The sequence below is a fragment of the Dama dama genome, chromosome 7 (genome assembly GCF_033118175.1).
Source record: "Dama dama isolate Ldn47 chromosome 7, ASM3311817v1, whole genome shotgun sequence".
Lineage (NCBI taxonomy): Eukaryota > Metazoa > Chordata > Mammalia > Artiodactyla > Cervidae > Dama > Dama dama.
The window spans coordinates 13979991-14122709 of NC_083687.1; the positions used below are offsets into that span (position 1 = coordinate 13979991).

General features: G+C 50.7%; 1 protein-coding gene and 1 pseudogene across 2 annotated transcripts; both read right to left on the bottom strand.

Annotated features, from left to right (window-relative positions):
- Window positions 1-39761: 39761 nt before the first annotated feature.
- Window positions 39762-40430, bottom strand: LOC133060005 (large ribosomal subunit protein eL21-like; annotated as a pseudogene).
- A 3325-nt stretch (window positions 40431-43755) lies between these two features.
- MDGA1 (MAM domain containing glycosylphosphatidylinositol anchor 1) lies at window positions 43756-106169 on the bottom strand. Of its 2 annotated transcripts, XM_061146610.1 has the most exons (17): window positions 105937-106167; window positions 73102-73241; window positions 69009-69183; window positions 67737-67933; window positions 66859-66991; window positions 66349-66618; window positions 64084-64413; window positions 60802-61098; window positions 59452-59736; window positions 57718-57869; window positions 56522-56699; window positions 56248-56271; window positions 55095-55247; window positions 54113-54247; window positions 49109-49239; window positions 48832-48940; window positions 43756-47965 (listed from the first exon to the last, which is right to left on the bottom strand). In XM_061146610.1, exons 1-17 carry the CDS (start codon window positions 106001-106003, stop codon window positions 47874-47876), a joined length of 2868 nt encoding a protein of 955 aa, XP_061002593.1. In that variant the 5' UTR covers window positions 106004-106167; the 3' UTR covers window positions 43756-47873. The 2 variants fall into 2 exon arrangements, with proteins under 2 accessions (XP_061002593.1, XP_061002594.1); XM_061146611.1 differs by lacking the exon at window positions 56248-56271 and having other exon boundaries at window positions 105937-106169.
- Window positions 106170-142719: the final 36550 nt, after the last annotated feature.

The window sequence follows — 142719 nt, forward strand, 5'->3', positions numbered from 1 at the left end:
TCCGCCTTAACCAGCTTTAAGCCTCAGTTTCCCAAAGTGTAAACGAAGGTGCCAGCAGCCCCTTGCAGCGTCCCAGGAATGCACTCACTCATCCTTGCGGAGTTCAGTCTCAGTATGCGCAGCTGAGAGCTCAGCACGGGCATTAGCGTCCTAGGGCCGCAGTTACAAAGCGCCACAGGCTGGGTGGCTTCAACAACGCATCTCCATTCTCTCCCAGCCCGGAGGCCGTGAGATCAAAGTGTCGGCAGGCTGAGGACTTCTGAGGACTGTGAGAGTCTGTTCCAGGCCTCTCTCCCAGCTTCGCGTGGCTTGCTGGCAACCCTTGGCTTTCCTTACAGACAGTACGTTCACATCATCTCTGCATGTGTCTCTTTCTCTTCATGTGGCATTTTTTATAAGGACACCACTCATATTGGATTAGGGGGCCCCTCTTATTCTAGGATGACCTCATCTTAACTGTGATGAGCCTATTTCCAAAAAAAAAAGGAGGTCACATTCTGAGGTACTGGGGGTTAGGACTTCAATATGCAAATTTGAAGGGACACAATTCAACCGGTCACACTGAGTGGGAGCCGTGGTTACTGGGGTCTGTGGCAGGGGGAGCCTGGGGGACAGCTTCTTAAGGAGGTGAGGGCTGGAGCATGGAGGGAACACATCTGCCCAGTGGAAGAGGAAGGGAGATGGGAAACCGATCCAGGCAGAGGGCTCGTATCAAAATAGAGGATAGGCTCATGCTATCCTATCCCTGGTGGCCCAGTGGCTAAGACTCCGCCCTCCCAATGCAGCCCAGGTTTGATCCCTGGTCAGGGATCTTAGATCCCACTCAGCCACTACCAAGAGCTGTGCCAGCCAAATAAATAAAATAGGATATTTTTTTAAAAAATAAAAAAACAAAACCAAAATATAGCTGTCAGGCTCCAGAGGCAAGCTGGGCTGTTGTAAAGAGTTAGAAAGGTGATCTTAGTGGGCGAGCTCATTTTTATATAGTCAGAAGATCGGGCAGATACCGGAAACATCTGGAGAAGGTTGCACAAGGCCCTCGTGTGGGTCTGAACTACCTTCACTCAGACATCTGACAGTTCCAGTGGCCTTTGGAGTTTAAATGGTAGGGGAAGGTCAGGCGAGAAGAGGGAGAGCTGGGCCAGACTGGAGCACTTCGGGGGACATCAGAAAAGGGCTGAGCCCTCCCTGGGAGGTCTGCTAACTGCCTTCCCCATGCCCTCTTGTGTGCATGTTTTCCCCTTCAGCAACGCCCTTTCCTGCAGTCCCCAGATAAAGCGAACATTTCAGCATCCCCATGGCCAGGGTAAACCAGTGTGACTCTGCCTTTGCTGCGTCAGCTGCCTCATTAAGGGCGAACAGTCCTTTACCTGTCACCCTCCTCCTCCCAGCAGCAAAGCCTTGGACGATCTGTCCCGCCTGCTACACAGGGATGTGGGAAAACCCTATGTGACCATCTGGACAAGAGAGCCTTGTACCCTGGTCAGGTGGAAGGGCTCCATTCAGGACGGTTACCGACTCCAGACCCATCCATACGCTTTTGTTCTGTCCTTGGAAATTATGTTGAGCTCTACCCAGAGTATGGGCTTTTCTTGTGGCTCAGCTAGTAAAGAATCTGCCTGCAATGTGGGAGACCTGGGTTCGATCCCTGGGTTGGGAAGATCCCCTGGAGAAGGGAAAGGCTGGCTGCCTATTTCAGTATTCTGGCCTAGAGAATTTCATGGACTTTATAGTCCATGGGGTGGCAAAGAGTCGGACACGACTGAGAGACTTTCACTTCACAGAACAGTATAAAGTGTATGCTAGGGAAGAGTATGCTAGTATATGGTCCGGTGGTTAGGACCCTGTGTTCTCATTGTCAGGGGCCTGGGTTCAATCCCTGGTCGGGGAATTAAGATCCCATAAACTGAGTAGTGCAGCCAAAAAAAGAAAAAATGAGTAAGCTAGCATTTGCATAAAAATGAAGGCATAGGAACATCATGTAAACATCTTTTTGTGTAAGGATTAAATATCTCTGGGAGCAGTGGGTGTTTCCAGCTTGGGGAACCTGGTGGCTGTGGTCAGCAGAGACTGAGATTTCACTGTATTCCATTTTGTATCTTCTGAATATTGAAACATGCACTTGTATTACCTATTTAAATCAATTAAATTATATTACCTAATTAAATATGTTCCATTAAATACTGTAAATGAAAGCCACTGAAGAGGTTCAGCAGAAGAAGGGATGGAGCCTCCCAGAACCCAGGCACCAGGGTGAGTGGTATTTTAGATGCCAGTGGAGGACTGACCAGGGACCTTGCCCTTCCAGTGAGCAGGGAGGTCAGCGGACCCCCTGAGACGAGGCAGTGAGCATCTCTCTGAATCTGTGAATCAAGGCCAGTTCCTGATGGGCTGTGTGACCCTGGGGCAAGGTTGTCTAGGGTCTCTGAGTCTTGATGGCCTCACCTCAGAAGGGGAGACACCACGGAACGCTAAGCTGTAATGAAAAAACAACATGCCCAATGTACAGACTAGAGAAAGATCTTGAGAGTCCCTTGGACTGCAAGGAGATCAAGCCAGTCAATCCTAAAGGAAATCAGTCCTGAATATTCACTGGAAAGACTGTTGCTGAAGCTGAAGTTCCAATACTTTGGCCACCTGATGCGAAGAGCTGACTCATTGGAAAAGACCCTGAGGCTGGGAAAGATTGAAGGCAAAAGCAGAAGGGGTATCAGAGGATGAGATGGTTAGATAGCATTGTCAACTCAATGGACATGAATTCCAGCAAACTCCGGGAGAAAATGGAGGACAGAGGAGCCTGCTGTGCTATAGTCCATGGGGTCATGAAGAGTCAGACACAACTTAGCGACTGAACAACAAAGATGTGTATAGACAGATACAAGGATAGATATTAAACATACAGTGTTGAGAGGGGGAAAAGAAACAGAATTAAGGTCCATAGCAAGATATCATTTGTGGAAATTAGAAACACATTCTCAGGCAACCAATACTACATATTTAATAAGAATAGGCATGTATAATCAAGGACACCAGGATGTGTGCTGGTGTCAGGGAGAAAACAAGAGTGGGAGTCAGGAATGAAAGAGAGGAAAGACAATGAAGACGGGGTCCTTGTGCAGACCAACAAAAGCACACCATGGGCTGAGGGGTGATCTTCTCGTGTTTTGGCCCAGGACAACCCCTCCCCAGGTGACGACTACTTTACTGGGATATTGCAAGGGCCTCCTGAGAGAATGTATGTGGACACAGAGCAGGTACTTAAATAAATCTTTCAAAAAATAGGACTCTTTCCATGGGTGTTTTGCTATCTTGCTCTTCATTTTTTTTTAAAGACTTAGCTGCGAGCACTGGCCCCAGGAAAACAAAAGTGACCACAGGTGGTGAGCTGCAGGGCCAGAGTTTTCTCCCGGGCCCACCCAACTCCAAAGCCAGGACTCTTTCCTGCCGTAACCAACAACTCCCTCCATCTTTTACCAATGGAAAACCTGAGACTCAGTGATTATTACAGGCTCACAGATGATAGGGGTGTGGGCCTTAAGGGGCCTGGATCTGGCAGGAGAGGTTGGACATGCTCATTTGCAGGCAATTGACATTATAAGGTGGCATGACACGAGGTCTGTCTGCTCTCTGGCTGCTTTTACAATTTTTTCTTTCTGTTTGATATTCTTTTGATGAGTTTCTCTTAGTAGCCAAGGGCCATCTTCAGGAGGACAGTTATCCCCAAAAGTTCAGGCAGCCTGGCCTGGTGGTTTAGATGAGGCTTTAAAATTTTATTTTCCTTTTCACTGTACTTCCTGTGTCTGTGAACCCACATTTTTAATCAAAATGGGAAAATTACTAGCCATTATCATTTTAAACATTTCAAGTGGGTTCCTTGAATCAGCCTCTAAACATTTCAATCTACTACATTTAAACATTTCCATCTACTCTCTTCTTCTGAGACTCCAACTAGTCTTTCACATCTTTCAACCCCTCTCCCATGTTTCATTTCCTTGACTTGCTGCACTGCAATCAAAATGCTGTCTTCAGCTCTAGTCCCCGCTTCACGAATTTTTTCTTCAGTTATATCTAATCTCCTATTTGACTCATCTACTGAGTTTGTTTTATTATGAGGTGAATTCAGTCCTTTAAAAAAATCTGCCTTGGAGTTCCTTGGCAGTCCAGTGGTTAAGGCTCTGAGGTTCCAATGCAGGGGGCACAGGTTCAATCCCTGGTTGGGTAATAAGATTTCACATGCCATGTGGAGCAGCCAAAAGATTAAAAAAAAAGAAATCTGCCTTGCCATTTTTCAGACTTGTTGCATGATTGTCTTTGCAATTCTATTTATAATTTTAAAATACTTTATGCATAATTATTTTGTAACTCATGTCTAATTGCCCTTGTATCTGAACTTCGTGGGGATTCGTATCTGTTGCTTATTGTTTCTGCTGGCTCTGGGTATGGTGGCTCATTTTCATAAGTGTTTGGTGAACTTTGTTCATGAGATTTTTTTTCTTAACCCTAATCTGTAGGAATCCTGGGGGTACTGATTTGGTGTACTTTCCTTGAGAGGGGATTTGCAGTAGATTTTCTGGTAGCCAGGGGACACAGGCTTGAAGTACTGAGTCTCTAAGTTTTTTTTCCTTGCAGGTCAACTCTCCACTTAAAGCAACAGTGCCTGGTCAATTTCCTTGCCTTCCCTTTAGTTGTCCCTACTGTGGGGCTAATACCAGCATGTTCCCTCCGGGCAGTCTTGAAGATTTCCTCGACCTCTCCTAAGCCCCACATCATTATATACGGTTTGTTAAGGATTTGAGTGTTTTGAGACTTCTCTGGTGGTCTAGTGGCTAAGACTCCACACTCCCAGGGCAGGGGGCCTGGGTTTCAGTCCCTGGTCAAGGAACTAGATCCCACATGCCACAACTAAGAGTTTGCATACCACAAATAAAGATCCCACATGCTGCAACTAAGACCTGGTGCAGTACATTTTTTTTAAAAAAAGAGGATTTGAGTGTTTTATAGTCAGAAAGCCCTTCAGCGTGTCTAGTCTGTCATGTTCCTGCAAGTGATGTATCAAGTGAGAGGTCCAGGACAAGGGCGACAGGGGTTCAAGCAGGACAGGTGGCTACCAAAAGCTGGGGCAGCGGTGCCTGATGGGTAAGGGTAGGGGTGATAAAGTGAGTGAAGTCCCAGACATCCCCTCCCTCATAGCATCTGGTCCAATAGACCCAGAGTGGGTTCCTTGAATCAGCCTCTAAAACCCACTGCCTTCTATACATTTCATGTGATTCTGAGCCCAATGGTGTGAGCCTACTTTGAGAAACTCTGGGCTATAGCAGTCAAAGAAGGCTTAGTGGAGGAAGCTAGATTTGACCAGACTCTTTAAGGGGCTCAGCTGAAGAAGACAGAAACAAGGACAATGGATAGACGGTCTAGTTTTCCAGAAGGTAGAGTCCTATAGTGAGGGTTGGAGGGAGGGTCCAGATGGTAGAGGTCCCAAAATCTCAGAGCTAGGATTTGGGACTTTATCCTGTGTAAACCTGGGAGCATCTAAAAACTCTTAGGGGAGGGGATGCAGTGACAAGAGCAAAGAGGGATTTTAAGAAACTCAATCAAGCAGCAGGGAGCTGGATGAATTGTATTTCGACAGTTACCCACTTACTATGGAGAATAATTAACTAAATCATGCTGTTATTTTAATAGAGTTGTGTTTTTTTCAGAAAGAGGAACCGTGACCAGCTAATACTTAGTGTTCTGGGCTGTCAGCTCCTGGGGCCTAGGGGACGGGGCTGAATAGAGTGACATGGCTTCCACGGGCCCCAACCTCCTCCTGGCCAGGCTGCATAAATCTTTGGGGACAGGGCCCAGGGGGTCCTAACTGGCTTCCTTCTGAAGATGAGCCTTGGCTCTTAAGAGGAACCTATACATTAAGGCCCATGTTCCTGCCTTGGACTCTGCAACCTCAGAGGGCAGGCAGGTGTCACATCACCCTTGACAGGGGATTCAAGATGCTGCTACCCCAGTAAGGTACATGATAACAATTAACTGTAGTAATAGGCCATCGTGCTTATACAATGATTTGCAACCTACCAGCTGCTTTCACTGAAACCATTGCATTTATCCCTACAACAATCCCTGGTGCTAGGCTCTGTTCCCTCTGTGATGGATGAGGCTCAGAGAAGTTTGCCTATTTGCCGGGGGTCACACAGCAAACCAGCAGAGCTAGGACTTGAACCCAGGCCTCCTGGTGGTAGCCCAGAGTTCTGGCCATTGGCTGTTGGTGGTGGAGGAAATGCTGACTTAAGGAGCTACCGACGAGGGCAGCGGTGCTCAGGGAAGAGGTGGGGAGTTCTGTTTTTCCTGGACACCTGGCCAGAGGTTCTTGCTAGATCCTCTTCATTTTCAAGGATAGTGCTTCCTCAGATTAAAGAAGTTTTGAAAGGCAACCTAGCCCTCCCCATTCCGCCCTATGGGATGGTAACTGAGCCTCAAGGGTAAGCAACCAACCAGGGAAGAGAGCTGCAGCTTGAGCAGATCCCCTCTGCACCAAGCCCCACCTTCCTGCTGCTGCTAAGTCGCTTCAGTCGTGTCTGACTCTTTGCGACACCATGGACTGTGGCCCACCATGCTTTTCTGTCCATGGGATTCTCCAGGCAAGAATACTAGAGTGGGTTGCCATTTCTTCTTCCAGGAGATCTTCCTGACCCAGGGATCGAACCCACATCTCTTATGTCTCCTGCATTAGCAGGCAGGTTCTTTACCACTAGTGCCGCCTGGGAAGCCCTTGGTCCACTGTCCTAGGGCCCTCGTTTCTTATGAGTGGGAACTCCTTCCTGCTGTCTGCCTCCAGTTCTCCTGCTGTTTCAGCACATTCCCAGCAGAAGCAGAAATCAGTGGCTTCTCACAAGTTACGATAACCTCCTAGACCTTAGGTCTAGAACCAGAGATCTTTCCTGTCCCGGGGTCTTCAGTTTCTACCTTGTGCAGACTGATCACCAGCCAGCCCGGGAGCTCCTCTCCCTCAGACTGAGGGCTCCCTGAGGACAGGTGCTGCACCTCCTCCCTCAGACTGGGAGTTGCCTAAGGGGCAGGCACTGTGCCTCCTCCCTCAGACTCAGACTGAGGGCTAGGACCTAGCTCTGCTCGTCGACATTCTCTCCTTAGTCCAACTCACAGGGCTGGGTAGACCCTGCGTGCACTTGGAGCAGAAAACTCTCAGCCCTGGGGTCTGGATTTTCTTCCTATGTAAGCATTTAGAGTGTTCTGGGGCATTTAGTGGAGGCTTCTCAGGTGGCTGGCTCCTTTGGTAAAGAACCCACCTGCCAATGCAGGAGACATAGAGACCCAGGTTTGATCCCTGGGTCGGGAAGATCCTCTGGAGAAGGAAATGGCAACCTACTTCAGTATTTTTACCTGGAGAACACTGTGGACAGAGGAGCCTGGCAGGCTACAGTCCATGGGGTTGCAAAGAGTCGGACACGACTGAAGCGAATTAGCACGCATGCACGGGGCGGCTAGGTCAAGCGTGAATGATGGGAGATGACCCCTCATCAAGAAGGGGGCTACTGAGTGACGTGACTAAATGAGCGTGTGTATGTGTGCACAGCAGTGGGCTGACTCTGGAAGGGGACAGGGCCTGCAGGGGCTGAGAGGGCGCCTCTAGGCTCTTTAAACTCCTCTCTGCTTCAGACCAGATGCCCCAGGCATGGTGTTCTCTGTGCAGAAAGATTGCCTCTCCTGTTCTGGGGGTAGAAAGGGTTTCTCAGCCCCAACAGATCTCCCCGTTGGCCTGCCCCACCCCTACCAGCAAGTGCCTGCATTCCCAGCTCGGCCACTGTGGTATTGCAGGCAGGGGGACCCCTTCCAGGGCCCGAGAGTCGGCTCTTGTCTAACCCTCAGAAATGAATTGTCTGAGGAGACACACGTGCTGACAGAGCTAGAGACTTTATTGGGAAGGGGGCGCCTGGGCAGAGAGCAGGAGGATAAGGGAGCCCAGGAGAACTGCTCTGTTAGTAGTCTAGGGTTTTACAGTGATGGGGTTAGTTTCTGGGTCTTCCCTGGCCAATCACTCTAACTCAGGGTCCTTCCTGGTGGCACACGCGTTGCTCAGGAAAAATGGATGCCAGCAAGGATTCTGGGAGGGGGAAGGACACGAGGCCTCTCCTTTTGACCTTTCCCAAATTCTTCCGGTTGGTGGTGGCTTGTTAGTTATGCGTTCCTTGCTAGGATCTCCTGTCGTAAAATAACTCACACAGATGGTTACGATGGGGCCTGGTCAGGGCGGCGGTTGTAGTCAGCATGTTGCCCCTAACAGTGGGGGCTCCGGCCTTCTCCCTTGGCGGGGGTGGCTGAGAAGGAGTGTTGTACCTGTCCTGGGCTGTGCAGAGTGGGGGGTAAAGTGGGGTGCATGTTCTAATTCTGTGTGTGGCCTTGAGGCCATCCATTTGCCTTCCTGGCTTCCTGAAATTGAAGCAGTGGATTAAAGCTCCTCAAAGCGTGGCTCACCAGGGCAGCACCAGCATCGTGCGGGGCTGGTTAGAAACGCAGAGTCACGGGCCTCACTGGATCAGAATCTGCATTTTATAGGGTCCCAAGTGATTCCTGTGTACACTCAAACAGGCAAAGCCCTGAATTCTCTAGTCTTGAAAAAAAAAAACTGAAAGTGTTAGTCACTCAGTCATGTCTGACTCTTTGTAACACCATGGACTATAGCCTTCCAGGCTCCTCTGTCCATGGGATACTCCAGGAAAGAATACTGGAGTGGGCTGCTGTGCCTTCCTCCAGGGGATCTTCCCAACCCAGGGATGGAACCTGGGTCTCCTACATTGCAAGCGAATTCTTTACCATCTGAGCCATCAGGGAAGCCCCCTATAATCTCAAGATCCCTCCTGACTCTGCTGATAGCAGTCCCTGGGAGCTGGCTTTAGAGATTATAATGAAGAAAGCACCCAGATTTCTCCATCTGGCTTCAGAGAACTCTTACTGGGGTGGGGAAAGGCCCTAAACTGAGAAGGAGCAGCGGTCTGAACCCAGGCATGGGCGTGGTTCTGGAGTGGCAGAGAGACACTTCCAACCCCTAAGATTCCAGAGGCAGGTGGTCCACCCAGGGTGCCTGTGTTTTGGGGACCCTGAAGCTCCTCCCAGATACTCACGCTCCGCCTTGCCCGAGGGCAGCATCTCCACCAGCCACTCCCGGCCCGGCTCCCACTTCAACAACTCAGTGCAGACCAAGAGACCTTTGGCCGGGCTGGCAGGAGACCCAGCATTGCCAGAGGCGCTGCCCACCCCACAGGCCAGCTCAGAGTGCCCCCGCCTTCCTGTGACAGCAGGGTGTGGTTTGCGAGGAGAGGTTCACTGTCTTTGAGGAGAGAGTAACCCTCCGCAGGTCTACGGGCATCCTTGCCCACAGCTCCAGCCTCTCTCTGCACCACCAGCCTGGCTCTGCACCACTCAGCCCTCAGCTCACTCCGAGAAATCAGGCTCCAGAGGAAGTCTGTGGGCTCTCGGGTTTGTTTCTGCTGCCCTGGAGGAATACAGCTCTCTATCACCCCCCCAGGCCACGTTTGTCCCCCTGTGTTATGTTTGCCTGTCCTTCCCAGGGACCCGTGGGGGCCCGTGCTAAGTGCAGTGAGAGAGGAGCTCTAGCAGGAGCAGACAGTAGGCTGCAGCCCAGGAGCAGAGGACGGGGACGGCAAGTTCCCTCCCGGACCCCATGAGATCCTCCATGTCCGCTAACCAGCCCCTGTAGTGAGCACAGCCTGAGTCCCCATGCATGCATCCGACCCGGTACTAGGCCCCTTGGGCTGCAGGGACTTCCCTGGTGGTCCAGCGTCTATGACGTTGCGCTTTCAATGCATCAGACTCCACACTCCCAATGCAGGGAGCTCAGTTTGATCCCTGGTCGGGGAATTAGACCCCATATGCAGCAAATATGAGTTTGTATGCCAAAACTAAAAGATCCTACATGCTGCAACGAAGATGGAAGATCCCGCGTCCCACGTCCCGGGACAGTCAAATAAATAAATAAAAATAAACGAGTACTAAAAAAAAAAAAGGGGCTGCAGCCGACTGGGAGACAGGACAGACTGAAGAAGAAAGCTGGACATCAGTAACAACTTAAATATGCATCTATAGTGTGATGCATATATAAAGTATGATATACCCATGTTACAGTTATCTGTTGCTGGGTAATTAATCACCCCAAAAGTTAGTGGCTTAAGACAGCAATAATCAGTTATTTTTCCCACATATCTGCTATCTGGGCCGGGCTTAGCCAGGCCGCCGTGTGTTCTATGTGGCACCAGCTGGGACAACTCGGTTAAGGCTGGATGAGTCACTTGAAAGTGACTTCTTCACCTGGCTGGCAAGTTGGTAGTGACTGCCAAGCAGTCCAGCTGGGACTGTAGCCCTGGGGCCTCTGCTTCTCTCAGGAACCTCTTCATGGACTTCCTGATAGCACTGTGGCTGGTTCTGAAAGCCCGAATTCCAAGAGGACAAGGTGGAAATGTTTTTGACTAAGCTCAGAGTGTTGAGTGCTCAAGGCAGTCACAAAAGTTGGCCCAGGTTCCAGGGGACAGAACTCAGACTCCATTTATCAAAGTGAGCTTCTAAGATGAGAGATAGTGTTCCAGCCATCCTTGGTAAATATAATCTGCCACAACATATAATGTGGAATGCCATGTAATCGTTTAGAGATTTTAATGTATATTATCAAATAAAAAAAGATATAAAAATTTATGAAAAAGAAAAGCATGTGCATATTTATGAGAAAAATACTGGAAAGATACATACTAAAATAGAGTTTCCCCTCTGTGCTCTCTACTTTGTGTTTGCTTTAATGATTTATCAATTTTTTTTTTTTTGCAATTGGGCGTTCATTATTTTCCTAATTAAAAAGAAACACAAACCACTTCTATGTTGAAAAACAAGTGGCAATACAAAAGTCACAATTAGGAAGTAAATGATAAAAAACAAGTGAAGGGTCCTACACGGGAGAGAGTGGGATTCTCTCATGTCCAACTTGAAGCCCTTGATATTCTGATGTGCACTGGGAATCTATGGAAGAGGGTGAGGGGATAAAGCATTTCTTACTATTATTTAACCAAGAGAAAGAGAGAGAGAGAGTGTGTGTGTGTGTGCGCGCACATGAGATATTCGTAGGCGTTATATGTGTATCACTACATGCACATATGCTTTGCTATGTACTGGGGGTATGCATTGTACATGGGTTTCTATACGTATCTATGTGCATGGTGTGTGCGCTTGTTGTATGTGCATGGTGTGTATGCTTGCTTATCTGGGTGAGTGTATGTTGTGAGTGTGCACGTGTTGTGGCATCTCAGGGGACCCATGAGGCTCACATACACTTTGGGCGATGCTGGTCCAGACAGAAGCTGAGCTCTGCGGAGGAAGGGGGCGTCTTCCCTCACCTCCATGCCGCATCCCCCTGTTTCTGCCTCTTCTTTTTCTCCCCCACTCGGTGTCCTTTCTTCATTATGTCTGTCTCACTGGCGGCTCCCAGCCCCTCATCATGGCAGAGACTGGGCATGTGGCTCTCTTCCCCTTCTGCACCTGCCCCTCACACCTGCTCTTGAGCTCTTGACAAAAGTTGCAGGATCAGAATGGGGAAAGTGAGTGAGGAAGAGGGTACGCAGGCAAGGCAGGTGTTGAGAGAGAGTCAGAGGTTCTCAGGAAGTTTGATAAATAGCATCTAAATCCTCTTGGAAGAGACATTTTGTGCTTCTTTAACTACTTCAAGTGCTTAGTTCAGGTACAGAGATGAGGCTCAATGACTTCCAGTCATTGTCGTTTATTGTTACAGTGTGACTCTTTGTCCCAGACCCTCACAAACGCACACACTCGATTATGACCACTTCATTATGAACTCCAGGAGAAGCCTTAACACCAAGGGATTAGACCAAGCTTTTCCCCTCCCTAGAGAAATTCACACAGACAGACACGTACAAGGAGGTTCCCAGCAACAGTGGAAAAAGCAAAAAAAAAAAAAAGGTGGGGGGGACAAATTAAATGTCCATGAACAGAAGAATGGATGAACTGTGGCATAATCCTTCAGTAGAATACTATAAGTATAAGGGGTGAATGAATAAGATCTACACACAGAACATGGATGGACATCACAGTATAATATTAAGAGAAGAATAAGTAACAGAAGAATTGCACACAATGTGATACCATTTATACATGAAAACATTAAAATATACCTTGTATAGTTTGGACATGTATACATTTAAGTAAAAGTACTGATATTTTTAAAAGCCCGAGACAGTTAACACACTCGGGTTAGTGGCTCCCTAGAGGTTACCAAAATATTTTCTCTTGGGGAATGAGATGGGTAGGGGAAGAAATAAAGGGGGAATAGATGAGCTGCTAATATTAATATTAAATGTGTTGCTAGTATTAATTATCTATTTCTGAGTATAAAATTATCACAAAACTTAGCAGCTTAAAACCACATAGATCTATTATCTCAGTTGGAAATGATCATGTGGATTTTCTACTTTGGTCTGTTAATATGATGGATTACATCGAACGAGTTTTGAATGTAGAACCAGTTTGTCGTTTTTGGAATAAACTCCGCTTGGTCATGGGGTATTCTGCTTAATATATATATTATTGTATTTAATTTTTTAGTATCTTTTTTAAGATTTTTGCTTCTATGTTCATGAGGGATATTGGTCTGTAGTTTTCTTCTTCATCTGATTTGTGCACAGGGCGGTGCTTACCTCACAAAATGAGTTGGGGAGTTTTCCCTTCTCTGTTTTCTGGAAGAGATTGTGTAGAATTGGTGTTATTTCTTCTTTAAATGTCTGTTAGAATTCACTAGAGAAATCATCCAGGCCAGGAGATTTTTTTGGAGGTTTTTAAACTGCAAATCCATTTCTTAAATGGGTATGGGATTACTCTGGTTATTTTTATTGGTTGCATTTTGGTAATTTGTGACTTTTAAGGACTTGATTTACTTCATCTACATAAAGGATCATCAAACATTTTCTGTAAAGGGGTAGATAGAGAATGTTGTTGGCCATTGGGCCATACAGACTCTGTTACAACTATTCAACTCTGTTGTTATAGTATAAAAGCAACCATGCTGGCTAAGTCACTTCAGTCGTGTCCGATTCTTTGCGACCCTCTGGATTGTAGCCCACCAGGCTCCTCTGTCCATGGGATTCTCCAGGCAAGAATACTGAAGTGGGTTGCCATGCCCTCCTCCAGGGGATCTTCCCGACTCAGGGGTCGAACCCAAGTCTCTTACATCGCCTGCACTGGGAGGTGAGTTGTTTACCACTAGCACCACCTGGGAAGCCCATAGAAAATATATAAATGAATGAGCATGGCTGTGGTATTGGTTTCCTGAAAGTGAAAGTGTAATCACTCAGTTGTATCCAACTCGTTGCGACCCCATGGATTATAACCCATCAGGCTCCTCTGTCCAAGGAATTCTCTTAGCAAGAATTCTGGAGTGGGTTGCCATTTCCTTCCCCAAAGGATCTTCCCAACCCAGGGATAGAACCTGCGTCTCTTTCATTGCAGACAGAGTTGATGATTAAATCAACATAATCATATTTTAGCATTTCCTGGGGATGTTCAAAACAACAGAAATTTATTCTCTCACAGTTTGGGAGGTTAGAAGTCCAAAATCAAAGTGTTAGCTGGGCTATGCTCCCTCTAAAGACTCTAGGGAAAAATCCTCCCATGCTTCTTCAGCCCCAGAAAAAGCACTGTGGCAGCATCACTCCCATCTTAAATTCAGTCTCCACCTGGCCTTCTTCCCTCCATGTCCTTCTGTATCTCTGTATCCAGATTTTCCACTCCTCTTCTGATGAAGACATCAGTCATGTTTGCTTCAGGGCCCATCCTCATCTTAACTAACTATGCTTGTAAAACCCTACTTCCAAATAAGGTCACAGTCTGAGTTTCTAAGTAGACATGAATGGGGTGGGGGTAATATTCAGCAGTAGAACCATGTTCCAAGAAAACTTTAGTTACAAAAATAGATGGTGAGACAGATTTGATCCATGGGCCTTGATTTGCTGACCTTTCACTAAGGTTGCTAAACTTAAGGACATAGAGATGCTTGCAGTATTTTCTTTTTAATGTCTGCGAGGTGGGTAGCGACATTCCTTCTTTCATTTCTGATATAGGTAACTTGTGTTTTTTCTCTTTTTTCTTTGTCAGTCTAGCTATAGGTTTATCAATTTTAGTGATCTTTTAAAAGTATTGGATTTTAGTTTAATTGATTCTTTTCTATTTTCTTCCTGGTTTCAATTTCATTGATTTCCATTCTGATCTTTATTATTTACTCTTTCTGCTTACTTTGAGTTTATTTTGTTCTTTCTGACTCCACCTCAGTTTCTTAAGAAAAAAGCTTAGATTATTGGTTTGAGACCTTTCTTCTTTATTAATATGAGTATTTGATAAATACATAAAAATCAATAAATAAAATAATAAATTTTTCTCCAAGCATTTCTTCAAGTGATACTACACATTTTGGTATTTTTCACTTTCATGCAGTTCAAAATACTTTCTCTCTAAGATTTCCTCTTTGATTCGTGAGTTACTTAGAAGTATGTTAATTTCAAAGTGTTTGGAGATATTTCAGTTACCTTTCTGTTATTGATTTTTAGTTTAATTCACTATGGTCAGAAAACATACCTTGAATTCAACTTCTAAAAATTTGTTAATGCACATGTTCAGCTTTTGTTATTGTCCCACAGATCCCTGAAATTCTGTTCATCTTTTATTCCAAGTCTTTTTTCTGTCTGATGTTCAAATTACAGAATTATCAGTCACCCAAGTTCATTCATTCTTTCCTCTGTCATTTTCACACTGTATTGGACCCATTCAGTGAATTTTTAATTCAGTTTTTTTTTTTAAGTTCTAAAATTTCTGTTTGGTTATTCTTCTTTATATCTTCTGTTTCTTTGCTAAGTCTTTCTAATTTTCTATTTCAAGAATGTTCACACTAACTTCTCGGAGCTGTTTTAAAATCTTTTTCTGATAATCCAACATCTGTGTCATCTTGGGATTGGCATTTGTTGCTTTTCTCTTTCCTTGTGAGTTAAGATTTTCTTTGTTCTTAACATACCAAGCAATTTTGTTTTTTATTCTAAATATTCTGTGTCTTACTTAAATCCTAAGACGTGTGTTGGGGGCTTTTGTTGTTAGCAGGTAATCAACCAAGTTAAGTTTAGGCTGCAAGTTCAGTTCTGTTCTGCCTCCTGTGTGTTGTGGTTCCAATAGGAGTTTAGTTTCTAAACTGTTTGCAGTGCTTTGAGGGACAGTCCCATGTGTGGCCAGTCTGAAATCTAGGTGGTGACCTGCAATGTTAGCTCAGTTCTCAAAGCCTGGATAAACTGTTTAGGTCAGATCCAAACATACACAGTCCAGAAGTGAGGCCTGGAATTCATACATACTGCTTTGGGATTCCTCTCTTGAGCTCCCTCCTCTCCAAGATCCACCTGACACTTTGAAATCCCTGCAGCCTCCCTTCCCAGAGTTACAGACAGAAATCTGGTGGGGGAGGGGGGTGGGGGGGTGGGGGCGGGTCTGCCCTATGCCCTTGGGATCACAGCTACTCTGGTGAGGGATAAGATCAGAGAGGAACATCTGCTCCACTGACTAAATCTCCATCACTGGGTAACCGTCACCAAGGCCACCACAGTGTTGCCTGGGGGCTGTGGCCAGAAAAAAAGGGGTGACCTAAAAGCATCAGAGGATGTCTCCTGCTCTCAGTAACCCATATGGGGTCCCCTTTCCCACTCCCTGGTCCAGAAATAGAAGCTTCCCATGGGATCTCTTTCTGTCCACACCCAATGAGCAATTCTGAGTTTCAGGCTGCTTTTAAATCCAGGATGGGCATTATCAGACAGGCGAAACTTCTAATTCTTACTTAATCCACCTACCACCATTTATTTTTCGGATCCTCTGATGTCTGCTCCATGACCAAGATTTATAGTTTTAGGCAGTGGGAGACAAGACAGGGCTATGCTTACTCCAGCTCCTCAGAATTAGAACCCAAGTTCTTATTTTTATAAAAGGGAAAACGCATCTCCTTTGGCTGATGTCTGAAATTCCACCATCAGAGAAACCCATCACAATAGCAGTTGTTTTGCCAGTTTACCTCTAAGGACTATGTTACCTATACCCAATCTATATTCCGTGACAACCCAGGGCACAATCTGCTGCAAGCACCCACCTCTCGTCTCGTCCCCACTCAGGCCCTTCCTAACCTTGTCCTGTGTGCTCAAAGTGCAAGTTTTCCTTACTTTGAGACAGAAGAGAATTCTCTACCTGCTAATGACTCTCTGATTGATGGCTGGCAGGGCCCACACGGCAGGAGTGGTGGACCCAAGCCAGGACCTTGGAGAGCTCCCGCCACTCTCCTGGGGAGGAGGAAGCCAAAGCCGTAAACCTGGCTGAGTCTGTGCTGGGCGGCAGGGCTTTCCACTCCATCATGATTTAATCACCTGTTTACTAGTCTGTCGTTATGGCTGGAGAACTTCTTCAGAAGGGCCAGAGCCTTTTTCTCTGTTTATCTCCACAGTCCAGCACTGTGCCTAGCATGTCAATAAAGAGATGATCAGTGGTTGTGTAAATGAATGAATGAATGATGTTACGATCTACTTCTTTCCCCTTGGTCCCCCTTCCTCCACTCCTTTCTTGCTTCTTAAGGGCTAAATTAGTTCACCACTTGTTGGGCATCCTCAATGTGCCATACATTTTACATTTAACATCTCATTTAATTTCCCAGTAGGGGAGGTGGTATCATTCTCTTTAAAAACTTGGGCTTTCCAGGTGGTGCTTTTTGCTGCTATTAGTCACTCAGTCGTGTCTAGCTCTTTGAGACCTCATGGACTGCAGCACGCCAGGCTTCCCTGTCCTTCACCATCTCCTTGCTCAAACTCATGTCCATTGAGTCAGTGATGCCATCCAACCATCTGGTCCTCTGTCATCCCCTTCTCCTTCTGCCTACAATCTTTCCCAGTATCAGGATCTTTTCTAATGAGTAGACTCTTCGAATCAGGTGGTCAAAGTATTGGAGCTTCAGCATCAGTCCTTCCAATGAATATTCAGGACTGATTTCCTTTAGGATGGACTGGTTTGGTCTCCTTACAGTCCAAGGGACTCTCAAGAGTCTTCTCCAACACCACAGTTCAAAAGCATCAATTCTTCAGTGCTCAGCCTTCTTTATGGTCCAACTCTCACATCCATACATGACTACTGGAAAAACCACAGCTTTGACTAGATGGACCTTTGTCAGCAAAGAAATGTCTCTGCTTTTTAATATACTATCTAGGCTTGTCATAGCTTTCCTTCCAAGGAGCAAGCATCTTTTAATTTCATGGCTGCAGTTACCATCTGCAGTTATTTTGGAATCCAAGAAAATAAATTTTGTCACTGTTTTCATTGTTTCCCCATCTATTTGCTATGAAGTGATGGGACTGGATGCCATGATCTTCATTTTTTGGATGTTGAGTTTTAAGCCAGATTTTTCACTTTCCTCTTTCACCTTTATCAAGAGGCTCTTTAGTTCCTCTTTGCTTTCTGCCATAGGGGTGGTAGCATTTGCATATCTGAGGTTATTGATATTTCTTCTGGCAATCTTGATTCTAGCATGTGTTTCATCCAGCCCAGCATTTCATATGATGTACTTTGTATAGAAGTTAAATAAGCAAGTTGACAATATACAGCCTTGATGTACTCCTTTCCCAATTTTGAACCAGTCCATTGTTCCATGTCCAGTTCTAACCGTTGCTTCTTGACCTGCATACAGGTTTCTCAGGAGGCAAGTAAGGTGGTCTGGTATTCCCATCTTTTGAAGAATTTTCCACAGTTTTTTGTGATCCACACAGTCAAAGGCTTTAGCATAGTCAATGAAGCAGAAGTAGATGTTTTTTTTGAACTCTCTTGCTTTTTCTTTGATTCAATGGATGTTGGCAATTTGATCTCTGGTTTCTTTGCCTTTTGTAAATCCAGCTTGAACATCTGGAAGTCCTTGGTTCACGTACTATCGAAGTCTAGCTTGGAGAATTTTGAGCATTACCTTGCTAGCATGTGAAATGAGTGCAATTGTGCAGTAGTTTGAGCATTCTTTGGCATTGCCCTTCTTTGGGATTGGAATGAAAACTGGCCTTTTCTAGTTCTGTGGCCACTCCTGAGTTTTCCAAATTTGCTGGCATATTGACTGCAGCACTTTCACAGCATCTTCTTTTAGGATTTGAAATAGCTCAGCTGGAATTCCATCACATCCACTAGCTTTGTTCATCATGATGCTTCATAAGGGCCACTTGACTTTGCAATCCAAGATGTCTGGCTCGAGGTCAGTGATCACACCATCATGGTTATCTGGGTCATTAAGATTTTTTTTGGTGCTAGTGGTAAAAAACCTCCCTGCCAATGCAGGAGATGTAAGAGATGTGGGTTTGATCCCTGGGCTGGGAAGATCCCCTGGAGAAGGAAATGACAACCCACTCCAGTATTCTTGCCTGGAGAATCCCATGGATAGAGGAGACTGATTGGCTACAGTCCATAGCATCACAAAGAGTCAGACAGGACTGAAGTGACTTAGCGTGCACAAGTAGGTTAAGAAACATACTTGACTAAATCACTTAACAAGTAAAATGGAGAAGCCGGGATTTGAACTGAGGACCATTTGTTTCAGTTGTTCAGTATTCTTGGTCCTCTCTTTGCATCCCGAATCTCAGCACCATCCCTGGGGCTTAGGCACCACCACTCGCACGCAAAGACTGTTAATTATTCCTCCAAATCCACTCGGCCCATATGCCCAATTTGAGCTGGGCACTGGGGTCATGTAGAATAAAGACCAAATTTTCCAGTCTTGTTGGCAGCTACACATGGTGAATACATAAATAGAATCAATACGTGTAGCTTTGTGGAGTGTCCTCAAAGGGAGGGAGCACCCCCTTGCTTGCCCCTTTCTTCTTCCTGTTGACTGGAAAGTGGATATGACTCACTGCTGGTATTCAAGCAGCTATCTCATTCCATGACACAGAAGCCATCTGCTAAAGATGACAGAACAACAAGACAAAAGGGACCTGGGGGTCAGCCCTGAACTGATACACTCAGACATCTTTTGTCTGAGAGAAATAAATATTCACTTTGATTTAGTCACTATTATTTGGAGTTTATTGTCAGTTGGATCTAAGTCCTATTTAATACCACCCCTTACCTGGATGACCACAAGAACCTTTAAATGCCCTTTCCACTTCTTTCATTGTAACCTAAGCTATTCTAGAAACTACCTCTTCTTTAAATTCTACTTTTCTTAAGTCTTTCCCCAACTCATAAACTTTAAGTGGCTCCCTATTTTCCACTGAAAAGAATCCCAAATTCATTAGCCTGACAGTCAAGGTCCCACTAGTAACTGGATTCATCTTGTCTCATAGTCTTCACATGTGCTTATTGTACTTACTGGTTTACTTGAGGTCTCCATCACACAACTGTCTTGCTCAGGATATGACAGCTGCTGTAATAAATAACCCCCAAACCTCAGTGGATTATCATAAGCAAGGTTACTTCCCACTCATGTCACAATCTGATGGGAGAGGAGCGGAGTTCTGTCCCACACATTCAGGGAGCCAGGCTCTGTCATCTGATAACATCACCATCCTCAAGTCACAGTCTGCATGATTATCATGCAAGAGGAGGAGAGAGTATGAAGGATCAAGCAGAAGAATTTATGGGAAGCCTAGAAACAGTGCTCATTGGTTTCATCTGTATTCTGTTGTCCAGAGCTCAGTCACATGGGCCAACTGTACTGCAAGGGAGTCTGGGAAATACAGTCTTTCTGAGTACCCAAGAGAGAAATGGCATTGCTTTGTTGAGTACATAACATTGTCTCTGGCATACATGCCTTACTTTTCTTATCTCTGAGGCTTTGCATGTACCTTGGAGTGCTGTCCTTCAGTCCCTGCCAAATCCTCCCCATTCTTGGAGGCCATATGTAATCTCTTCCTTGAAGCTCTCCCTGATTACCTTCTTCCCTGAATTAACCATGGGATTGCCCAAATTGGGCAATTTGGCCTAGGGGTAGTCTTGGCCCTCAGTTTATCAGTGATGGTTCAGACAGCAGTTACAGGACACTGAGAAGTCCAGAACATGATTTATATACATATGTTCAAAAAAAGCTTGTTGGAAGTGAGCATCATCAGAAATGGCACTTATTGAAGCCTGTTAGGTGGCAAGAAGAAGAGTCACTTCTTTGATTTTTTTTGTAAAAGACAGGTAACTTGAAACTGATTATGAGGAAACACGTGGAACCTGAGGGACATTGTATAAAATAACTGGCCTGTAATCTTTAAACATGTTGAGGCTATAAAAGTCAAGGAAAAATCAAAGAACTGTTTTGGAGTGAAGGAAAATTCACATGACAGAAACATGACAACTAAACACAATACATGACTCTTTCCAGCAAAAAGACTGCATCTTTTTGCCATAAAACATATTAGAGGGACAGCTGTCAAAACCTGAACAAAGTGTCGGGCTCACATGGTAGTAATGTATCAAGTTTAATTTCCTGATTTTGATGACTGTGTTGTGGCAATGCAAGAGAATGCTATTGTGTATCGGCCATACTAATGCATTTGGAAGTGGTTGGACAGCAGGTCTGCAACTTATTCTCAAATGATTCAGAAAATAAATAGTTCTTTGTAACATGCTTCCAACCCTTCTGTGAGTTTGTGGTTGTCTCAAACTAAAAAATAAAATACTCGTTGGAGGAAAATGTCAATAAATCTCAAAGTATGGGGAAAAAGACATATTTCATAGGCAAGCTGTGTCTGTGTCTCCTGGGCTCTGCCCCTGGGATTTCAACAATAATTATCATTGCTGTGGTGTGGGCTGTGGGTGACCCGCATGCCAACCACTCCCCCTTCTCCTTCTCTCAGAAGACCCCCGTTTTCTTGGGGCTCAGCAGTGTGCTCAGGCTAGAGGGAGAGTCACTAGTCTAAGCCAAGTGTGACAGCCCACTCCTCTTTGTGAGACACTGAAGTTCCTGTTCCAGGCAATGACTTGCTAGGTCTTTCAGATCAACCTTCCTTTTAAAAACAACAAAAAGCACTGGGAAAATATATTTTAAGAACTAAACTTAAATGCTTCCAAAAATATGAAAAGACAATGGGTAATAGTAAGCCAATTTGGAGATGAAATCTCACAACCAGAGAGATAGGCACCAACACTGCGTATCCTGAGGTTCTTGGTAGACACTACTCACTGGGCTTTGGTTTAGGGGAGGCTCCAGATGAGGGGCACAGAGGTCAAGGTCTGCCATGGCCCAGGTGGGAGGAGCTTCCAGGAGGCTGGGGCTCCACCCCAAAGGGTGTACCCTTTATCCTGGGGAAAGGTGCTAGAGACTGACTTTCCCATTATCCCTTGCATTTTGAGACAACTGTATGCATGACTCAGTTCTCTAACCAATGAGATGCAGAGGAAATCTGTGGGACAATTTCTGGGAATGACTTTTCTTACTGATGAAAGAGAGGTTAAAGAGGGGAGTCCCTTTCTTCTCCCTCCTTCCCTGCAGCTCGGGATGCTGTCTTGGGAAGTTGTGATGTAGTGCTCTAGCAGCCATCCTGTGACTGTGAGGTGGATATTATGAACACGCTGAAGGTGGTAGAGCAGAGGGATCTGTGAGGAGCCCAGTTATTGACCAACCTTGGGACCACACACTTCCAGAGTTTTCGCTCTTTGAGAAAAACCATTTAAAGTCACTTTCAGTCTAATATTCTATTCCTTCTAATGGAAGTCATCTCTCTTACCTGAGAAACCCAAGTATAGACAATTGAATGGCAGGGGTCTTGCCTGCTCTCACTTCCATTTCTTACCCACCTCAGGGCTCCAGGGACAGCCCCTTCGGGAATTCACTGGGTTCTCAGGAAGAACAGGAAGAACAAGGAAGGGGGAGAGTAAAAAACCAAATCCCTCACCCTCCTAGGCTCAGGAAGATAACAAATTTCATCTCAATTGCTGAAGTCAAAATTAAGAGGGGAATCCCAGTCCCAGTCTCTGCTCCACCTCCTTCAGGATTTGAATGCATTTCTAGGGCTCATTTGTTTGCTCTGTGAAGCGGGGAGGTTGATCCCTGCTCTACCTGTGGCTCAAGATTGACAGTAAGGTTGCCTGAGAAAACGCCTTGTCCTTCTTAAGCCTTTTACTCCACGCATTTCATCTCTTTTACTTTAACCCACCTACATCCCGTGTTATTAATACTCAGTTTACAGACACGGAAACAGAGGTTCACTGAGCTTACATGACTTGTCCCAGTCACACAGCTCTTAAGTAACTTAGTTCACTTAATTCAGATCCACCCAACTCCAAATCATTGCCTTTCCCAGCACCCTATCCTCATCATGATGGGCAACTCAGGGCTGGCGGGAGTCCATGAGGCCAGAAACAATCAGGGAAGACTTTCTGGAAGAGGAAGGGAAAGAGGCAGCAGAGGATGAGGTGGTTAGATAGCATCACTGACTCAATGGAAATGAATCTGAGCAAACTCTGGGAGACGGTGGAGGACAGAAGAGTCTGTTGTTGTTCAGTCACTCAGTTGTGTCCAACTCTTTGCCACCCCATGGACTGCAGCACGCCAGGCTTCCCTGTCCTTCACCATCTCCCGGAGTTTGCTCAAACTCATGTCCTTTGGGTTGGTGGTGCCATCCAATCATCTCTTCCTCTGTTGCCCCCTTCTCTTGCCCTCAGTCTTCCCCAGCATCAAGGTCTTTCCCAATGGAGTCGGCTCTTTGCATCAGGTGGCCAAAGTATTGGAGCTTCAGCTTCAGCATCAACTGATGCTGAATGAATGTTCCAATGAATATTCAGAGTTGATTTCCTGTAGGATTGACTGATTTAACTTAGAGACTGAACAACAACAAAAAGTCAGACACCCTTGAGGGAACTGAGTTAGGGCGAGCCTCAGAGCTTGGGCAGGAGGGAGGGTCAGGGAGACGGGACAGGAGCTGAGAGGGGTCAATGTGTACAGCCACAGGGAGGAAGAAGTAGAGCCTGAGGCTAAGCACCGAAACTCAGGAGCAAAGGGCTGGACTGCCTTCCATCGGTGCTACTTATCAGGTAAGGGAATCAGGGCATTTTAAAATGTCCATGTGCCTTAGTTTTCTCACCTATGAAATGGGTTTGATAGTAGTAGTTACCTTATTGGTTTTAGCTACAAAAATGTCCAGTACTTGATAATTGTTACTATCACAGCTCTCCCTTTCTCCTCCTGCAGCATTCGGGGTACCCCCGGGAGCTCCTGGATGTGTCCCACCCCTCAAGGCCTTGGTCCTTCGGCTAAAGATGCCCACTGCCCCCCAGAACACCACCACTCTGGGCTTCCTCTAACCCCAGCCGTCCCCCTCCCTCCCCCTCTTCTATGTGGGAGAATGAGAGAGATAAGAACCAGCAGCTTCAATTAAAACCGAGTCGCTTGAACAATAATGGAAAAGTAATTGAGCTAAATTGAAATGTAATTGGAAAAGAAAAAAACAACACAATCATGGCTTAACATGGATTTAGAAACCAGGCTGGGGGCAGGGGCCTCTCTACTTTCTAGTCCCCAAATCTCCTCTCTCTTCCCCATCCCTCAGGGGATCCTGTCACCTCTCAGCCCTGAGTCCCCACGAGCTCCTTTCTATCTCCCTGCAGCTCCTCTCTCTCCCCACCCTCAGCCCCAGGCATCCTAGACAGTGCTTCTCAATCAGGGCAGTTTTGCACACATACACACCCCGAGGGACATTTGCCAATGTCTGGAGGCATTTTCAGCTGTCACGGTGGGCAGTGGGGCAGGGCCACTGGCATCTGGGAGCTGTAGACCAAGGACACCACCATAGACCGTCCCCTCCCCACCCCCCACCCCAGCAAGGAGTTATTCAGCCCCAGAAGTTAATAGTGCTGACGGTGAGAAATTCTGCCCTACTCTAGCTCTCCACCCTGCCTCAGCTCAGCCTTCAGCTAAGGGGCCTCTAGTTTCCTCTCCCCTATTCAGCATCAGGGAGCCCCCCCTTTTTATGTGTCCCCTTTAGAATTTTATGTAAATTCTAAAACCTTCACCCTCAACAGAGAGAAGGGCAGATGTCCTTACTTTATGGGGACCACTTATCTCCCCACTAGGGGAATTCACCCTGAATTTCTTCCTCTCTTCCCACAGCTTTTCCCCTCTCCCCTTCCTCTTCTTCGATCCCTTGCTCCAAACTCCCAAGCCCAGGACCCATCAGGAGGCTGAGGAGTGGACAGGATGATGTCTCAAAGCTCTCTGCCATTCCCATCTCTCAAAAGAGCCCTCCAAGGCCAGTCCTTGCAGAGACCTGTTAGGATGTGGGAGCCGGAAGTACCCTTAATGATCATCCTGACAGATGTAAAGAGAGGGCATGTTCCTGGCTGGGGCCAGCCACCTCCAGACCCCCTGTCCCTGCTTCAGCCACTGTGCTACATGAGCCTCAGGAGTGAGGAGCACCCATCCTCCAGACCCCTTCCCCTCTGTCCACATCTAATAGAGGATCTGCCACACGCAGAAGCAGGGCTTCCCCTACAACCCACCCTCTCCCCCGCCTCTCCATCTCCTCCCATCTCTCCATCCCCTCCCATCGCTCCATCTCTTCCATCTCCTCCATCTCTCCATCTCCTCCAACTCTCCATCTCCTCCCATCACTCCATCTCTTCCATCTCCTCCATCTCTCCATCTCTTCCCCCGACTCCATCCCCTCCCATCTCTCCATCCCCTCCCATCGCTCCATCTCCTCCATCTCTCCATCTCTTCCCAACCCTCCCCCTTCCCAGGCCATAGTCTGAGCTGGAGCTGGAGCCCGAGTGTGTGACTCCAGTGGGAGGCTGGGGGTGGGGGCAGGAGGTGAGCTGGAGGTGCCAGTTTGGGCTCCCGATAAACTCAGAAGTCAGCCGGCGTGAAATGAAGAAATATGGCTCCCGGTAAATATTTATTTTCTATCAGAAATTAGCAAACCAAATGTAATTAAAAACAACTGCGCGTGTGCCTTCTCCACTCCCACCCCCAACCCCAAGCCTAGAAAATGACATCTTGGAGTAGTGAGTCATAAAAACCATGTCCTAATTAGCAGGCGGCCCTGCTGCTAAGGCCGCCTCCCTCAGACTCCCCAGGCAGCAGCTGATACACCCCCAGGCGCCAGACCATTCAAGCCTCTGCCAGTCCCCTTTCTCCTCTGCCGCTCATCCAGGTCTGAAGAGCTTAAACTCTGAGCAGGGTCCAGCAAGGGCAGAGGGAGAGACTCACTTCTTATCAGTGAGTCTGATGGGGGAGCCAGGACCCCAACCCCACCTCCTCTACGTGGAAACCACTTCTTCCCAAGGAGGCAGCTGGGGTTGCTCATCAAAAAAGTAGCTTTGGGAAATTAGCAGAACCTGCTTCCTTCACTTTCTAGGCACGTGACCTTGGACAAGTTCCCTTTAATTCTCTGAGCCTCAGTTTCTCCATCTGTAAACTGAGGGTTACGAGGCCTATCTTGCAGATTCATCAGGTATGCAGTGAGCCCCTACTATGTGCAGGACATATACAAAACACATAGAGAATGAACATGCAAAATCCCTGCTCTCAGGATTTACCTTCTGCAGAATGTGGTCAAGTGCGCAGCGCACAGTAGGTGCTCAGTCGTCGAGACTGTGCTCTCTCACAGCCTCCATCGATCGTCAGGCTGACAGAGGAATCCTGGCCGTGCTGTCAGCACCTAAGCGGGGTGATAGTTACCACCCCTTGTTGAGCGCCTGCTCTGCCTGTCACTGCGCTTGGCGCTGCGCCTCCAGCCTGGCTCAGCTAGTTAAAGGGCTCACTTCCAAGTCTAACGCCTGCGCTGCTGCAGGAGGGGCACTACTCAGCTCCCAGCCTCCAGCACCCGCGGCTCTTTGCCCGTGCCCTCTCTCTGGAGCAGCCCCAACCATCCCACACCTCCTCTGGGAAGCCTGGGGCAGGCTCCATCCCTGGGTCAGAAAGAGGAAAATCCCAATCCACCCCAGGACTCTTGCCTGGAAAAATCCCATGAACAGAGGAGCCTGAAGGGCTACAGTCCGTGGGGTTGCAAGAGAGTCGGACACCACAGCTCCTGAGCACAGTGCAGCGCTGGGAAGCGTGCCCTGATTGCTGGGCCTGCTCGGCTCTGCCTCCTGGGATCTGGCTCCCTTCAGCTCTGTGTAAACCCTGCTGACACGTGGCACAATCTGCCTGATGTTAGGAGTTCTACTTCACATGTCCAACTTCAGCTCATCATATGGACAGAATTCGCCTTCGTCCCAGATCGGTGCTACCCAGAGTTTGAGGTTCACGCTATGGCTCTCTCACTTAGCAGCCGTGTGTGAGCTGGGACAAGTCATTCAGCTTCATGGAGCCTTGGTTTCCTCACCTGCATACTGTCAGTGATAATAACAGGAACTTATTGTATGCTGGTTTCAATGAAGGAGACAGATAAACTATCTGACAGGTGGCCACACTGTGAGGGAAGAAGACAACTGTGCCCCCACAGTTGAGTACCCCTCTTCTGGGATTGGCATTCCTTCCCCATCTTCTAGGGGATACACCCCACTTGTCCAGCTCTGGGATCCTAGTAGAGGGACTGTATTATGCACCATCCCCCACCCTTGGCCATAAATGACCAGGTGAGGAGGGAGCCAAAGCTGGGCCAACCAGAGTTCTCCCCGGGAATTCTTCAAATTGAAGCCAGGAGAGGTTCCCTTCCTCCCTGATGGAGATGCTATGAGACAAAAGAGAGAAAGCCATAGTGCCTACCATGTAGAGGATCTAAGAGAATTCGGGCAAAGGGGTAGAAACCAGAAGGAAAATGAGAGAACGTGGTGTTGGCATTTGAGTCCTGGCATCCCGTTGTTCCCTAGGCTCTCCTGTCTGCTCGTCCCTCCCTTCCTTTGATTATGAAAGGTATTCTGAATCCTTCCCCTAAGTCCCCCACCCCCTCCCTTTTCTCCCCCTTAGTTCGGTCATTTAAGCTGGGTTTCTTTAGTTTGTTCCCCATGCAGTCCTGGCCAACACAGAACTCCCAGGAAACCATCGCCCCTGAATCTGCCAGAGAACAAAAGAGACGGGACTTGGTGAATGAAGACGGGGAAGCAAGAGGCCCTCTGAGCCTCTCTCCTGAAAATGCTTCCTGTTTGCCTTCCTCACAAAGGATATAACAGAAAGAAACTGCAGCCCCAAAGAAGGCTGTTTAGGGATCAAGAAAAATTTCCCAATGCCATGAGCGTGAAGCTCAGAAGCTGGGGGTGTTTATTTACTCCCATGAGATGTTAAGTTAGTGGAGGGCAGCATGGGGGAGGAGCTGGACATGTAGAATTCTGGAACCTTGACCTCAGGAGGGGCTTCACTGTCCCTCTCTACCCACTGGCCACATCCAAGTGGCTGGGGGGACTCCTTGGAGGCGAGGGGGTGGGCAGGGGCCTCCATGGAGCCCGTCTAGGTGAGCCTGCTGTTTCCCTGTCTGGTATCGTTTCACTCCATTCTCCAGACTGCTTAAGGAAAATTGCCTCCCTAATTGGCTCTTCTCTCAAACAAGCTGTAATGAGTCTAAGCTTCATTCCAAGGGTGCTTAACCGCCCTCTGCCATCATTGGATGCCATCTGCAGCCCCTGCTACAGTCACTGCCCAAATTAGAGGAGGCTAGGTGCTGCCTGCGTTGGTATCAGGAGCCGGGTGCTGCTCTGGTCCTGAGAAAATAAAGGGACCAGGAGACTTGCCCTCAGGGGATTCCAGATTTATGGAGCTGAGCAGAAGGAGGAGACAGCCCTGCCTCAGAAAAGACCCAGCCTAGAGGTGGGGGGATACAGCCCAACCCTCAGAGAGCCCCTGTATGAAGGGGAGATAAAAACCCTGCCCTCAGGCAGTTTCAGACAGGGTGGGGGACACAGCCCTGACTCAGGCAGCCCCAGTTTGAGGGGAAACACAGCCCTGCTTTCAAGGAGACCCAATCTGACAGGAGACCCAGGTCTGCAGCGAGGAGTCCAGTCAGAGGGAGAAAAACATCCCCACCCAGGAAGCCCCTGTGAGCCCTCAGGGACCCGTTGTCTGACAGGCGGACATAGCCCAGCTCTCAAGAGCCCCAGTCAGAACAGACACACACATTCAGGTCCTTGGGGAGCCCCAGTATCAGTGAAGACACAGCCAGTCAGGGAGCAGCAGTTTGAATGGGGAACTAGCCTGCTTTCAGGAAGCCTCAGTGTGAGTGGAGACACAGCCCTGGTGGCCCAGAGGCTAAAGAACCTGCCTCAGTGTAGGAGGCCCATGTTCAATCCCTGGGTCGGGAAGATCCCCGGAGGGGGGCATGGCAACCCACTCCAGTCTTCTTGCCTGGAGAATCCCATGGACAGAGGAGCCTGGCGGGCTACAGTCCAAGGAGTGGCAGAGTCAGACACGATTGAGTGACTAACACTTTCACTTTCTTTCAGTCTGAGGGGAGACAAAGACCTATTCTTGAAAAGCCCCCATCTAGGGGGAGACACAGACCTGCTTTCAGGGAACCTGAGCCTGTGGAGGGACACAGTCCTGCCCTCAGGGAGCCCCAGTCTGAAGGCAGAAACAGAACTGCCCTTGGCAAGCCCCGGTCTGAGGGGAAGTCACAGTCTTGCTCCCTGGGAGCCCCCATCTGAAGAGGAGACATAAGCACCATCCTTGGATGTGGAAATGCTATTTTTCCCAGGATCACTGACCGGTTTGACAAATATTTATTGAGCATCTCCTGGGAGTCATGCTCCCTTTCCAGCACTGGATTGGAGAAATAAGTCTGAACCAAAAGAAGAAAGGCCTTGCCCTCATGATGCTTACATTCTATTAAAAATAAACACTGTCCACTTTCTCCCAACGTCTAGTTCCAAGTCTTTAGACCTGGGCCACGGCAGGCCGCCTTGCATGAGAGGCTGGTTGAATAAAAGAGGTTAAAACTGAACTCCTACAAGAGAAAACCCAAAGTGCAAATAGGAGAATCATAGCTTCCTTGGTGCAGTTCGAGTGTCAGAGTGGTAAGAAGCTCTTCTCCAAAAGGGATGTGGAGACCCTGGCTCCTTCGAACCCCTCAGGGTGAAAAGCAGCCCAAATGTCCTATAGGCTTTTAGTCTGGTGGCCTCGGTCACTTCCTCCCATGTCCCATGGAGAGAGCTTAGTCCCATGGCTCACGGATGCAAGGGAGGTTGAGAGCAATTGGCAGCTAAGCATCCCATCTACTGCTGGGCTACCATCCCCTCACCATGACTGGGGAAGAATGCTTTGAGTTGCCAGCTACCAATCTAACTCCAGTGAGACTTCATTTCCCCTGCAGTTCCATCAGGCAATGAGTTTCTGGGGCCAACAATCTCACCCAGCTCACCTGTGCCACAGCTGGTACAACACTGGGCTCTCAAAATCCCTCTCAGTTCATAGGTTGATTCGGAAACAGGAAGGTGATATTATCAGGTTATCTACAGGTATGTAACACACTCAAGGGCTTAAAACAAAAATATTTACTCTCAGTCCGGGGGCCAGCAGTCTGGGTTGGGTTCTTGCCAGGGATGCCTCACGTGGCTGCAGTCAGCGGTCTGACTGGGGCGGGAGGCTTTCGGGTGAACTGACTTCCACTTGTCTTGAAGTTGGTGCTGCCCATCAGCTGGGCCTCGTCTCCAGCATCTAGCAGCTTAGCTCAGCTACTTCTCACGGCATTTTAGCGCAGCACGAAGTGAGAAGAGAATGCGCAAGGCCCTTGAGGCCTAGGCTTGGCCATTGCCCATGATTTTTGCTGTGTCAGCCCTGATTCAAGGGCAAGGGAAGTAGTCTCCACCTCTTGATCAGAGGAGCTGCAAAGAATTTGTGGGTGGCTCATCAGTCAAGAATCCGCCTGCAATGCAGGAGATGTGGGTTCAATCCCTGGGTTGGGAGGATCCCCTGGAGAAGGAAATGGCAATCTGCTCCAGTATTCTTACCTGAGAAATCCTATGAACAGAGGGGCCTGGAGGGCTACAGTCCATGGGGTCACAAAAGAGTTGGACACGACTTAGTGACTAAACAATAGCAACAGCAAAATATGGCTATCTATTGGCATAAAAAACCCCTTTAAAACTCTGTGGCTTAAAACAGTGACACTTGTGAATCTTCGATGGGGGCAGGGTTTGTGAGGACAGATCACCTCACTGCACCCAGCACCTCTGGCAGGGTGGCTTGAAGGGTGCTGGTGAAGCGATCTGAAACCCACTCACTCACTCAGGGTGACTGAGGGCTGACTTTGGCTCTCGGCTGGGACCTCACCTGGGGCTGCTGTCCAGGACACCGATATGTGGTCTCTCCCTGCGCTGTGCTGTCTCCCATCGTGGAGACGGGTTCCCAGGGAGAGCACTGAGAAACAGAATGAGAGGGGCAGACAGACAGACCCAGGCAGAGCTGTGTCGCATTCTCTTGGCAGAGGCAGTCACCAGCTGCCCCATTTGAAGACGAGAGACAATAGATTCACTTTTAATGAGGTGTGGTCAGGTTCTGGAAGAAGTGTCGCTGAAACCAATTGTGGAAAATACAATCTAGCACACATCCCTGATTCTTCATCCATTTACCAAAGTCCTGTGGCACCCAGGAGGGCCAAGCACAGAGTGTGGACCGTGCGCACAGTCTCTGCTTTCCAAAGGAAGTGAGTCACCTCGCTGCCCCAAGGGTGGGAGACTGACAGTCTGTCTTCAGAGGCATCAGGAGAGGCCCCCGGGGAGATGCCAGTACTGATGCCTGTCACACCCAAGACCAAAGAGAGAGCACAAGTTTCAGCAGGCAGGATTCTCATTAGAATCTCAGGAGGATTTTCCTAAGCACAGATTTGTTCTAAGGGACATGCTGTCACTTGCCATCCTCACTGTCCTCCCTTCCTTCGTTCCATATTCCTGGGCTCAGAAGGGGTAGCACACACAGGAGGGCAGGTGGACCAACACATGCCCCCAGATGCAGTCATTGGTGCTCTTTGCCCTTTGGTTCAGATGCCTGTCTGGGCAGAGCGAGTGCTCACAGAAGTGTGTTGGATGTTGAATGTCTAGACTTGCCTGATTCTCCTACTAGATCCTGAGATCTGGGGCCTTGGCACATGGCACAGTGCTTTATACAAAGTATGTGTTTATACATGTTTGATGAATGGATGAGTGAATGAATGAATGAATGAGTGAAAAAAATCAATAGGACTGCCAATTGCCCACCAACATCTGTCCTCACTTTCTTTCACAGTAAAACAAAAATTATAATTTACTGCTAGACACACAGCAACCTAGAATACAGCATGGATTTCCCAGTCTCCTTTGTGGTTAGGAATGGCCAGAACTTTGCAGCTTGCTGTTGTTCAGTTGCCCACTCGTGTGACTCTTTGCAACCGCATGGACTGCAGCATGCCAGGGCTCCCTGTCCCTCACCATCTTCCAGAGTTTGCCCAAGTTCATGTTCATTGCATTGGTGATGCTATCCAGCCATCTCATTCTGTGATGCCCTCTTCTCCTTCTGCCCTCGATCTTTCCCAGCTTCAGGGACTTTTCCAATGAGTCATCTGTTCACATCAGATGGATGTGAATACTGGAATTTCAGCTTCAGCATCAGTCCTTCCAGTGAATATTTGTAGCTGATGTCCCTGAAGATTGACTGGTTTGATCTCCTTGCTGTCCAAGGGACTTTCAAGAGTTTTCTCCAGCACCACAGTTTGAAAGCATCAATTCTTTGGCATTCTGCCTTCTTTACAGTCCAACTCTCACAACTGTACGTGACCACTGGGAAGACCATAACCTTGACTATACGGACCTTTGTCAGCAGAGTAATGTCTCTGCCTTTCAACACACTGTCTATGTTTGCCATCGCTTTCCTGCCAAGAAGCAATCATCTTCTGATTTCATGGCTGCAGTCACTGTCTGCAGTGATTTTGGAGCCCAGGAAGAGGAAATCTGTCACTACTTCCACCTTTTCCCTTCTATTTGCCATGTAGTAATGGGGCTGGATGACTCGATCTTAGTTTTTTTAATATTTACTCTTAAGGTGGCTCTTTCACTCTCCTCCTCCACCCTCATCAAGAGGCTCTTTAGTTCCTCTTCACCTTCTGCCATACAGTGGTACCATCCGCATATCTGAGGTTGTTGATGTTTCTCCCATCTATCTTGATTCCATCTTGTAGCTCATCCAGCCCAGCATTTCTCATGGTGTGCTCAGCGTATAGGTTAAACAAACAGGGTAACAGCAGACAGCTCTGTCGTACTCCTTTTTTGATCTTGAACAAATCAGTTGTTCCATATAGGGTTCTAACTATTGCTTCCTGATCCGCATGCATTTCCCAGTCTCCTTTTTGGTTAGGAATGGCCAGAACTTTGTAGCTAGTTCTGGCCAAAGAGATGTGAACAAAAATGTGAGGTATGTTAACTTCCAGAGAGAACTTTAAAAGAAAGAACAAGAGACTCTTGCCTTTCTCCCTTCCCTCAAGCTGAGATGTGATGTAGTGGGAACATCTTGGAGTATGTGGACAAGAGAACACCCCAGGGCTGGTGAATCAACAAGCTAGAAGGATCCTGGGTCCCTGAATTCTCAGAGCTGCCACCCCAGGCCTTGACTACTTACACTCAGACTATTATGTGTGAGAGAAATAAATTCCTATTTAATGTAGCCATTGTAATGTGGGGTCTCTGTTAGAAAATCTGAACCACTAATCCAATTAATTCAGCAAGAAGGTGAATACATACATGAGTGAATTCACGAGTAAGTAAATGACCAACTGAGTGAATGTCTAAATTGTTGTTGTTAGGCTTCCCTCATAGCTCAGTTGGTAAAGAATCCACCTGCGATGCAGGAGACCCCGGTTCAATTCCTGGGTCAGGAAGATCTGCTGGAGAAGGGATAAGGCTACCCACTCCAGTATTCTGGCCTGGAAAATTCCATGGATTATGCAGTCCGTGGGGTCACAAATAGTCGGACATGACTGAGCGACTTTCACTTCACTTCATGGTGACAGCAAAATAATAAAAATAGTGACATTTTATTTATAAAAGCTTTAACCATTGTAACACTTGTTTATTTAACAAGAAGTATGAAGGGGTAGTTTCGTGAATAATTCAACAGCTCAAACAATTAAAGACCCCAGGCTCATTCTACCTTTCCACTCCACCATCTTCAAAGTGTTCGGTTTTATCCTTCTACCTGGTGCCTTATGGTCACCATATGGCTGCCACTGCTCCAGGCATCATGACCTCACACAATCACGCCCATGAGCAGAAAGCAGAGCAAGGGCCAGGGTGGTAAGATACGATTATTCTCCCAAGTTTCCTTCTTTCAGTAGGGAGGAAAACCTTTCCCAAAAGCTCCCACCCAGTGGGCTTCCTCTTTTATGTGTGTCAAGAGGCCAGCTAGCTGCAAGGGAGGCTGAGAAATGAGTAACTTGGTTTTTCAAACTCTATGATGGGAGGTGGGCAAAAGAACAAAGGGAGAGACTGTGGCATCTCTGGAGCTTCCCAGATGGTGTGGTGGTAAAGAATCCGCCTGCTGATGCAAGAGACACAGGAAACACAGGTTCAATCCCTGGGTCAAGAAGATCCCCTGGAGGAAGGCATGGCAACCCACTCCATATTCTTGCCTGGAGAATCCCCATGGACAAAGGAACCTGGCAGACTACAGTCCATAGAGTCATAAAGAGTTGGACACAACTGAAGTGATTTAATATGCACGTGGCATCAATAACCAGCAATGTCTGCCCCTCCCATCTGCCACAGTGACTAAGTAGATGAATGAATGAATGAAAAAATACTATATAGTAAAAAATGCTACTATGTCCTCCAGGGTCAGAATCTAAGAAGGGAGAAGCAGACAATGGAGAGAAAGGAATCAAAATTCTCCTGGGAATTAGAAGCAAGAAGGAGGTCAGAGTTTCAGGAGTCAGGGAGGGTGGAAAGAAAAGTAGGCTCAGAATGGACTGGATAAGTCCAGAGTGGACAGGCAACCTGGTAGCTGGGCAGATGACCCACAGGACAACAGAGGAGAATGGGCAACACACCCTGGCCTGGAGATGATTCAGTTCCTGGAAAAGGAAATAGGACTCAGTCAAGCCTAAGAACCTGGACAGAGCCTGGGAGACAGATAAGGGTACCGGGTCTGGGATGTAGGCAGTGGCCCTCAGATTAAATGTTTGTTACAGGAGTCCATCCTCTGCTAACCCAGAGATACAAATCATCACTGATTTTGGCTATTAGTGATGATTTCTCACATCCAATTCTTTGTTGTTGTTTAGTCACTAAGTTGTGTCCAACTCTTTGTGACCCCATGGACTGTAGTCTACCGGGCTCCTCCATCTGTGGGATTTTCCAGGCAAGAATACTAGAGTTGGTTGCCATTTCTTTCTCCAAAGTATCTTCCCCACTCAGGGATTGAACCTGCATTTCCTGCATTACAGGCAGATTCTCGACTGCTGAGCCACCAGGAAAGCCCAATTCTTTACCCTGCTGCTGCTGCTGCTAAGTCGCCTCAGTCGTGTCCACCTCTGTGTGACCCCATAGACGGCAGCCCACCAGGCTCCCCCATCCCTGGGATTCTCCAGGCAAGAACACTGGAGTGGGTTGCCATTTCCTTCTCCAACGCGTCAAAGTGAAGTTGCTCAGTCGTGTCCGACTCTTAACGATCTAATGGACTGCAGCCCACCAGGCTCCTCCGTCCATGGGATTTTCCAGGCAAGAGGACTGGAGTGGGGTGCCATTGCCTTCTCCATTTCTTTACCCTAATAGCAAATAAACACTGGAAGTCAGAGATCTAGGAGCCTAAGGAAATCATTCAGTCCAAACTCCTTCCATTTTACAGGTGGGAAGATTGAGGCTCAGAGACAGGAACTAAACAAAGTGCATGGTAGAGCCCGGAATAGAACCCAGGCCCCAGGACCCCAGGCTCTGCCCCTCCCAAGTGCATTACACCGTTTCTCAAGGCAGAGCCACAGCCTCCAAGGAGAGACTCAAGGCAGACAGCCTGGGGTTCCCCAGCCCACTCTGAAATGTCGGTGTGGAGAAGCAAGCCCTCACCTCCATCCCGCCTCGGCCTCCCCTCACCATCACACAAGACGCCGGGGGCAGGCAGGGAACAATAGCGCCAAGAGCGAATGCCCTGCTTGCAAAGTGCTGAGCCCCTGGTCACTAGAACAGCTCGAGCAGGGCTGAAGAGATGCTGGAGGGATGACTCTGGCCAGCCATGGAGGGGGTGACCTGAGACTCTCTGTAGTGCTGAAGTCCCCACACTGACTCGGTTCTCACAGCCAAGAGTGGCCGGGCCCTGCTCCGGTCTGGAGGCAGCAGACACCTCTGCCAGCCCTGGAGGCTGTTCCCATGGAGACTGGCAGGTGAGAGTGAGGCAGGAGGAGTGACGCATGGAGGCCTCTAGAGGGGTGGCCCTGTGCCGAGCAGGCCCTGAAGGCAGGGTGCACTTCAAGCCCACAGAGGAGGGGGCTCCACTTCCTCAGAGACTGGGGATCTGGACACAGGGATGGAGACCAGGACTCCCGCCCCAAACCCACCATCACTACTCCTCAGGCTGGAAGTCACCAGGATGCTGCGCCTGCCTCTTGCCAGAGTCCCCAGCAGCCTGTGTGTGTGTGTGTGTGTGTGTGTGTGTGTGTGTGTGTGTGTGTGTGTGTGTGTGTGTGTGTGTGTGTGTGTGTGTGTGTGTGTGTGTGTAGGGGGGGATGGGGGACTGACCCATCCGGAACCTTCTCTGTTTTTCAAGTTTTAGACAAACGCTGCATGCGTGCTAAGTCGCTTCAGTCGTGTCCGACTCTCTGTGACCCTGTGGACTGTATGTAGCCCGCCAGGCTCTTCTGTCCACAGGATTCTCCAGGCAAGAATACTGGAGTGGGTTGCCATTCCCTCTTCCAGGTTATCTTCCTGATCCAGGGATCAGACCCGTGTTTCCTGCAGCTCCTGCATTGCAGGCAGATTCTTTACTTCTGAGCCACTGGGGGAAGCCCTTTAGACAAAGGAAAGGGGCTCAAATTCCCATCTTAGGGGGAGAGGAAATTGGGAATTTTCCCTCCGCCCTGCTCCTCCTCCATCTTGTCCCCATCTCTGGACCCAGGGTGAAGAGGTGAAGGAACATCTCTGAGACCCAGTTAGTCCCTACCTTCCACCCACTTGCACCCTCATTCCAGGATATGATGTCCAGGGCTGGCCAATGACCTCCTGGGGAACTTCTGGATCCACTAAGCTGCCTCCACCACTAGAGCAGAGAGGTTGGGCTGAAGATGTCTCTGGGGAGCCCTGGAGGTGAGGACTTCCTTCCCCTGTCTTAGTAGCTGCCACCCTCCCAACCCTCCAGGGTCCACCTGCAGCCCCCTCCCGTTCTGGAGCCGTCCTCCCTGAGGGGCGTTCCTCTTTCCTCTCCTGTCTGTGGCTCAGCCTTACAGCGATCCTGACGTCCAGCCCACCCCGAGAGGACCCCCTGCTTCAGGGCTCCCTCGGCCAGACCCGGTGGGTCCCGCTCACCTCCAGCCACGCCGCTGACACTTGGTAGATGGCCCATCCCTGAGCACGGAGCCCGCCACCTGCTTGCTCAGTGCCCCGCAAGGACTCCTGCCTGCCTCTTGGGGAGATGGGGCCCAGTTCAGAGACTGAGGGTGGGCCTGGCTAAGGGGGTCCCCAGTGTTGGGGAGGGGGTCAGAGACAGACAGATGCTCAGTCCCACCCCAGAGAGGACTCTGTCTCTGTGGTTCCCGTTAACCTCTTTGGAGGAGACTCCTTCCCCTGTATTGCTCAGGAACACCACACCCCCTCATTTCCTTCAATCCCAGAGCTGGAAGACCCTTTGAACTCAAACCTCCCCATTCTGTCCCCCAATTTGCAAGGAGATGGAGGCCCAGATGGGGCTACCTTATTGGAGGTCACAAGCCAGAACTGGGGCCCGGCATCCCTGTCCGTCCTCCCAGGGCTCTTTCTATGCTCTGGGCTCCATCTCTCTCCACCTCTCCTCCACCCCTCTCTCTCCCTCCACCGTGGAATCAGGACCCCTTCTCCCACCCTAGTCTTGAGGCAGATGTCAACAGAGGCCTGGATGATTCCAGTCAAGGGTCTGAGAGTTTCCAACGAGCTTTCTGCTGCCTGAGTCAGAAAGGAGTCTGCGAAGGGGCCAAAGGCAGTTCTTGCCTGTCCCCTCCAGGCCCTGCCCAGCCCACACAGGCTTCCCTTCCAGTGGGGTGTGTTTGCCCACACACTCACCTTGGCTAGAGTGAGGCCTCAGTAAATGGCCCTGCATTCATGAGAGGGAGGGGGATGCCAGCACTGAACAGGGGCTGCCAATGCCGCAGCATCCAAAACAGGACACGCACACGCACTTATCCGTGTGCCAGCCTTACGCACACGTGCACACACTCACACATGCATGGGGCTTGGGCACACCTCAAATGTTAGAGTTTGTTGCTGCAAGGAGTGTTATCCTTTCTCCTTGGGATTTCTTTTAGTCAAAACTCAGCTTAACATCCCACCTCCTCACTCCAAATCAACACAGGCCAATTCGTCTCCCTGTCTTCCCAACTGTCTGGGTGTTTTCATTTGAATAAATCAGCAGGAAAAACATTTTTAAGGCCTAAATTCAAAGCCCTTTCCCCATCTTTGTGATGTATAGTTATAAAAATAGTGCTAAGAATATAAAGTGACCTTTATTTCTAATCTATAGTCTTTGATGACTTCTGTCTTTTCTTTTCTCGAGAAAACAGATTTTTTTTTCTTGGCTATTAAAAATAAAACATGTTCATGTAAAAGTATTCAGACAATAAGAGAAAAAGTCTAAAGATATGAGTCAAAAGCATCTGAAATTTCACCTCTGAGATAGCAACAGATAACCCAGTGAATATTCTTCTGGACTTGAAAAAAATGCACTCACACACACAAGTACACAGATATTTTTAAATAAAAAATGCCAGAGCAATAGGCATGCTCTTTTCTGGTCTGCCTTTCTCTCTCAACAATATATTATAGACATCTCTAAATGGCAGCAGCAACTCCCGCTGCGGGGACATTTGGCACTTTCAGCCTCTCTGACGCATGGTTTACTCTACTTCTCACCGCCTCGCAGTAGAGAGTGAATTTGTGGGTGTCCTGCGAGGGGGGTGAGGTGCTGAGAGTGGGTCTCTACTTAGCCCAGCGTGTGTAGACAGAACAGGGCCCTACAAACTGCTGAATCCATTCGGCTGAACTTTGACTGGCCTCACGAGGCGTGAGAGAAATGGGAAACTCAAAACATGTTTAAAGAAGGACTTCCCTGGCAGTCCATTGTTCAAGACTCCTCACTTCCACTGCAGGGAGAGTGGGTTCCATCCCTGGTTGGGGAACTAGGATCCCATATGCCATGCAGTGTAGCCAAAAGCAAATTTTTTTTTTAAGACCAAAACTACTAGAGAGACAGGGTAATGGATCCAGTTGTAGGATTTTTCACTGGGGGAGGGGGCTCCTGCCAAACTGAGCTCAGAGCAGGGACCCCTTCTGGGTCTGATGGGGCTACATGCCCAGGGAAGATGCATTTGTGAGCAGGCAGTTCAAGAAACAGTCTGGAGGCATGCCTCCAACTGGGGTTGGTTTGAATTCAAGGAGAAGGGTTTCGACTTTTTTCTTGGATTTATACCCAACCTCTTTCTAAAAAGGTGTTATAGTAGCTTTCCACAAAGGACATATGCAAAAAGGTCAGGCAGCTAGAAATAGAAAATCAGGCCCAGGGACAATTTCCATCTGAAGTGGAGGGCCACACAGGAAAAGGCCCTGCTTCTCCCAGCTCCTGGGGATGAGCTGAGAGTAAGCAGAGTGATCCCAAAGGGGAGGAAGAGATGGAGAGGATCTGGCTGACATGAACAAACACTGCACCCAAAGCAAAACGTCTAGATTCATCTCCAGGTTCTTCCCCATTGTAACTATATGAATTTGGGTAACCACAGCACCTTGATGAACCTCAGCTTTGTCATCTGTAAACAGGAAAATAAAAATATCTGAGGGACTTCCCTGGTAGTCCAGTGACAAAGACTCAATGCTTCCAATTGCAGGGGGCTTGGGTTCGATCCCTAGTCAGGAAACTAAGATCCCTCATGCTATATAGCTAAGACCTGATGGGTGCAGCCAAGTAAATAAATACTTAAGAAGAGAAATATTTGAGTCACTGGAAGTGCGTAACCTAAGCCTCTGTTCCTGGGTTATCCGTTGTTATCTCAGTTACCTGACCCACTTGTACAACTGGCATTGAGATCTGCACTTGGATGGCATCAACTTCATGGTGCACACACTTCACAACTGTGCCCCTGGGAACAGGCTGTCCTTAGAGGAGAAGTGAAAGAGGGAAGAATCACGAAATACGTTCATGGTGCCTGCCAGCTCCCTGCCCTCTGAAATGGGTCCACCACAGCCCCCAAGCGGCCACGTTTTTTAATAATCATGACCCCTTCCTCCAATCCAGCTGATTAGATCAGGGGTGCACTTCACCCAAGGGCAACCAAGCAGGAGGTTGTCCAGTGAGGTAAGTACAACTGGGCACAAAACAAGGAGCCAGTCCAGTGGGCTCTTTCTCTAGAGAAGCTGAGTCCATGAAGGCTGGGAGCTGTCCCTGGAAGGTGGTGAAGGAGACTTAGAGCTGGAGAGGTCGCCATACCTGCAAAGCAGAAGTCATGAAGGAGTCGACACTATGAGTCAGGACAGAGCCGTGTGGGTAAAAAGATGCAGATGCTGGGAAGCGGCAGAGTCAGGCCAGGGTGATTTTCGATTTCTGTTCGAACAAACCACCCCAACCTCAGGGTCTTTTTTTTTTTTTTACTTTATAAATAATATCTGTCAATTTATTTAAAAAATGGAGCATACTGAACAACAAACTATCTTACATCTTTAAGGAAGAAAAAACACTAAATTTGAAAAGACATCACCCACTGAATTTGGACACAACACCTCTACTCAATTAAGAGAAACATTTGTTCAGTCCAGGTCTTTATTTTTACACCCTTCAGGCCATGAATTCATAGGGAATGGGTTCCAACAGTTTGAGTTCCTTTCCATTGGTCCTCACAAAGTGTGCTTCTCTGGGTGGAGCAGGCTGGCGCTTCAGCTGAACCCAAGTCCCTTTCTCTTTGGCTTCCTTCTTTTTCTGATCATTTTCTTTCACACGTTTTAGGAAGCTATCTCAGCTCTTAGAGTGCTTAATATGCTCGATACGCACATTAATTCTCTTGGCAAGAATCTTGCCCTTGTTTGTTTACAATGATGCCAACAGCATGCTGGGTAACATTGTAGACTCTCCCAGTTTTGCCATGGTAACATTTGTGGGGCATTCCTTTTTGAACAGTACCCATTCCCTTGATATCTATAATATCACCCTTCTTGTAGATTCGCATGTATGTGGCCAAAGGAACAACTCCATGTTTTCTAAAAGGCCTAGAGAACATGTAGCCGGTGCCCCTCCTCTTTCCCTTTGTGTCGGTCTTTTTGGCGAATTACTGGAAGATGGCGGTTCCAGACGAAAAGCAACCTCAGAGTCTTAAAACAACAGTTATTTTATTTTATTCTACCCCATGACTCCGTGGGTCAGGAATCTGGGCAAGCTGGGGCTGGGCCACATTCTGCTGATCCCTGTGGCATCGACAGAGGTATTCAGTTTGTGGACGGGCTGGTCTGGAAGGTCCAAGGTAGCTTCACTCTCATGCCGAGTGCTCTGCAGGAGATGGCTGGATGTCTCAACTGGTCTGAGATGGTTGACTGCTGCTCCTTACTCAGTCCCTCCGGAGTGTCAGTCTCCCAGGAGTTGGTTCAGGGCTCCCAGAGAGAACATTCCAGAAGGCCTGAGCTGATGCTGCCAGGAGAGTGGCACATTCTATGGGCAACGCAAGGCACTAACGCCAACCCAGATTTGAGGGGAAGGGAGCTGGGGTCCCCTTCCCAGTAGGTAGGACAACAAAGGATTTGCAGCCATTCCCTAGTGGCTCTGATGACAAAGAATCTGCCTGCAATGCAGGAGATCCAGGTTTGGTCCCTGGGTTGGGAAGATCCCCTGGAGAAGGGAATGGCAACCCACTCCAGTACTCTTGCCTGGAGGATCTCATGGACAGAGGAGCTTGGTGGGCTACAGTCCATGGGGTCAGAAAGGGTCGGGCACAACTGAGTGCCTAGCACTGTTGCTTTCAATTCCACTTACCATGCCAGGTGAGGAGCATATAATCTTCCAAAACTACCGTGAATTCAGAATACCCATCTGGTTGAAGAAATCCACCCCTCTAACAGCTCTTGTGTTCAGCTTTCTGAGCGCGTCTGTCCCCTTCACTACACAGAGCCTCACAGTAATGCTCCTGAACATGAACGGGCTTCAGGGAGTCTCTCTTCTTTGTACCCAATGAGCCAACCCCAAGCAGTGCTGGCCTCCAAGCTCTGGAAGAGAAATCCCAAGCGTGGCAGCAAGAAGTTACCCAAGGTGTGAGCTGATAAGGCTGGGACATGGAGCCACCATCTTGTCACTTTTCGGAGCCTGTTTCCCCATCTGAAACATGTAAATGAATCTCTCTGCTCCATCTGCCTGTTACTACCAAGTAACATGATCACCTCTCTTCTTGTCATTGGCCTGATCTCCTAGTATGTCATCTCATGACACATGTGCCCTTGATTTGGGGTCGCTTCACAAACCTTCACAGGAGAGTGAATTTTCCTCGTCCCTGCCTGCCCCCATGATCTTGGCAAGCCTGTTTCTCTCAAGGAAAGCATAGAATTTTTAGGATTCTGAGAGGTCTGGAAAAAAGGAAGTGAAGTGAAAGTCCCTCAGTCGTGTCTGACTCTTGGCGACTCCAGGTACTATACCATCCTTGGAATTCTCCAGGCCAGAATACTGGAGTGGGTAGCCTTTCCCTTCTCCAGGGGATCTTCCCAACCCAGGAATCGAACCCAGGTCTCCCACATTGCAGGCAGATTTTTTACCAGCTGAGCCACAAGGGAAGCCTGAAAAAAAGGAAAGGTTGGCACAAAATTATTTGAGGGACGAGGCAGTTAACTGGCGGTGAATAAGGGAGGCAGTCCCAGTTAGAGTGCAGAGTGGGGCTTTGGGGCAGGACAGGAACACAGAGACTGGGGGTGGGGGAGAAGGAGCCTATAGGAGGGGTCGGGGGGTTGGGTGCCAGGCAGAGAAAGGGCGGCTGGTACAGTTGGTACAGGCAGTGGGGCAACTTTATTTCTCTTTGGCTTCCTTCCCCTTCCTTGACCCTTCTAAGTTTGGTTTTTTTGGCTGTGCTGGGTCTTTGTTGCTGAGCACAGGCCTTCTCCAGTTGCAGCGAGCGGAGGCCACCCTTCCTCGCGATGCTCTGGCTTCTCACTGTGGTGTCTCCTCTCGTTACAGGGCACACAGGCTCCGGGAGTTGTGGCTCGCAGGCTCAGCTGCCCTGCGGCATGTGGGATCTTAGTTCCCAGACCAGGGATCAAATCTGTGTCCCCTGAACTGGCAGGAGGACTCTCAACCACTGGAACACCAGGCAAGTTCTGAGTCTAAGTTTTCTCACCCCTCCTGGCCTGTGCATATTCTATTTCCTCTGCTTGGAAGATTCTCTCTGTCCCCAAACGCAAACTTCTATTCTTCTTTAGATGTCTTCTAAGTGTCTCTTCTTCAGAGAAGTCTTCTCTGAAGCCCCAACCCAAATAACACCCCCCTCTTACCTTTTATCCACAGCATCAGTTTCCGTCACAGCATTAATTGTGTTCACAAGGATACATTTTCCAGTGTATTTAATTATGAGCCTAGTGTCCATCTCCTCCACTAAACAGGAGCTCCCACAAAAGCAGCATTTAGCTAGCATTTGTGGAAGGGACTAATGAACAAGGGCACCCGAGTTAATTGGGCTAGAGACCAAGGAGCAGGCCCCCACTGTCCAGACCACAGAGCAGGATCCATGAAATCAGGTGCCAAAGGGAAGAAGGGGCCTGAGCGGGACCCCAGGCCTCCCACCCACACCCGCTCCAGGCCTGGCTCACCTGCCACCAACACACACAGCCTGACCCCAGATGCTAGAACACTGCAGCTTTATTGATTGAAACAACCGCGTCCGCAACTAGAGGTTACATTTGGGGGGGTGGGGGGTGGGGCATGGGGTGAACAGGGAACAAAATGGGGGCAGAGGCTGGGGTGGAGACAGAGAGCAAGGCAGAGGGGTGAGGACGGGGTCATGTGACTGAAACAACCCCAGTCCGTTCCACCCGTGAATGAGGGTCTCCAGTTGTGCTTTTACCGTGGTGGTGGGGTGGGCCTGGGCAGAGAGGGGCTGGCTTTCTCCTGAGTCTCTGAGGCCTCAGGGCTGGGGCAGTCCCCTCCTTCCCTGCGCTTTCTCCTGGGTTGGGGATAAAGGCCTCGGTGAGCTGCCTGCCCTGGGGCAGAAAGGATGCTCAGAGGCCACCAGGGCAGAAGGGCCAGCAGAGTAGGACTGAGATGATGATTACATGGGTGGCCGGGGGGGGGGGGGTGCGCGTGCCAGGAGGCAGGACATTCCCAGGGGGCCCCTTGGAAATGAAGGCAAGAGACAGGAGGAGAGGGGGTCGGGTGGGGGGGCAAGGGCCATCTTTCTGGACCTCAGCTTTCTCACGTGTTCAGTGGGGGCACTGGATTAAGTGGCTCCTAAGGTCCCTTCCAGCTCTAAGGGTCAAGGGATCCCCAGGAAAAGTGGGATCCTTCTGCCCCAACATACACCCTCACACATACACACACTCTTGCACACCCTGTCTCTCACACGCACACACACATCCTCTTGTGGGGGTACACACAGAGCAGCACCGAGCCTGCCTTGGGAATTGACGGGGGCTTCCCTGCACCCAGAAACTCGGCAAGTGGCGACTCTCCAGGGCAGGTACAGCCATCCCGTTCCTGAAGACAGGCCCTGGAAATAGCCGCTCTCCCCTTTGAGCTGTCCAGAGAAGAAAACACAAGGGTTATCCCTGCTCCCCCAGGCTCCCCTGATCCTTAGGGGGAAAGTCAACAGGACGAGGACCCACTGACCTGCATTCCCAGCCTGGGTTCATGTGAAGACAGAGGGGAAGGGAGACAGAACCCCTTTCATGGGGAAGCCCTGGGTGGGGGAGGCGGGGGGCGGGCAGCAGTTGTAGCCAGTGTGGGCAGGGGGTGGTGGCAGCCTCCGTGTGGCACCCAGGCCTGACCTGGGGCGGGAGAGGCTGTGGCCTGGGACGTGAGGCCAGAATGAGGGCAGGGAGGCAGTCCCTCTCCCAGGGCAGGGCCCGGGAACAGCCATAACATCCGCCGCAGCCCCCGGAGACAGGGCTGTCTGACCAAGCTCCTTCTGGCTGCCTGGCAGGGCAGCGGCCACAGCTGTGACACCCCAGGGCTGTGGAGCCTGGCTTCCAATGCTGGCTCCATCTCAGCCGGCTGTGTGAGCTGGGCCAAGATCCGCCCCTCTTCCCTGCTTCACTCTCATTCACCCCGTGAGGAGTCTGGACCCCGGCGGCCCTTCCCAGCACTGACGCCTGAGCCGGGGGCTTTCACTGAGCACAGGGAAAGGGAATGAGAAAGAGGAGTCGGGCATCCCAGAGAGGGCAGAGGCGGAAGGCGTGTCCCAGGAGGAGGGGGCTCGGTCAGCAGGCTTAGCTCCACACCCCAGGAGGCCGTCTGTCGTCCAGGGGCAGGACAGCCAAGCTGAGACTCCCTCTCTCCCACCCAGACCGCACCTGGCCCCAGGAGTCCCTCTGTCCCCCAGACACCAACCTGGAGGGGACAGGGCTGAAGGACCCCAAAACCCTGAGGACTGACCCTGGACTCCCCATTTTAAGGCCACAAAACGCCTCAGCCACCCTGACCCAGAGGGCGAGACTGCCACTGGGGAGATGCACTGGATCCAGCCAGTCTGGTCTCCCCCCCGGGCCGGGGGTCCTCGTGGGCCACCTACCAACACACGGATGCTGACACTCACTGGCACACAACGACGCACGGGACAGAGGTGACACTGATGCAGAGGTGCTGACTCACAGTTCCCCAGGGACACGCGCTGACACTCACTCCTTGCAGACCCCTCATACACACGCACACACGCCCATGCACAGAGGCCAGCACTCCCCTAGGCGCACACATCACACACTGCTCACGTCAGCACACACGAACACCCGCATCCCCTACAGATCTGCTGGGAGACGCAGACACACGCGGCGACCAAGGACCTCACCGGCCCCATCAGGTGCTCTTTGAGCCCCGGTCAGACCAGCCTCCAATCAGGGCTCCCACGGGCCACCTCCACCTCCCTCTGGCGGTTCCCCGTTTCTGCCCCACCCTGCACTCTGTCCGTGTGACCCAACTGTCCCCTCTCTCCAAACAGACCAGAACTCGGGGGCCATGAGTGGGAGGTTCAGCTCAGCTGACATATGCCAAGTCCCTTTTCTGTATTCAGCTCTACAGACGTGGAGGTGAGCGAGGGAGACCGGCTCCCCATCACAGAGCAGTCAGAGCCGGGAACAGATGTATTCAAAGGCCATCCGAGGGCAGTAAACACACGGCACGATGGAACCCCAGGGAGGAGGTGCTCTGAATGTTCAGCACCCACCCAGCCAGGGCACGGAGGAGGCACCTGGCAGGTGACAGGTCAGTGGTTCCCACTCTCAGGTTCTCCTGAGGAGCTTTTAAACATTCCTGATGCCAGGCTGCACTCCAGTCCAGTTAAACTGGCATCTCTGGAGGGGGCCCTGAGCGTTGGCAATTCCTAAAAGACCCTCTGATGACTCTCTTCTGCAGCCAGGCCTGGAACCACTGATTTCTATAATCCATCCCGCTGGGCAAAGCCGACGGAGAGATTTCTGTAACAGGCCCACTTGTGCTGGGTATGAGGTGGGGATGGGTCGGGGGAGGGTTGGAAGGCTCAGAGGAGCTCACAGTCTAGTTGGGGCAGCAGACCCTCCACAGATGGGACAATTAAGGAACAACACCCACAGACGCGATGAAAGCAAGCTCTGGGAACCGGAGACACTCATCTAGGACAGGCCTTGGCGGGGCCGGGAAGGCGGCCGTGCTGGTTGGGTATCAGGAGGCCCCGCTCCAGCCCTGGCCTGGCCACCCACCTGCTGTTGGTGATGATGATAACTCAGGCCTGGCAAAGCAGAGATGGGCACGTTTGCTTTGGTTTCCTGCCTACCTCCTGCCATCGCAGTGCCTGCCTCTCGTCTGCAGCTGTTCCCAACAAATGCTCCAGGAGGAGCCCTGTGAAACCTCCACCAAAGCGGCCTTCATTTCCATAGGGTCATCTGTAAGCTTCGTCTCCCATCGGGGATAAAAGGTAGAATTTCAGGTGGCAGCAGGGTGCTCGAGACTATGCAATAGGGCTGAAGTGGCATTCTTGGCCAACGCTCCACATCATTCATTCATAAAGACGGACGTGCTGACATCCACAGGCACTCACAGAGGGGGGTGAGACCCAGCCTGACGTACAGATAATTGCACACGTAGATGTATATTTGCACACATTCCTGCCAGAGATGTACCCACCACAATGGTGCACAGACAACAGATGCCCACACGTGCTCACACGTGCACACACACACACACACATGGCCACATGCACACATGCATAACAATCCACCCTGGAAAGGGCTGGGCCTCTTCTGTCCCATGGACAGCTGGGAGGGGATTCTCAGGGGTGACGGTGAGGGGGAGGTCTAGGTCCCCTCATTGCCCATCTCAGCCCCCCAACTCAAGACCAAGGGCATGGAGCCTCTTTTCAGCTTGGGGGCATGAGCCTCAGCTCCCAGGGAATATGGTGACCAGCAACTGTCCCCTCAGGCCATCGACAAATCCCTCTCCTTCACTGACCCTGGGTGGAGAAGGAAGAGACAAGCAGACCCTGCTTTGTGGTGGAGGAGAACAGGGCAGCCCCCCCACACCCCGCCCAGAGCACCCCTTCATGGCAGAGATATAAGAAACAGAAGATTCACTCTACCCCTAAAATCAGCGCCCGACATGTGGGCATGAAATCATAAAGGCAGGACTTCTCCTCTGCTCCTCTCAAAGTCAAACCTCACCCCAGAAAATGGCTTGGCCACCACCCCTCCCCTGACTCCTGGGGAAGCAGCGGGGACAGGGGCAGGGGGCTGAGGTTAGGCCCGTGACCAGGGTGGGGGCTGTGCTCTCGGGAAGCCAGCTGCTTGTGGGGGGTGCAGTGGGAGGGGATGGTGGGGAGGGGTCGGCCTTCAGACTGCCCAGGCCCAAGACCCTGCACTGGCTCCCTTTAAAGGGGGCACAGTGGTGGTGGCAGGGGAGGGGGGCACAGATAGGACACCCCAGGAGTGAGTGGGCCAGGCGCTGGGGGTGACCTGGGCTCTCCGGCGTCTGGCCTTCACTCTGGGAACTGAGTTCCATGCAGCTAGTGCCTTCCACACAGCTCACAGAGTTCCTCGTGGCCCCTCGATCCCAGGCTCCTCCGTCCCAAGGAGTCCCAGAGTCCCGCCCAGGGCAGAGCTCCCATGCCCGCTTCCCTTCTGGCTCCTGCTGGGGAAGGAAGCCACTGGGCTGAGCTGAGCCTTGAGTTGGGGCCAGGGGAAGGGCAGAAACACGCCGCGCCTGCAGCCCCGACAAGGACCACGTGGTGCCAAGGTCCCTGGGGTGGCGGATGCCATTCAGGCGAGTCCCCTGTCTCTGCAGTAAAGAAGGTGCTGGCAGGTTGGATAGAAACTTGTGCTTTAATAGATCTGTGTGTGTGTGTGAGTGTGGGTGTGTGCGTGTGTCGAACAACCGTCTCCGGGGTCTCAGTGCTGGGCCTTTGTCCTTGTTCTCTGCTCCTCGCGGCCGGCGCCGGCCCCCTCCCTGGCGGGCGGCCCTGCCCCTGGGCACCCCGGCTGGCGTGGGGTCAGTCTTTGGTACGATGCGGACACTTTGGTGTGCCGGGGGGGGGGGGCGGGGTGGGGGCGCCACGCAGCTCTCATCATCTCTGCAACGCCAGGAGGAAGGCGGCCACAGGCCCCCAGAGCTGCGGGAGGGGCTGGCGGGGGGCTGCACTGCCCAGCATCACCACCACTGTGACGGGAGAGAGAAGGGACACAGGCCGGGGCTCCAGTCAGCTCGGCAGGGCCAGGGAGGGGTGGGCGGGCCATGCGAGGGTCGTTCCTCTGCCCCAACTCTGTGCACACAGACACACTCGCAAGACGTGAGGTGGGTGTTAACTCTGCCTGCGGGGTCCAAATCCTGGCCTGTGGCTCACTAAGGAAGACACAGAGCAACTTATTCGACCTCAGGGACCTAGGTTTCCTCATCTATAAAATGAGTCTAATAGGGAACTTTCCTGGTCACCCAGCAGGTCAGACTCCACGCTTCCACTGCAGGAGGCAGGGCTCCGATCCCTGGTTGGGAAACTAGGGATCCCACATGCCTTGTGGTGTGGCCAAAAAAAAAAGGAAAGAAAATAGGGAATGATAAAATAAATAAAGTAAAAATAAAATAAAAATAAAATGAGTGGAAGAAGAGCCACTCCGGAGGACTGTGGTGAGGAATGAATGAGACTATACATATACATGTGTCTGTACCTTGCCTGGTATGTGGTAATTACTTGGTAACCTCCAGCTGATATTATCGCAAACACCTGGCCCCCAACATGGGAAGGGGTACAGGTTTCACACTTGGACACACACACATACACAGATGTTCCCAGACACAGACACTGCTACTGTAAACTCAGCTCACCGGAGGGTCTGGTCGTCTCATTGTCCATGCAGCCCACAGCCTGAGCCAGGGTGGGGCCCGAGGTGAGTACCCAATACACCGGCACCTGGTTCCACAGCTACCAACACATGCACCCCATCACCCTGCCACTCAGAACCCCAATTCTGACCCCAACAACACCTCCCCTGACACAGGCACCCCCCCACCCACTTTCTGCCCTGCACCTTTATTGGGATCCATCTGCTTCCTGGGACACTCCCCCTTCTTCAGGGTGACGTCATCTATGGCGATATCCCCCAGGTAGCCCGAGCCTCGGACACCCTCAAAAATAATCTGGGGTGGGATCAGAGAGCAGGGAGCGTGCTGAGGGAGGTTCTGCTCCCAGCCTTTACCCTCCGTCTCCCAGGAAGGTCCCCCCATCCCTGCATGCTTTCCTCCTCAGCTCCCGGGAGCAGCCCCAGGCTGGGAGCGCTCTAAGGAGAGGCGGGCCGGGGGACTCACCTGGAAGGGCCCGCTCGGGTTGATGGGCACATGTGCCTGCTGCCACACGTTGCCCTTATTGCCGCTGAGGGACCAAGCGTGCGTGTCCAGGGCCCCTTTGTTCCGGGACCGCACCAGGAGGTTGAGGGAGCCTGTGTGAGGAGAGGCAGCAGTGAGGGGCCACTCACCTTTCCCCATTCACCACCCTCGACTCCCTACCAGGGCGCGGAGCACTGCCCCCACCAGATGGGACCTTCTCCCCACGGCAGACTGGTCAGCATCCTGTTAACCCAGAGGGGACCTCAGAGTGGGAAAGAGAGAAGACAGCGGCAGGGCTTCCATTCATCAGGACAATTTGCAAAGTTTCTTTCATGTCTTCCCTTCCTTCCTAATCAGTAATTCCCCCCACCCTGGAACACACCCCCACCCTTCCTCTTCTAGGCAGGAGAGTTGTCCTAGGACACTGGGGCCCAAGTCTGAACACAAAGCAAGATTCCCAAAGCACATAGTGCACACACTTGGTGATACACGATGCTACTGCAACGATTTCTGGAAATAAGTGTGTGCTAAGTTGTTTCCCTTGTGTCTGACTCTTTGCAACCCCAAGGACTCCTCTGTCCATATAATGGCAGATACCAGTCATTATGCTGTGCTGAGTCGCTTCAGTCATGTCTGACTCTTTGCAACTCCATGGACTGTAGCCTGCCAGGCTCCTCTGTCTGTGGGGATTCTTCAGGCAAGAATACTGGAGTAGGTTGCCATTACCTTCTCCAGGGGATCTTCCCAACCCAGGGATCGAACCCACATCTCTTTACCAGGTGGGTTCTTTACCACTAGCACCACCAGGGAAGTCCCCTGAAGGTACAGAAACCAAGTTTAAAAATTTAATACTTGGAGGGTGGCGGGTGGGTGAAATGGGTGAAGAAACTAAAAAGGGTTGAACTTCCAATGATAAAATAAGTCCTGGAGATGTAATGTAATGCTGACTACAGTTACTAATACTGTATTGCATATTTGAAAGTTTCCAAGAGAGTAGATCTTCAAAGTTCTCATCGTAAGGAAAAAAAATTCTGGTGATGGATATTAACTAGACTTATTGTAGCAATTATTTTGCAATATACACAAATGTCAAATCATTATGTTGTACATCTGGAACTAATATAATGTCAATTATACCTCAATAAAAATCTAATACTTATGTTTTAAGAGGTGAATAAAGTGAGCCCTTCAAACCCACAACTTCTCTAATATTGATGCTTAGGACAAAGCTGAGAAAAAAGAAGGTGACTTAAAGAAAGATATTAGTGTATGTGCTACATAGCTGTGGTAAAATGTGAAAATTTGAAGGTATTAACCTAGGCGGTGCTGAGCCCCTCTGCCCACAGACCCAGGGGCCTAGAATTGCGGAGTTGCTGACAGGCGATGGAAAAGGAGGAGTAGATGCAGCCTTGAGGAGGAGCACCCAGGCAAGGGCATGCCTCTTCACTGGCACTGCCAGCCTATCTCAAAGCCCCTGTGACATGAAGACCTGGCTCAGAGGGAAGGGGAATCAATCTTAGGTGGCACCTGGTGCCTGGCATTTTCATGGCACTGCCCACAAACAATGCCACACCATCTGTGACACCAGATAGACAGACCCCCGGTAGGGGAGGGCCACCAAATGTTACCTGCCTGAGAGCAAAGGAGTTGGCTTGGGCGAAGGAGAGCCAGCGAGACACAAGGTCTGGGGACAGCTGGTGCCTGGAGCTGCCAGGTGGGGTGGGAGTGGCAGGGAGAGGAGGGATCAGGACAGCAGGAAATGCCCACCCCTCCCCAGCAGCAGGCCCGGGCCTGGGGGAGGAACACACCAAAGATCCGAGGCCGGTGGGGACCCTTGCCAGCAGACGGGGCCCTCAGAGGGCTGCAGCCAGCACCCAGAGGGCCAGGAGGTGCCACACTGACATAGGCAGGACCCAAGCCCCAGTGCCTTTTGGGCTTCTCACCAGCCCCCAAAGGGACCTCCCTCTCCTCCCCCTTCTTGGAGATTTTTCCCATATCCCAATCCCCAAATCCCCAGGGTCTAGCCTCAATCTTCAAACCTTTCCTTCCTCCTCCACCACCCTGTCCCAAGGACTCAAATGGGAGAACCCCACCTTTTCACTGTTCAAACCAAAACTGAAGCTCTGCCCCTTTTCCTGGTCATTTCACCAGCTCCAAGATCTCCCCTCTTCCTGACAGCCTTTCACAGGGTCAGCCAGAGCCCTGCTCACTATGTTCTTCTTTGTCACCTCCGGAGCTGAACTGAGCTACAAGCTGCAGCCTGGACATAGTCCAGCTTTGCAGACCCTGGGTTTTGCCTGAGCTGCTCCCACTGCTTGAGATGCCCTCACCTACTATGTTCCCCTGACCAAGTCCTTTTTGTGCTTCAGGGTCTCTCTGAAACATCACCTCCTCCAGGAAGTCTTCCCAGGTGGGAGGTGGGAGCCCTCTGTGCTTCCTATGAACTCTGAGACCTTCAACTGCAGCTTCCCTTGCCCAGAGCACTCCCCGCTCTGCGGAGTGGTAGTTACTGGGATTCTCACCTTCTCTCATTTGACTCCAGAGAGAAAGCCCCCATCAAACTACTATCTGCTTTCAATATTTGAATGCTCAGTGAAGACCTCTCTATGTCATCAGGACTGAAAAGGGACTTTCATAGCATCCCAGAGTTAGAAGTTACCTCAGGGGTCATCAAGTCCAGCCTCCACTACCTCCCTTTCATTCACTCATTCACCTAATTGAGCAGGTTCTGTTCTAGACACCAGGGACACATCCATGAATAAGACAAGGAACCCTGCCTCCTGGAGCTTACGCTCTTTGGGTGGTAAGCACAATAAAGAAGATAATGCAGGAAAGGGATGGAGAAGTGTCTTCTGTGGGGCTGTCAGGGACCTCTCCATGGAGACCGGAATGAGGCGGGAGAACATTCCAGGTCAGGGGGAACATCACAAGTAAAGGCCTGTAAGGCACGAAGAAACCTGCCTCAAATGTATAAAGAAAAGCAAGATCAGTGTGCTTGAGCTGAGCAGAGTCACAGGAGACCAGCAGAAAATGAGATCAGAGAAGCAGGCAGGGGTGGACCAGGTCTGGGAGGCCTGGAGAAGACAGTGAGGGAAGAGGGCTGAGCAGGGGAGTAACATTATCTGGCACAGGGGTCCCCTCCACAGCAACCCTGCTGTGTCCTCCTACCCAGGGACAGAACAGCCGACTCCTTTGCTGGGCAGATCTGGTGCTTATAGCATCTTCCAGAGGTGGAATTCAGGTCTGCCTCCCAGAAATTTTCAATGATTGGTGTTTGTCCCACCTACTGGGGGACACCTAACAAGCTCTGGAACACAGACAGCTCCCTCAGGGCTTCCTCTGCTCCGAGGCACCCAGGCATCCCAGCTCTTAAAGCTTACTCTCCCAGGGCCTTACTGTATCCAACATGCTCTTCTTGCCAGCTGGGTCCCCCGTGCTCCTCCTGAGCTGAGGACAAAATGACCACCTGTCCTGGATTGCCTGGGAGGTGGGACTTCTAGTGCTAAAGGTGGGAAAGGCTGGGGCAAACCAGGATTGGTTTGAACTGGTTACTTTAGCTGGGCAGCATGGTCCCGTTCAACCTATCTCACAGGAAGCTTCTCACAAAGTCCAGACCCAGTCACGAGTGAACTGGCTTGTGCAGACAGCCTGGAGGACTCCAGCGGATGCAGAAGGTCCCATCCCCACCTCATTCTAGTTCATCAGTTTAGCCTGACCCATTGGTCCAGCTGTGGACACTTCACAATGAGCCTTTAGGTCTACACTTGGTTAAAGTCACTTCCTCTGCTGTGCGGCCAAGAAGAACAGTGAAGATTTCTGTGACCTCTTAAGGCATGATCGTCAAGAGGTACAGTTTTGAGGGAAAAGCAAGGCACAGACACCGTATATAAAATGTGGGGAAACAGGATACATGTGTACTGGCTTCTATACACATAAAGCATTTCTGAAGTGTGCTGCCCCGCCCCCCCAAATCTAGTACCTTGATTGCCTCTGGAGAGGCACTCTAGGTGGCAGGAGGACTGGGATGGGAGGGGGACTCTCATTATATACCTTTTGTACCTTCTGACTCGTGCAAAAGACATTACCTTTCCCGTAAATATGTAGACAAACAATATTAAAATTAAAATTGTCACTTCCTCAGCAGTCCTCCATAATCAGGTCCCCACAGTCAGTCAAGTCTCCCTGTTATTAGCTGTCTCGACCCTCGTCCTGCTGTTGCAGACACACATCATGGTGGTCGCTAAATTCTACCTGGCGCAGTTAGTTATTTAACATCTGTCTCTCCAACTTGACTGGAGGTGCCAAGAGGATAAGGAATCTGTCCATCCTGTTCTCTGAAGCACCTGAAGCCAGGCACAGAGCAGGACATCTGGAAGTGATGGCTGAGCTGACAAGTTCACTGACTAATGTGACGCCCTACCAGAGCCGTTTCTTCCCAAAGGGCACACTCCTTGGGTTCACGGTTGTGTGTAGGAAGTAGGACTTCCTCTCGCTGCTCACAAAGCAGCTCTTTTCCAACCTTGTGTTTAGGGCTTGGGAGAGTCAGCAGAATTGGGCTGTTGTGTGATTTTGGGCATACGCTTAACCTCTCTGGTTTATATGGTGATACCTCACTCACTCGGTGGCTATGAGTGTTAATGAGACCACAGATGCGGAGCATCCAGAAAGTCACCCGGCAGGCACTCAATACATGCAGCTTCTTAGCTGACTTCCCCATCCCCTCTAAGACTCCCACCTCATCCTGCTGAAGCCATTTTTTTTGCAGACTCGGGAAGCCTTGATTATCTCAAGACCTCAGACACGCTGGCTCTCTGGACCTCCCTCTTGCCCAGATTCTGCTCACGCTCTGTACAATCACACTCCCTGTGATCTGGCCGAGTGGGGAAGCCCAGGCCTCAGGCAGACCAGCCCCCAGGTTCCTGTGGCCGCCTGCCCCCTCCCAGCGGCAACACTCACTCAGGCAGGCTCCCTGGTCCTTCAACTCACCGATGTGCTTTCCATACATGTGATAGAAGAAGGAGACGCAGTAGAACTTGGCACTGGCGTTGTACAGGGGACTCACCAACCTCGCACGGTCCCCCAGCTCCCGGGGCCTTGACGTCTCAATGAACATGTAGTAGCCTGCAGAGACGGTGATGTGCCAACACTCTTCTCCTCAGCCTTCCCAGCTTCTTTCCACCTGACTCCTTTTCTGCCCTTGTATCAGCTATCTGAATCCCAGGTGCCTCACATCACCCCAATCTGTCCTCCCTGCCTCACAGCACAGGAGTCTGGGCCAGCACTTGTGAGTTCTTAGCTCCGTGGCAGCTTCTCCTCTCCCTAATTCTCTAGAAGGTCAGGGCCGTGTCTCCCCTCAGACTGGGGCTCCCTGAGGACAGGGCCGTGTCTCCCCTCAGACTGGGGCTCCCTGAGGACAGGGCCGTGTCTCCCCTCAGACTGGGGCTCCCTGAGGTAGGGCTGTGTCTCTCTCAAACTGGGGCTCCCTGAGGACAGGGCTATGTCTCCCCTCAGACTGGGGCTCCCTGAGGGCAGAACTGTGTCTCCCCTCAGACTGGGGCTCCCTGAGGGCAGAACTGTGTCTCCCCTCAGACTGGGGCTCCCTGAGGCGGGACTGTGTCTCCCCTCAGACTGGGGCTCCCTGAGGCGGGGCTGTGTCTCCCCTCAGACTGGGGCTCCCTGAGGGCAGAACTGTGTCTCCCCTCAGACTGGGGCTCCCTGAGGCGGGGCTGTGTCTCCCCTCAGACTGGGGCTCCCTGAGGGCAGAACTGTGTCTCCCCTCAGACTGGGGCTCCCTGAGGCAGGGCTGTGTCTCCCCTCAGACTGGGGCTCCCTGAGGGCAGGGCCGTGTCTCCCCTCAGACTGGGGCTCCCTGAGGGCAGGGCCGTGTCTCCCCTCAGACTGGGGCTCCTCAGCGCTAGACCCCTCCCTGAAGCAGTTCTCCATTCCGAGCAGCAGGCCATCTCCTCACCCTCAGGGGTGCCACTTATGTCAGTGGGGGGACCAGTGTTGGGGGAGCGCTTGGGGTTCTGGGTGAGGGCATTCTGCCGGGTCCAGTCAAAATTGTCTGTCAGGTCCTGGGTGTAGCCACAGATCTTCTCATCCTCAAAGTGGCAGGTGTTGTCTGCAGTCAGGGCAGGGTGGGGAGGGAGTAAGACAAAGAGGGTCAGCCTGCTTGGGTTCCCTCATGCAGTTTTAACTTCCTGGTCACCCCCAAGGCAGCTCCCAAACATCCAAGTAGTGGGCCCAGGATCCTAAGGCTCCAGAAACCAGGCAACAGGGCCCTTGACACATCTGTTCCCGGAACAGGACTTCTTAACCTTTTTGGTGCCACAAACCCTCTGACGTCTAATGAAGTTAAGGACCCCATCGCAGATTATTTAGGTGCATAAAATGAAAAGCATAGTGTTACAAAGGAAATCATATTATGCTGAAATACAGTCATCAAAAAACAAATGTGTGATATAATAATAAGTGGGCTTCTCTATTATCTAACTAAATCACAAGATCTAGTGTTAGGTCTAAGTACTGAAGTTTTGAAATACTAATGAATGGAAATGATGTTTACAGATAGCTGCAACAACTTTTAGGCGATGTAAAAACACTGGATTTCCACTGGTGACAAAGTCAGTCAGGTAATGATTACACTATATTCCTACATGCATCATTGAAGGGGATGTTATATTTCTGTGAGAAGTTAGGGAAAATAAAGAAGTACTTGTAGGCCCTTCCAGGTTCCAGTTTCATGGGCCCACCCTGATCATTTGGGGGGCAGTCAGTCCATGGATCTCAGATTAAGGACCCCTGCCCAAGGGAACAGAGAAGGTGGATTAACCTGATCTTTCCATTTTTCTTCTGGGGACAGTGAACGGTGCTAAGTGAGGACAAAAGACCCTGAGTTAGAGATGTCCTCTTGACTCCAGCCTCCCTTCAAGCCTTTAAGCCCCAGAATAAAGCCCGCATGCAAATATCTCCAAGCCCAGCCCTGCTCCCTCCTGCTTCTCCTGCCAATGGTGGGCCTCCACACTATTTTCTCTCTGGGTATGTCTTGGGGGTCCCTTCCTCCCCGCCAGGGGAACCTTTGTGACCCTAACGGTAAGGAGAAGTAGGCAGGGGTATCTCACCTGACAAACTGGGAGAGCTGATGGCTGAGAAAGCAAGCAGGAAAACCAAGTCAGAACCAAGGTGTGGGGCTGTGCAGAGGGTGCCTGGGTTTAGGACCAGGAAACAGGGTCCCCGGAGCAGAACTGGGGGCCAGAGGCACCTGGCCTGCAGTAACAGAGTAGGACACTGCAGGTTGGGGAACCCCAAGCTCAGGAACCATGCGGGAAATATGGAGGGGTCCCCTGAGCATGAGATGGGCCCACCTAGCCCACCGCCGCCGCCACCACCACCTACGCTCCGTGTAGTGGATGATGCGGGAGGCCATATCTCCAGCCCCAAAAGTGGTGTAGGGCGTGAGGCGGACCTCGTAGCTGTGGGGCACTCGGAGGTCGGTCAGGATGTACTCCAGCAGCTGCCCCTTCTCCACACGCCGCACCGGGATGGCCTTCACCAGGGCGTTGTGCTGATTCAACTGTAGATACAGGGAGTCCCAGATGCCCAACAGGCCATGCCCTCCACCTGAGCACCTGCCCAGACCCTGGTGTGACTCTGCGGGGGCAGCATCAAGGAGCAGAAAGAGCAAACAACTAGCAAGCCAAGCCCTCACTTTCCTCATCTGTAAGACAGAGCAATCACCCCTTCCATGTCCACCCTCCCGGGCTGTCTTGGGGCAATGGTAAAGAATCCACCTGCCAATGCAGGAGATGTAAGAGATGTTCAATCCCTGGGTTGGGAGGAAGAAATGTCAACCCACTCCAGTATTCTTGCCTGGAGAATCCCATGGATGGAGGAGCCTGGTGGGCTACAGTCCACAGGGTCGCAAAAGAGTCAGACACAACTGAGCACACACATGAACAAGTACTGAACAATTAATGTGTGCTAGGCACTGCTCCAAATGTGATGTGATTATTAACTTGTTTAATCCTCAAGATAATGGCCCTATCAGGGGGAATATTATAACCACCCCCATTTTACAAATGAAGAAACTGAACCCAAACAGATGCAGCCTCCCCAAATTAAGACAGAACGGATGTTTACCTTAGGCGGTCTGCCCTGGGGTCACACGCTTACCCTCCACCCAACGACCCCATAGCTGGGCGGAACCACATGGAATGAGACTGGACAAGAGACCAGCATGGTGGCTCTGGCCCTGCATCCTAGAGACCCTGTGGGTGAGACTTAAGCTCCTGCTTTAAGCTTCTGATGTAAGAGCAGATTCTGTGATTTGTGAGCAGAAATGGCTCTGCTCCCTTCCCCCACATGAACCCAGAAGACTCCTGCCTAATTCCCAGGGCTGTGCGCAGAGCATGGGTTCAGCAGGGATAGGTCCCCAGAGCCTCCCAGCTCCTGCTGCTGTGTCCAGAACACTGTGGCTCCGGCTCAGAAGAGCCCTCTATAAGAGGGTCAATGTTATCTTCAACCCCCTGCCCTGGCTTGACAAGCACTCCCAGGGCCAGCCTGCACCTGGGCCCCTGTCCCCCTCGGCCCACCTGGCGGACACTGAGTCTGTAGTTGAGCACGGGGTCGACAGCGTCAGGCTCCCTCTGGGTCCACTGAAGCACGTAGGAGTAGTTCTTGGACAGCTTGTGGCTGCGGGTGGGGTTGGGGGTGTCGAAGTAAAACTCCGGGCTGTAGGCTTTGGCTGAGAGGGTGGGGAGCGGGGCACGGGGCCATGAAGGGTGGGGGGTGGGGAGAGACACAGAGAGAGGAGGCATGGGAGAGGGAGACAGAAGAGGATGGGCGGAACAGAGAGCGGGATGGGGGGAGACAAAAACAAGGAATATTGTGAGGAGAGGAGGCGGTGGGAGAAGAGGAGATTGGGGAGAACGAGGGTGAGAAGGGAAGGTGGCAGATGGAGGAAAGGGGGGTTGGGAATCCAAGAGGTGGTGTTGGTTAGGATGGAGCGGAAAGGCCAAGGAAAGGCCCGAAAAGAGAAACATGGGAGATACAGAGAAGGGATGTTAGAGAAGACACCAAGAGGGGTCAAGGATTTTGAGGCAGAAGGAAGGGAAAAGAGACAGAGAGAGACCAAGAGGTGGGGAGACAGGGGAAGTGTGGGAGAACAGGGGAGAGGGGAGGAGGTGGGAAATGTCACAGGGGCCTCTGGCTGGCAGGGCTGGGCGGGGTGGGGACGGACTGGGGAGGCGGCCGGTGACCTGCGGTCCTAGCCCCCTCTGTTGAGTGAGGAGATCCAGAAAAGAGCTAAAGGGATACCAGGCCAGTCAGGGGTTGTGGGGAGAGCCAGGGTGCGGTAAAATGGGGGACAGGAACATCCAGGCTATCCTCAGGGCGCTGCTCCTGACAGGGAGCTGACTTTCCCCACAGGAGGTGGACATGGGGTGGATCAGCAATCCCATCAGCTCCTTTCCTTTACTCTCTGCTCTCACCACGACCTCCACCCCTTTCTGCCCAGCTGCAGCCCCAAAGTGCCTTCTCGAATGACTTGAAGACATGGGACTGAAAGGGATTTCTGGGCGCCAAGGAGCCGGAGTCTCTAAACAGTTCAGGAACTGTGTGCTGGCTGGCCCAGTGCCACCCTCCATGTTCCAGAGAAGCTGTCGGGGTCGGCGGGGGGGGGGTGGGCGGGTGGTGGGACGGACGGTGGGTCTTCTCCCTTCCCCCCAAGCTACGGCCTGCAGTCAGGAAAAGATTCCCTATTTGCAGCTTCGGGGACCAAGGACAAAGGAAGAGGGGCTTGAACAGTGATGGCTGAGAGGGGACGGCACCCAGGGCTTGAGCAGGTGAGTCTGAACTTTGTGGACCCAGCTGGAAAGGCCGCGCTGCCTGCTACACGAACAACTGTAAGCAGAGAGCTGGAATGGGCGAAGCCTATGCCTCATACAGGCTGGGCGTGAGCGTGGTGAGAACCGGCGAGAGCTAGTACCCAAAGGCTCTGGAGGCGCGAAGCCTAGGCTTGGTGAAGGCTTGAGGGGTGGGGCTGTCAGAGGCCAGGTCTGAATGGGGCGTGAAACGGGAAGGCCTAGACCTAGAGTGGACATGTGGAGTGGGAAGGGCTGCGAGAGGAGGTCCCGGGTAGATCTGAGAGGCCTGCGCGGAGACTACACCTGGCATGGGCGGGTCCTGGCAAGGGAGGGACCTAAACCGGGAGCACGTGGGCGGAAGGGGAGGGGTTCCAGGCCGGGAGTGGGCGGGGCTGTAGTTGGGCGGTGGCTGTAATTGGGCGGGGGCTGGGCCCGGGTGGGCGGGGCCGCCGGGACGCTCACCCGAGACCTGGAACAGGCAGGCGGCCGAGCCCACGTCGTTGGAGACGCTGCACTCGTAGCTGCCACTGCTCTCGCGGGTGACGGCGTCGAGGCGTAGCTCGGAGTGGTCGGGGGCCTCGGCGGCGACGGGGACGGCAGGCGGCGGAGGCAGCAGCTGCCCCTTGAAGCGCCACACAGCCGAGGCGATGCGCTGGGGGCTGCCTCGAAGCAGCGAGCAGCGCAGGAGCACCGGCCGGCCCAGCGCCTGGCGCACGTCCTGGGAGCCGGGCTCCACCTCCGGCGGGACTGGGGGCGGGGGCGGCGGTCAGCGGGGCCTCTCCCCACCCGGTCGGGTCTGAGGAGCTGCCCCACGGGGAGGCGACGCATTCGCCCCTACGCCCGCGCCACCCCCCCCCCCCCCCCCCCCCCCGCCCCAGCCTGGAAGGGTCTCTGGGCGGACACACACAGAGTACCCAACAGCCACACCTCCCGACCTGCAGATGCCTACTCCTCCCCGCCGTAACTTCCAGCCGAGCTTCCCAGAGGGGGCCTCTATTTGTGCCTCAAATGGTCCCCTCACCCCGTGTGATGAAAAGCAACACAACGTCAGGGTTTAGAGCATGGTCCCTGGAGCAAGATGACTTAGGTTCAAAGCCCAGCTCGGCCTCTAAATAGCTGTGAGATCTTAGGAAAGTTTCTTAATGTCTGTGTGACCCAGTTTCCCTATTTGTAAAAATGGGTGAATAATAGAATCTATACACAGAGCTGTGAAGGACTAGATGAGTTAGTTCATCAAAATACTCAGAACAGTGCCTGACACATGGCAGGTTAACTCTCGGGCTTCCCTGGTGGCTTGGAGAATAAAGAATCCGCCTGCAATACAGGAGACCTGGGTTCGATCCCTGGGTTGGGAAGCTCCCCGGGAGAAGGATGTGGCAACCCACTCCAGTATTCCTGCCTGGAGAATCCCTATGGGCAGAGGAGCCTGGCGGGCTACGGTCCATGGGGTCGCAAAGAGTCGGACACGACTGAGCGACTAAGCACACAGCACAGGTTAACTCTCATCATCACACCGAGGCAGTGTGTTCCCTTGAAGGTCCTTCCTCCTTCAAACTCTCATTTCCACTGGTCAAAATCAGTTCTTTGCTCACTGTGTTCCTGGGAATGAAGATGGGGTGCAAATGCCACAAGGGTCATGGGCCTCCATATCCTACAGCACGGGGGTCAAGCAGGGGTTGGGGTACCAGCAGTAGGCGGAGGGGTTTGGTCGGACGTGGAGGGTGGGGGTGAAGGGGTGAAGAGGGGCCGGGCCTGCCTGGAGACCCGGAGGGACAGCTCGGACGGTAGTCTGGGTGGGGCGGTGGGACTCACACTGGACGTTCAGCTGCACCTGGGCCTCGCGCGGGCGCACGTTGAAGCCATTATAGCGAGCGGTCTGGCAGCGGTAGGTCCCACTCATGTCGCGGCTCACGCGCTCCAGCCGCAGCTTCCCATCCGAGGTCTCCTCCAGGGGCAGCCCCGACGGCAGCAACGCGGCCTCCTTGTCCACGCGGGACCACAGCACAGGCGGCCGCGGCTTGCCTCGCACTTCGCACTGCAGCTCAGCTGGTGAGCCCTCGCGCACAGTCACCACGGCCCTGCCCTTGGGCACGCTGATGGTGGGTGGCACTGCGGGGCGGGGAGAGGTAGGAGCCAGGTTAGAGCTTCCTCCAATCCCACCCCAACCCAGACTGCTGCTCTGGGCGTCCGCTTCCCTCCCCGCACGTTCGAACCTCCCTTTCCCATCCCAGAGAGCCCACAGATCCTGCAGTTTCTCCAAAGTAGAACTCCTCTCCCCCAAACCCTCTCCACTTCCTGGGCTTCTACCTCTCAAGGTCTCCCAATTCAGAAAGAGTACTGAAGTCGTCCAGGCCGATTCCTTTTATCCCCTAACCCCAACATTACTAAGTTTGGGGGATTCCATCTTTTATTCATTTATTTGGGGGACGGGGGGTGGGGGGGGGGGGGTTCCACTTTTTAAATAGTTCTGTTGAATAGCTTCTTCCTTAATCCCCTCTCTCCAGCCCACCCTCCCTGCTCTAGTGAAAGCTTCCATCTTCTCTTTCTGGAGTGTTATCACAGATTCGTAGTCGGTTCCCCAGCATCCTCACCCTTCCTTCCAAAGTGATAGACTATCTGGGCTTTTGCAGGGCACACAGCCAGAATGAAGACTGCCTTATGGCTGGCTGTGGTCATGTGACTAAATTCTGGCCAAGTGGGTGGGGTCTTTAAAGGGAGAGGCTGTGCCTCTCTTCCTCCTTCCTGCAGGCTGGAATGCAGACTAATGGCTGCAGCTGGCACTGCCATTGTGGACGAGGCAGCACATGCTAAGGAGAACAGAATAGCAACATGAGATGCAGCCTGGGGCTCTGAGGACTTGATGGAGCAGAGCTACTATGCCAGCCTGGACTGCTCACTTTTACAAGAAGAAGAAATACACATATAGCTCATTTAAAGCCACTATTATTTAGGGTTTTTCTGTCATTCACAGCCAAACCTAATCCAACGTAACACTTTGCCCAAATGAAGAGTCTTTTAAAGACTTCCAGAGAGAGGATATTTGTATACACATAGCTGATTCACTTTGCTATGCAGCAAAAACTAACACAACATTGTAAAGCAGTTATGCTCCAATTAAAAAAAAAAAAAGACTTCCATGAGTCCTATCTCATATCACATCAAACAAATTTAAATGTCCACATTAAATATAAATTGTAAATAACTCTACAAGGCAAGTTGAGGTCCAGTTATCTAGTTGGCATAATTTGTACTCTGTAAACATTTATTCATTTATTGACTTTAATTCAGTAGTTTTCTTTTTGTATTTTGGAGCCAATTAATTTATTTTTCCAATTCTACTCCATTTCCATAGGTTCTTAAAAAGCTTCCATGCCCTAGGCATCAAGCTTATAAGCCAAGCGAAGGAAATGACCCTCTACCCTCATTGATTTTCCTGTTTCTAAAACATCCCAGTTCCTAACCCTACTATGCCCCACAAGCTAAAGGGCTTGTCCCCCCTTTTTGAGGCCATCCTGCCCTCAGGTTAAAACTCAAACTCCCTGACTCTGAAACAAGGTCCTCATGCTCTTACTTCTGTCAACCCTCAGCCTCATCTTCCCTTTCCCATCCTGAGTCCCAGCTGTGGGATCCACTTGTAAGGAACATACTTCCTGGATACAGCAAGTCTCATATATCTTGGGGGCTCCCTGTCCCTCCTCTCCTGGGCTTGTCCCCTATAGCTGGCAAATGCTCGCATGGAACTTGGCTCCTCTAAGAAGTCTCCCCTGATGACCCCGGGCAGCCTGGTCCTCCTCTCCTGTCCTCAGGATGCTCTGCAGACCCCACGTTTATCTCCTGAGTCTTATCTAAGGTTTGTTCTTCCTTTTCCTGCACCTTGCCTGACACCTCCACAGCAGGTCTATCTCCCTGGCTAGGCAGTAAGCTCTGAGAATGGGGCTGTAGTGTTCATAGCTGGGTTCCCCAGCTCCTCACCCAGGACATGGCTCAGGATTTAAGAAATGGATTTGTGGAATCTGTGGGGCCTAGTTCACTCCCAAAGCCCAGCTCAGGTCTGTCTCCTTCTAGAAGCCTTTCCTGACACCTCCAGCTTCACCTGGCTCCTCCCTGTTCAGATATCAGGATGGGAAGGGCCTCCAAGGCCATCTGGTCCAGTGTCTCATAGAGGAGAGACTGAGGCCCAGACAGTCAAAGAGGTTTAGCCAAAGTCAGCCAGCAACTCAATGCAAGGTAGTGGGGGCTGGAGATGAGATTCCAGAGACGTTGTCCAGAGTCACTCCCTCCAAACTCTTTTTCCAAGTGTAAACCTTTCAGGGGTGGCTGAAGGCAAGATCTGCAGTCAGGCTGCCTGGGTTTGAATCCCAGCTCCACCACCTGTTGATGGGTTAACCTCTCTGAGCCCAAGTTTCTTCATCTCTAAAACCTGAAGATGAAACATCTACCCCACCCAGTAAATCGTAAACGTTTATAAGATAAATACAAAATCATCAGAACACACAGTGAACACTCACTAAATGTTGGCTATTATTTCATTATCATTATTTTTTTATTATTATTGGTATAAAGACCCAAATTCTCTGCAAAATCTGGCCCCTGCCAACCTCTCCACTCTCCTCTCCTTCCATTCTCCCAGCCACACTCTCCTTCTTGCTGGGCTCCAAACGGTTCATGGACTTTCCTACATCTGTGCCTTTGTACATGCTGATTCCTTGGCCTGCCTTTCTCTTCCACCTCTCTTGCTCTCTTGTGCCTACTAAAATCCTGCCCCTCCCTCAGATCTAGATCAAAGCTATCTTAGGAAACTCTTCCCTGACTCTCACGCATCACAGTTTGCAGTGATATCTTTATTTGTGGGATGACCTGAAACACATTTGCTAGTAAGTCCAGTGAGGGCAGAACCTGTTCTGCCCACCACTTTACTGCAGTGCCTAGCACAGTGCCTGGCATATAACACGTGTTTAACAAATGCATGCAGCATGAACAAATGGTATCCTCCTCACTGTGGCCTCCCTTACTCAAGCTGCTGCCCGCCTCCCCTCTGTGGGGCTCTCCAGCCCCTTCCATCCTCCCTGTTGCCCCCCAGCTCCGGGTGCCCACCTGTCTCAGAGGAGATGTTGACCTCGACACTCAGGTCGGGCACAGGTGCCCCCGGGAAGGAAGCCACGCAGAGGTAGGTTCCGTAGTCACTGAAGTGCAGGTCAATGAGCTCTAGGCTGCTGGTGACGGCAGGCAACTCGGGGTCATTGCGAGTCACCAGCAGCCTCTTGGACATGCGTGCTGGCTTGCCGTTCTTGAACCACTGGTAGGTCACCTTCTCCTGGGGCACGGCATCCACGTGGCATGACAGCTTCAGATCCTGGCCCAGCTGTATGTTCTCACTCTCTTTGATCACATCTGGGGTGATCTGGAATGTGGCGTTCTTCATGGCTGTGGGTGGAAGGGGAGGGAAGAGTGGCTGGGGCTGGCCCAAAGCCAGGATTCCCTGTCTCACCACCACCATCCAGATGCGGCTTCTCGCCTCCAGCTGGCCTTCCTGGAGGTCGGGGTCTACAACCCCATTCTCAGGAGAAACCATCACGTTTTCTGCGTGGAAATTGTTCTGCTTGCTCAGATGTGTTTCCAAAAGTTCAAAAAAAGCTGGCTGTAGAAAAGTCAATTTAGTAATCAATACAGCCATGGTTGACCATACACTATGAGAGGCCCTGTTCTAAGCACCTAAAATGTGTTTCTTCATTTAGCCCACCTCACAATCTGTGAGGGAGGAATTTTATTGTCCCTGTTTTACAAAGGAGGGAACTGAGGCTCAGACAGTTTAATCCACTTGCTCAAAGAAGTAAATAGCCAACCTTGAATTCACACTCAGAGCCTATGTTCTTAGCTACTATGCTGCGTTATATTTATTGTTGTTTTAAACCCAGAATATACAAAATTCAAATTTTGGAAGGAAGCACTAGAATGTAATACTGGTTATATGTAGAGAGTGGGACTGAAGGAAACTGAGGGGAGACTTTTAACTTACCCTTTGATGCTGTTTAGTTCTTTGCAAGTTTGTGTCATTAAAAAAAAAAAAGACTAATACAATCATCTTACATGCAATTAAATAAAAATACAGAGTTTAGAAAGAAAATGGTCTGGCCTCTTTTAGAAATCTGATTATGTTTTATGTATGCCAAGAGATAGAATGCTTAATATTAGGTGCTCATTGGAAAGGACTCTGATACAACAGCCAGAAATCAGGACTGGGCTGAATAAAACAGGCTGTATGTCACCCCACGAGGTGACCACAAGTATTTGATGTAAACAGCAATCTAATCAAGCCAGGTTTTAAAGGTCAAATGGAATCAGGTGGAGAAAAACAATCTTCTGATGGGAAAAGTACCATCAAAGGGAAAAATAGTCATTAGATAACCACAGTTTGACTGTTATCTTTCTCACTACTTAATCAGAATTAAGTAAAAAGTCATAGAGCGCCAGCTTCTTTATTGTGAGGAGAGTCAGGGAGAGATGAACAAAGAAGAGTGTTCATTTCATCAGAAGATTCTCCATTGAATTTGACAAAAGCTGTATTTTACTTTCAAATGCTAAAAAGCTGGACACAAGCCTGGCTCTTAAAAAAAAAATCTTTAAAAATAAATTTTAAAACAGTAACCTAAAGCTGTACAAGCAGAAGAATTTAAAGGTTTCTCCTTATAGCAAAGCAGTAAAATCAAGATCTTATCAAGCAGCTAATGATCATTACTGAGGCTGAAATCTAGTTAGGAAAGTATCTGTACTTCTTTAGATTGTGCTCCAAGTTTTAATCATTTTTACATTTAGTAATTATCTTCATACTCACTGAAATGCTTTGCTAATAAAGATTTACATAGGAAGCATGTGCAAATGTGTTTTATTTTCACTTTGATTCTACTAATCTTATAGAAACTTGTAGGGAGGAAGTCAGGAAATTTCTGTTAGAGACTAGAATGTCCAAATTTAGCCTCAAGCAGCCTCAGTTTCCCAATCTAAAAAAATTCAAAGTGATCAACACCAGCCCTTCCCACATCTGGGCTTGCTGAGGTTATATTTGAAAATGTAGATTGTAAGCTGTAAATAAAACTCTATACATCATAGTGTTAATTGGCTATACCCCAATTACAAAATAAAACGTTAAAAAAAAAAAACTTTATACAAATTTTAATCCTGCCATCTGCTGGCAGACACCTGAATTGCAGGGGAACTAAAGTGCCTGGAACCTTCTTCCTCAGCCTCTCTCTCCTACCAAGGAAAAGAAGACAGGCCCCTTTCCCCTTCCAGTTCCTGAGCAACAGGAATCCAGTCTGCTTCCCACGATCCCCCCACCACCTCTCCCTCAAAGCCACGTACATCGCACCAGGAGGTTGACAGTCTTCTTGGCAGGGTTGCCCACATTGTTGGTAGCTGTGCAGTTGTAGTAGCCAGAGTCTCGGGCCTGCACTGAAGGGATGCTGAGGGTGCCACCCTGGGCCAGGGCACCCAGGGGCAGCGGGCCTGGCCCATGGGACCACTGCAGTTGGGGGAGGGGATCACCACCGGTCAGCAGACACTGGACCGTCACATTCTCCCCAGGGTTCACCACCAGAGTTTCATTCACAGACAGCTTCAGGGCTGGAGGTGCTGGGAGGACAAGAATGGGGTCTCAGGGAACAGAGGCAGAGCCAGATGTGGGGGAGGAGAGGCAAGGAGGGAAAGCCTCTGGGGGAGGGATGTTGTGGGGGGGGGGGGAGGGAGCAGGCAGGAGGGAGGAGGGCACAGACTCGTGGTGATGTGCCTGGAGTCCTGCGTAGGGTGGGCACCATCTCCTGGTTGAGGATTCAGCACAGGTGGGCCGGGGGATGGGCAGGGAGGTGTCTGTACCCGTGGTGTTGGTGAGCTGGAAGGTGACAGCCTTGTCCGGGATGCCGCACACGTTTCGTACAGACACCTGGCAGGTGTAGCTGGCATAGTCCTGGGGCCGCAGATTCTTCAGCTTCAGGACCTTGGTCTCCCCCTGGGCAGCGACCACTAGGGTGAGGGGCCTGCTTGGGTCTCCAGGGGTCTCACACACATTCACCAAGCACCAGAGGCTGAAGCAAATTCCTATTCAGGACTGAGCCTGGAGTGGATGCCACACTCCCCATCCCCTGGGCTTGCATGGGTCTGAGGGTGTCCTGGTACACAATGGCCAGGCCTCAGTTTCCCCATTCGAGGAAATGGAAGGGTAAGGAGGGAATCCCGCCCTGTCTCACAATCCATACAAATACAGGGCTGGCCCTGCAGGCCATGGCCACATGTGGAGTCTTGACAGCTAGGAAAGCTGCCTCTGAAAGCTCTCCCCTGAAGGATGGCTTCATCACCATCTCCTGGGATGGCAGGAGACCCTTGGGGAGTGAGTAATCTTTATCCCAACCCCTCCTCTTCCTGCCATGGGTTCCCAAGACCCTGCCAGCCAGCGACAGGCGGGGATGACTTGTCTGCCTCCCGGGGATGCTTTCCTAATTGGCGATGTTCTTAAAGGGCTCTCCTGTCATCACACTCCCTGACCTTTCAGTCTTGGTTCTGCCTACCCCAGGCTGTCTGAAGCCCAACCAGAATGCTTGCTGCTGATGTCAGAAGAAAATTGTTGGAGTCAGGGCAGTCCCTGGAACTCCAGGTGGTGAGGCCTCAGCCCCCCTGCACCCCCTCTTTGTGGGGTACAGAAGGAAGAGTGTGGGGTAAGCCATGAGGAGGCCAAACCAGCTGCTGCCCATCCTGACCTGGGTGTAGAGGGGCTCATAGATGTCAACCCCATTGTCCTGGCTGTGAGACAAGGTGTCGGAGCCCCGCTTCCAGATGAAGCGGGCAGGAGGGTTGGAGTTGACCGTACAGCGCAGGAACACCGTCTTCTCCTGGTAGAAGTTGCCTCGGACGTCGCTCACCGTCTGGTGCACCGTCAATACTGGCTCGTCCAGGTCTGCAAGGGCACAGTCCCGGTGGAGTCAGAGCTGCGTGACCCCTAGGTTGGTGGGGGGGCCTTGAGCCCCTGGCAGCCCTCAGGCAAAGTTAAGCCACCCTCATGGGATGCTTCCAGAGAACCACATGTTCTGCCAACCCTGCAAGTCTGACCAACCTGTCAGAGACAGGGGACTGGACTTGTGGGCGTCTCAGCTATCCCTCCCCAGGGACCTGCACTGGGGGGCTGTCTGTCTTCACCCTCCTATCACGGGATGGAGGGATCAGCTGAGACTGGAAATCAGGCCACGCCTGCCAGCTCCTTCCCGCTGCAATAACTTGAGAAATGACCCTTGGCCCCAAAGCTTGGCAGACTCCTGGGTGGCTGATGGGGGATAAAAGAGAGGGCCTGGGGTTCCATTGCTCACCACTCTATCAGGTCCCACCTGGGGGGCAGGGGGTGTATTTAATAGGTAGGTTCATTGTAGGTACTAAGATGGTGGCAGACAGACCCTTGGGCCTGGCCCCACAGCTTCTGGGTACCTAGGTCAGCCTGAACGGACACAGAGGTGGGTAGTAAGCAGGCAGATAGCCTCCTGGGGTCAAGGGTAATCCATGGAGGGCAGGCAGGGATTGGGGGCTTCTCATTCAGCCAGCAGCAAGGACTGAGGGGTGCCTTGTCCTGCAAGTGTTGGGGTAGGGAAGTTTCAGAGCTGCCCTGGGACAAAAGCAGAGATATGAGGTGTGGTGGGAAGGGCAATGGACCACAGTCAAGAGACCTAGGCAGTGAGCAAGTCACAAGCCTTTGGTCTCAGTTTCTTCATCTGTGGAATGGGTATAATCCAACCTGTTCTGGCCTCCCTGACCATTTTACAGGGATGTTCCAAGGTTCATATTTGATTATGATGGAAATGGGTCAGGGTAGTGCAAATCGAAGGAACATCAAAGGTGCCCTTCTCTAACCTAGAGGAGAGAGTCTCTACCATTGTTTTCCATGGAGGTGCCATGTTTCCACCCTTATCCCCACTCCTCCTTCCCAGCCTGAGCCCCCAGGGGCAGGCCCCTGGCCCTGGGAACTGAGAGGGGTTCCAACTCACACTGCACGTCCACCCGGATGGACTTGATGGCGGGTACGCCCACGCCGTTCTCAGCCTTGCAGTAGTAGCGGCCACCCTGCGTGCGTGCAATGCGCTCGATGCGAAGCGTCTCATTGAACACCGACGTCTCCTGGAACTTGTCCGAAGCGCTCCCAGCTGTCTTAGTCCAACGCACCTGGGCCAGCCAGGCAGGGCACAATCAGACCAGCGCGGGGGCTTCCGGCCCACCCCCATACTTTTCCGCAAGTGCACGGCAGGCTATGTGCAGGCCTGGGAAGCTAACCTAAACAGCCTCGAAGAAATGCACCCTGGAGGTGGGACCTCTCAGTGAAGAGCCTGGGCAATCTAGGGGCAGATGGAAGAGCTTTTTAAAAAGGCAGTATGTGCAGTTGTTAAGAGAATCGATTTGGGGGCAAGTTACCCAACCCCTCCTGCTTTCCTTTCTGCGTCTCTAAAATGGAAATATTACTCCCTTCCTGGACTTACTGGGAAAACTAAACGAGTATATAGTTAGTGCCTGGAAGAGTAAGACTTTGATTAAACTTTTGTTATCCCACTTTTTAGCTTAGTGGCATGGATAGTTTATTCATCTCCTAGTTTCAGATTTCTCATGTATGAAAGAGGTCTATGTGGTAGCCAGCCTCTACCATGGCCCCCAGTGGTCTCCACCTCGTCATGTTCACACCTTTCTGTAGTTCCCTCCCATTTTGTACCAGGAATGGTCCGTGTGACCAACAGAATTTGGCAGGAGTGATGGTGTGTCCCTGCTACTCCCATCTCACCACCCTCACTCTACCCTGCAAGACCCAGGGGTTACAAAACTTGGGGAAGACTACAGCAGCTTCAGGCCACTCAGATGTTGATCAGAGGGTGTTTGGAGAAAGAACAAAACCATGAAAAATATTTTTTTCTTTTTGTACTTGACATTTTGCAGTTTTACCATGATTTATCTAGATGGGGTTTGTTTACAAACTGCTTAGGGGCTGGTTTATCCATCAAAGAATTTATTGCATTCTTCAGTTCTACAAAATTCTCAGCCTTTATATCTCTTTAAAGATTGCCTCCTCTTAAGTTTTCTCTAGTCCTTCTAGAATGCCTTGATTTATGTTATAGCTTCTCATTCTCCCAACTTCCTTTTCACACTTTGCATCTCTCTGTCTTCTCCAGACTGCACTGTAGCTGATTTGGATCTATCGTCCAATTCACCAGTTTCTTCTTTAGCTACGTCTATGGCTTTGAGGCCAAATTTTTCTAAAGACTGTATCATTTTTTACTTCTAGGGGTTCTATTTGCTTTTGTCCATATCCTTAACTGATCAGATTTTATAATCTCCTGTCTTGTGGATTCTATTCCTTCCATTATCTCTTTAAACATTTTAAACATATTTATTTTAAGGATTCCCTCCAGATTGCTCTATGATCTCTTGATTTCTCAGATGTAAGTTGTTCAATTATTTGGGGTCTATGGACTGGCTCTCCCAGCACTGCATTTTAAGATGTTTTAAATTTTCATTCTGTGGGCTTGTATTCAGTAGGAATTACCTCAAAAGTCCCACTTGGGCCCTGACAGGCCTGTCTGGGGTGTAACTATATGGCTGCCTACACCCAAGATATATGGATTCACAGGTTCAAACCAGTTTTTATATTAGTTTCACAGCTTAAGATTTCCTTACCACTTGGATAGTGCAAGATACAGACTGGATTAGGGTTATTTCCTCAAAGGTAACTGTTTGCACCCACACCGTGAAGCAAAAGTCTGCTCCCTGCTGTGACTCTGGGCTGTGGGGCAGAGATCTGGTGCCCATTCATAGGTGGTATCACTGGTATTAAGCTTCCAGTTTTAGGTAGAGGGTCCAGCTCCAGCTCCAGTCACAGACGAGCCTGTGGCCTCACCTCATACCACCCACATGTATATTAATACTACTGTCTCTGAAGTGAGTATGTGGTTAAGTCTCTCCAAGGACCAGGTTCTTCAGCTTTTGCCCACTGCCTCTGCTGTAGAGTTCTTCTCCCTTTTAGCCATAGACATTCCCTCTCTCTTGCTGTTAGTTGGGAGTAGGGAATTCCAGGCGCACTCATTCCCCCATGTGATGACAAAGTGGGTCATGAGATGGTACTTGCTCCACCCCTAGACTGTGGATGCTCCATGGCAATGGGAACTGCAGCTGTATCCTCAGGACCCATCATAGTACTTAGCACATAGCAGGTGCTCAATATTTATTGCAAGGGAATAGCAAAAAAGGCACTGGAAGGCATTTCAGAAGAGGTAAAGACCAGTGGCTAAGGACTTCCCTGGCAGCCTAGTGGTTAAGACTCCATGCTTCCAATACAGGGGCACAGGTTGGATCTCTGGTCAGGGAATGAAGATCCCACATGCCACACAGTGAAGTCAAAAAAAAAAGAGAGAGAGAAGGTGAGCAGTGGCTACAGCAAGAATGAACAGGGTGTTTCTAGACAGGTTCACTGAAGACAGGGTGTGAGGAGGATGGCGGTGGGAGATCAGGCAGGACAGGTAGGTGGGGGCTGGATTGTGGGAGGTCTTCCTTTCCACCCCTAGGAGCCTGAACTGGGTCTGTTAGGTAATGCGATCCATGTGGGCAGGGGAGTGATACAATGTAGCAGGTCTGAGGGTGGTGACTCTGGGAACAGGGTGCAGGAATGGATTGGGGGAGGGGATGGGAGAACGGGAGGCCAGTCAGAGTCTACTGCCATAGTCCAAGGGACAGGGCTGAAGGTCTGATCTCAAGGGGTAACAAGGAATAGAAGGAGATCCATGCAAGAGACATAAAAAGATAGGCCTCAGAGCCTGGCTGCGGGTGGAGAATGATATGGGGCTGAGTCAAATATAAGCCCAAGGGATTGAACCTAGGTAGCAGGAAGAACAATGAAACTATAAATGGGAATAGAAAACGGGTGCATGGACACACAGTCACACCATGAATGACTCTTACATGCGATGCACAAGGGGGACACCCACAGGTGGTCAGTGCAGCCTTAGGGAGAGCTTAGGGTTAGGCTTCAGAGAGGACCATCCCTAAAGTCACACCTAGACAAGCAGATCCTAAAGACTGGCGGCATTGTTTTCACTTCCAAACAAATCCTTAAGAAGGAGCAAGCAGTGATGATAGTTTCAGACTAAAACCTTTGGGGGTTTCTTCTTCTGCTTGTCTTAAGGTCAAACCTACTAAAGCTGCCCCTGTTCCCAATATTATCCCCCCCAAAAAAGAACTTTGCAATCACTGTGCTTCCTAGGAGCCAACCAAAACCTTTTCTGCTGCTTTTAAAGGTCACCGCAGCTCACCAGCAAATTCCACCTGTCCCTTCAGCCCATCCTCCTACCTCTTCCTGTCAGCTCTCAATGATAACCAGCCAACACTTCCTGCCTGAAACATACAGTTGGTCTGGGACAAAATTCACACCTGGCTTTTCCAGATACCCATCTTCTGTGGGGTTTGCATACTGGAAACCTCCTGAAGCAGTGATTATATTACGTGTTTTTTGTTTGCTTGTTGTTGTTGCTTGTTTGCAATTGTGTTATATGTTGTTGGTAACTCCTGGGTCCCCCAACCGAAAGAGGAAGTGTGCTAAGCCATAGAGAACGCTGGTTCTGCATTCAAATTCTGCTTCGGCCCTCACAAGTGCTGGGTGACCCTGGGAGTTTACCTAACCTCTCTGATCCTCAGTTTCCTCAGCTTAAAATGGAGGCCCTAATGCCTTCCTCACAGCCTGGCTGTGGGACTTCAAGGAGGAAACACTGGAGAAAGTATCTAGCACAGTGCTCGGCACACGGTCTGCCTTCACACAGTGGCTGAAGGTTTACCAGCAGGCGCGTTTGCTCAGCAGGTACCGGGAATGGAGTGGAATGGAACAACTGGCATCAGCTCTCAGTGTTTCCAGGTGAATAAGCCCACAGTCTAGCCCTTCCCCACAGAGTCTATTTTCCAGCCATTTCCCCAGCCCCAGGCTCCTGTCCTGCTGATCTGCTACCATCTGCCTCCAGCCTCAGGCCCCACTGCCTCTTCTGATCCTGGAGTGGGGTGGGGAGAGACGAGGTGAGGGCAGGGGGACACCCACAAGCCAGGGCGGGGGCTTACCTGGGGCCGAGGGTGCCCAGTGACGAGGCACTGCAGCACCAGGGTGTCCCCCTCCCGGATGGTGTAGACGCGCTCACTGATGTTGTCCTCTTTCACCACACATGCCTGGCCCGCGTGCACGATCTGAGCCTGGGCTGGAGCTGGCGGGAGATGGAGAGGTTTAGACAGGAGGCTCAGAGGGCAGAGGAGGTCTGAGGCTTGGAGGCCAGAGGTGGTCTAAGGCTCCCTCCTGAGTGTGTCACCCAGAACTCCCCAGCATATACCTCAGAGGCTTCATCCCACTGAGCTCCTCCTGGGGCCCTTAGGCCAGAACCAGAAGGGTCAAGGACTTAGGAAACAGGCAATTCCTCCCCATCCCTCTGCTCTTGCAAGAGATCTGTGCCCCTTGGTGCTTCCCTGGTGGTCCAGTGGGTAAGACTCCACGCTCCCAATGCAGGGGACTGGGGTTTGATCCCTGGTCAGGGAACTAGATCCCCCATGCCACAACTAAGAGTCCACGTGCTGCAACGAAGATGGAAGACCCCATGTGCTGCAACTAAGACCCGGCGCAGCCAAATAAAAAAAATAAAAATATTTTAAAGAGAGAGAGAGGTGCTTTTCAACGAGCCAAGGATTGTGAGGAGGCTTGGTAATCTGTGCAAATTGGTTACCACTCAATGAGCATCATGTCTTAGACCCCAGTCATGGAGGCTGCTGTCCACATCTGGCAGGTGCCTCCATTCCCAGCTTCGGAGTCAGCTGCGAGGCACACAGAGCTCACCTGCCCCAAGGAATTACCTTCAGACAGTGAGCAATGCCTGGACCAAACATGCCTAGGAGGTCACCCCTTGCCCAACACCCCCCACACATACACACACCAGTGACTGATGGACATGATGCAAAGGCCCAGCCGTCTTGCCTCAAGTGGGGTGACTGTGGTTCCATTCACACTCCAGAGCCCTTCTGTCCCCACCCCTGGGAACTGGCTGAGGCTAAGTCAACTAAACCCCATTGCCACCCAGCTGTTTCCCTCCTCCCCTTTCAGCTTGTCCTGGGAGCACTTTCTCAGCAAATCACTTGCCTGAACTCACTCCCACCAACCACTCCAGGCTCAACTTTTAGTGAACCTGACCAAGAGATCCCCCAGCCCCACAGACTGAGGGCACATCACTCCCCTCACCCAGAGGCCTGTTACCGTTCCCTCATTGCTCGCGGAACCTATGCCAGCCTCCTCTCCAAGGGACAGAAGTCTTCACCGGGGGACCTGGAAGTTCTCCTAAGATTACATGTCCTCCTTGACCCTCTCACAGCGCCTGGGGGCTGGGGTCTGGCCAGGGCTGGGGGACCAAAGGGAAAATGATGGAACTGGAGAAGTTCACAGCCCTCCTTTGGTGTCTTAACCCCACTATCCTGAAACCAAACCAGCCCCCAGCCCACCAGTACTTGGGCTCTGGGAAAGAGGGCAAGACTTCAAGTTCAAAGATGTCTGCTCACAGATGAGGGTGGACGAGGTGGAGGTAGGAGAGCTAATTCAGAGTACGAGGGACACAATAGGGTGAAAACTTGAGTCCTTGCCCTAAAGAGGCGCAGGGAGATAAAACCTGTCCATACAATGTGTAACGTCCTCCAGGAAGCATTCCATGATTGACCTACATCCTTCCTGCTTCTGCATTCATCACTTTTCCAGCACAACAACAAAGCATCAATCTGAGTGACTATCAAACTCAGGATTCTCATCTTTCTGCCTACCCAACCATGAGCTTACATTGGTACCCCCAGCCTTGAATACAGCAGGTACTCAGTGAACACTGAATGAATGAATGTATAGGAATATTTGATGATGAAGGTGCTAAGCATTGTAAAAGAGGTAAAGAAAGCCTTAGGAGGTCAGGGGAGAAAGACATCATTGCGGGAGGAAGAATCACAGAAGGCTCTGTGGAAGAGGTAGCTTTTGAACCAGTCTTCAAGGAATAGGGGGTCTTGCTGCAGGTTGACAGGGCAGTCTAATATTCCATATTACCCAGGGTAAAACACTAGTGATCTCTGGACCTTCATTTTCTTATCTCTAAGATGAGAGAATGCTACCAACCCTGACAACTCACAGGGCAGAAGTGATGATACGTGCATGCTAAGTTGCCTCACTTTAGCATGCCCAGTGTCCAACTCTTTGCAACCCCATGGACTACAGCTAGGCTCCTCTGCCCATGGGATTCACCAAGCAAGAATAATGGAGTGGGTTGCCATGCCCTCCTCCAGGGGATCTTCCTGACCGAGGGATCGAATTTGCATCTCTTACATCTACTGCACTGGCAGGCAGGTTCTTTACCATCACTCCTGGGGAGCCCCCAGGAGTGATGATAACACAGGATAAATGAGAAGTGCTTAGTAGAACTCTGATGTGTTCTTACTGTTGTCACAAGTAGTACCTTCATTTACAGAGTCTCTCCAACCAACACTGACAGGACAGTCATGAACTAATGACAGAGATAGGTCCACAGAGCCCGGCCACAGGTCAAGAAGCTTGCGGAGGGTGGGGGCGGGGGGCGGGGAGCAACCACTGGAGTGACGTAGGTTGGGTTTAACCACGAGAGTCTCTGCAAACAGCAGCAGGTTCTGCAAACAGTGGCAGCTGCCGCCACCCCGGAGTCTGAGTGTCCAGTCTGGCTGCCCTGGAGGAATGAACCTAGGCTAGTGGTCAGGGGACAAGCTGTGTGACCTGAGGCAAGTCAGACCTCAAGGACCTCAGTGTCCCCCGCGGTAGGAGGTGTGTGTACTAGATAATTTCTGACATCTTTTTTCAATTCATACTTTTTATCAATTTTATCAATAGCATGTAGTCCCTGTGTGAGGTGCACCCTGGAATCTGGGGAAGAAGTCTAAAACTGTCACCCCCTGAAATGGAAACACATTGGAAGAGAGAGCCATCTGTGGCCAAGGTCCTCGGGAAATCTCATCAGGAAACAACCCACTAATGTATGATGTGTGTGCCAGTTGGTGGTAAGACCAGAGGCTGCCTGGATGTCTGCAAGAGGCCTGGGGTGCCTCTCAACAAGGAAGACATCGACTTAACAGGCTCCAGTGGAAGATAAGCTGTAATCTTGGACAACACGGCTTGCCCAGAGCCAGGCAGTGTTGTAATGACAGATGCTTTGGTGACTGATAAGGAATTCTGAAAGGGAGTTAGAGAGCTGAACTTTCTCAGGGCCTGGACAGCACAAGCCAGAAAAGATGGGGCCTGACCCGCAGACACAAGGCTTCTGACTACCTGACAGGTTTGCTTCCTCATTGGCCATGGAGCTAGGAGTTGGCATCATGGATGATGACATCATTAAGATTATCCAGCTTTTAATGACATTAACCACTAAGACTATCCAACTCTAAAATGGTAGAACCTCTTTGGAAGAGATTTTGGCAGCACCAACACAGGCCAAAGACTGCTGCGGAAGCTGAAGCTCAAATAATTTGGCCACCTGATACAAAGAGCCAACTCATCGGAAAAGACCCTGATGCTGGGAAAGACTGAGGGTAAGAGGAGAAGGGGGTGACAGAGGATGAGATGGTTGGATGGCATCACCAACTCAGTGGACATGAGTTTGAACAAACTCTGGGAGATAGCGAAGGACAGGGAAGCCTGGTGTGCTGCCATTCATGGTGTGGCAATGATACAACTGAGTAACGGAACAAACAAAACTCAGGTTAAACAAGCAAATACTCCATGACACAGGAATTCCATTTCTCGGTATGTACACAATGGAAAATAGTGCCTGGCAACCAAACAATAGGTCCGAGAATATTCACAATAGCTTTATTCATTACAACTAAAAACAAGAGGCAACTCCCATGTCCATCAAGAGCAACAAGGGTGAATTAATTCTCATATGGAATACGAATGAAACACAATGGAATATTACACAGAAGTGAAAAAAGAACTATGGGTAGAAACAACACAACAACACTGTTGAATTTCACAGCACAATCTGAGTGAAAGAATTCAAGACATAAAAGAGAATCCAGTGTATGGTTTCATATATTTGAAGTTCAGAGCTGAAAAAACCAATCTTATGGTAACAGAGGTCTAAGCCGTGGTTGCCCTTGGGTGGAGGTAAGGGATTATTTACTGAGAAGGCACAAGGAGAAGCTTCTGGGGAGGAGATGGGATCTCATCTAATGAGAAGGAAATATCCATAGCCCTAATCTGAGTGGTTGTTATAAGGGTGGATGCACATGTAAAAAGGCACCAAGGTATTTGCTTAAGATTTTACTGTATCACTTTTATTAGATAAAGAAAGAGCATCCATCCACCTCCCTTTGATGACATTGTCCACTGAGGTTATCCAGTTTCCTCAATCACCCTCTCCCTTTATTCCAAGTCCTTCTTGATGAGCTGCTTCCCATGACTGACTTCTTCCCAGTATAGATGTTCCTTCTGGAGCAAGTGCTGGCTAGTCGCAAGGCACCCAGGACCCCTTGGGCTTCCCAGGTGGTGCTAGTGGTAAAGAACCCAAGTGCCAATGCAGGAGACATCAGAGACACGGGTTCCATCCCTGGGTCGGGAAGATCCCCTGGAGAGGAAATGACAACCCACTCCAGTATTCTTGCCTGGAGAATCCCATGGGCAGAGGAACATGGTGGGCTACAGTCCATGGGATCGCAAAGCATAGGACATGGCTGAAGCGACTTAGCACACGCACACACACATAGGCCCCCTTGGCCTAGGCATTCCAATCTGCCCATCACCCCCACTGTTTCATTAACATGAGTCAGCCTCCCTGACTCTGCTTACCCCCAGAATGGCTAGAACTATGTTTTTGACCCTAAACCAACAGAGATCCCACCAAGTTACAGTCCCCCCAAAAATGGGTTGTGTCCCACTGAGTCTCAGACTCTCGCTCCACACACCCCAGGAAGGCACTGCCAGCAAACAGCATCTTCTCATTCCAAAGGCAACCAGGCCAGGGCCTGAGTCAAGAGGCACCATGACATAATCCCTTCATTCAGTCTATCGAACGACAAATGCTTCCAGCCAGCCGCTGCGCTGGATGCTCAAGAGACTGTCATGAAAAGCAAACAAGGCCCAGCTCTTAAAGAGCACTCCTGGGGAGATGGATGGCAAAGAAGGAAACAGAAATGAACAGGATGGTTTCAGAGTGTGGTTATTGCTAGGACGACCCTGAAGCAGGGGGGCCATGACAGAAGAAACTGGGCGGAGGAGGGATCTGCTGGAGAGACATGGAAAGAGCAGACAATCTGGGGCTCATTTCTGGCTCTGCTACCCTCTAGCTGGGTGACACTGGGCAAGTTACTTCACCTCTCTGAAGCTCAGTCTCAGGAGCAAGAGATGGGAACAATAATGCCTTCTCCCAGGGCTGGTGTGAGGGTTGAACACAATACATGTAAAATACCTGGCCAAAGAGTACATTGTTTCCTTTTCCCGAGTGCGACTGGTCTTAGTTGCGGCACTCAGGATCTTCCATCCTTGCTGTGGCATCCGGGAGTTTTAGTTAGAGCATGTGAACTCTTGGTGGCGGCATGTGGCTTCTAGTGCCCTGACCAGCGATCAAACCTGGGCCCCTGCCTGGGAGTGCAGAGTCTTAGCCACTGGACCACCAGGGAAATCCTAAACAGTATATGTTCTGTCAAGAAGTGACAGCTCTTGAGATGATTCAACAGGACCAAGAGATGGGGACAGGAGACCACCCTCTGTGGCCCACACTATATCCCAGGGGTGGAGGAACTCGAAGCAGACGCTAAACCATTAGGGATGTTTCATGAATTTGTTCAAAATTCACGCTGAGGGTTGTGAAGGACTTTAGAGGGGTCAGAAAACCAGAGGGGAGGGATGGAGCCCGTTTACACACTCAATGTTCAGAAAGTTAAGACTTTCAGCAAGTTATCCAAGCCTTAGTTTTCTCATTTGTAAAACGGGGTTGTTGTGGAAAGGAATAGGTAAGTAAACTCAGGTGAAGTGTTTAAAACTGTCTGGTTCACAGTCAGCCCCCAAGCACACCAGCCGGCGTTATTATTGTGTATGTGATCTGCACTCCTCTCAAAATGCCATCTCCCCAGGGCCTGCAAGGGCTTTGCATGAATGGACACTGCCTTATCTACCACAGATGGTGTGGCCTGATACATTCCTGGGGTCCACTGTATATTTGCAGGCTCCTGGCCTTATTTCCAAGAGCCAGAAAGGGCATTATTTCTAAAGTTCTATTTAGCCTCCTTTGGTAGAAAAGGAGACTGAGGCCTGGAGAAGGGGGGTGCCCTTTCCACTCGTGGACACGAGGCACTAGCAGAGCTGGGGCTCGAACCCCAGCTTTCTGCCTGCTGGCCTGGAGCTCAGCTCACTGCCCTCCATGGACTCCCCTGGCCCTCCCTTGTATCACCCTACGGGAGACTGGAGGGGAGCCCTTTGCAATGCAGATTCCCAGGCCCCGGGCAGAACCACCAGCTCGACTCTTCAGAGTCCATATTTGTAACAAACTCCCTGGGAATTTCAGAGGTACTGCTGGATTTGTTTATCTCTGCTTGAAGCCATGGGTTGGTGGATAGAAACTAGGACAGGATTTTAGAACCATTTCCCTGCTTCTGGTCTAGGAGACTTTCGCTACAATATTTCACTCTTCCAAGCTTTATCAACAAATCCCCCCAGGAAAAGAAAAAACAGTGTCTGCTAACCTGGGTACCACACAGGGCTCACAGAGCCCATTGCCAGGTAAGTATGCTGTACCTTCTCTTTCCCTCTCAGAGTCTCAGCACAAAAGAGCAGACTCTTAAAGGCTCTGAAAAGACCTGCAGTAAACACAGTGGCTCAGCGGTAAAGAACCTGCCTGCAATGCAGGAGCTGCAGGAGGCGTGGGTTCGATTCCTGGGTCGGGAAGATCCCCCAGAGGAGGGCATGACAACCCACTCCAGTATTCTTGCCTGGAGAATCCCATGGACAGAGGAGGCTGGCAGGCTACAGTCCACAGGATTGCTGGATTGAACACGACTGAAGTGGCTGAGCACGCAGGCAGGCACACGAACGCATCCTCATAACTTGGTTTATGCCAGTGCTTTCCATTTGACCATAAAGCCCTTTCTTCACAGAGTATAATGGCTGTGGAGTCAAGGAACATGCCCCTCCCCAGGCCCTTGGCTGAGAAGAGCCAAGAAGCATGAGGGCTGTCGCCCATGGGGCAGCGTGGTAAGGAGGACCGCTGAGCAGAAATGCTAAGTCACTGGCAGGTGCTTCCAGCTCAGTCCTTCCTTCCTCCGAAAGTATACACCCCACGTCACAGGTGCAGGTAGGGACCGCCAGCACCAGGAGGCCCAGTGAGGAAGCCGCCAGTTCTCAAGGAGTCATTTTAAGGCAAATTCCAACTGCCCCCTGGGCTCCTGAAGAGAATTCTCACTGCAACCTGGAAGGGGAATTTCATCCAAGATCCCCATCCCCCATGGGAGAATTTTCTCCCCGGATGTTAGCCAAGAGGATTGGGGGGGTGGGGGGCAGGCGGATGCTGGCCAAGTGCAGGAGGAGTCAACAGTAGGATGGGGGGCCAAACAAGGCTGACAGACAGCAGTGGGAATGAAACCCCTTGATTAAAAGCCCCATCCATTGCTTTCCTTCAGCTTTCCTCTCCACCCTAAATTTTATTTATTTTTTTTCCCCAAACTTTAAACTTTTTATCTTGCATTGGGGTAGAGCTGATTAACAATGGTGTGGTAGTTTCAGGGGAACAGTGAAGGGATTCAGCCATACGTATACACGTATCCATTCTCCCCAAAACCCCCCTCCCATCCAGGCTGGCACATAACATTGAGCAGAGTTCCATGTGCTACACAATAGGTCTCTGATGGCTATCCATTTTAAATATAGCCTGTGTATATGACCTTCCCAAAGTCCCTAACTATCCCTTTCCCCCTCGGCAACCATAAGTTCATTTTCTACTGAATGGAGTAAGAGAAGGAGAAATAACATATGTGGATATTATATGTGGAATCTTAAAAAAAAAAATGATACAAATGAACTTACCCATCCTCAATTTTAAAAGGTTAATCATGACCGAGTAGGAGCTGGTGTCCTGCTCCCCGCTCCTGATTTTCAGGGAAAGTGTGTCTGCAGGCTGAAGGAAACGCCAACCAGAGCAGAGTGAGGGGAGGACAAGGAGAGGAAAGAAGGGGAGGCTGCAGACTCCCCCACCTGAAGCTGCTTCTATCTGCCCCAGTTACTGGCGGGCAGGGCAAGTGCCACCACGCTAACCACCTCTCAGAAGCATCACCCAGTGTTCCAGGCCAGGCGATATGGAAATAGAATCTCTGCTCTGGTCCTGGCTTATATCAGATCGTCATTCAACAGACCCTCGTACGTGTGAGGTGCTGAGCTGGGTGCTGGCGAGAGCTACAACACCCACATCCCAAAATGGGGATGTGGACAGTCTAGAAGAGCTGGGATAAAGGCCTGCTGAGAGGCAGACAGGAAGCAAGGAGGCAGGGACTGCTGGGCTGGGGTTATGTCTCAGGTGTCCCCCCATCACCGTCATATAACAATAACATCATAACATATACATAACAAGTTACTCTGGGCCAGCACTGTACTGGGTGTTTTATGTCTATTGTTTACTGCTCATAACAAGCCTATTATTGTTCCCATTAATCAGATGAGGAAGCTGAGGCTTAGCAAGGGTAAGTAACTTGCCCAAGGGCACCCTGCTGGTGTGGAATCCATCTGACTCTCTGACATTTGTGCTAAGCCCTCCACATCTCCAGTTTCCAAGTGCCTGACACAGAGCTGAAGACACAGGGCTCCAGGCATAGGACAGTCTCCAGGTCACTGGCTGGGCTTGTCCCAGGGCGCATCCTTAGAAACTCTTCCTCCCTCATCCTCCCAGTTCCTGGTACCCACATGTTTATCGATCCCTTTTTGTATGTAATGCAAATGGACACTTAATAATTTAGCAGAGTTAACAGTGATGAAATATTAACAGGCTTTTCCCTTTTAATTAGCTGTTCAGAGAATGGCAGCTGGGGTCTGAAATGAGGCTCTTAGGGCAGGCACTTGGCTGGCTCCGCCTGGGCCTTGTGATGCTATGCGATGCTACGCACCTCTCCCGTGGACCACGGGCCATCAAACAAGGACCTCTCAGGGAAACTAACCTTGTGCTCTGTGCCCTCCACACTGAGGGTTCACCCTGCCCTCCCCACAGCCCTGTATGCAGGGCTGGCCAAAGCCTGGCCTCTGGGCCACTGGCCGGGGGGCGGGCCAGCTGGTTTCTCAGGAGTTCTAGGGTCTAGGGGAGGCTCCAATTCCATGCTGGGAAAACCAGTTTGAAACAGTACCATCTCCCCTGGCCTCACCTCAGTGCCTGTCATCTTGAAGGGAAGCATCATCTCCCCTGCCCTGTCCATCGCTGGTCACTCCCTCAGGGCATTAGACATCGGTCCAGGAGCTTTCCTCTCCATCTTCCTTCTTGCTCCCTGGCCTCCCAACCCTTCAAATGCACACACGATCGCCTGTTCATCTGCATTGATTCCTGGATCCCTTCTGTAACATTTTCTGAGCACCTATTGTCCTGCCCTCAGCTCTGGGAGGCAGAGCCAATCAAGCGTGCCCCCTCCCCGAAGAACCTCTGCCCTCCCCTTGCCACAGACTCTATTAAAGTCTGCTCTCAGCAACTGGGCTTTTTTGCTTAACAAAACCAAATCCACATTCAGCTGAACTCCACTTTGGGTGCAAAAATCTCTCCCCAACCCGACTGTACGTATCTCTGACCTCCGGGTCCAAGAGCACCGTCATTGAGCGTGGAAAGCAGCCACAGCTGAAAGATCAGGGCACAGGCTGCCAGCCTATCCCCATGACGGAGCGTGAAGACAAGCGCTGCTGTCACAGTCAGAGGCAGGGCCTGGTATGGCTTGCAGAGTCCGCTATGATGCATAAGGCCTGGTTCTATTTTTAAGACCTGATGCTGTCTGCAGAGCTTGCTGCTTCTGGCAGAGCCTGGCACTCCTGACAACCCTCCTCTGCTGAAAGTGGTGGGCAGTCCAGCCACACCCCCGTCCTTGGGAAGGTTTGGCGCCACTGCACCTACATCCTGGCTCCATCAGAAGGCACACAGGTTTTGAGAGTGCCAGGCTCTGCTCAGAATCTTCACTGAGTGTCAGTGGAAGTCTAGTCTGCACAAGACCAATGAACTCTGGAATGTCAAGGCAGGCCACTAGGAAAGCCCTCTAAGTGAGGGCTCTGAGGTCCGCTAGGGGGACTATAAAAAGGCCTTCCCTCTGTGGACAGGGAGACCAACTCTCAACAATGAAGTGCCCTAGGGCAGTTCTGGGCTTCCCAGGTGGTGCTAGTGGTAAAGAACCCACCTGCCAATGCAGGAGATGTAAGAGATGCGGGTTCGATCCCTGGGTTAGGAAGATCCCCTGGAGGAGGGCATGGCAACCCACTCCAGTATTCTTGCCTGGAGAATCCCATGGACAGAAAAGCCTGGCAGGCTACAGTCCATGGGGTCGCACAGAGTCGGATATGATTGAAGAGAGTTACACAGCAGAGTGCACAGGGCAGTTCTAACCAGTGTAGGCAGGACACTCGGGGAAAGAGAGGGCAGAAAGGCACACACTACAAGTCAGGCATAGCTTGAGCCAAGACTGTAAATGCAACTCTGAGGGGCTGCCCACAACCTTGGGCAAGTTACTTAACTTCTCAAAGCCTCGGTCCCTTCATCTACAAAATGGGGATAACACTATATCTCAGCTCTAGCAGAAGTAACTTCTAGGATGTGAGGATTAAACAAGACAATGTGGATACAGAGCAAAACCACCAGTATCCAGTAACTGCTCAATAAATTTCAGCTCCCTTTCCATTTGATCATATGGCCTGGGACCCTTTGGGACCCTGTTCCAAGGGCCTGCAAGAGGAAAATGTAAAACTGAATGAAGAGGTCTACTCTGGGGGGATGCCAAGAGCCATAATCCTGACAGACCCGAATATCTGAGTCTGTCAGATATTCTGAGGACTTCCCTGGTGGCGCAGGGGATAAGAATCCACCTGCCAATGCAGAGGACATGGGTTCGATCCCTGGTCAGGGAAGATTCTACATGCCAGGGAGAAACCAGGCCTGCAGACCACAACTACTGAGCCTGTGTGCCTAGAGCCTGTGCTCCTCATCAAGAGAAGTCACTGCAAGAGAAGCCCACGAACCATAACCGAGAGTAGCCCACGATCGTCGCAACTAGAGAAAACCTGTGCAAAGCAATGAAGATCGAGTGCAGCCAAAAATAAATAAAATTATATTTTAAAAATGTGGACTGAAAGAGGTGATCACTGGGAGGAAGGCTCTCCCCAGGAGGATGGCGAGAAAGACAGGCTACCACCCAACAGGCTAGAGAATGGTTTCAGGCCCCAAGACCTGAGTTTGACTGGCCCAGGGATGTGGGACCGGTGGACATGGTGTTTCTCCAGGGGTCTCGTTGTTCAACCCCACCAAGGTCTGCTGTCCTAGAGACCCCATCACTGCAGTTCACTCGGCCTTGGGTCCTGGCAGTGGGCCAAGTTCTGGATATGACCACACTCCCACCTGACAAAACAGAGCTCCTGAACTGAGTCCCTGGGAGGGGCAGGGCTGGAGTAGACACAGGGGTTCTCCTTCAGGCTGTTGCAATCATTGCTATGTGACCTGGGGCAAATCATTTAACTCTGTCGTCTCCAGCCCCAGCTTTCTGCCTGTAAATGGGCATAAGAACGCTCCCTACTGGAAGCATTAAATACAGGAAGAATGGAATCCACGAAGCACAGCACACGTTGCCAGCACAAGCTCTGGACGGACAATGAGAAGGGAGCAGAATGAAACCAAGCTCAGACCTCAGAGTGTGTCCGCCGTGAGAAGGTCCCCCGAGCCCGAGAGCTGCGGCTTCAGTCATGGCGCCTGACAGGCCCCTGAGTGGCCCTGTCCATTGCAGCCCGAGGCTCAGTCACCAGGGCTCCAGCGTACCTGTGACCAGCACCAGGGACACATCCTGGACCAGCAGGTCCTGGGTGGGACCGGAGATGCACTGCCAGGTCCGGGCTCCCAACCCAGAACGCAGAGCCTGGGCCGCCCCTGGGTCAGGGCATGGAGGGAGCCGCAGCTCTTTTAAAGCAAAGAACCCCCAAAGCCCCCTCTGACCCAGAAAGCCCAGTGGCTTCCTCCCACCCCGCGAGCTGAGACCCAAGTCTGAAACACAGGGCACGGCTTGCAGCCTGACACGGGCCTGGGTGTGGGAGCCGAGGGAGACGAGGGGGCTGGAGGCAGTGGATGGGGCTGCAGTCGGCATCTGAGGCCCTGGACGCTCAGAAAGGGCGGGATGGTGGTGGGTGGGCGCGAGTTTTTTCCAACCCAACCTTCAAGGACAGGCTGGACGCTCCACTCCAGCACTTGACGTGACTAAACCCCCCAATTCACCATATAAAACAGAAGCCAATAATATTAGATGCATTGTGTCTTATTAAGTGAGATGACATATCAGAAAGCCATGTAAACTGTAAAGTTTTGTGCAGATCAGGTCTTATTATTATTATATGTTGAAAAGACCCAAAGAAGCAGGCCATAATGCACCTATGACACTGGTGAAAATAAATTAAAATGATAAAATCCACTGTGGCTGGCCTCTGCGCAAGCCCGGCTCAAACTTTTTGTAACACAGCCTGGCAGTGCAAAAGGAGAGCCATAAAACTGTTCCTATCTTATGACCTATTAGACAATCTCACTTTGGGGAATAGGCCCCAAGGAAATAATTTAAAAGGAAAAAGTAATTCACATAAGGATATTCACGGCAGAGCTCTTTGGAAGAAGAAGAAATTGGCATCTGTCCAAACGACCAGGACTGGAGAAATGGTGACCAAACTCCAACACATCGATGCAGGGGGTGCCCTGTGGCCATTAAGCTGACAGGTCTAAGGGCTCAGTCAATACCAGGAGACGTGTGCAGGAGATAAAGTCGTCCAAGAGTGCAGAGTGGACCACTGTTTACTGCTATGTAAAAATATATTGACAGGTATGGGCAGGGAATTTAGAATGAATGGCTCATGTTTGATGATCATTGGATTCTTTTTCTTTTCCTATGAAGTTGTTTAAGTGGATAATAATAACAGTAACAACCCTGAAAGCAAAATCAATCCTGCAGCCCGAGAGCAGGTGGGGTGTTAGACCCCAGGACAGGAGGGCAGGGGAGGGAAAGACAGTGTTTCTGGAGAGCTTACCACCTCCACTCTGCTGGGGGTAGCACTCTGATCCCCCACCCCCACCCCAGGCCACTGTGGGTTCCTGGGCATCATCCTAGCCGGCTAGGGGGTGAAATTATGGGCGTCACAACCTGACAGCTTGACACCTCTTCATGCAGCCCTTGCAAAGTTCCTCTGGGCTTGATCTTCACACCAGCTCAGGAGGAGGGCAGAAGATTAGCTCTGAAGATTTAAAAACCAAGGAGCAGAGATGTAAGGGCCTGATGTAAGGGCCTTTATGCCTCTCTCCACATCCAATGACATCAGGAGGATAGCACTTCATGCCCCTCAGCAACCCCAAGGCCTGGGAGCCGATCCTCACCCTACATCTTGAAAACACACCATCAGCCAGAAACCTGAGACTCAGGGCTACTGTGGTGCTCCAGTGGCTAAGACTCTATGCTCCCAGTGCAGGGGCCCCAGTCTGATCCCTGGTCAGGAGCTAGATCCCACGTGCCACAACTAAAGATCCCACATGCCACAATGAAGACTGAAGACCCTGCCTGCCACAAATAAGACCCAGCACAGCCAAGTAAGTAAATTTTTAAAAAAATAAAGTTAAAAAAAAGAAAGAAACCTGGGAGTCATCCCTGACTTCTCTCCTCCCACACCCTACGTCCAAGCCACCAGCTCAATCTTCAGAACTGATCCTGAACCAAACCCCTGAAATACCCACCTGGACTGAGCTACCACCACCATCCCCTGCCTGGATTTTTATAGCAGAGAGGTTGACTCTGCTTCCTTCCTTTCCTGGTACAGTCTGTTCTCCACAAGCAGCCAGAGAGATCTCTTTATACTAGGTCTGATCCCATCTCTCCTCTGCTCAAACCCGACCATGACTCCGTCTCACTTCACGTCCAAGCCACAGCTTTTTCAATAGCCTGCTATGCCCCACGCGGGCTCCCACCCACCCTTGTATCTTACTCCTCACTACTGCAGTCACACGGCTCTTTGCTGTTCTTCAAGCAGACCAAGCCCACGTCTGCCTCCACAACCTTTGCACTTGCAGCTCCGTTATTGGACTGCGCGTCCCTAGATTTCCAGAGCTGCCCCATCACTTCCTTCAGCTCTTTTATGAGCGAGGTCTACCCCGACCACCCTTTTTAAGACAGCATTCCGGCCCCCACTGCCATCACTCTCGGTCCCCTTCCCTGCTTTATGGGTTCTTCACATGACCCGTCAACACCGACAGATTAGTCAATGTTCATTCTCTTGTGTCCCTTTCAAAGGACAACACCCCTGGGATGGAAAGCATGTTAAATTCCTGCTTTAACAATGGGATGAATAATCTTTTTTTTTTTTTTTTCAGGAGTCAATTCCAGTAGCATAAAGTTTGAGAACATATTTTCCTTACATCAGGTATATTTATAAATCAAGAAATGTAATACCTGCCCCCCCACACGCTTAAGTATTCTGATTTTTTTTTTTTTTTTTTCTTCCATCACGGAAGGGTTTCTCTCCTTTTTTGGCTAAAATTTTAGAAACCACATAAGTGGCGTGCACCATAGGATCTGATTATAATGCTGAGCCTCTGAACAACTTGTAAATGACTTGAAACCCAGTCGGTTGGGGGAAAAAAGTGAAGGACCTGTGGAGGGGGGAGGCCAATTGGCCTAAAGTTCAATCACAGCCAGGAACAGAAAAGTCATTGGCATTAGGAGGCTCCTAGGGGCTAAGGGCAGGGGGAGGGGGAAGCTGCCTCTTAGGAGGAAAGCGAGGTCTGGAATGGGCAGCCATGTGGGCGGTGGTAAAGGTACAAAACACAGCTGTCTCCCAAGGCACAGAGCAGCTCAGAGAGGCCGGCCTTGCTGTAAACATCCCCAAGAGGGAGACGGGAGGGCTGGAATCCTGCCACTCTTTCTCCAGGGCCAGGGTCTCGCTCCCTCTTTCCCCCAGTGCTGCGTCTCGTGCCTGTAGGTAGAGCCTCACATGTCCCCTCCCTGGTGGCAGATCCGTGACTCCCCAAGCAGGCCCGAGCAGGCTGGGACGCTGCAGTCACTCACTCAGCAGGGCCTCCTCTGAACAGCCCAGGCACTGGGCTCAGAATGGCTTTCCACACCTTTCCCCATTTCCTCTTCACCGCAGCCCCCCGAGGAGCATGCTATTATCCTCTTTGGCTTGTGCCTGGGGGAAACGGAGGTGCCCTGTATAACTGCTGTGCCCAACACCACACAGCCAGTGAGTGGCTGAGGCTGGACTTGAACCCAGTCCTACTGCAGAAACCTCTGCTATAAGCCTTCAGGCCACACTGCGTCCCTACACTCCCACCTGAGTGAGCGAGATGATTATTCATCGACTTTGATATATTTAGTTGCACGCTTCTGAAATTAGACCTTGGTGGTGTCAGGGAGCCTGGCGAGTCATGTGCGGCAGCTGACCTCAGAGCTGCGAGTCACTGACACCTCGGTGTGAAGAACTTCTCCACTTACTCTCCTCCCTGGGGCACTGAGGGATGAGGGAAAGAGATGCTGGAGGTTAGGGGTTGCAGAGGAGGCGGGAGAACTGCAGGACCACTTGGCTGACCCTTCCCAGAATCCTCCTCTCTGGTTGCCATGGAGCCACCTCTGCAGAGGACCGGACCCTGGTGGGGATGAGAAGGCAAGGTGCAGCCAAAGAAAGTGATCCAGAAGAAAGGGAGCTAGCCTGTTTGTGGAGTCCCATGGAAAACGGCGGGGTGGGAGCTGCAGAGACATCAGTCCTGAGGCCCAGTCATTAGGGCCACCCTCAGGAGAAAAGGAGACGTGGTTCCCAGGAGGAATTGAAAACACCGAGAAGGATGGGTGAGGGAGGTGGCAGAAGAGTGCGGGATGGAGGAGAATGAGGAGCAGGAGGAAGCCGGGACCCTGCAAAAACTGGGTGCTTGCCAGTGCCAAGCAAGTAGTTGGTACTTAATAAATGTCAGCCAGAGCTATTGTGATCATAGGTGCTCAGAAGAGACTTCCTACGTTGGGACACCAGTGAGCTCCGGCCTGCTCAGTCCAGGAATGAAACGTGAGCACTGCGCCAGGCAGACGTGCTCAGGGCTCCCGCAGCGAGGGGCTCTCCACCCTGCCAGCGAACTCTCCAAGGTGCCAGCTCCCCTCCGAGCCTAAGCAGTTCTGTTCCCAGGAGGACGGCTGGGGAGGGCTTCAGGAGAGTAAGAGTCCCCACCCCACCCCACCCCCCGCCACTCAACCCAGCTGGGGCCCCTGGGTCCGTGCGCCCAGCCCAGCCCCCACCCTGGCACGGGCACAGCGGGTGAGCGCACGCCTGGCACAGGCCCCAGTGCCTGGGAGACAGGCTCCAAGCCGGCGGCTTTGTATTTCGTGAAAATCGAATCCACAACTGAGCTCTCCAGCCGAGCAGGGCCTGCTGGGAAGGCTGGCGGGTCTTTCTTCCCGTCCCCCTTGCTGGGGCCCACCCTCCCCTCTGCAGCCTCCACCCCAGGAACCATGGGGAGTACCAGCTGCCACTCCGGCTGGCACAGGGGTGCGGAGGGGGACGGCCCGGGGCCCAACTCTGGCCGCCATGCCAGGGCTCGCCCCACCCCCACCCTGACCCCCTTCCTGCCTGGAATAAATTGAAATACAAATCAGAGGGAAATGCTTCCCTCTGTTTGAACAAATTGCTATGGATTCCTCCCTGTCTCAGGTCAGGGCTTGCGATGGGGGATATTTTCACTCGCCGACTGCTAATAGACTCAGGAGAAGCTGCTGGATCGATGGAGGCCGGGAAAATTAGCCAGGAGCTTCGGGCCAGCCTCGGCCTGTCCCTGCCCCCACTCCAGGTCTCCTAGAAGGAGTGGCAGGCAGTTATAACGCAGAGGCTGGACAGAGTGCTGGGCTGATGGCTCTAGGAGTCAAGGCAAGGACAGCCAGGGGCTTCCTGGGGGGGCGGGGGGACAGTGGGATAAAGGTGGATCCAGAGAATCCCCCAAAGAGGTCTGCAGTGCCCTCCACACACATATACACAGGACTCCCTGCACATAAACCCATGTTCTTGTATGTATCACCACACATATGCACACCTTCATGTCCACATGAAGCACATGCATGTCCACGTATATTTATATATGCATGAAAACCACTGATGAAGTGTACATGCCCAGGGGTGAGAGGACTTGGGGAATGCATTCCAGCTCCTGCTGAAGTTTCCAGTGAGAGCAGTTTATCTCCTGCCAATGGTTTTCCATACACAGACGGACAGACAGACAGACACACACACACAACTGATCTCTACCAGCAACCACAGCTCCCCATCAATCACTCCTTTCACCCCTCAGCCTGGCTCTATAATTCTGCAGGGGGAGCCCAAAGGAGCCGCTGCCTTCACTGGTCCCAGCTCCAGTGAATGAGTGGGAGGAGACTGGGGGGTGTAGCCCACCCTCGCCTGCAGAGCCCCACAGCCCCTGCTCCCTCAGCTCCCAAGAAAGTGAGGGAGGGAATGAGCCAGACAGGGTGTCGGTGCTTCAGGCACTTTAGGGCATCCCTCAGCGCTGCGCTCTCCTAGCATCGCCCAAGGCCACTGTGCCAGTGGGACCATGGCTGTACAAGGAGCTGGGGAAAGGCAGGAGGGGAGGGGAGGGCTTGCTGCAGCCTCTGAATGCCCCAGAAGGGTGGGGAGGATCTGGGGGAAGTCTCTCATGTCTCCTGCCTGCTGCCCTTGGCATGTGAAGCTATGACACGCACGCACACACTCTTCTCAGTAACCTAGAGCCCCGACCTGACTTGGGAGAGAGAAGTGGGAGAGAAGTCTGCATTCACTAGCAGGCAGAACTTGGGAGTGACCTTTCACCTCTGACCACTGGTTTCAGTCTGTAAAAACTGACCAGTTCAGCTAGGTGATCTCTACATCATCTACATCTCTACCTTTGACTTTCCATGATTTCTCAAGCTGGGCTGCCTGTTTGCTCTGTGATTTGAGAACTTCCCTTGCCCTCTCTCAGCCTCAGGATTCTTTTCTGACAAATGATGACATTTGTTCTAAGTTTCCTCCTGGCTCTGATTCTGCAAGGCTGTGATTCCAGATCATCTCTTTGTGTTGTGTTCTTAGCACCTAGAACAGTGTCTGGCACACAGGAGGTGCTCAGTAAACATCTGATTAATTAATTAGTTAATCGCAGGTCCCCGCTGGTAGTGAAAAGACAGAGGGAAATTCACAACTGGACAGAGGTGTTGTTCTGATCCTGCCCCCATAGGCCCCAGGACATCCAGGGAAGCAGGTGAGCCTGGCCCATGGGAGAAGGGGTGATGCCTGGAGAAGGCAGTAGACAGAATGCAATCAGCCTTCTTACCCACACAGAATCCTGCCTGCAGAAAGAAGAGGCAGTCTTCTAGTCTCAGAGATCGTCCCTATCTCTTTCTTAGTCTTGAATTCAGCAGATGGGAAGCTAATGGTCGTGCCCCTGGTAGCACGCCCGAAGGACCTATAGATTCTTGAGTTTGTGCCCAGTGACCCTCCGCCCTGCCCTCCCCCGCTATAAGGGCCCCTCAATCCTTCAGGGAGGGTCTGGATTCTATCAGGAAGGTCTCGGGGAAATCGACATGCTGGAGGTTCTGTTCCCAGGATCCTAGGAAGCAAATGAGCCGCTCACGGAGCTCATGGCCACAGGAGAGAGTTTTCCGCCTGGAGTCGGGATGATTCATACAGAAGACAAGTTCTAAGAACAAACAGTTCAGCAAAGCAGGCCGGATCTGAAAAAGCAAGACCGATGGCTCAGCCTGGAGGTAATACAGGCTGTAGGTGCCCCCTACAGCTGTTGCCATCCGGCCGCTCAGTCGTGTCCGACTCTGCGACCCCATGCGCCGCAGCACGCCAGGCTTCCCTGTCCTTCACCGTCTCCCAGAGCTTGCTCAAACTCATGTCCATTGAGTCAGTGATGCCATCCAACCATCTCATCCTCCGTTGCCCCCATCCCCTCTTCTCCCATATTCCCTCCCCTAACCATTGCAACACACAACGGCCAGCACCTGCTTCTCTCCGCCCGAGGCCGCCTCTGGTCACTAGAGCTCACGCTGCCAGAGTACCAGGAAATTAACACCCTCTGGGGCAGCCCTCCCAACAACAGATGGGAATTAGTGTATTCAGGCCCCAGCTCCCACATCCCCACGGTGGGATGACTCTTAAGTGTATTTTACACAGTGTCCCAGAGGTCCCCAAAGGGACATGGTGGTGACTGGCTTGACAACACACTTTCCATTGGTTCTTTTATGTCCCTGTCTCTCATCCCCATCCCTCTATCAGAGCTTCCTGGGCTCATCTTCCAAATAAACCACCCGCACTTGGCTCCTTGTCTCAGGATCGCTTCTGGGGAACTCAAACTAAGACTATGAGTCCAAACCAATTATGACCATCATGGTGTCCACTATTAAACCTCTCACATGGCCATACCCGGGGCTCTCATATTGCTTAAGACACACACACAAACACACACCAAATACCCTACCAAGCTCCCTTACCTCCACCCATCTCTTCCTTGGAAACCTCCTTTCCTGAATCCCAACGCTTGAAGATCCAACTCATGTGATCAACCAACCTGGATCACTGGAAAAAGCCTTGAAAGATGCTTGGTACTCCCAGGACAACCTTCTGGAAACAGTGACTGTGTTTCCATCAGCTAACATGAATAATGACTTTAAGATGGAACTTAAGCCATGTGACAGAGATGTGGGGCCTGGTGGAGACTGGTAGCAACCTCCAGCTCATCTACTAAGAAGACTGCCTCCTCCACCCACAAGGAGTGGGGCCTCCTAGGGCCTCCCTGACACCTCATTAAAGGATTCTAACATCTAACCAGGAGGCCTGGACTCAGAGCGAGTCCCAGATCCTGTAGTCCCAAGGCAGTGAGGCCCAGGAATAAGAAATGGAATTTCCAGGGGTGAGGGGAGCTTTATTAGAGATGTGGGTATGAACTGGGCTTATAAATGCCATGCAGTCACGTCCTGGTTTTTCCTGAGCCTACAGAATAATAGAGGACAAGAAAGACCCAGCTGGAAAGCCCCTGGACATGACTCTTTACTTCGGTCTTGGCACCTAATTGCTGGTTGACCTTGACCTTACCTCCTCTGGTCTCAGTCTCCTCCTGCATTGAATCTTTAACATCCCAGTGCCTCTGGGTCACGTAAGGCCACTGGCTGGCAGCTGAGGTCTCGCCACACCCTCAAGCTCCATCTCCTGGCTTTCTCTGAGTCTACCGTGTGGCCTTATTCCAGGAAGGCAAGTAAAGCCAGGGCTTGTGACAGCACAGACCTTCAGCTTGGCTTGTGAGCTTGAGTATTTTGCTGGAGATAAACTGGCCTCCCCAAGTGAAAGTCACTCAGTCATGTCCAACTCTTTGCAACCCCATGAGCTATATAGTTCATGCAATTCTCCAGGCCAGAATACTGGAGTGGGCTGCTGTTCCCTTCTCCAGGGGATCAAGGGCCCCCTGCATTTTACTCTAACACCGAACCAAACCCAGGTAGAGGAAGCCACCAGAATCGAACTCCCTCCCCACCTCTACCCCCACAATGTCCCTCTCAGAGGTGGGAGAAATGCCTTCACTTAGAGTTTCTTAAGAATTACAGAGGGGAAGTCTCAGAGCTAAGGAGATATTCAAGTTCAGCTCAAAGACTTCAGCTCCTGAATCTTTCATATTTATTTATTTGACTGTGCTAGATCTTTAACTGCAGCATGTGGGATCTAGTTCCCTAACCAGGGATCAAACCCAGGCCCCCTGCCTTAGGAGCGTGGAATCCCGAGGGACTGGACCACCAAGGAAGTCACCTGAAACTTTCTGATAAGATGCTATACTACAGCAAGTTGAAATAAGGTTAGACAATCGGAAGAACTTTCCTACCAAGGACCAGACATTGAGCAAACAGCAGTGGGGTGGCCTGGGCTCATGTGGGTGTGGGGCCTACTGACAGGCAGAGAGACGGACGGGGTAGATCGTGGCTTCTAGAAGAGTCCCTCGGTTTCTTGCTCCCTCGAATAAGAAGGGTCCACAGAGCTCTCCTGCAGCTGGGACTGAGAGGAGCCACCTGCTAGAGGAGAGAGGTACCGACCAGGGGAAATGAACCGCCTCACAGAAGGATAAACGGACAGTGTGTTGGGGTGAGGAGGAGGAAATGAGCATGAGCAGATGGGCAGCTGGACCTCATAGGAATGTTGGGGGGGGGGGGCGGTTGCGCTAGCAAGCGTCTTCCTGGCCCTGGCTTCCAGTCTTCTCTAAGGTTCCTTCTGGGCGTCCTTGGAGCAGCCAGAGCCCCCCACCCACCCAGCCACCTGAACTAGGCTGGCAGGGTCCAGGGAGGTGGGGAGAGGAACAGCTGTTCACATCCATCTAAATCGGCTCATTTCAAGAAACACCAGCTGATCCCGAGGTTTTGTGGTAAACACTGCTCATTACCTACCCAGCTTTCATTCTCCCCTTCTATCTAAATAAACCCTGACATTCTCTTAGGTGAGAATCCATCTAAAAGGCTGTTATTTCTCAGCCTCCCTCACCTAAGAAAGGCCAGTAAGACGTAAGCAGACATCATTGGGAGGGGGCTCCTGGAAAAGCTGACTCAACTTTTCTGACTGGGTAAACGACTCGCCCTTGTAAGTGTCCCTTCCTTCTTCCTGTCTGGAATGTGTCACGATGGCTGAGCCCCAGCAGCCCTTTGGTGACTTTGAGGCAAAATGCTCTAAGGCAAGGGTTCCCGAACTTTGCTGCACATCAGAATCACCTGGGGATTTTTTTTTAAATGCTGATCCCCGGTTCTCACTCCCAGACATTCTGATTTATTTGATATATGACCTAAACACTTTTTTTTTTTAAACACTCCCAGGTAATTCTAATATGCAGGAGGTTTGAGAAGCACCACTGTAAGGAGATCAGAGCAGCAAGATGAAAGGGACCTGGATCTCTACTGAGCAAGGAGCCACCAGAACAGCCGAGCAGTCTACTTCTAGACTTAAGTCACTTTAATTTGTTTGAGACTCTGTAGTCAGTTCTTTGGTTCTGGCAACAAAATGTGACTCCTTTTTTTTTTTTGGCCTCCCAGCATGGCAATGTGGGATCTTAGTTCTCCAACCAGGTATCAAACCCACGCCTCCTGTACTAGAAGAGCAGAGTCTTAACCACTGGACCGCCAGGGAAGTCTTCAGAATGTGATTCCTAACTGGTACAGGACAAGAGAAGACTCTTGAGAGTCCCTTGGACTGCAAGGAGATCAAACCAGTCAATCCTAAAGGAAATCAATCCTGAATATTCACTGTCAGGACTGCTGCTGAAACTGAAGCTCCAATACTTTGGCCACCGGATGGGAAGAGCTGACTCACTGGAAAAGACCCTGTTGCTGGGAAAGATTGAGGGCAGGAGGAGATGGGGGACGACAGAGGACAAGATGGCTGGATGGCATCACTGACTCAATGGACGTGAGTTTGAGCAAGCTCCGGGAGCTGGTGTGCTGCAGTCCCTGGGGCTACAAAGAGTCAGACACAACTGAGTGACTCAACAACAACAACAATAGGACTGAGGGTCCTCATCAGTACCCCATCACCCACAGGACAGCCTGGGGAACAAAGCAGTGGTCAGTTCTTGCCCTCAGGAAGGTCACACTCGGGCAAGCATGAGACTTGGCATTGGGCGGCCTTGAGCTCAAATCCTGACTCCACTACCTCTAACTGCTGGGCCTTGGGCAAGCCCCTTGAGCTGAGCCTCAGCTTTTCCAGCTGTAAGGTGAGGACGCTGGGAAAGACTCCACTCTCCTGCTGCACTGCGAGGTCCTGGGGGAAAGTGTCCACCTCTGCAGCCACAGCGCCGACCGCCCCTCCAGACACGCAGCAGGTACTCATTCAGTATCTGCTTGCTTCACACTGAATTGCTGCAATGTGGTCCAGCTCTGAAATTTTCATTTCCTCTAAACTAAAATGAGAAGAGAATAAACAAAAAGGCCACATTTCCAAAAGGTAACATAATTTGCCTATTGAAAATCACTGAAAATGACATTCCCGGAGCAGCTTCTTAGGGTCTCTCTAGGTTCGAGACTGGAAAATCCCTGGCTAGAAGAAGGGCAAGAGAGTCCAGTCTCCTAGGCTCCTGACCTAGATGCTCCAGTTAGAATCACAAAACTAGAAAGTCCCCTGGTTCATCATGTAAAAAATAGTGAGGTTGTTTTTTTTTTAAGACCCAAGTGTCCAGATGATCGTGGTAGAAACAAAGCTTGGACGGTGACCTGGAAAACGCAGAGATGCCCTCAGAAAACCCAAGGGAAGAAGGCATCTGCTTGGGCCTGACTCATTCAGATGCGCTGTCTACACCAGCTGTGCCCAGGAATCAACTGGAGGGCTCTTCCGACCACAGCTGCCTTGATGCCACCTGCGGAGTTTCTGATTCAGGAGGTCTGGGGGCGGAGCCAGGCATCTGTTGTTGAAAAAGCTCTCCAGGTGGTTCTGACAGGCTGCCCAGGCTGAGAACCAGTTCTCTGCACAGCTTCCAACCCTCCAGATCATCAAAGTCAATCTCGGCTGAGTTTCTGGGACTGGAAAGGAACCAAGAAGAGCCTGGGGTGGAACCTCCGAGGCCAGCCCAGCAGCAACTCCAGGCCCACACACGTCACCCTTCCCCCGACAGAGTTCACCCCAACTACCACTGCAGCTCCAGCTTCTCACGGGCAGGAGGCCCGGCCTGGCGAGGGAAACTGGGGTGCCAGCCCTGCCTGGCCTGTAGCCTGCACCTCCTGCTTCCACACGCCGCCCACACCCTGGGCTCCCTACCATCTGCCGGCCAGCCCTAAACAGAGTCCTCAGAGTGGGCCTCGGAGTTTACAAAGTGCTATTCCTCTCAGTTCCTCTGCAATTCCAAGAGGTGGGCGTGCCTGAACCAGCCTTCCAGATAAGGAAGCTGAGCTCAGAGAGGCAAGACTCCTGGGTCAGGGGCCCTCAGTGAGCTGCCCCCTGGCCCGCCAACCCAAGTCATCCCATCTGAGTCCAGTCCTCTTTCCTGCCTTCTCTTGCTGCTCAAAGAGCCACCTCCTGTGGGCCAGCCGCACCGGCATCCCCCAGGAGTTTGTTGGAAATGCATTCTCTCTGCTCAGCCTTGGACCCACCGAATCAGAAATCCCCGGGGGTCCCGCTGGCCCTCGAAGACCCCACTTTATGCTGCAGCCGCCTCCCACCAACCTCCCAGCCCCCAGATGGCCCTTACTCCGTCTCCTCTCCCATCTCAGACGGCTCTTCCTCCCCTGGACTGCATCCCTCCCCTGGCTTTCCGGTCCCCATCCTCCCTGGGGCCACCTTGTCTGTCTCCACCTTCTCCTCCCCGGCTCTCCAGGGCACTGGTCTTAGCCCAGTCTCCTCTCTCCCTCTATCCTCTCTTCGTTGGCCATTTTTTAGAAAATGTTGACTGGAGTATAGTTGCTTTGCAACGTTGTGTTAGTTTCTGCTGGGCACTTCCTTGGCAATTTCATCCCACCTCGTGGTCTCAGCCCACATCACTGTGTAGACATAAATCCAGATATGTGAGTCCGTCTCTCAGAACACATGTCTCCCTCCTGAGCACCCCCACCCACGTCCACCTGCTCCATCAACATCTCTCCCAGACATCCCAGTGCCAGAATCGCGTGAAGTTCAAAACTACACCGACACTGTCATTCAAATAAAGCTATTCACTTAGGGGACTTCCCTGGAAGTCCAGTGGTTAAGACTTCACCTTCCAACGCAGGGGTGCAGGTTTGATCCCTGGTAAGGAAGCTAAGATCCCACATGACTCGGGGCCAAAACACCAAAACATAAAACAGAAGCAATATTGTAACAAATTCAATAAAGACTTTAAAAAAAAAAAAAAAAAAACTATTCACAGAGGACTTGCTAAGTGCCCGCACAGTGCTCAGGGCTTCCCAGGTATGGCTCATTGCAAGCTCATCACAAACCCATCTGACAAGCAGTAAAGCCATAGCTTTGAAAGCAGATGTAATTTCTCGGACTCTCACAACTGGTTCAAACCTGGGTTCCTCACCAGAAGTCCAGACATTGAACTGCTTTACTCCACTACGCCAAACCTGCCTGACTTGCTGTGGTCTTTGTTCTATCTCATTGCCGTGGTGTGCCAAGCTTCCCAGCTCCAAACAGCCCCTATCCCTGTCTGAGCTCTGAAGCACTGTCAGGACCCAGTGACTGGGCAATGTCACTTCTCGCCTTTTCTAACAGTCTCTACTGGATCTGTCCCCCGCCCCCATCCCCAGCTTCCTACAGTCCAGTTTCTACACGGCGGCCAGAAAGATTCTATTAAAAAGGTGTCAATTCATGTCCCTCCTTTGTTCAAAATCCTCCCAGGGCTCCCACTTCTTTCAGAATAAAATCCAAAGACCTTCCATAGCCTTCACAGCTGCAAACAGCCTGGCCCCAGTAATTCTCTAATCTCACCTCCTACCCCCCATGGCTCACTCCATTGCAGCCATACTGGACTTCCCATTATTACTAAACAGTCCAGGCACGTCTCTACCCCAGGGCCTTTGCACTGGCTATTCTCCTGCCTGGATCACACTTCCTGCAGATGTCTGTGGGACTTCCTCCCTCAGGCATTTTCAGGTCTCTGCTCAGGGAGGGGGGACCCACTCTGGGAGCACCCCTACTCCTAACTAACGTATATGAACTTGAACTTGGCTGCTTTGCCCCTTTGTATAGAACTCATCACCAGAGAATGCATTGTATACTTATTCACTGACTTCTTAACTCCCTGTCTCCCCTCAACTTGAACTTAAATTCTGAGAGAACAAGAGCGTGTTTCTTTCGTTAAATTCACAAGTGCTCCATACAGAGCCAAACTCAAATGTTTGCCGATTGGCGGCAGTTCTCATACCGACTCCTTCCTGTCCATTCTCACGGCCACCACCCCGGATCAAGCTCTCACTACAATCTCACCAGACAACTGCCAGATCTCCTGACCAGTCTACCTCCTCTTAAACACAGCCTCCTCAAAAACACACAGCTGCAGGACCACCCAGCCTAATATAAGCTCCCTGGATCATATCAACCCATTCACCTGCTCAAGACCCTCCTGATACTATCTCCCAAACCCAAGAGTCCAGCCTACTGCCTCTAGGCACAGGCCTTATAATCAGCAAATTTGGGTTCAAGCCCAGCTCTGCCACTTGGACAAGTAAATTCACCCTTTTGAGTCCTCAGTTTACTCTTGGGTAAAATGGGCTGATGAATGACTCTCTTAAGGGACTGTGTGATAACGATTAAAGAAGACAACACATATTCCTGATCTCATCCTGGGAACTTAATGTTAGCAATTTTTATTATTATTCCTTTACTGCTCCAGCTCTCATTGCCCTGACTCCCTTTTAACCTATGTTCTGGCCCAAACGAATGACTCACTACTCCCCCCTCCCCCCACACAGGTTCCTTATCCTCCTTGCCTTTGCCATAAGAAGCCATCCACCTGAGATGCCACTCTCTCTCCTTACTTCTATTTGTCAAGGCCAGTTCAAATGCCCCCTCCTCTAAAAGGCTTTGGAAGTAATTTCCTCCCCCTTGGTATTCCCACAGCCCTTTATCTGCCCTTGCCACATGGCATTTATCAAGATCTTCCAGGAACCACCGTCTTGTATGTGATTCCTCTCCCCTTCTCTCTGAGGGCAGAGCCTGCATCTTATTTATCTCAGTAGCCTTGTCAATGCTCAGAACGGGGCCTTCATCAGGAAGGTACTCAGTAATTTAATGGATAGTGAGAAAGACACTGGGCCTCCCAGGCGGCGCTAGTGGTAAAGAATCCACCTGCCAATGCATCAGAGAGACATAAGAGATGCAGGTTCGATCCCTGGGTGGGGAAGATCTCCTGGAGGAGGGAATGGCAACCCACTCCAGCGTTCTTACTTGGGGATCCCATGGACAGAGAACCCTGGCAGGCTACAGTCCGTAGGGTCACAAAGAGTTGGACACAACTGACGTGACTTAGCACACATGAGATGGACATCATGATGTTTTCCTACTTCCAAATCAGAAGGCCCACTGGGATCGAGTCTCCAAGCCACTTCTACCAGCTGTTTGACCTTGCAAATCCTTACACTCTTAGTTTCCTCATCTATTAAATGGGGACAATAGGACCCACTGTTCTGACCTCTCAGAATGTTATGGAATCAAAGCAGGCAGAGGTATGAAAATGCTTGTTAATACACGTGGCACTTACACACCTATAAGATGTTGTTGTTATAACCAACAACTCTCCCTAAAACATTCGTTCTGAGGACTTCCCTGGTAGTCTAGTGGTTAAGAATCTGCCTTGCCATGCACGGGACACAGGTTCCATCCCTGGTCAGGAAACGAAGATCCCACATGCCGTGAAGCAACTAAGCTCAAACGCTGCAACTCCTGAGCACACGCACCACAACGAAAGATCCCACATGCCACAACTAAGACCTGATGAGGCTAAATGAAAAAACAGTTCAGTCCTCTTTGCACAAGAAGATGCCTGAAAGAATCATCATCGAATGCAGTGCAGGATGTCCTGTGAGTTTTACTTTCTTCCTTATACTTTCATGTTTTCTCTGATTGCTTATGCAGAAAACACATGTTACTCATAGGCGTGGGAAAAGGGAGATGGCATTAAGAAAAAAAGGTTCTTTCCTTTGAGTTAGGCATTGCTCTTGCCTTCCGGATCAGCATCTAAATGCAAGAGGGGCCCTTTAACACCTAGTACCAGTGCAGGGTCTTCTGACTGTGAGGAGGAAGATGCAGAAGAGGGGGCCATACCCAGTTCTCAAAGAGGCAGCTCTGCCAGAGCTTGAGCCCCTGCTCTGCACACAGCCCCACGGGTCAGGAACCAAGCCAGCCAAGCCCCACCAGGAAGCTCTCCTTCAATCTAGGGTGTCGGACGTGTGGCTCTGACCATAGGCAAATACCCTGGATGCTAGGGTGGGAACACGGGAGCTAGTGCGGGGAGTCTGGAGCTTCAGAAGGCCCTACGGAGCCCCCATGGGCCCCAGGCTAAGTAATTAGAATAACTCTCATCCTACTGGGAGGCTTGAGGCCAAGGGAGCCCAGGAAAGGCAAGAAGCCATGTGATGGCCAAGCCCGCCCCCTGCTGGCCACACATCTGGAGCGGCAGAGCCAGTGGCACAAGGCAGGGTCCCCAGGCACCTGGGCCCTTCTCCGGCCCCAGAGTCCAGAGGCAGGTCGGAGTCCGGGAGGGCTCATCCAGGACTGAGCGACCCCAGGTCCCAGCTCCCAGGTTCCGTGTTTTTGCCTGATGGGGAATCTCCTGGCCCAACCTCCGTGAACCCAGCCACCAGGAGATAACAGGTGAGTAGGGGAGAGGAAGACGGAAGGGAGCGGGGTGGGGGTGGGGGAGGATTATGGGGGAGAGGAGGGCCTCACACTCCTGGCTGTCTCACTCCTCCCAGGCCAGCCCGTGCCTCCTGGGCAGCTGGGGAGAAGCGGTGGCCGCTACCACTGCCCGGATTTCCACTCCCGCCCCCAGGTATTGATTTCCTGCATCATTCATTTGCCGGCCTTGGCGGCTGTGATTAGCTCCCTCCATTCTCCCTATGGAGCCCCCCGCCCATCCCTCCATGTTCCAGCAAAGCAGAGCTAATACCAAGCTCTAAATGAGGCTTTGCCACCCTGGCCCCAGCAGCTCACAGTCAGGTCTGGCCAATTACAAGGAGGCTCTCGGCATGTCCACAGCCAGCCCCTCGAAGAGGTGCTTTCCTGGCCAATAAACAAACTCCTCCTCTCTAACCACCCCCATTTCCCAGAGCCCCCTTCCAGGCAGGAAGCACAAATCTGCAGCCTGCAGCATACGGTGGGACGTCATGTGGATCTTGACCTGAAGGGGGGAACTCTCCTGCCTGAAATGAGGCCTGGGAGCCCTCAAACTAGCTGAGGGGCCAACTTAAACTTGGGCGGCAGGGGGAGGGTGCAGATAATGCTGACAAAGCAAATAAAACAACCTGGATTTGTGAACACAAGGTCCTCTTTCTCCCTTGTGTAGTTTCCATCACTGAGAAGGAAGAAGGGACAAGAGGCAGGGACCTTCTCGAGGATACTTAGAAAACCCCAAGCCTTCTGCTTGCCCTGGGAGGCCAGAGTTTTCATATGCTATGAGTTCCTTCACCAGCAGGCAGCCAGTTTCAAGGCATGGGGTAGAAATGTCAGTGAAAATTCCCAAGGGTGCCCACACCCAGATCAACACCCAGAAGATGGCACTGGGAGACGCACCTCCTCAAATTCCCTTTCCGCACCCCTTGGAGGAGGGGGAAAAAAACCTGACTTAGTGATAATTCTGTAAGCTATGTTGCTCTTGTCAAATTATTCAACATCTGTCTTCATGTTCCCACAAAAATTAGCATAGGATAGTAGTTTCTGATGACACCTTTAGTGAAATATTTTGACTTCCACCAGTAAGTTGCAAACAACCTGTCTTAAGGATAATGTCAATTCCCACTCCTGCATATTAAATAATCCAGGGGTTTGTTGTGTTTTTGAAAGGGAGAGGAGTCCCACTGACCTGCTGCTGGCTGGAAGTCCAGCGGCTATGGGAGGAAGAGAGGAAGCCAGGGTGGAGGAGAGGGTGTTCTCTGATGCTAACCACACACAGGACACTTCCCCTCCATCCCCTGGCTACTGTCTTTGCCCCAAAACGAGGTCTCTGTGGCCAGCCCACCTCCCCCTGGCATGCCAGAAAGCAGATTACAAGATCCACCCCGGAGCACAACAAACTGGCCCAGGAGATTGGGAGGCGGGAGGGAAGAGGAGACCAGCTCCAAATGGACCATCTGCTCCAGTCCTCAGCTGCCGTAGCATCTGTGCTCCCAAGAGCAAAGCCACCTGGCTGACTGAGACCCCCTCCCCAACCCTACTGTGGACAGTGGACCTCAGAACCAACAAGTGGACACTCAGAGGGGAGCCGGGCACCTTCTTCCTACCAGCCTCCGCAGAGAGCCGCAGCCCAGGCAAGATCCTGATGGCTTTACCCTCCACGTCCTGTTCTTCCTCCTCCTTCTCAGTTCAGTTTCCATGTTAATCTGCCACTCTGTTAGCCACACAGGCTGGGAAGATGCAGGGACTGCCTTGCCCAGGCACACTTTTATCTTCTGTGCCTTGAGTAAAAGCTTCTGCTTCCCCACTCACTGCCACGGCAGTTAAGGTGCCCTCCGGCTGCCAGCCTAGGACTCCATGACTCGCCCTAAGCAGAGATTCTCAAAGAGCTCCCACTACCCTGCTGAAAACCATCCTGGACAGACTTCTAGGGGAGAAAGAATTTCAAGAAGCATTTCTTCAACTTCCTCCCAACAATGGCCCTTCATTCACGCAACAAATATTTGCCCGTGCCAGGCACCATGCTGGGTGCCAACATACAGTGATGGATGGGCATGAGTGGCCATCTCTCACCCCCACACTTTTACTCTTTTCTCACCTGCTTTGGAGCGGGAGGCGGGGCGCAGAAGAACTAGCTCTCCATACTGTTTCTTAACCCAGACTCAGTGATAGAGTAGTTCTCCCTTCTGCTAGAGCTAGCCAAATTTCTAGCATCACAGCCTCTTGCCATCCTTCTCCTCACACTAGATCTTCCATTCTCTCCATCTACCCCGATTAAGGCTTTCCACCCTGCAGTTCCCCAGAGGCCCCAGACTTCCTTGGAGGCAAACTCTCAAAGGGCAAGTGGAAAGAATGTCACCCAAGAGCTCCAGGTTGGCCCCAGTGCGCCAAGCCCTCCTTGATTTGCTCTGAGAGCAGCTAGAACCCAGGCACACGAGGGGGTGGAGAAAATACAGTGGAAGGGGGACTTATAAGGCAATGGCTAAATCCTGGCCCCAGAGTCCTGTGAGTGAGGGTCCACAGAGACCACTGCCCCACCCCTTGCCCTCATGGCTGGGGTTTCCAGGCTAGGCTCACGAGAGCCTCTTCGAAATGGATCCCAGGCAACCCTGGAGAAGGGTGAAGAAGCTAGAGGGGATGGAGAAGACGGATGGCCAGGAGATGAGCCTGCCAGATCTGCCCAAGGGCACCGAGGGGGAAGAGCAGCGCGGAGGACAGCAGCAGAGATGGAAGGCTCCCCATCACTCTCCAGAGCCCCTGGGGTGTGGTGAGAAGGCAGAGGCCTCGGCTGGGCCCTCCTGAGGTCACCTCTTAAGGAGGCAGTGAAGTTGTAAGGAAGTCTCGAGGAGAAAAAAAGAAACAGGACCCGCTCAGTACACCAGGTATCTTCCCCTGCCCCGGGGAGGCCGAGGCCTCGGGAACCTTTCAGGGGCCTCCTCTCCACAGCCCAGCCCCTCAGTCCCTGCTGCATTCTTCTCCCTTCTTGCCCTTTCTGGCCTATGTAAAGGGCCAGGCAGCAAGAAACACACAAACTAATTAAGAAGCAGAGTTTGGCCAGATGCCTGAGCCAGCCTCCTGGGGGAATTAAACCCAAGCTAGCTAGCTGTGTAGGGCCAGGAGGATGTCACCTCACAGATACCACCATCCACCCAGGACACCCTTCCCTCTTGCCAGGCACTCCCAGAAAGAGGCATTGAGCATCTGCACTTGAGGATAGCAACTGAGGGGACAATGCCTCAGCTCTCACCCCTTCCCCAGAACAGCTCAAGCCCTCTCCTGATTTAGAGGTGAATAATCAGGTCGTCCACCCTAAAGAAAGAGAATCGTCCCCACTCCAGCAACACCGCATTAAAAAAGTGACCCACACAGACCACCCTGCAGTCAGGAGAAGGTACGTAAGGGCCACCGGGCCCGAAAGACTTTTTGTGCTGTGGGTCAGGGCATTACCGGCTGCTAGAACTCAAGACGGAGGGTTCCTAAGAGGGATGAGCCCTTGTGACCCTGAACGGATGATGCTGGCTCGCAGGATCTTTCCCCCAGAAAACCCATGAGAGAGAAGGGAGAAGCGGGTAACCAGAGTTCCCTTGGCGCCTGAGAGCCGGGCGTGCGGACGCGGGAGCAAAGCTGCGTGGGCAGGAGGCAGAGTTTGGACACGTCACCTGACGGGCGCGTGCCGTGTTTGCTTTCCCGGGGACCGTGGTTGAATGTCTGCGTGCGCGCAGAGAGAAGGAAGGTGGAGCTGGGGTTTTGTAGCTGGGGACAGGAAGAACTAACCAGCTCAGGAGAGGTCCGAGAAGGGATCCTGGCTTCTTGGGAGCCGGATCTAGGGGATGCCTGCATCCGCTTGGGCTGTCAAGAAGCGAAGCCTCCCGAGAGACCTGGGAAAGCAAGCCCGCCGCCGGGCCCCGGAGCTGGCAGCCAGCTCGCCCGCAAGCCGCGCGCAACTCCAGATTGTTCGGCGCTCGGCTTCCACTCCAGAGGCCGAGTTACGGTGGAACGAGATTTCGGTGCAACTCGCTTTCTCAGTCCCCACTGTGCTGTCTGTCAGGGTCTCCCGGGCCAGCTGGATACTCTCAAGGCTTCCGATTCATTCCCGCCCCTGGCAGGGTTTGGGAAAGTGTGCACTACCTCCTCCTGGCATCCCCGGCTTAACGCCAGACCCCACGACCTGCCTCCGTGCGCTGAAGCAGCTAGCTCGATTTCCTCGCGCTCTGGAAAAGGGCGGGGACCCGGGCATCCACTCCAGAGTCCGAGCCGGGGTACCCACCAAACCCGGGCAGCGCGCACTTTGCGCCTCTTGCAAAGTTTCCGCGCGGGGCTGAACGGGCTTACAGCGGGACGCGGGCTCTTACCGTAGACTCCTTGTCCCCGGCAGTGGAAGGGGATCAGCGCCAGAAGTAGAAGGCAGGTCACCTCCATCTTCACGGCCCGTTCTTCATCCCCGCGAGGCGGCGCAGCCCGAGAGGCAGTGGGGGGCGCATTCGCCGGGGCCCCTCCGTGCCCCTTGCGTCTTCCCCTTCCCCGAGAGGCGACGGAGGGGGCGGCGGCGGCGGCGGTGACCAGCAGACTGAGGAGGCGGCGGCGGCGGCAGCGATCCGGGTTTCTCCTCCGGCGGGGCCGCTGCCCGCGTGGGGACACAGGGGGCGCTGGCCTGGCCCCGGGTGCCTCGGCGCGCCCGGCGCAGCAGCCAGCGCCCCGGCCCGAGGAGCCCGGCCGCCGAGCCTCTCCGGGTCCCCAGGGCTGTCCGCTCGGGGTTCTGGGTTCCAGGGACCCCTCCGCGGAGGCGGAGGCGCTTGGATCCAACAGGCCACCGACGACTGACAAACTTGTCGTTTCCCCGCCCAGGGGACGCCCCTCCGTGGAGCGGAGGCGGGGAGGCCGGGGCTCGGCTCGGGTTAATCCGCTATCTCCAGTTCTGCGGCCGGTGCTGGGGGCTCAATGGCCCGATCCAAGGGGGCCGGACTGCGCGTCCTCTCGGAGGCGAAAAGCCCCGACTCTGGGCCTCCAGAGCCGGGGAGAAATGCCGGCTGGGCTCCGCCGAGGGGCGAGAGCCACGGGTCCCCGGCTCCGCGAAGTTAGCCGAGCCGCGGAGGAACCCCGGGGAGGAATCGCGCCCCAGCGCCCCGCGGGAATCAGGAGAACAATTCCATCCAAGAGAGGCCCCAGAACGCGGGGAAAGAAGGAAAGTTTGAGTCGTTTGAAAAATATTCGCGCTCTCGCCGAGGCCGGGGCTGCGGCGCTGGAGCCGCTCGCCGCCTCCGCTCGCCGCGCTCCGCTCCCGCCGTCTGGTCGCGGCGGTGGCGCTCCGGGTCTCGGAGCTCTCGGGAGAGCGGGGCTGCGCCGCGCCCCAAGTTGGTCGTCCCCGCCCCCGCCCGGCGGCCTCTGCCGGCGGGGGCCCAAAGCAGGCGGGGCCGGGCCGGACCGGGCTCCCGGGCGCGGCGGCCGCGGGGCTCCGGGCCGTGGGAGCTCTCGGCTCGCTCGGCAACTTGGGCTTCGCTGTGCAGCTTTCCGCCCCCCACCCCGAGCTTTTCATTCCGCGCTCCCCCCCCCCCGCCTCCCCCGGCCTGCCCCCACCTCCTCCCTCCCCTCCCTCCCCTCCTCCCTCCTCCTCGCGGCTCCTCGTTCGGTCTCTCGCTCTCCCACCCTTTGTCGCTCGCTCTCCTGTTTGATTCCCCTCCAGTTAAAAAAAGGAGCCAATTAAAGGCAGCCCAGCTCGCCGGGCCCAGCCTCTGTCCAATTTCCTCGCCTCCCCCAGGACCAATTAGAGAAAACAAAACAGGACTGGGGGAAGCTGACTGCCTTTCTGCCTCTCTCCCTCTCCCTCTCTCTCCCCCCACCCCTTCCTGCCCTTCCCCCCTTCTCTCCCTCTCCCCGCCCCCCCCATCCCCCCAGCAGGAAAATGTCAGAAAGCAGAAATGGATCCATCTATCCCGAGGACAGTGGCGAAGGGACGTGGGTTTCGGCGCGGGCTCTGCAGCGCGCTCGCGCGCGCTCTCCGCCTGCCCTCCCTCGCACACCCAGACCCGCTGCTCGAGCCGGGGGCACGGATCCCAGTCCTCTCGCCGGACAAGCACGGCCGTTCGCCCCGGGGACTCTAACCTAGCCCGCGGGGCACGGCACACTTTGTAAAATGTTTTGCACTTTTGGGGGGCGGGACCGAAGCGGGGGTCGAAGGGGAAAAGCGGGGGCGCCCGCGGCTCTCGGGGTCCTGCAGGCGCGCGAGGCGGCCGCCCGCTGTGTGGGTCTGCAGGGCGGTCTGCGTGGCCCTGGAGTCCCTCCGCCCCCGGCCGGGCCCCGCCCCTTTCCAGGCAGCCGCCGCCTCTCCCCGCGTCCGGCGCGGGGGCCGCCGCGGGAGCCGCAGACTGAGCCCCGGGGCGAAGAGGGCGCGATCAGAGCTCCAGACCTCGCCGCGCGCGGCCCACAGGTTGCCAACAGGTCTGTCCGCAGGACCCCGCAGCTGAAATTCCCCCAGCTACCCCCGTTCTCCGCAGCTCGTCCTTCTCCCCATCCTGCCTCCGCTCAGGACCTCAGGCGCCCCCAAGCGCCCCAGGCGCGCCCTCTCTTCTGGCAGCCTAGCCAGGGGCCGGCTGCCGCTACGTGGTCCCCGCACTCCCGAACTCCACTACTTCAAACCCGCCCTCCGGGAGCAGGGGTGGGGAGAGCGCGCCTCCCAAACGCGGGCAGAGAGAGGCAAAGGCGAGCAAGCGAGGCGGGCGGCCTCCCCCGCACCTCCGATCGCTTTCCCCTCCCCGGGTCTGGCTAATCTCACCTGCTCCACCTGTCGCCGTTATTTATCTCGGCGTGTGCGCAAGGATTGTGTTAGGGCAACCCGTGGGAGCGCGGAAAACCGCAACTAGCAAGAGGCGAGATTACAAACCTTTCTCCCCATTCCCCCCCCCCGCCCCCCACTCCCCGGACCTGTTTAATATCTTGGCTGTGATGGGGGTCCACGACTCGACGCATTTGTCAAAACTGAAAGAACATATTAAAGACTTAATTTTTCAGCATGAAAAATAAAACAAAATTTTAAAATAATTAAAGGATGAGTCACCCCCTTTCCCAGACCAATTTCCTGCTGGGTCCCTCCTCTCCTGCCTCTCACTGGAGTACCTGCCCCTGATTTCAGGGGTGTGACAGCAGGACTCAGGCCTCTGGAGAAATTCCAGGCAGCCTAGGAAGGGAGGGGCGGGTGTGCCCACCTCCTCGGTTTTTTTCTGTCCATCTCAGGAAGTCTGAGACTATCGGAAGAATTTTTTTCCCCCTATTTTATTGATATATAGTTAATTTACAGTGTTGTGTTAATTTCTACTGGACAGCAAACTGATTCAGTTATACATATATTCTTTTTCATAATCTTTCATTGGAAGAATCTTATTCTGCAGCCCACCTCCCCTTGACTGAACCTCCTTCATCCTCTCCTTTTTTTCCTCTCCTTCCTTTCCTGTGGGTCAATGGCTGAATAAGGGAAACCAGACCCACTTAGTGCTGGGCACCCAGCAGATGCCAGCTGAAGATCTGTTAAATGAACCAGTGAATGATTCCCATCAGAGACCACAGACCACCGACCTAGCAAGGCCACCATCTTTTCTACTCCCCACTACCCCCAACCAAAGAGAAAAATCCATTTTCTGCCCCCAAAGACATACAGAGTTATCAGGTTCTGTATCTTCCCACCCACCTTCCCCAAGCAGTCTGAAAGGAAGTGGTACCAACTGAGGGTGTGATGATAGGTACCTTCTTTTATTATCATCCTCTTCCCATTATTTGAAAACAGTCACCTCCTCCAGGAAGCTCTCAAGGAGTGATCACAGTGATTCCTGCCCTCCTTGGCTTTGCCTGTTTTAAGTTGAATGGGCACTTGTCCGTGTCACGGGAAACTGCCTTACTATTTTTCAGTTAGCCAACCCCAAATAGCAGTTAATTGCTCCTTTTTGGTTTTGGGATGCATTATTGGTGGACAAGGAACCCCATTGACTCAGCTAACCACCTCTTGAGTTTACTGCCTCTGAACACCTACCCTGGCCCGGAGGAGAGAGAAGACTCATGATGGGGGAGGGACAGAAAGGAAGGGAGAGCAGAGGACCAAATTCTACCCTGGCTGGGATTGAACATTTGCTGTAGCTAATACACTGTGAATACTCGGCAGCTAATTGTATGCAGTGTAAATACCTTGACAGCCTGCTTGTCTGTGCCTATAAATTCAGTCATCTCCTCTCCTAGGTGTGCCTGCCTCTGACAAAGCCCTGGGCCTGACAATGAGAAGCAAACAGGAGAAGGAAAGGAACAGTTGGCTTGGGAGCCGTGGGTCCGGAGTGCCAGTCCTAATCTCTCTAGGCCTTGGTTTCCCCAGCTGTAAAGTGAGTAGGATCCAAATGTCACAGAGTGGTTGAGAGCAACGAGTAATAACAGTAATGGCTGACACCACATGCCAAGCACAGTTCTGAGCCCTTCATGTGCATTGACTGTTTAATCCTCACATCAACTATGTGAGACAGGACTGTTATTCTCGTAGAATAGCACAGAGAGATTTAGTGATTCACGCAGCTGCTAAGTGGCTGAAGTGGACTCTTGCAGGCTTGCTCTTTCCTAGGTGTTTAGTAAATATTTTCACAAGAAGTGTTCCTATTCTCTTCTGGAATAGAGAACAATTCTTCTGAGCCCCAGATTGGGCGCTTGGGGGTGGGGCATGAAAGCTAGACCACCGGACTCGAGGCAACAGTGAAGGAAGCCACTGGGCACAAGTTGAGGCTGAAGCCACCTGGAGGCCTGGTGGTCAACACCCACTGCCAACTCTTGGGTTTCGCTCGTGACATTCTGAGAAAAACTCCATTATTTTGCCCTGGAGAAAGCCCAGCCTGTGGGCTCCTGGAGGACTAAGTAGCTGCTGACTGAGGGCGTGCATGAGAGGCCGGACAACCAGGAGCCCCAGACCTCGGTCAGGCAGCGCAACTTCGGGCTTTTGTTGTGAGAGTGTGTTGCTAGAAAGTTCCCCCATCTCCTCCTGCCTTTCGATCACTGGCTTCTAGCAAGTCAGAGCCTGAAAGAAAAAAAGCGGGAGGGACAGCGCAAGAGTCTTTGCGGGGAGAGAGCGTCATCACTGTGCAAGGGAAACCGTCTTGCAAAATCGTGCAGTGGGAGGTATTGATTCAGTCTTAGGGGCAAGCCACTTTCTGGTCAGGTAAGAGAGGACTGGCTGGGAGGGGTGAGGAATGAGGAGAGTTATGACCCTGCTGAAAGACCAGTTTATTAATTCCGGCTCTAACAAATAGCCAATTAATGGTTCCAGCTGCTAATTAGTAAGCAGTTAACTCCTGTTATAAATCGTGCTGCTCGAGACTAGTACTATTGCAATCCTGCAATGACACCCTTGGCAAGGAAGGACCACAGAGACTTTGGTCGCTCACCAGGTCCTCTAGACCCCTCTACTCCCCTCCCCCAGACCCCCAGCAGGCTCTCCATTCGTGGAATGCAGGATTCAGAGCAGGGACCCTGTCCACATGTTCACCATTCATTCATTTAAGATATATTTAATGGGTTCTTGCTATGTGGCAGGCACTACCCTAAGCACTGCAGATTCAATGTGAACAAAACAGACAAGAACCCCTGCTCTCCTGGAAGTAACATTCTGGTGAACAGACAATAGAGTCTGTCAATAGTATTTATTCTAATTTTTAAAGATTTTTTTTGATGTGGGCCATTTTTTAAGTCTTCATTGAATTTGTTACAGCATTGCTTCTGTTTTATGTTTTGGTTTCTCCGCAACCAGGGATCAAACCCACATACCAATGGAAGGCGAAGTCTTAACCACTGGACGGCCAGGGAAGTCCCGATAGTATTTAGATAGTAAGGGAGATACTAAAGCTAGGAAGAGGAGTAGGAAATGTGAGAGCTGAAATGTTAGCGAGAGTGTCCGCAGAAGACCCCACTGACATCTGAGGACCTTAAAGAGGGGAGGGATCAAGCAGTGTCTGACAGAAGGGCATTGCAGGGCGGGGAGGCAGCAAGTGCAAAGGCCTTGTGGTGACAGGGAGGATTTGGTTGGAGCTGAGTATGTGAGGGGAGAGTAGCAGGAGTGAGATCAGAGAGGTTTAAGGGACAGATCATTCTGGTTTTGAATTCATTGCAGGATGTTGGCTTTTAGTCTGAGCAAGATGGGAGCTATGGCAGGGTTATGAACAGAGGAGGGGCAGGATTTGACTGTAGTGTATCAGGCTTGCTCTGGCTCTGTGTGAGGAATTGATTGAAGGGGTGAGGTTCCACAGCATCCCTAGCACCTGGCACTCTGCCTGGCACTTAGTGGGTGCTCAATAAATGCTTATCTTATGAACCGGTCAATGAACATTGATGAGGCTAGACTGTGAGACTGGGAACCGTGATCGCTTTTGAAAGGCTATTCAGATTCTCTTGTAAATTACTTGAAAACCCTCTCGAAGGGTGCCCTCATATTTTAGTTGTCCAAGAAAGTCTACATCCACTCTCCTTCTTGGTCCTTAAAATGTGAGGTGAGTTAAGACATGTGGCCCCCTCCATTTTACAGATGTGAAAACTGAGGCAAAGAGCCATTCACTGACTGACTGAACAGTGTGTTATTAATATACCAGTCCTAGAATGACGGGGTGGGGAGGTGCAAAAGAGACAGGAGTCTCTTCCCTTCTTTCTGGCCGCTGTGTCATGACTGCACCCTGCCCCGCTGTGAGATCGTCCCTCTCTCATTTCCACAGTGAGTTAATGTCCCCGATTCTGGAGCCTTGTGAGCTCTGTCTGAGACCTGGATGCTACCATTTCCCAAGTGAGGGTCACCTGGGTCGTGCCAAGCTCCTTGTGTCCACACTAACGTTAGAACAGGGGACGTTTTTGTTTAACTTTTTTGAGCTGACAGTTCAGTGGATCAGAAGTAATTTGGTTTGAAAACACATGGTCTTCCCACTCTGAGGAGGTGTAAGGAGCACTGATTTATCCAGCTCTGCTTCCCCAGCTGGTTGGTGGATCTGGGAAGCCGGTGAATGGGGTGGAAAAGCCAGGTTCTCTTGAATATTCATTAATTCAATAAATATTTATTAAGTCAGGCATTGTGCCTACATCATACTGAGCATCCTGGTGGAGACGTCCAACAAGAAAAGACCCTCAGGGAGCTCCAGTCTGAAGGGAGACACAGCCCCGCCCTCAGGGAGCCCTGGTCTGAGGGGAGACGCAGCCCTGCCCCCAGGCCCTCCTCACAGTGCGGAGACTGCTACTATCGGATTATAGATTCTGGTATAAAAAAGAAGCCAGGACATAGAAACAGCAACAGATAACTGTTGACAGCAATAAAGAACCCACACAGGGTAAGTGATAATGGGATGGGGAACAAGGACAGCTTAGGCGTGGTTACTCTGACTTCTTGGCTCTGCTGCAAGATTGCTTCATACGTCTAAGCCTGGTTGCCTGCAGCCTTCCAAGTTTCAACCCAGAGCAAGGGAAGCAGCTTGGTGCTTTATTTGGGTGTTTCTCCCAACAGAAATGTCTCTCTGGGCTCCTGGGAACCAGGCCTGTTTGAAGACGAGACTGTGAAGCTGGCATGCAGAAGTCAACACCCCCTGGGAGGAAAACCCAGTCTCTCTGGGGACCAGGTCCCATCCCCGCCTGACTCCTCTGGCCTCTCTAGGGAGACACAGCTGGCTTAGGGAGCCGCAGAGAACCTGGAGGCCAGCTCCTCCCTGGAAGGCCCCGTCTGGTTCTCCGGTCTCATGGAGGTCACCTCCCACCCCAGCCTTAGAGTGGCTTGTGTGCTGTGAGCTCCAGGGCAGGGTGGGGCATCCTGATACTGTGTGAATCACTCACAGCACCCAGTGCAGGACTGAGCAGATGGCAGCCGTTCATCTGCTCATTAAAATGAACTGAGGGCTTCCCCGGTGGTCCAGTGGTTAAGAATCCACCTGCCAATGCAGGGGACATGGGTTCGATTCCTGATCCTGGAAGGTTCCACATGCCGCGGGGCAACCAAGTCTGCGTGCCACAGTTACTGCTTCACGGTGTGAAGCCGGCGCACTCCAGAGCCTGTGCTGCGCAAGAGAAGCCACCACAATAAGTCCATGCGCCGCAACTGGAGCGTAGCCGCCGCTCGCCGCAACTAGAGAAAAGCCCGCACACATCAAAAAAGGCTCGGTGCGGCCAAAACTAGATAAACAAAATGAACTAATTCCGGTTACCCTGACTGCCCGGAACAAAAGCAAGCCCCAGACAAGACCTGAATCTCCAGGATAAGGGAGACCCAAATGATCCAGACAAACAGCAAATATAAAAGAAGAAATGTTTGAGTTATGTAGAGGCTGAGGGGAAGCAAATTCTTGGGGAAGGGAAGTAAGCAAGTGAAGGACAGAGCATTCTGGGAAAATCCTCGTGCACACAAGTGGCAGGTGATGTGACCCTCCACTGCCGCCTCACCCCGGGATGCCCTCTCGGGGAGGAGGTGTGGGTCAGGTGAGTTCCCTGAAAGGGGCGTGGGGAGGTCTGCCAGGCTGGGGGTGGCTCTCTGTCCTTTGTCCCCAGGGCGCCAGGGCAAGGCGTGTCAAATTTCACCGAGCTGGTTTTTTCTCACCTTCTCCAGGACAGCTCTTTCTCGGAAGCAGGATCAAATGTTCTCAAGCTTGAAAAGACAGGCTGGGATGTGAGGGGAAAGGAGGAAAAGGAGGAGAGGGGGCCAAGGCTGGGCCTAGGGACTGGACCCATGATCCTCCCAGGTCCCTTGCAGTTTAAGTTCTCCAGCAAATTCTTTCTCCTTTAACCATCACCTCTTTTTGAACCCTGCAAAGTGGTGGGGGAGGTGGGGGCGGGGGGGAGCAGAAAATCTGGACTGGAACAATTACAGGTACACACACAGACAGGACCGCTGTGTGGCATAAACTCCAGGGGGCGCCATTCACATAGAATACGGCAGGAACGGCGCCCACCCCCGCCCTCAGCGTGCGACGTGGTGGCCCCTTTGCAGCTCCATCTGCTGTGACCCGACCCCAGGACAAGCTGATGTCATCTACTCTATACTTCATCCCCCCGTCCCCCGCTCCCCGTCCGTCTCTTCCCATCCCACCCCAGCCCCCAGCCCCTCTGACCCCCAGCACGCCTGGCTTAGCCGCCCCCACCCCCCCTCGCCACTCCGATGCGCTAGGGGATGGGAGGGGTCCCAGGACTGGTCCCACACGCTCCTTGTTCCCAACACACGACAAGCTCTGGGGACTCGCTGCCTCTTCGATTAACTCATCTCTGGCTCTCCTGGGGAACCCCCACGCCCACCGTCCCGGGGGCCTTCAGGAGATACATCTGGCCCCTGAGCGAGCGTGGAAAGAAAACCCTGAGGGGGCCTCCCACTCAGCCCTTTGAAGCCAATCTAGCCCCACCTCACACTGTTTTCATCCTTTAACCCACGATTTCTCTGAAGGAGTCTGTAGACAGCGGCATAGCTATGAAATGCTCAGCCTAAACGCCATTTGCCCTCACATCCATCCAGCCATTTGCCCTCACATCCGTCCAGGAGGTAGTTTTAGGGGGATTTAAGGAACAAAAAGGTTCAATAATTCCCCCAAGGTCACACAGCTAAAAAGTGGCAAAGCTGGTTTTCCAATCAGAGAATTTGGCTCGAGAAGACTGTAGAGTCTATACTCTTCTCCAATACTTGACTCTCCCTCTTACAGAGAAGGGGGACCAAAAGCTAACATAATAGAGCTATGCTGGCCAAATGCATAGCCAATGTGTACTAGTATTTAAGTTTAAATAAAGTCAAATTTAAGATTCAGTTTCTCAGTCACACTAGCCAAGTTTCAAGTGCTCAACCGCCACACAGAAGCCAGTGGCTACCGTTCTGCCCAAAGCAGATATAGAACTCTTCTATCATGGTAGGAGTTTTGTTCACAGCAATGCTCAGGAGTCCAATTTCACCCAATATCTACTGCTTCTTGTCTGAGTAAATGTGGGGAAGTTGTTTAACCTCTCTGTGTCCAAAAAATGGTGGTAAGAATAGTGCCAAGTTCATAGGACTGCTAAATTAGGGGGATTACATGAGAAAATGCATATGAAGTGCTCCATACTGTGCCTAACACATAGTAAGCATTCGAAAAAGTATTAGTTTTATTTTTAGGAATCCTAGTCCAGTCCTTCATTTAACTAAGTAGGTAACTAAGAACCAGAGAAATGAAGGAATTGATTCAAAGTCACACAGAAAATTTAATGCCAAAAGCTAGAGTTCTGGTTCTTTTATCATGGCCTAATGACACCACTACAGTTGATAGAGGACTTTCACATTTGATGCTCTCCAAAATACTGGGAGGTAGTTAAATGAGGTTTCATCAACCCCATTTTACAGATTAAGAAACTGAGGCACGAGAGGGTAAGGTGGCTTCTTCACGGTCATGATGCTATTTAGTAGCAGAGTAGGGACTTATTACTTTTCAGCATTCTGCCCCCTGCTCTATTTTCCACTGTCTGTGCAGGTTGACATGTGAATATGTGTTTGTGTTTTTAATTTGTTTACCGTTCAGAGCTCAGGGACCTTTGCCCCCATCTATATTCTATAGAGGAGAAGACAATGGCACCCCACTCCAGTACTCTTGCCTGAAAAATCCCATGGACGGAGGAGCCTGGTAGGCTGCAGTCCATGGGGTCTCTAAGAGTTGGACACGACTGAGTGATTTGACTTTCACTTTTCACTTTCATGCACTGCAGAAGGAAATGGCAACCCACGCCAGTGTTCTTGCCTGGAGAATCCCAGGGGCGAGAGAATATAAATTATATAAATAATATTAATATGGTCTCAATTATGTAAAAGCTGTTTATATAGACTGACGATGAGAAGAACAGATAGTTCATTTTAATGATTATTGTAGGTGATGGGATTATGAGTGATTTTCATTTCTGTCTTTGTATGCTTCCATTATCCCTATGTCTCTGCAAGCAGTATGTTTATTTTTATAATCAGAAATAAGCAAATGTAATTTTCATATATTTTTTAAAAATTAAGTTCCTCCAGTGCTTCCCCCATGGTCTCCAGTGCCCTCCAAGCAGTCAGGAGGCCTGACCCAGGGGTTGGCTTTGCCTGGCCAGATCCACTAGCAGACAGGAGGCTGTGGTGTGCCTCTCAGCTCAGTCGCCTTCATCCACAGGCCCACAGATCCCTCTGCACTGGAGTGGGTTTGAATTTACTCAGCAACATCCACACACAATAAATGTCATATCGTTTTATTTTTTCAAGTCAAATAAATTCTGCTCCCAAGCCTCCAATTGCCAGAGTGTTGAAAAATCTGCCTTAGTTATGTTTGAGGGGAGTCTCCAGGGTCATAGAAGAATCGGGGACCCAGGGAAGAGGCCTCAGGCCTTGTGGTTGCCATGGTAATTGACTCTTGTTGCTTGGCTCCTGAACCCTAGGCCAGGCGTCAGCCAGGCCGGCTGCCCTAGACATGCTCTGAGAGGTCTCCACAGCAGCCCTCTCAGTGAACACAGTGGGCCCTGGAGACCCTCAGGGCCTCCACACTTATCATCCAGCATGCACAAATATCCCCATCTGGCACTGCAGGCCAGAGGGACACAAGGCCCCAAACAAAAGTCCTCAGATTTTTGTTCCTTCCTGGGCTGGAGAGGCCCTTCTCCCTTCTAGTCACTCACATTTTCCTCATCCCTTATCTAGTCCGCTCCCCCTCAAGAGACTTCCACCTCCTACCCTAACTGGGTGGGGGTGTCCCTGCTGCATTGATAACAAAACCCAAAGCTCCTTGAGGCAAGAAAGCCTGGACTCAGTCTCTGACCTTGGTTCCTTTCTTGGGATGAAGGAGGTGGAAATGTCAGTCATTATTCCAAGCGAAACGGGGAAACAAGATAACATTTCAGTGTAGATCCTGGCTGTGCCTGAACCTCAACTGAAGGCTTCTCAGACCTGTCCCCACCAGGTCAGACCGAGAACAGAGGAGCATTCATGGGCCAGGGGTGTGGAATGGAATCCAGGAAGTCCCACCTCCCCCTCACTGGGACCCAGGCTGGGAGCGGACATGGCTAGGGGGAAGTCCAGAAACTGGAGAAAGAGAGACTTAAAGTGCTGGGCCCAAACTGGGTGCTCAGTAAATACTTCCTGTTGTGGACAAATCTAATGTGGGCACAGTCCTTCATGCCTCTGAGCCTCATCATCTTTATCAGTAAAATGGGCATCTATTCATTCGACAACTATGTCATGATTACCAGACAGTGTTCCAGGCACAGAGGTTGTACGTGTGAACACAACAAAGTCCCTCCCTTCATTGTTTTGTCATATCAGGTCTAGAAGAGCCTCTGGATGCTCAGCCCATATCTTACTATACTAACTTCACTGCCCTCAGGCTGACTTCTAATTGCCTTTGCCCAAGGCCTTTGTGCCTGCCCCCATAGCGGCCAGAAGAGCCAGAAACTCTCAGCTCCCTGGGAGTAGCCCTCAGCCAGTGACTCACGGGGCTGGTGCATAAACATCCCGGCTCCCTCACCCTTCGGGCAGAATGTCTCCGAGGTGTGTCCTACATTGGCTCCCAGAGTTCCCCATCGGGGTTGGGCCACAGTTCCCCACAGCTAATAATTACTGCAGTTTTTATTGGCTGCCTTCCCTCCGCTGTATCACTTCCCCATCTTCCCATGGGTGTTTCCTGGAGTCACTGCATACTACCTGCCCTCAGATCCTTATCTTGGGATCTGCCTTCTGCCATCCAATCTGAGACATCAGATTATGATTGATGCTAGCAAAACAAAATTCAAGGGGGACAGGGGAATGGAGAACAAGGAGAGGTGTCTCTTTGGACAGGGTAGTCAGGAATGGCCCCTCTGTGGAGGTAACGTTCAGATCAAGGACCTGAGTGAACAGAGTGGGGGATATCCGGCTGCAAGGGTGTTCCAGGCAGAGGGAACAGTGGGTACCAAAGCCCTTTGGTGGAAACAGCTGGGAGCATGGGGATGTTAATGACACCTGCCCAGTGGCTCACAGAGAAGGATTCCTTGAGATGGTTGGTCTGTCTAAAGCCCTGGACACATATGAACCATCAGGACTTTTTAAGGCCCCTCTCAGGAGCTGGCAAGCTCTCTTCAGGGAACTGCTCAGCCTCCTGGGCTGGCCGGATCCACACCTCCCGCTCTGTGCTCAGCCAGCCTCTCGGGCAGGGCTTGGTTTTTCCAATAACTCATTAGTGCGGCTTTTGTCATGATTGAAGAAACAAAAGCCCCAACAAGAAAACCATGTTCACCGGCATTATGGGTTATTCATGAGAGAAAGCAAAGCCGCTTCAGCACTGGGGGAGGCCTGGCGGGGCGGGGGGGAGGCAGGAGGTCCCTTCAGATGGGGAACTGGGGTACTTTGGATTTGCCTGGTGCTAGATGCCAGCAGCCCTGCCCAGCACAGAACAACCTCTTCTCTCTTCTCACCTCCCCCAGCCAAATCCACCGTGAGTCACTGCTGTCTGAGCAACTCGATTCCCATCCACCCACTCACCCAACTCTTCATCCACTTATTTATTTATGTATTCATCGATTCATTCATTCTTTCAAACATGCACCGGGGGCCTACTGTGTGCCAGGCACTAGCTGATGTCAACATCTCTGGAGCATCGTCATAAATCAGCAGTTGTGTCCTGGAACCAGCTCACACGAGCTCACAGCTGAGTGTGCACACCTCTTCTCCACTGCTCCTTCACTAGTGTCATTTCTGGAGCTTTGTCAGCCATGGTGGGAGTGTTTATATCACGGAAATTGGCGTGTGGTACAAGTCAGGGTCTTTCTCCTAGAGAGCTGGTTGTGAAACATTTACTAACGCACCGCTGCACCAGGCCTCAGTATCTTGGGCCACACAGAGCTGAACCCCAAGACTTTACAGCCTAAACCAGGGAAGGACATCGACCCAATGTCCAGTGTAACGGGCCCACTTAGATTTGTTAGCCTCAGAGCCATACAGGACGCCTACACGGTTGTTTTTGCAACCTGGAGTACCTAGAACAGAGAATTCAATTCTATCATACGAGAGGAGCGGTAAGAAGGTACAATAAAGGAGGTGCCTTTGAGCTGAGCCTTTGGGGATAGGTGAGATGTCAGCTCGAATGAAGGTGTTCAGAATGGTGGGAGCAGTCTGAGCAAAGGTTCAGAGGAAGGGCCAGGCAGAATGTGTTCACTCCACTTAAATAAAAATGCCGTGGCAGGGAGTTGCTCCCACCTATTACCTTCCCAATCACATAGCAAAAGTGAACTGCTTTCTGGAAGGGAAAATTGATATTGCAAGCACTGAATTGTCAGGGAGAGGCTGCTGGTTGAACACTGGGTACTGAGGGATGAAGACACCCCTCCTCCTTCCACCTCCATTCCTTCTTAAGGAAGGGTCTGATCTACAGGAAAAAATGTGTACAGTGTGTGGAAGGGGTAGCCAAAAGGCCCCGTCAGCCCAGCCTCAACACCACCACCACGTTACCACCAGTGTTCACCGTAGTCTATAACCCTTAGGCTGGCCTCACTGTTGCCACTGGCCCCATCAGACAGACACACGTGCACAAAGTTGGCTTATAGACATCAGGCTGGATACACAAAAAGCCAAGTGTCCCCAGTACTCTAACTATCTGCATCGCATGTAAGAGGAAGCTTCTCAAAGATTTAACATTTGCCACCTCCTTACTCTGGGAGATAGCTGAGCCTCCCCCAGGTATATACACACACATACATGCAGAGGTAAGTATACATTCAGGACACTGAATATACTGTGTACTGCGTATATTGCCTTTGTTGATGCCAAACCATTAGACTGGCAAGGGGGAGGCTGCAGTCCATTAGCCTTAACAATCCCTCCTGGACCCGGAGAGCCGTTGGCGGCCCACACCTGGCCCACGTCCTCCTGGCCACCCTGCTGACCTCGCCCCATTTGTCTGACAAGGAACTGAACTTCCCACCCGTCCGAGGCAGCCTCCCGCTCATCGGCCCTGGTCTGCTGCCAACTACCATCTGGGAGGGGAGCTTGACTGTGCACCACGTTTGTAGAACACTCCACAGTCCTCAGAACACAGGTTCATGTTCTCTCGTTTCATTCCGGGAACGCTGGGAGGTGCGGATGAGTATCTCCAGTCTGCAAGTGAGGAAACTGAGGCTCCAAGTGACTTGTCCAAAGAGAAGGTTGAATGAGAACCGAGGTGTTCTGATTCAGGCATTCATTCCACAGGTGCTCGCTGAGTCCTAGACGCTGTGCTAACCCCTGGAGACTGAAAAATGAGTACCAGGGGCTTCCTTCGTGGTTTAGGGGTAAAGAACCTCCCTGCCAATGCAGGAGACACAGGTTCAATCCCTGATCAGGGAGGATCCCACATGCTGAGGAGCGACTAAGTCCATGTACCGCGACTATTGAGCCTGCGCTCTGGATCCCGGGAGCTGCAACTACTGAGCCCACGCGCCTAGAGCCCGTGCTCTGCAACGAGAGAAGCCACCGCAATGAGAAGCCCGTGCACTGCAACTAGAGAGTTGCCCCCATTTGCCGCAACTAGCGAAAAGCCCGCACAGCATGAAGACCCTACAATTATTTAGAAAGCGAGCACCAATAACAATAACAATGATAGTCAATAGTAATAATAACGAAACTTACTGGAGCACGTGTACTGCATTATCTCACCTTTCACCGCAGTCCTTGAGGAGGTTCCACATTTACCCACATCTTTCAGTGGAGGACCCTCAGCATTGTTCCTGTGCTGAAGGAATTCACAGTGAGCTCTGGGTTCTTTCAAGGTCGGCCCAGCAACCTTGACTCCTCTACAATCACGGAAGCAGAGATTCTTGGGTAAGATGCAGGGATATGTTGGGAATGTATTGTGGAAAAACATTCCCAGGGTGAGCAGTCTGAGCATTAAAGGATGGGCACCAGAGGGGCCCTCAGAGGACGCAATTGGCAAAGGAACTTTGGGGACAGATTTGTCAGTGGTCCTTGGGCTCTTGGCGCCCCCCTTCCACCATCTTTATCGCTTTTGTGTGATCGCTGTGTGACTTCATCTCGGCCCCTCCTCGGATCACCATCCATCCTCTGTGACCACAGACAGGGTGATATGACGTCAGGGGCACTTCGCTGAAGTCAGACTGCAGCTTCTTGCCTGTGTGACCTTGGACAAGCAAGGTTGTCTTACCCACTTTAAGTCCCAACCCCTCCCCCCCTTGTGTAAAACAAGGCTGGTTAATAGTAATAATAATAGCAGTTTCTTCCAGAATGCTTACTTTGTGAGAGGCGCTGTTCTGAACCCTTTCCATGTGTTAACTCACGTAATCTCCGAATGTCCCTGTGACGTTGGCTGTTAGCCCTGGGCCTAGTGTACTACGTGCGATTAGTAATCCTTAGCTGTTATTAGCTGCATCTTCAGCCTCAGGCTCCTTGAGACTGCCCACCTCCCTGCTTAACTCTGACAACCTCATTCTTCCTCTTGCATTTCTTCTCTCAGCCAATGGCTCTCCATTTCCACATCATCCAGGCAGACCCCTGGGACCAAACCCTCGCGCCTCCTTCCCTCTTTAAATCCACATTCAAGTCCTTCAACTTCTGCCTCCTCCACATCTCTCTGTCCATCCCCTGCATCCACTTCCTCCTCCCATCACCATCACCACTGCTTTTGCAGTTTGAGCCTGCTTGCTTCTCATCTGGATTATGCCAAGACTTCCCTGCTTCCAGCCTACGCACCCTACAAACCATCATCCTGCTCTGCCGGAGATTTCCGAATTGCAAATCCACTTAAAATCCCTCTGTGACTCACCACAGACTCCAGGATCAAGTGCAGACTCCTTCAGCTTTGCTCACAGCTCTCGGAGGGACCCGGGTCTGACTTCCCGCCCTCTGCTCCCCCCACATACTGCAGCATGGCCCATCCGGTCATGCCAGTTCATTCCTCTGGCCCTTTGCACCTGCAGTTACCACAGTCTGGAGTGTTCTGCCCATCCTCCTTTGTCTAACCAGGTCCCCAGTCCCTCGTGACTCAGGCAACATCTCTTCCCTGTAGTCTTCCTGAATCTCCACTAAGTTCTCCTCCATGCTCCTCAAGTAATACCTTTAATACTTGAAATTATGATGACCATATATGTGTGTTCACCAAACAGAGATATCACCTTGAGCAGATGGTTAAAATTAGCATTGTCACTGTGGCCAGACGGCCCCAGGCCCACCACTTACTGATTAATTTCAACTCCACCGTTTATTAGCTGTGTGATCTTGGACAAGATACTTAACTTCTCTGACTTTCAGTTTTCTTGTCTCCAATATGAGGTTAATGATAGTACCTACCATGTAAGGTAGTTGTGAGAACTGAGATATAGAAGGAAAAGTGTTTAGCACAGTGTCTGGTGCAACCCAAGTTCTCAATAAATGGTTAGCTATTCTACATACAGGATGTAAGGCATCCTGGGAAAATGAGCTCTGGCTCCTACTAAGGAAGAAGGCAGACATATAAGATATGAAGTCCCAAATAAAGGAAGAAAGTTTAAAGGCAGCTCAGGAGAATAACAAATAACAACAATCCACCTCTTGGCTTTTTAAGGTCAACATATACCCTTCCTCCATTCTTAAACTCATCCATGACCAGGACTGCCATCAAAACCTGCTTCTAGGTAACAATGTCATTATTCCTCACTAATGAAAACTTACCCTTTTGTCCAACAGTATTCAGTCCAAATTCATGTCAGTAATTATATCTGGATATCTGGGATATCCATTCTGCTTCTAATTCCATCATGATCCCATGTTGATATTCTATAACCCATTGACAAACTGCAACTATAACTATCAAAAAATCCCTATGTACAAATAATAAGGAATGGGGATGGGAGTTTAAAAAAAGAAATTTTATTAAAATAAATCAATATATTCATCACAAAGGGGTGCAATATGGGTAAAACTATAGTTCTTGTTTCTTCATCTAATCACATGACCATAGTTGGTATTTACCATTTCATCCCATGTCCCTTTTGCCCTTCACAAACACCTCAGTTGGTCAGGGTCGTTTATGTAGTGGAACAGTCTTAATTTTTCATCTGAAGAAGGCTGAGCTTTTGATGGTGTTGCCTGTTTGGGGTCGCTATGGTCTTCCATTAACTTTTACCATTTGACTTAGAATTACTAAGAGATACCCCATATACCTCCTTGCCCCATTTTCCCCCAGTGGTTATTAAGGCCAAGCACCCCAGTCAATAATAATCCCCCTTTTAGCATGAGAAACCAAAAGGGCCTGATGAAAAACCCACCTTCTAGTTCAATGAAGCTATTTTGTCCCCTGCTAGAAATACTCCTATTGCTTCTAGAGTTGCAAAGTCTGGGACTCCCTGAGTGGTCCAGTGGATAGGAACCCATCTGTCAATGCAGGGGACATGGGTTGGATCCCTGGTCTGGGAAGATTCCACATGCCACAGGTCAGCTAAGCCCGTGCCCACAACTACAGAGCTCATGCACTCTTGGGCCCCAGAGCCACAACTACTGAAGCCTGCACATTCTAGAGGTCGTGCTCCGCAATAGGAGAAGCCCCCGCAGTGAGAAACCCGCACTCCGCAAGAAGGGTAGTCCCCACTCGCCATATCTAGAGAAAGCCGGGGCAAAGCAATGAAGACCCAGAACAGCCAAAATAAATAAATGAAGTAGTGAAGTCTGGACACATGAGGCTAGAAAGCAAAAATCTTACAAATAGATGTTTAGGTAAAAGAGTGAGAGGTCTGAGTTGGAGACATGAATCTGGGTTTCATCAGTGCATTAAAACCAATACCATAGATGGGGTGCCCCAAATGAGAGTGAAGATGAAGACAAGAGCTAAAAACAGGTCTCTGGGGGGAACTTGCCTTGTAAGAAGAGTTCAGCAGGGGAGGCAGAGAACTGGGGAGCCAGCGAGGTGGGGAGTTCCTTCTACTGAGAGTCCAGCTCTCTCTTTAATGAGCTTTTGGGCAACAAAATCCCATCCAAAGGCAGGCATGGCAAGAGTTCATGCTTCTTGGATAAAGCCCATGTCCCTCAAGCCATGCTATAGACCTAGTGTTACAATGCAACAGTGTCTTCCCTGCATTTCTAGAAATTCTCTTTCTCAAATTCCAAGTCTCAAGAAAAGTCAGTCAATAAAACTGAAAGAAAGTACTGTAATTCTGTTGTGAGAGTTAAAGCTTCATAATCAACATAGAGATGTGACTGCTTTGAAGGGATCAACTGATGATGTCAAGTTGACAGCAAGAGCTGAAAACCCTGATACATGGAGTTGAAGGTTAAGGTCAGTGTCTCTGGGAACTGGGTCAAGAGCTCATAGGTAGGAATTTTACTGTCTAAGCTGTCAGTCTTGCTTGTAGCTGTGGCTATTATATCAGTGTATGTTGGGAGCCCTGTCTGGTGCCAATGGTGAGTCATTCTTACAAATAAAATAAATATTAATAAGTTTATATGCATAGTATATCTTATACAAATCCTCTGAGTGATATTCCAAGAAATAAGCTTTGGAAGCAAAATAAGCCCTTAAATTGGCAATTTGGTACGTGTAGTCCTGTTAACTTTGTTGGCATCTGAATGTTACATTCTTCAAGTACTACCCAGTCACGATCACTGACATTTTCCAGTGCTTGAATATTCGCTATGGGAGAAATGCAAAGAGAAGAAAATAAGAATGTTGCAGAATTCCCAGACCCCAAATCAGAAGCTAATCTAAAATCTGTATGAGCAAAGGCAATATCAATTTCAGCGACAAAAAGAAAATCAGGGAAGGCAGACAAAGCATTTTTGTTGTTAAACAAAAAATGAGCTTAGATGAAGCAATGTGAGTCCTAACCCTCAAATTGAAGGCAATTTTGGACATTTGCTTGACAATTCCAACAATGTCAACACAAAAGTTTCTATTTTTTCCTTTGTCTGGAATTTTTGTTACAAAATGAAGATCAGATCAAGTGATGCTTTGTGGGTTTAAAATTTTTTATTTTTATTTATTCATTTGTAAAGAGTATGAAATTTGTTACAGTATTATTTCTGTTTTATGTTTTGGTTTTTTGGCCACAAGGCATGTGGGATCTTAGCTCCCCAACCAGGAATCAAACCCACACCCCTTGCATCTGAGGGTGAAGTTTCAACCACTGGACCTCTGGGGAAGTCCCTAAAAAATTTTAAGAGTAAATTTTTTAAAATATTATATACCTGTATCTTTCCATTTTTAATGACTGTAGTCATTAATTTTGTGTTAATGCTCTTTTATTTTAATGTTTTCTTTTTCAAATATCTACATTAGGAGGCAGCAAATTTACCTGTTATTGAAATACATAGTCTTGTCAAAATATGTTGATTCAGAGTATAGGCATACCTTGGAGATATTGCAGGTTTGGTTCCAGATCACTGCAATTAAGCAAATATTGCAATAAAGCAAGTCACAAATTATTTGGTTTCCCCAATGCATATGAAAGTAATGTTCATACTATGCCTAGTCTATTAAATGTGCAATAAATATCAAATGTCTAAAAGCAATGTATATGCCTTAATTTAAAATACTTTATTGCTAAAACAATGCCAACATCTTCTGAGCCTTCATCGTAGTAACATCAAAAGATCACTGATCACAGATCCCCATAACAAGTAAAATAATGATGAAAAAGCTTGAAATACTGCAAGAATTGCCAACATATGACAAAGGGAAACGAAGTGAACAAATGCTGTTGTAAAAACATCACTGATAGGCTTGCTCAACACAAGCTTACCACAGATCTTCCTTCAATTTGTAAAAAAAAAAAAAAAAATCCGTATTTATGAACAGGACAAACCAACAAAGCAAAGCACAATAAAACAAGGTGGGCAGTAACAGTGTTACAGTAACAATGAACCATGTGTTTATTTTCTATTTTTGGCTGTGCCACATGGCATGCCCGGTCTTCCACCACCAGGGATCAAACCTGAGCCCCCTGCAGTGGGAGGGTGGAGTCTTTTTTTTTTAACTTTTAATTTTGTATTGGGTTGTAGCTGATTAACAATGTTGCAGTCGTTTCCGGTGAACAGCAGGGGACTCAACCACAGATACACATGTGTCCATTCTCCCCTAGACTCCCTTCCCATCCAGGCTGCCACATAACATTGAACAGAGTTCCATGTACTATACAGTAGGTCCTTGTTGGTTATCCATTTTAAACATAGCAGTGTGTACATGACCATCCCAAACTCCCTAACTATCCCTTTCCCCTGGCAACCATAACTTCGCTTTCTAAGTCTGTGAGTCTCTTTCTGTTTTGTGAGTAAGTTCACCTGTGTCATTTCTTTTTAGATTACACATATAAGGGACCGTATGATATTTCTGCTTCTCTGTCTGACTTACTTCACTCTGTATGGGGAGTGTAGAGTCTTAACCACTGGACCACCAGGGAAGTCCAACGTTGTTTTTCGTTTTTCAGTTTTTAATAAAAGACCTCTGAAACTTTTAACACAACCCCATTACAGAAAAATGATTCATCATTTATTATTTATGGTCATTCACTTTTAAAAAACACACAAATATAGTATTATAGAAAGTAGAAAATACAGCATGATTTCAGGAATTTCCAAGGATTCTCAGGATTCCAATTCCAAATCCACCAAATTAGTAGCTGTCAGGAATTTGGGAACACTGCAGACCAGTGGACTCACCCCTGGATGGGATCACTGGATTTACCCAGCCTCAGGGGTGCTGGAGGGAGCCCACACCAGTCCCGAGTCACCTCCAGGGCAGGTTGTCAGGTCCACCAGCAGTGTTCCCCCCCTCAGCCCGTAGTGACCTCACACCCAGCACTCCAGTGCCCTCAGCAAGCTTGAAACAATGCGAACCCTGGGTCAGCCTCTCTCTTCCCTGGTCCCCAGGAGAAGAGAAAGGTAACATTTACCTTCCTCCTGATTTTGTCCTTTTCAAATGTCAACAGGGGAGGGAAGGGCCCCATTCCTATTTCAGCTCCACATCAGACTGCCCAGCAGAGTCCCTCCCCCAACATCTCTTCATATGGTGTGGGGGAGTGTGAGTCAGGATGCCCCCCTAGGATCCCTGGACGATCGGGGTGGCTCAGGGGCCAGTAAGGCTTCCCGTATTCGGGTGTGGCAAGCTGGGCACCTGTCCTTTGAGCTTCCTGGGATCCAGGAAATGCAGAAGGGGATGAAAGGCACACAACGAAGAGAGTGTCTGGCCCTTTGCCTCAGGGTGGACAGCGCTTCTATCTATTGATGCATCCTGAAGTCCCGAGATTTAATGGCTTAACACAGCACATCTTTCAAATGCTCACAGCTCTGTGGGTCAGGAATTCAGACAGGTTACATCAGGACAGCTAATCTCCGATGTATGTGATGATCTCTCCTGGAGCTGGACAGTCCATGGCCTCTTCACTCACGGGTCTGAGCAGGGCTCAGAAGGCTGCGGGGTGGTTGGAGTGGCTCGACCGGATCATTTATCCAAGTTCCTTGGTTTTCCTCAATGTAATCCCAGGGGCTCTCTCTCACCGTGGGACTCTTCCAAGTGATGGTCTTTCCCGAAAGGTGTGCGTGCTTAGTCACTCAGTAGAGTTCGACTCTTATCGACCCTTATGGACTGTAGCCCACCAGGCTCCTCTGTCCAAGGGATTTTTCAGGCAAGAATACTGGAGTGGGTTGCCATTTCATCCTCCAGGGGATCTTCCCAACCCAGATATTGAACCTGCATCTCCTGTGTCTCCTGCATTGCAGGCGGATTCTTTATCTACTGGCTGAACTTCTCATGTGGTGGTTTAGGTTCACGAAAGTTCAAAAGTGGAAGCTGTCAAGTAGTTGGGTGCTGGCAACTGGCCCTGCAGGAGGAAAAAGAAAAAAGAGACAAGGAAGTGGGGAGAGGGGGCAGGAAGGATGGAGAGAGGGCAGGAAGGAGGAGGGGGAAGGAGGGAGGAAGAAGGGAAGGGGAAAGAAGAAAAGAAGGAAGGCCTCTAATTTGTATATAAGATTAACAATTTCTATAGGGCAAATATTTCCATCAATATTAATTTCAGGCTACCAACTTGATATCAATCAGTTCATAAAATTCCTGAAAATTTACCATAAGCCCTTGCAAGCAGGTACAAGCCAGCTCTAGCACACCACGGCCGTCAGGCCTTCTTAAGGTTTAGGCCGGGAATTGACCCAAATCAGTTCTACCATATTCTATTGATTAAAGCACATCTCTGGCCAGCCCAGAATCAGTGCGGGAGGGGAGTACACAGGCCATGATTCCTGGAGGTGTGTTTCACTGGGAGCCACCACAGTAACAGATAACAACAGACAATAACACGGATGACAGCTATTGTTACCTTGTGGCCATGGGTAACAGATGCTTGGGCCAAGCATCTTACATATATTACCTTTTTTCAGTTTGATGAGCTAAGTGTTATTAACCCTGTTTTAAAGGTGAAGACCCTGAGATCAGAGACAGTGCTAAGAGTATGTAACTCCAGATCCTATTTGCCTCCACAGTGAGGCATCTCCTTTGCAGGAGGGTAGCAGCACTGCAGTTTGGGGATGGTAGTGGGGAGTTTAAGAGTATTGGGGAGGGGCTTCCCTGGTGGTCCAGTGGTTAAGACTCCACGCTGTCACTACTGAGGGCCAGCTAAATCCCGCATGCCACGGTGAAGATCCTGTGTGCTGCAGCTAAGACCTGGCAAGGCCAAATTAAAAAAAAAAAAGGACTGGGGAGCACAGGAAATCAAATCTTATTAAATGAGCATTCATCAAATCTGGGGACGTGATGGGAAAGGACATGAATGAACATGAAGAGGAAGGGTAAAGAGAGTAATTCACTGAAATCCTAAAATATTGTAACAGCAGTCATCCAGCACTTACGATGTGCAAGGGACAGTGATACGAATTTCATACCTGATCTCATGGAACCCCTACGATCCTGTGTGGGAGGCTCAGTGGTTACCCCCATTTTACCTATGAGGAAATAGGCTCAGAGGAGTTACCTGGTGTGTTAATCTGCTCAGGTTGCCTAGGAGAATTCCATAGACCGGGTGGTTAAAACACCAGAAATTAATTTTCTCACAATTCTGGAGGCTGAAGTCTAGGATCAAAGTGTGAGTGGGCTGGTTTCTGGTTAGGAGGCCTCCCTTCCTGGCTTGCAGACAGCAGCCTTCTCAGTGTAGCCTCCCATGGGCTTCCCTCTGTGCACTTGGGGAAAGAGGGAAAAAGAGAGAGACCTGGTGTCTCTTCCCCCGCTTATTAGGACACCAGTTCTATCAGATTAGGGCCTCACCCTTATGACCTCACGTAACCTTTTAAAAAATGTATCTATTTATTTATTTGACTGGGTCTTAGTTGCAGCATGTGGGATCTTTTAGCAGCTTTGACGCAGGATATTTAGTTGAGGCATAGTGGGATCTAGTTCCCTGACCAGGGGTCAAACCCGGGCCCCCTGTATTAGGAGCTCAGAGTCTTATCCACTGGACCACCAGGGAAGTCCCAGACCTTATTCAACCTTAATTACCTCCTTAAATGCCCTGTCTCCAAGGGAGCCATGGTCCAGAAAAGCTTAAGAACTCCTGTTTAAAGGTAAATAAGTAAGAGGGACTTCTCTGGAGGTCCAATGGTTAGGATTCCATGCTTCCAATGCAGGGGGCACAATCCCTGGTCAGTGAACCAGGATTCCACATGCCACAGGGTGCAACCAAAAAATGAAAAAAGGCAAGTAAGAAGCGGCACCCTGCTGGTGTGTGGTACCCAAAGAGGGGATACTGGCTGAGCAAAGACACGAGACTGGTTTATAATGAACGCCTGGGTAACAGAAGAGGGTTTGAGGACCTAGTTCTTATCCAGTAATGCCGCCCTAGTGATCCACATCTGACAGGCATCGCGAACCTGACCCAGACCTAGGATTCCAACCTGGTGGCGCCAGCCAGGGAGCAGGGAGGATTGACTCTGAAGGTGAGCCAGTCCCTCCTTAATCCCATGACTGCAGCCTCCGCCCCATGCCAGCTCTCGGCCCCCTTTCCCCACCACGTGTGGGCAGGCCAGGCATCCCGGGAGCCAGGTGCCTATTGCACCGAGAGGCAATTTATGAACCGTGGGTATTTTGTCTGTTTACTTGAAAGCACAAAAATTTGTCACTTGTGTGGGTAATTTGCTGCTAATTACGAGCTTACAATCTGCAGATAGGAAAATCAGGGCCAACGTGCGCTTCTTGAGGAAGAGGAAAATTACCCCAAGTAGTGTGTAATTATACACTTAGCGGGCACCGCGCTCCCAGCCCTCGCCCTTCCCACGGCGGGCCGACAGTGCAGGGTGAGTTTGCACACATGCCCACTGGGGCTCGCTCCCCGGGAGGGGAGGGAGGGGAGGGGAGGGCCCTCCTGCTGCTACCGAGGCCCCAGGACACCCCGAGGCAGCTGGGACTCAGCCCTTCCCTCCTCCACCCAGCAAAGAAAGAAGGTGTGGGAAAAGGAGTCAGGCACCCCCCTCAGGAAGCATCCAGTCTGAGAGGAGAGACACAGCCTCTGCCCTCAGGGGCTCCCAAGTCCAGTGGAAAAGGCAGAGGCCAAGACCTCAGGAAGACTCCAGTCTGATGGAACAGACATAGATCCTGCCCACAGGGCCCCACTCTGATTGGGGGGCACAGAGGCCTGCCCCCCAGGAACTGCTGCTCTGACATCAGGGCAGATGTCGCATCACACCCATGCCATTAGGGAGCCTGTTGGAGCCGCACAGCGCTGCCCGTTGGACAGGGAGTGTTCTTGTCCTGGGGACCTCTCTGATGAGGAAGGCATCGGCTCTGGACTTGGGAGCCCCCAGTTTCCTGGGGAGATGCAGTTGCTGCGCTCAGGAATCCTTGTTCTGATGGGAGAGACAAGCTCCTGCACTCTGGGTACCTCTCTATTTGCTCCAAATTTCTGATTTTTTGTTGTCTGAGCTTCTGTCTGTCCTCTCCATATAAGAGGGACAATTTGACAGTGAGACTGAGGTTAGCATGCTAATCACCCTGTCCTGCTATGGAAGTCATGCCTCAGCCCGCAAAGCCTTCCCGTAGGTACGTCCCCCCAAACCCTCACGCTTTTCAATTCCCTCCAGCCATCCCCGATGGTGAATTGAGTGATCCTAGAAAATCCCTCTCCCTTCCTCTCTTCCTGATCCCTTTTATTTCCTGGCCTAAATCATTCATGACTTGTAATAAAGGCCTCCACTGCCCCTCCCAGCCCCCCGCAGAAAATATTATTTAACAGAAAGGTGACAGTTATGTAATTTAGTCTCTGTCTCCATTATTGATGAATTTGACCATGAAATATTTAGGCTCCTGCGTGTTCTGCTGCTCAGGTCTGACAGTAACAGTGTCACATTCTGGTTTATCCTCATCGAAGATGTGTCAATCAGGAACGCCCTGCCTCATACACCCAGGACTACACCCCGCTCAGCACAAACCCCAGCTCTCCGCACTCAGGGCTCCACCCAGTACTGACATTAAATCTTCTTTTGTCCCCCAGGGATCTGCTGCATCACCTCGCCACCAGCAAAGTCATCAGTCCACAGAGGGAGCCGTGAATTCAGTCTGAGATGGAAGAGAAGAGGGACAGAGGGAGGGGGAAGGGAAGAAGGCATTGTGTGCTAAGTATCTGTAAGTGCTGGCACTGTGTTCACTCATGTAATTCTCCCACCAACCCTATAAGGTAGGTATTATTACAGTTCATTTGCATTTGAGGAAACGGAGGCTCAGAGAGGTTAAGACATTTTCCTGGGGTCACCCAGCTAGCCTCTGGCAGGGCTGAAAGGTAACACAGATCTGCCTTGCAAGCCTCTGTTCTCTCGTCTCCACCATGGTGAAAACAGACTCTGCCAGAAGACAGATTGTGAGAGAAGACACGACTTGGGCAGCACAACACGTGTGTTCATTGAGTCCCAGTCCTGGGCTCTTTCTGTTCCGGATCCTAGTTCTTGTCTGGGAATTCCAGATGGAGTGAGAAGACAGGCAAGAAGAGAGAAGACAGGGTTCTCGTCCTCAGAGGATTTCCAGCCTGATGGGGGAGACAGTGTCCTTGAGGAATCAACATTACGAGCAGAAAGCCATAGATGATTCTACTGGCCCAGGTAGGGGTAGAGCTGCAACTGGGGAAACTGAGGCCTGGGCATCAGCTTCCTGCCCTGGAAACTGGAGAGAAGGACTTTGAGCCTTTTAACACGACACAGCCCTCCGGGCTGCCCTGCAACCCCCTGGGGATGCTGTGTCCCTGAAAAGTCACTCAGAAGACCTTCTTCCTCCTGGCTCTGCAGGTTGACTGTCTGTCTGTCTGTCCCCAGATGCAGGTGATTGATGAGCAGTTCTGATGTGATGTTAAAATATGCATTAGGCTAATCACATGCTAATTAAACAGACAAGGCCATTATGGTTGCTTGGGGGCCCATCTGTGCTCCGGGGTACCCCTGGGTGGCTGGCAGGGCTAAGGGCCTCAAGACACTGAGGATCCAGACTGCAGGGGGATGAACAAGGTGACCTTCAGAGGCAGCTGAAGGGTCATTAGGCTGAAGAGAGCTGGCAAGTGGAATTGGCAGGCATTTCAATACCAGAGCTTTCTAACCACATGTTATTAAATAAGGGTAATGAGCTCCCTGTTAGTGGAGTTAAGCAAACAGATAAGTAAGATTTCCTGCTGCATCTGGTGGAGAGAAGAATGAATGAATTCTGTGATTGCTTCCATTTTCAAGATTTGGGCTCCTAGGATATAGGACAAGGCCCTTGCTTTCCTAGGGGGAGTCAGGGAGGGGTGCCTACACAGACAGCAAGGAAGAGTCTGGAGATCTGCTCCTGCCCCATCAAACAAGGACTCATAGTATGTACCCTGGGGCCCCAGAGCACTGGGAGGCGGGATGAGACCCATGGAGACACCCCCATTTCTCAGCCCCTTTGCTGTCCCTGCAGGAGAGAGGTTTCTGCTGGGGTCTGGGGATGGGCTCAATTCATTTCATCGTCTGGCGCCTTGTGTGTAAATATTTCATATCCCCATTGAATATTTTGGGATGATTATGAATTCTTGATGTGATAAGAACCTTGGTATGTATGAGATGCAGTCAGCCGCCGGGAGGGGAGGCACAAGGGAGGGCGAATCAGATAAATCATTACATGCTCTGAGCCTAGAGTGAACCAGCCAACACCCACACCTCACTCCCTGGCTACATGCCAACCGCACATCACCCAATTCCCCACCTAGGTACCACGCACAGGCCAACCACACCGTAACACGCATGTCACACATTCCACCCACATAATCACCACATGCCACTACATGCTAATTGCATGTCACCCATACTCCAACCACATGCATGCCCTCTATTTTCTTTTTTTTCTTTAATATTTATTTTATTTACTTGGCTGTACTGGGTCTTAGTTGCAGCACTCATGTTCTTTTAGTTGCAATGTGTGGAATCTTTTAGTTGGGGCACGTGGGATCTAGTTCCCTGACCAGGGATGGAACCCAGGACCCCTGCATTGGGAGCTCAGAGTCTTGGCCATGGGCCACCAGGGAAGTCCTACCATCCACTTACTTTCTGATCCTGCTAATCCTCATTGCCATCATCACCATCTCCCATCCACCCAGTGATCATTCCCAGAAGTCCTCCATGGTTCAGCATCTTACATGAGGTCAGAAGGACAGGGATCATGACCTTGCAATAATTACAGCACAGACAGGGGAGATGTCAATCCCAAGCCCAAACAGTACCAAACAACTCTTCAGTTCATTTCAGTCGCTCACTCATGTCCAACTCTTTGTGACCCCATGAACTGCAGCACACCAGACTTCCCTGTCCATCACCATCTCCCGGAGCTCGCTGAAACTCATGTCCATTAAGTCATTGATACCATCCAACCATCTCATCCTCTGTCATCCCCTTCTCTTCCTGCCTTCAATCTTTCCCAGAATCAGAGTCTTTTCCAAGAAGTCAGTTCTTTGCATCAGGTGGCCAAAGTACTGAAGCTTCAGCTTCAGCCTCAATCCTTCCAATGAATATTCAGGACTGATTTCCTGTGGATTGACTCATTTGATCTCCCTGCAGAAACAACTCTTAAGCAGTGAAAAGTTCTCATTTTGCTTACGTAACAAAAAGTGTCTCATTTGGTAATTAAAATGTCCAGTCCATTAAGGGGGAGAAAAGGGGGCGGGAGTGCAGATGAAACAAGACTGGGCATGTGCTGAGAACAGCTGAAGCTGAGCAATGGACCATAGGAGTCCATTACAGAATTCTCTCCACTTGAGAATACGTTTACATTTTTCCATGATAAAGTCTTTTTAAAGTTGAGTTTACATCTTTCCAGAGAGGAACATTCATACAAACTTGGAAGGCTCCTCATAGGTGCCCACCCAAGGTGACCAGCCCCCTGCTGTGAGAAGGGGATGGACATATTTCATTTACTTCTAGTCTCTTTCCCCATGAGAGCCCCACTTCCTTCCCCCAATCACCACGCCATTCTGCCCCCCCAAAGTCTGGGGATGAGGGGAGCAGGAAAGGTGTGTACTGTCTTACACGCTAGTGGAGGTCTCCTAGGGCTCAGCTGCCTCCTCCTCACAAGGGGACCTCCTCACAAGGGGACCTTCATGGGTTCTTTAAAGACACCCCCCTGCTAGCTCACTGCTGGGCTTCCTCACCTGACATTGTTCCCTGATGTGCGTGTGGCACCCTCCAGCTGCCATTTCATCTGCCATCAATCTCTGGGCATCTGCTGGTCCATTCCTTTGGAGAGACTGCAGACCAATCCCAGTTGGCTCCCAGATGCTCTATGGGGAATTCTCAGTATCCTTTCCCCTACAAATGTGGACTCATCTCCATCAAAGCAGGTGGCCAGGCATGGCTACTAGGTTCCCCATATGGCATCCTCTCTATGTCTGCGTCCAAATTTCCCTCTATAAGGATACCAGTCACTGGATTTAGGGACTAGCATTGACCACATCTGCAGAGACCTTATTTCTGAATAAGATCACATTCATGGGTATTTCCCAGTATATCTTTTTAGGGAACACAATTCCACCTACAAGAACCATCCAGGAGGAGAGGCCTAGTGAGAGTTTGAGAATGTGGGCTTGGAGCTTGGAACTGACATCTTCCCGGCTGGGGCCAAGAGGGAGGGAGGGTCTTATGTGCTGTCCTCCTAACCTCCTGCATGAAGTTCCACAAGAGGTTTTGAAGAAGGAAGTGAAAGAGAGGGGAGAGACTCTGTGATAGAGCAAATCCAGTAGGAGAAATTCTAAGATGGGAATATTGAGGGAGGAGGGAATGAAGAAGGATAGAACTGTCTCCCCAGGGGCCAATGGGGAAGGTGTTCAGGGAAAAAAAAAATCTCATATAGCTCCCCCCAACCAAAACCTGAGAAGTCCACCATCTGGGGCTCTTTGTACCTAGAATATCATCCCCAATAGACTGCAATTTCAGAGTGGGATTGTTAAGATAGTTCCTATAACATGCCAGACACTGTTCTTTTCAAAAATTTTCTCGGAGTATAGTTGATGTACAATATTGTGTTAGCCTCAAGTGTACGACAAAGTGAACCATATACATGTGTCTATACATCCACTTTTTTAGATTCTTTTCCCATATAGGCCATTACAAAGTGTCGAGTAGAGTTCCCTGCACTAGACAGTAGGTTCTTATTTATCTATTTTGTAAGTGTGGTCACTGTTAGACACTGTTCTAAGTCTGGGGACACAGTGGGAAGTAAAGCAGATAACATCTCTGTCTTTGGGGCTGATATTCTAGTAGGACCACGTATTAGACTCATGTTTTAATAAAAATTCACCACTCAGTTCACTTTCTGGAGCAACAGAAAGCCCAGAGCAGAGCCATTAGTTAACAGGACACGGATCCAGTCGGTTTTGTTCTTGGTGATGAGGCAGACAGCTGTAGTTCAGAAAAGAACCAGGCTGAGATTTGGGAGACTGGCTGGAACACATGAGGAGTCTTGGGCAAGTTATTTTCTCTCTCCAGGCCTCAGTTTCCTCATTGGTAAAATGACAGGACTACAGTAGGTAATATGTCAGGTATATTCTATTTCTGAACTTCTCCAGGTTTATGAGCCAGTTGACAACTTCGGGTCCAGTTCTCTCCTCCCCATCCCTTTTCCAGCTTTTCAGGGTCCCTTGGATCTTTCTCACAAACTCTATTTCCCTCCCAGGGATCACTGCAGATTCCTCCAGAGTTAGATAATCCCTTCTCCTAGATGCCAAGCTCTTTCCACCCTTTAAGAGGTGAGGCCAAGGTGTAGACTGTTCTGAGTCTCTTCTCCCTCTAAAGAAAACTCCTGGGCCTGGGCAGTGCCTCCAGGGAGAAGACAACTCCCCAGATCCTGCCAGTAGGTTCAGATGCAAGCAATCTGCTGGTGACCTGTCTCCAGCCCCTGCTTTACTTGATAAATGGATAGAATCTGTCTCCACCTCCTTGCCCACCCACTCCTCCACCTTCAGGCTGCCCTTTGGGACACCTTCCCCCTTCAAAGTCTGGCTTACTCCCTCACTGAAAGATGCTGACAATAGGAGGAAAGCAATAGATCATCTTGCGCAAGCCCTTGTTTTACAGTGAGGAGACCAGGATTCAGAATGGTTGAGTGACCTGATGGAAGTTGCTGTCAGTGTCTCCAAAGCTCTGTGGGCTTGGTCTCAGTTCCAGTTTGATGAGGAAGAGTCTCTCCAGTGTCTGGGGGAACACAGGATGTCCACTTTTGCCCATTCCTAGACATGCTGGCTTGTTCCCAGGTCAGGGTAAGGGCCTGGGTGAAGTGACCCTCCTCCCAGCCCAGTCTCTGCTTCATAGGTAAGCAATTCTTTTGACCCATCTTGAGCATATCCTGGGTCTGTTTTTCAACCCCTCCGTCCCCCAAATCTTTTCTATAACAGGAACTGACCCTGCAGGCTATATTTATCAGGTTTCCTGCTCTTTGAGGTTGATAGGAAGCATTGGTGAGAGATTGGAAGGCAAGAAGAAGGGAAACGCCAGGGAATTTTTGCCCTTTCTTTCTGTGCCTCTGTTGACATCTTTAGCAGCTTTCACATCTCTTTCCAGGCAGCAAATCCTGCTCAACAGGGCAACTGTGCTTCCCCTGAAGCCTGAGAATAACTTCCTCTCTTCATCCTTACAAACCAGGGGTAATAGCCGGTCTTGCTCTCACTAACTTCAGAGTCACCTCACCATCTTTTGTTCAGCTTCTCTATTCTTCCACCGTTTGTAAAACCAATCCCCTATATTGAGTTCCTCCTGTTTGAAAGTGGCTTCTGCTTTCCTGTTTGGACTCTGATAGCCTTCCGGAGCCACTGAGCTGGGGGAGAAGAAACGGGCCTTTCCACCCAGAGCTCCCCGGAGTCGTCCTTAGAGGCTCCCCTCCTTGTCATGGTTCATTCATTCACCCAAGCAGCCAGTTACTCAGCTAGTGACTATTTGTTGAGTCCCTTCCATGTATCAGGCTCATGGTTCCTATACTGTGAGTCAAGGTGCCCTGGGATACCTCGGTGAATTCACAGAGGCACTGTGGGATATCTAAAATTTTCAAAGAAAACACAACAACATCTGTTGTATAACATACAAGCTACTAGTTTGAATAGTTCTCATTTAACTAAACACTAGATTGTGCTACAATCCTTTCGACAAAGTTATATCTCTGTGAAGCTAGGTTTTCCTCCATGTGAAAATCAGTGTGGAACAGGAACCTAGGAAGAGGGTGGTGGTGTCCACTCTGATTTCAAGGATTGAGAAGTTGTGCAGTGCCCAACAGATATACACATCCCACAAGTAAGAAATTGTGGTTAAGAGTAGAGTGAAATTTTTCTTTTTTCTAATGTATGTGTGTTATTTCTTCTAACGGCTACTAAGTTGTTAGGACATTGATGCTTATTAAGTTGTTTGGATATAACTGCTTAATAAATCAAAGTGTGCATGTTTCTTTTGATTTAGGGGAATCATGAAAAAAATTAAGACATTAAGGATTCCATGAGTCAAGAAAGTTTGCAATTCATGTCGATGTGTGACAGAAACCAACACAATTCGGTAAAGCAATTATCCATCAATTAAAAAATGTATACATTTAAAAAAAAGAAAGTTTGGGAAACTCTATTATTAGAGGACAAGGATAGCCACACTAGAGGATAAGCCAAGGTCCTTTCACAGGAGGTAAAAGGCATTCTCTCTTGCTCTGCGTGGTGATGCATCATGACTTGAAGTCATTGACTGAGGCTTCAGATTAGGGCACTTATGCTATATGTACCTCAATAATGGTACACAGACCTCTATACGATATATAGACCTCAATAAAGCCCGGTTACATAAAAGCAAACCCATCACAGCCATAAGGTAGTTCCACAAGTGCACCAGCTGTAGACAGCGATCCCAATAGTGACTGGACACCTCCAAGGGCCTGAATCCCCAGGGAGAAAGGACCCGCGATGCTCAAGGGCTTAATTTGGTCGAAAGATACTCATCAAGCACCTTCTCTGTCCTACTGGAATCTACCCATGAGGAGGCTCAAGGTTGTAGAACACTCTGCCCCTGCCCCCAGGGCTTACAGTCTGGGAGGGAAGATAACTCCAGAACTAACTGTAAGAGATGACAGAGGGAATTCCTGGTAAGTGCTATAGGCAGGGGCCCAGGAAAAGAGTGGTTAAGCCCATCTGGGACTCTGAGAGGGCACTTGAAGGGAGAGGCATTTAAATGGGTCTCTGTCAGATGGCATCAGAGACTTCTAGCTGTTCTGCAATATCCTCTCTCTTTCTTCGGGACTAGTTTTTAGCCAGGTACATGATTCAAAATAAAGACTAAATTTCCTGTCCTCCCTTGCAGCTGGCCAATGGGAGATGAGTAGAAATGCACTCTGGAAGTCTTCCTTAGAAGCAGTCACACATACCTTTTGCCTTCTTTGCTGCCTAGAACACAGAGGTGATGGCTGGGGCTCTAACTGTCATCTCAGATCATGAGGATGGGGATCACAGCCTTGGGCAAGTTTCTGGATAAAGTGATTGAAGGGGCTGTGGCGCAGGTTGAAGGTTTAGGATCTGCAGATTTTCTTGGGCTTCAAAATCACTGCATACAGTGATTGCAGCCATGAAATTAAAAGATGCTTGCTCTTTGGAAGAAAAGCTATGACAAAGCTAGACAGTGTACTAAAAAGCAGAGACATCCCTTTGCCAACAAAGATTCGTATAGTCAAAGCTATGGTTTTTCCAGTAGTCATGTTCAGATGTGAGAGTTCGACCATAAAGAAGGCTGAGCATTGAAGGACTGATGCTTTTGAACTGTGGTGTTGGAGAAGACTCTTGAGAGTTCCTTGGACAGCAAGGAGATCAAACCAGTCAATCCTAAAGGAAATAAAGCCTGAATATTCATTGGAAAGACTGATGCTATACCTGAAGCTCCAATACTTTGGCCACCTGATGCGAAGAGCCGACTCATTGGAAAAGACCCTGATGCTGGGAAAGATTGAGGGTAGGCTAAGAAGGGGCGACAGAAGATGAGATGGTTAGGTGGCTTCATTGACTCAATGGACATGAGTTTGAGCAAACTCTGGGAGATAGTGGAGGACAGGGAAGCCTGGCATGTTGCGGTGCATGGGGTCACAAAAAGCCGGACATGACTCAGCGACTGAACAGCAAAAATCTAACTTGCAAAGATTCTGACAAATCAGTAAACTGAAATGAGTCTGGGTCCCTGAGAACTTTATGGAGCAGAGCTCCGCCTAAACTTCTACAGGAAAGAGAAATAACATCTATCTTGTTTAAGTCACTATTATTAGTTCAGGAGTGACTGAGCACACACCTGTGATTTGAAGCTAAGCCTAATGTTGACCAATAAAGTAAGGGGAATTCCCTGCTGATCCAGTGATTAGGACTCGATGCTTTCACTGCCAAGGGCACGGGTTCAATCCCTGGAAATGGAATTAAGATCCTACAAGAAAAGTGAGTAGGAATAGAATGAGTAAAAATCGGAAATGGGCAGGGAAGGGCCTTCCCAGGTGAGAGACAAATGTATGCGAGTGCCTGGTATCTTCTGAGAAAGCTGTCACACCCAGGGTGATGTTTGCACAAAGCGTTCAGGGAAGGAAAGTGAGCTCAAGGAGGTGAAGGGGAAGGAGTTGGTTGGGAACAACCGTGGAGAGCTCACGTGTGCCTACCTGAGCCATCTTTATACTCTGGTTAGGGTTTGGAGGGTGGGTGGGAGGTAGAGCAGGGTAAGAGACCCTTGTGAGAGGAAGGAGGCTCAGCCCAACGGGCGGTCAGTGGGAATGATGAGGAGAAGGTAAAAGGAAGAGATATTCAGGGCAGAACCCCCTGGATCCACATGGCTATGGTCTGGGTGTGGCTCCCAAGTTTCTGGATAAAGGGACTGAAGGGGCTGCAGTGCCAGTAGAAGGTTTGGGATTTGCAGAGGATAATTCAATTTGCAGACGAAGATTCTGACAAATTGAAACAGACAAATTGAATTTGAGGTTCCAGAATGAGCATCTAGTGGAAGTGTCCAGGACACAAGAGGAACTGCCGGCCAGGCGTCCTTGGAGAAATATCAGGATGAGGGGTAGGGATATACTGGGGAGTCTGGTTGGTGGCAGTAAAAGAGTCGAAGACAAGAGGATTGACGAGATCAGGGCAGGGTCGGGGGGTTGTGGTGCCAGAAGCGATCTCCACTGGGGATGACCTCTCAGAGCAGCTGCTTGTGCTTAAGGGGAAGACAGAGGGAGGATGAGTGGAAGAGAAGGAGGGGGCGCCGAAGAAGTAGGAGGAGAAGTGAATGAGTTCAGTGTCAGCAAAATGGAGAGAGTGAGAGTTCAAAGAAGGAAGTAGATGGATACCAAGCGTCAATGTTGTGCAAAGGGAGTAGGAAGCTCTGCTGGCAGAAAGTGGGACCTACCCTTGGTGACACTGTGGGATGGGGCGAAGGGGAGGGGAGCAGTCTCACCTTGAGAAATACAAACACCCCCTGCCATGGGTAATCTATCAAGTTTATTTCTTGCACTCTCTGCAGACTGGTCAAAGGCAGCCGCCCTAGCACGGAAAACAGCTTGGTTCTTTAAAAAGAAAGCCTACTTTTGAAACCTTTTGTGGAGTTTAAATTGTTTTCCTAATGCAACTTATCATACAGTCTCACCTATTTGGCAGAGAAATGTTTCTAAATGAACATGTTATTTCTCACCCTGACAAAAGCTTCTGGGACAGGTGTGCCTTGAAAATGTGTGTGCGGGACAGGGCATTTATGCATCAGGAGTGTGAGTCCAGTGTGTGCACACAAGGAGATGCCCCTGCTCGGGGTCAGGGCCCCAGGAGGCCAGGCCTGGAAGTTAATTTGGACGATCATGCCCCACCACGTGACAGTGTGTGTCTTGTTAGAGATCACAGCTTAACTTTCTGTGCTCCAGCCAGCCTGCAGGCTCCTAGTGACCAGGGGCAGTGGTGTCCACCACCTCTTTCCCATTAGCCCGTGGTGTACCTAGGAGCAAATCCAACAGCAGAGCATCCACAGCCCCCAGCACACAGAGGTCCTCAAGAGACCCCTCGGAGTTCCCCTGACTGGACGCTATGACGCTCACCTCTGAGAGAGTTAGAGCCGGTCCTCCAGAGCCCCTGGTTACCTGCCTGCCTCTTTCCCTCAGCTCTTTCACCCACAAGAGGACAGCTGGAGAGAGAAGCTTGTACCTGACGAGCCAAGTGGAACATGCAGGACCCCTGGCTCAGCTATAAGGCCACAGCATCCCCCACGATCTCAGTCCCCAATCACAGCTGCATAGGGGACTCACACTCACGGGAAATGCTTTTAATCTTTATTTATTTAGTCTATTTATTTGCCTATGCCGGGTCTTACATGCAGCATGTGGGATCTTTAGTTGTGGCATGTGAGACCTAGTTCCCTGACCAAGGATGGAACCTGCACCCTACGCACTGGGAGCGTGGACCACCAGGAAAGTCCCTCATGGGAAATGTTATTAACAATCACGCCAGCCTCCCCTGCCCCACACCCCCAAAACCTGTCTGAGAGACCCCTTCCCAGCACCCAAAGGCTCTCACACCCCTAACTCTGCCTTTTGTTTCTCCTCCAGACCCTGCAGATTTAGACAAGATTTGTAATAATAAATCTCCCACTTCTGTAATAATAATTACCAATATCTCTCGAGTGATATGTGTCCTAAGACCATGGTGTCCTTAAATCCTTCAACAACCCTGTGAGGGTTATTCTCTTACAATCTGCATCTCAT

What these genes read in the sequence shown, in the direction of transcription:
- MDGA1 (XM_061146610.1), bottom strand. Translation starts at nt 106,003, where the DNA reads ATGGAGGTGACCTGCCTTCTACTTCTGGCGCTGATCCCCTTCCACTGC. An exon ending in TGTCAACCTCCTGGTGCGAT is followed by an intron (nt 64,414 to 66,348) that starts GTACGTGGCTTT and finishes TTCCACCCACAG; the next exon opens with CCATGAAGAACGCCACATTC. An exon ending in ACCCGAGCGGGCCCTTCCAG is followed by an intron (nt 48,941 to 49,108) that starts GTGAGTCCCCCG and finishes ATCCCACCCCAG; the next exon opens with ATTATTTTTGAGGGTGTCCG.